Here is a 144179-nt window from a genome sequence, read left to right as displayed (position 1 = left end):
GTAAATGTCTATACGAAATGTGACTGGATTTATGATGATAATGAGAACAACAACACCCCGTTTCCAGGCTGGATATCTTGTTGAAAGCGCACAATCTGATCGTTATTACTCGGATTACCCAAGCTACCTGTTATACGCTAGGAGGTCACTATCACAGGACTTATCGCACCGGGTACCCACATCCTGCTGGGTGAACAGAGGTAATTTCGAACGGACTAACCTGTGAGGTGTGTTTCGTTGTGGGGCAGGATAGGAACCTCTCTGGAGTCAAGCTGTCACTCACGATCACCCATCCGGAATTCTCTGGGCACCACGGTGCTTAACTTCAACTGAATTGTGACCTGAACTCTATGAACAAGACCACAGACCACCATTCATATGTCAGAGTGCATATACAGACAGCCAATTACAAGTCACATAGTTGACCTAAACTTATGTATCGTATGTTTCAATTATGAAATCTTGCACAGTGACTGTGAAAACTAACGCGTTGCCTTTGAAAATATTTGATGGTGATCGAAACAAACCGCTATGTTTAGGTTAATCACCGTCACTACGGTAGTTATTTAAATAAACTCTGCGAGGGCAAAGTTTATTTAAATAACTAACATAGTTAGGGTGATTAACCGGCTAACACCACGAGGGCAATATTCAATATTATGCGTGATGAAGATTATCAAAATAAGTACAGTTTTGTTTTGTTTTGTTTTGTTTTCAAATAGACATTATTGCCCCAGATCAGTCAATCCGATATGCTAATAATACACTTCCAACAACAATGGACATAATTTGGTTAAGTGGTAAGGGCAAACTGATAAGAAGATCCTGTGACTAGACATATTTCATTCAGGACACATACAGCAATCCAGAAACGGAAGGATGGAAGGGAAATCAGTATGGTTCAAGGAGTGAGAGACAAACTTACCAGGCATCAAGTAGCGTGAAATTTGATAATAACACTATCTGATACACCCCCACAACTTCAGTGATATTGCGTTTTCTGTGATTTAAAGGAATTCTGCTGAATCAGCGTGTCATCTGGTCTTTGAGAAGAGTCAATGTGCGCTAACAAACTACCACTTCAGTCAGAATCTTTTACAGTCTGTCAAATGCAAATACAGTGGAAGCTGTCAAAACCGGCATCTGTAACAATCTGGCAAGGTGTCAACACCAGCATAAAATCTCAGTCCATGACTTGTTCATTTATCATCAGCTCTACAGTCCGTCGCGTTGTCTAAACTGGATTATTTCTTCAGTCCCGATTGAGTACCGGTTTCATTTTCCATTTACATAGGTTTATTTGTTACTATCATAATTGCATATTTAGTAGTAGCTGTCCAAACCGGCACTCATCGGGACTGAAGAAATAATCCAGCTTAGACAACGTGCCGGATTGTACAGCTGATGATAAAAAAACAGACGGGCCTGAGATTTTATACTGGTGTTGACACCTTGCTGGATTGGACAGATGCCGGTTTTGACAGTGGTGTCCACTGTAATTACACGACACGGATCTTCTCCTGGATGTTTCACTGTTATCTTCAAGTAGAAGTGATTACATGTAAAAGGACTGTTGTGACTTTGTCATGGCGTCACAGTGCAGCTGTATACAAATGTTGTGACGCGGCGCTGCCATGATGTCACATTGGCGGCTATCAATTGATGGTACTAGAAAAACAAGTATAATTCAAACACATTGTGTTACTGATTTAACGATGGAGACGATTCTTCAAAGGTCACATGCAACGAAAAAATCAAACATAATTAAAACACAATCATCACTTATTCATGACATATAATATACATTGCTGCTTGTGAAAAAAACAAATAACCAACATTATAAGCGTACAATCACGATTCAAAAGTGCAATATTTTCTACTTGGGCTTACTTCCCTCAAAACGAAGCCCTCGGGAGACCGAACCCAGTCATAGCGAGTGGGTGTGCACTCAATTGTAACGACGACCTCCCATTTACTGGTTCATTTGCTGATACGATGGAGGCTCATTGTGTGTACAGAAAGATGATCTGTTTGATGGGCATTTTAGAAGTATGGCGAGTCACAAGAAAGTAAGATTCTTTATGGATAACGACTTCGTTTATTGTAATTGATGCGTCGTTTCAGTATGGATTCATATAGCTTTGTCAAACAAAATCATATCCACTAGAGGAAGTTGTTTTTCATAAAGAATGAATACAGAGCTCTCAGTAGAGATGGTGAACTACTGCATGGCTGGAAACTGTCATTCGTACAAGTACAAAGCAGGACTTGAAACTGACAAGAGTTGTGCACCAGTTTCCGTCAGATCCAGTCATCCGAGAAAAATGGATGTAGTTTGTTTGCAACCCATAGACATAAAAACATGTCATATCTACAAATATCACACCTGCCTAATTACATAATTAGGTGTTAAGTTCAAATTGCATGTGGTCAATGATTGAAGGTATGTATTGCATATTGTCTTTAGCAGACAGGCAGGTACACATACATGTGTCAATAAACCAGACATTGAGCTTTCTCTGAGACAGAGGCTGCTTACCACAATCAACAAGTTTTTTTTATGTAACGAGTAGATTATTTACTTGTTTGTGTACACAACCGAGATTAGACTACTGCTCACGATCTCATACTCTGGGCATGCATATTGTTTCAAGCTCCGAAAACCTATTAACTGCGCATGCGTTATGAGCGCAGCGCAGCACAGCTGTTGAAACCACTTCTTCCCCCAGCGCTGGAGGAAATTTAGTGAATCGTTTGAACTCCGATTTCGCGGGCTTTTTTTTCATCGCGTTTTTTTTCTCAACTTTATAGGTTGAATTGGCATTTTTAATGAGTTGTTTCGGTAAGTGCATACCAAAAGGTATCAGAATCTGCAAAGTTGTGTTTTACGTTGCATGTGACCTTTAAATTAGCTTTACGCTGCATGGCATCAGTAGTATTCGTACTATAAAAAATGAATATTTTAAATAATATTTCCTTTCCTGCTGCGTATTTGTCGATGTGAGCGCTTAAGGGGATGCACCTGGTTTGGGGGTCCTTAATCTGCTGTTTATGGACCCGCATTCTGTCCCTCAAGCACTCAGTTTGTCCAATGTATGCTTCAGGACACCCTTGGCACATAATAACATAATTAATACGTTTTGCGGAGCAGTCCATGTTAGATCGTACATGAGATAGTTGTTTCCAGCTGTTTTTGAACTTTATACATGAACTTGCAACCATATACTCACAAGTTCCACAATTTCCCCGTTTACGTTTTGAGACACAACTCTGTAGGTTTAATACATGAGTCGAATTTGGTACGTGTCAAAATGTGTTTTCAGACACGGCTTTGGGGCTTTTATCATAGTTACATAGGCCATAATTCGAGTCATGTTTTTAATATCAGCATTTAAAATTGGAACATTGTGTTTTATGATATGAAAAGGTTCCGGATTCTTGGGCTTGTGTGTTGACACAGGCCAGACTGACTTTGTTATTTATTTGTTTATCACGAACTTTCAACAGTGTCTTTCTGTCTGTGTTCATTGCTCAAAGGGAGCCATAACATGAAGCAGTCGTCAAGGAAACGTCGCCAATTTGTTCTGAAGTATTCAGCGACTTCAGGTCCTAACTGTTCTTCCGCTTTAGTTTACAGTGTCGGTTCCAAATACCCTAAAACTAATGTAGCATACGTGAGTGCCATTTTGGTTCCTATTGCTGTACCCTTTATTTGTCTATACTGTTCTCCTTCAAAATTAAATGTATTCAATAAATATAAATAAATAACTTTCTTTCTGTTGGAAGTAACCAGACTGGTATAGCTTCAACTTCTAAACTGTATTGAATATTAGAATACTATTTTCTCGCATCATAAGTAACGTTCGTTGAGGTAAATACATGTAGTTTAGGAAATCCACTGTATCTCTAGTATAACTGTGAACTTTGGTAATAAAAGGTTTAAGCACTATGTCAATGAAAATATTCAATCGATGTGTAGCACAACTAAGTCCTCCAATTATCGGCCTAAGTGTCAAATCATTAGGATTTTCTGTTTCAATGTAGTTATCAGTAACACATTTATCTTTAATATCCCGACATTTGTGCACTTTGGGTAATCCGTGAAAGTTGCTTTTTTTGCAAATGAAATTTGTTAGGTAATCTAACCCCTTTTCAGTTGTTTCGTTTGAAAATGTAGCAAGAAAACCTTTAAGTTTTTTAATGCACATTGGCATTGTTTATAACAATAATACCCATAGTGACAACAGCCCCACCTTTGTCGGCCTCTTTGATAATGGTGTTTTTATCATTAAGGATATCTTTACGTGCATTCTGGTCTGAACTATAAATGTTAGACTTTGGACATGTTTGTGGTAATAAAGTAACATTAGATATAGAGTCGAGGTGTTTTTTAGACGTGAACTCCTACCTTTCTTTGGAATCCAGTTACCTTTGTTCTTAACAAGTGATATATCCTCTCCTGTGTTAGAATCATCAAAATGCTCAGTATTCCTTAATTTCCGACAAAACTCCTTAATATCACTTTGGAGTTCATTCACATTATTACTGTTTGGAGTTGGTGTGAGTTTAAGTCTCTTGTTCAAAATCCTGTTTTCAGTTTCGTTCTGTTTCCGTGATTATTTTCACATATACTTTCGGTTGCGTCGCGATGTTGCTATCCATGTCTGTGCTGAGCTTCGGCCTGGTGCCAAAAACGGTCAATATAAGATTTCTGTCCGTTTCTAGAATTTAACATTAATTCAGGTGATGCACTATTGTCTTGAAATTGACTTTGATCTTGATCATATTCCGCTATGTTTGTTCTTCAAGGTCAAAGTCAAATTCAAAACAAAATAGTGCATCACTTGAATTAATGTTGAATATACATATCTATATATCCACTGTTTTCTTTGTACCGAGAAGCCCGCCAACACCAATTCATTCCAATTACAGTCGTCACAGAAACTAAAAATATTATAATCAGATATTCAAAAGTACCAAAATGCACGAGTTCACCACAAGACCTGTCTACGTGCCAAGTTTGGTGAACAGATATCGAACGGTTGTAAAGTTCTGGTCAAGAAAAAGACAGACGGACGGAGGCACGGAGGGACGAAGAAAGAGCATTTTGATAAAGAGGCCAAGCAGTATGTTGATACAATATGGTTCTTATTGCACCTCAAGCTCACTCTGAGACTGAACTGGACCAAGATGACCTGTAGTAGCCTTCATTCATCTTAAACCTACCACGGCGCCATATTGTTAACATGTTGATCTTCACAATCTCAAGCGCTAAGTTGAAGCAGAGTATCGCCTTGCAGTCTGACTCACATTTGTAGCCTTTCTCGAACATTGAAACTGTTGAAATGAGAACAGTGTTTCTTTTTAAATCCAATACACGTCTAAATTAAACCAACTTTAGACGAGGTGTTGGATGATAAGCAAGGAATTAGATTATACGTTTAAACCAGATTCTCTTATGCTAAACGTTTTTCAGTGAGGTCCAAAAAAATTCATATTGTTTAGTGTTTTATTACGTTGTTATGGCGACGATGATGAAGGTGCACTGTATTTTCCAAAGAAAGTCAAATACAAGGAATGAGATACAGTTTATATCAAGTAGCACAGAAAAATGGACAATGATCATTTGTTGATAATTACATATGCAGATGTTATCGGAATGCTGAAGGCTATCGCTGTGGTGATGAAATTTGTTCCCACTGTTTAGATTCCGTGTAATTCGGTGCGTTTCGTTACAAATTGACTGGTGTTTCAAAGAACATTTGAAGACAATGGGATTTAAACGTCAGCGAAAGAGAATAATCAGTCTCCCCTATTCGTTGAAACTCATTCCATTTGATGTAAATGGCCAAATAGTGATGAACATTTGCTGAAAATAAATGAATATTATATTCGTTATTCACGCAACTTTATATGATATTTTTCTTCATTTAATATCTAATCAATAAAAGCGTTCTGAGAAGAAATGGGAATTCATAGATGCCAGACCTCACCGACTAGCAGCCATTAGGGATAATAATTATCAAGTAGTTCTTTTGAGCCAATATGGAAACACAATAAACTTTTTAGGTTGTTTAAACATGACTTGCGAGTATTACATCGAACCTGCTTATTCAGCTATACAAATAACTATTAGTGATATGACTGAGAGGCTAAACCGAAATACAACGATGTACGTTTATCAAAGTCTTTTTTCCATGGCCTGGGCCCCGTTTCACAAAACTCTCGTAAGCCTAAGGTCTCGTAACTTTTCTCGTAACATTCCTACTTCCTATGTTACAGTATAGGAGGTACGAATGCTACGAGAAAAGTTACGAGACCTTAGGCTTACGAGAGCTTTGTGAAACGGGGCCCCTGATTCGCAATAACACATTCCCACCCCCCACTACTGGTGCTATTGCTTGAATATTGCTCAACCTCACTCACATACGCACGCACGCACGCACGCACGCTCTCACATTCATACTGTCTATTGATGTAATCATTCATCACAGGTAAGCCATCTCGGATCGCGCACGCACCCGATTCAATAAAGACTTTCATAATGGTTGGGCCCTAATGTGTTAGACAGGTACCAGCTAGAAAGACAGGTTTCATGGGTGTTAGAAGGTACCAGGTGAAAGACAAGTTACATGAGTGTTAGAGAGGTACCAGCTAGCTATATAGAAAGACAGGTTACATGGGTGTTAGAAGGTACCAGGTGAAAGACAAGTTACATGAGTGTTAGACAGGTACCAGCTAGAAAGACAAGTTACATGGGTGTTAGAAAGGTACCAGGTGAAAGACAAGTTACATGAGTGTTAGAAAGGTACCAGGTGAAAGACAAGTTACATGAGTGTTAGAAGGTACCAGGTGAAAGACAAGTTACATGAGTGTAAGACAGGTACCAGCTAGAAAGACAAGTTATATGGGTGTTAGAAAGGTACCAGGTGAAAGACAAGTTACATGAGTGTTAGAAAGGTACCAGGTGAAAGACAAGTTACATGAGTGTTAGACAGGTACCAGGTGAAAGACAGGTTACATGGGTGTTAGAAGGTACCAGGTGAAAGACAAGTTACATGAGTGTTAGACAGGTACCAGCTAGAAAGACAAGTTACATGGGTGTTAGAAAGGTACCAGGTGAAAGACAAGTTACATGAGTGTTAGAAAGGTACCAGCTAGAAAGACAAGTTACATGGGTGTTAGAAAGGTACCAGGTGAAAGACAAGTTACATGAGTGTTAGAAGGTACCAGGTGAAAGACAAGTTACATGAGTGTTAGAAGGTACCAGGTGAAAGACAAGTTACATGAGTGTAAGACAGGTACCAGCTAGAAAGACAAGTTATATGGGTGTTAGAAAGGTACCAGGTGAAAGACAAGTTACATGAGTGTTAGAAAGGTACCAGGTGAAAGACAAGTTACATGAGTGTTAGACAGGTACCAGGTGAAAGACAAGTTACATGGGTTTTAGAAGGTACCAGGTGAAAGACAGGTTACATGGGTGTTAGAAGGTACCAGGTGAAAGACAAGTTACATGAGTGTTAGACAGGTACCAGCTAGAAAGACAAGTTACATGGGTGTTAGAAAGGTACCAGGTGAAAGACAAGTTACATGAGTGTTAGAAAGGTACCAGCTAGAAAGACAAGTTACATGGGTGTTAGAAAGGTACCAGGTGAAAGACAAGTTACATGAGTGTTAGAAGGTACCAGGCGAGAGACAAGGTACCGGGGTGTTAAGATGACAAGAGGACAAAGTATATATACATTACGATGGGAGGTAGGAAGAATAGATGATAAAAAGGGTGTTTGACAAACCTCGTGTCATCTTACTGATCTTCCAATGACATAGTTAACAGAGAACAGGGGGGAGCGAGGAAGGGATGTTGGGGTGCAGGGATCAACGTCTTGGACAGAAAATGATTTTGGAAGAGGCTTCAACATATCACCGCGTCCATGTACTGTATTGACTACAAGAAAGCATATGACTCATGAATGGATAGTGAAGTCTCGTCGTTGTGTTGACCTTCCTGGGTGACTACTTGATTTACTCACGTCTTTAATGAGCTGCTGGTCAAAACAACATAAGATATATTCGCATGGGCAGGGGCAGACTTCGGAATGTATTCTAGTCAGAAAGGGAATATACCATGGGGGCTCCTGCAGTCCTTTTTGCTTGTCTCTAAATCATTTGAACTTCCTCAGTAAAGAGGATGGCTACCATCCTGGACCTTCTCAGCAAAGATTCCCAACATGGATGACATCGAGCTCCTTTCCTAGGGAGATGTCAGTTTGAAAGAACATGTTCTCCTTGTTGAGTCCTTTTCTAATGATATTGGCATGGACTTGACAAATGTAATACTCTTCGTTTGAATCGTTTCTAGATAGTTCATGGTTAATCGTTCCAAACTTCGGGCCAAGGCTAGTTTAAAGTAAATCTGCAGCTCAGAGCTAAAAGCTCGAAACAGGGTCAAAGACACTAATACTCTTACTGTGTCCGTCCTTTCCTACTCCTTTTGAATAATCGATTGGACATTACAAGACAGAAGGATCACGTCTGATAACAAAGCTCACCACCCTCGTTCCTCTCTTAATCGTTTATGTAATCGTTATACATAAGATCCGGAGGTCGGGGTTTGATTAATGTGGTGGCTCTTTATGATAGAATTTTAGTGTGTACTTTATTTATTTGATGATCCTCTGGTGATGCATGTCAAAACTCATGATGAAGGCAGGGAATTCCACAGCTATTTTACGCGTGCTAGGGTTGTTGGACAGAAAAGGTTTAGGTTGATTTTGTTGATGGTGATGTACTGCGGAATGGAACAGCGATGGAAGTAAATCAGGTGAACTCCTTCACCAAGTCTGCCCAGAGTCTGTCATTTGTGGTGAAGCATTCTGCAAAGCCATTGCATAGTGTGTACAAACACAGAATGGAACTTAATAGCAATCCAGCTGACGCCTTCGCGTGGATGAAGTCGGCTGGTGAAACTGAGGGCTACCTTGTAGCTGCCCAGGACCAGTCACTTCCCACTCACAATCGCCTGATGGGATTCTAAAACAAAATATCAATATAAAATGTCAACTTTGGAATAAATCAACAGAGACTATCCATCGCCTTGTCAGGTGATTCCCTTCTTTATACAATCATTATATCTTATAGTTGCTTCTACTATCGTCTTCGCCGTGCCTGTGGCTTTGACTCCGAGGTCCATCCATGGTACGACCCTGAACATGTCCAGGGCGCCATGGAAAATGATGCTTTCAAACTTCGTTGGAATAGGTCCATACACAGGCTCAAAAGAATTTTAACCAATAAACCTGATCTTGTCCTTTTGATAGGGCCAATGGATTTATGTGAATTTTCAGTCCCTTTTGATAGCAACGTGATTGACAGGATACAATAAAAGCATGTTAAATATTGCCGCCTGTGATATTTCATGTTAGAAAATGACAGACTCTGGGCAGACTTGGTGAAGGACTTCACCTGGTTTACTCCCATCGCTGTACCATCCTACAGTACATCACCATCAACAAAATCAACCTCAAATTTCAGATTCTGTCCAACAACCCAAGTACGCTTGAAATAGCTGTGGACTTCGTTGCTTTCATCGTGAGTCTTGGCATGCATCACCAGAGGATCATCAGATAAATAAATATGTGCAAAAGTACACAATCAATTTTATCATGAAGAGTGTCCACATAAATCAAAGCTCAATCAAAGAATTATTTTTACACTGAAGTTTTACGGCTAAACTTATCAGTAATATGCTGATAATGGTGGGTTTTAAGTCTGGAAATGTTAAATTGTATCAATTGTGTCTGAGCTCTGGCATAAGGGACAGAGTTACATCGATGTTACAAAGATTAGAGGAAACACAAAACGCCATACGGTAGAAAGGTGAGTGGGGAGACGAGGTACACATTAGAACGGTACACGGATGTTGGAAAGTCAGTTTGGAGCACAAGATACATATACACATATATTAGACAGGGAGGGAGGCGATAGATAAAGGGAAAATTTAAAGGAATGTAGGTTCAAGAAAGCGTAGGTCTGCCATAAACCACAGCTTTGAAATGAAAAATTCCAAACTTGGAAGTAAAAATTTGTTTTGCGTAATACATTTGAATCAATGTACACGTCTGCGTGTTTAGCTAGTGCGTCCTCTATTAATTATCCACGACTGGTTTTAAGAGTGTTATTCCACACAGAAGCAATCTCACGTTCCGTGCAAACCCTGGATACGCGAGACCTGCCAATATCAGGTTGAAGATTAGATATCATATGGTTCGGGACTAATTCTGAGCTGCATTTAACAGTGATGAGTGGTTTCCGGTTGCAGAAGAGGGATGCCTTTCTAATAGTTTCGTAATTCCCTTCTCACAACTATATGCTTCTTCCGTCTCAAATTCCATTTCTCCAATTCATCTTTTCCACAGCTGTTTCTGACGGTGGTAGGGCATAGCTGTACATTGTGTTTGAAATATGTCTCTTGACAATGAAAGAGTATTGTTGCTGATGTCGACCTCCAGAACATACCTGTACAGACATGTAGGTCAGTCACAGGACTGTCTCAATATAACTATGGTATTATGTACATTGAAATCTCACTAACCCATAATGATTTGCCATTCCAACAAATGTGGCTTTAAAAAGCAAATACTGTTAACGATCCTTTGTTTATTCATTCGGGGAGTCAGTTTATATTTATGCCAGACCCGTGAAGGTCCCGGGCTAGAATAGGCCTTCAGCAACCCATGCTTGCCATAAAAGGTGACTATGCTTGTCGTAAGAGGCGACTAACGGGATCGGGTGGTCAGACTAGCTGACTTGGTTGACACATGTCATCGGTTCCCAATTGCGCAGATCGATGCTCATGTTGTTGATCACTGAATTGTCTGGTCCAGACTCGATTATTTACAGACCGTCGCCATATAGCTGGAATATTGCTAAGTGCGACGTAAAACTAAACTCACTCACTCACTCACTATATTTATGCCACATTCAGCAATATTCCAATCATTGCAACGGTTTGTGAATAATAGATTTTAGGCAAACTAGGAAGTTGGGATGCGATGACATATGTCAACAAAAATCAGCGAGTCTGACCACCCGATCCCGTTAGTTGTCTTAAGCATGGGTTTCTGAAGACGAATTCCAACCCGGATCTTCACGCATCTGTCTATTCATTGACGTTCCCATCGAAACGACACCAAAAGAGACACTTATACGAACTTACGAGCTGTCTGTGTACCAGTCTATGAATGTCATTTGTCACAAACGCTGTTTGAAATGACTACGGGGTAAATTGGATGAGAAATAGCCACACGTTAATTATAGTTCGTGAACTCTTGAGATAATAAAACTTTAATGCCATAACCGTGATGAAACATTTTTTAGGAAGTCATTTTGCAACCTTGGAGGTTTTTCCTACATGTCGTTTCACTCGTGCTCACGTTGTTCAGATCGTGTTGTCTTGTCATGTTCTCTAAATGGTCTAAAAAATCCTTCAATCTTCTGTGATGCCTGGGAGCTGAAAATGAATCTCAGTAAGTGAGACATATGTACAAATATGCTGAAAAACTGCAACAAGTTGAGATGTAATGATATCGCATGACAAAATCTAATCTTCGAATTGTCAAATGTGAGTGTGTGAGTAAGTATAGCTTTACGTCGCTTTTAGCAAAAATGGGGAATATCAAAAATGGTCTTCACACATTATACCAGTTTAGGGAATCGAACCGGGGTCTTGGTGAACACGTTACCACTAGACTAACCCGCCGTCCCATGTCCAAAGTTACATGCAACGTCAAGTCTGAGAAACTGTGCCTGATTCGCCTTTCGGCGAATAGTTAACTTTAATGAATACATTTGGCCTAATTTGCATGCCGTAATGATGGTGGATATTGGGTCCAGCTCGATAAAACTTGCTCATTTGTCTTCACCCGGGGTGGATCAGGTTTTCATCATCCCATGCTTGCCACAAAAGGAGGATGTGCTCGTCGTAAGAGGCGACTAACGAGATCGGATGGTCTGACTCATTGACTTGTTTGACATGTTATCGGTTCCCAGTTGCGAAGATCGATGTTCATGTCTGGTCCAGACTCGATTATTTACAGACCACATATATATGGAATATTGCTGAGTGCGCTGTAAAACTAGACTCACTCACACACTCACGACCGGAAAGAACAGAGATGAGCCTTCCACAACGAACCCAAACAGGGAATCGTACCCGGGTCTTCGGCGTAACGAGAGAGAGCTGTTGCATTAAGCTATCAATCGCCCTTCAACAAATAGGATTTCAGGTATGCTACTGATCAAATGATACACATCTGAAATTTCCTCGCATTTACCCGTCGCTAGTTACACATTCACTGGCGTCCAGTTTCTGTCCTTGCCAACAGGGTGAAAATTCAGCACTTGATCGTGGCACTATATTCACTGATATGAGTTATGTCTCTTCTATATCCATTCCACTCCACTCCACTTCGATCCGTGAAGACCCGGCATAGAATAGGTCTTCAGCAACCCATGCTTGCCATAAAAGGCGAGTATGCTTGAGACTCGCTGACTTGGTTGATGAATCTCATCGGTTCCCAGTTGTGCAGATCGATGCTCATTTTGTTGATCACTTGATCATCTGGTCCAAACTTGATTATTAACAGACCGCCGCCATATAACTGGCATATTGCTGAGTGCGGCGTAAAGCTAAACTCACTCACTCCAATTCACTCAATCAGATTCCACCTCTACTATCATTTACAAAGGTCCATCGAAGACGATCTGTGTGATGTGTGCAGAGCAACCTTAGCGCTAAGGTGATTACACTTCCCATACCTTAACATAGACTTACGACTGACGTGGTGCTGAGGTTGATTTGAAAAACGGCACCCTGAGTGAGTGAGTGAGTGAGTGAGTGAGTGAGTGGGTGAGTGGGTGAGTGGGTGGATGAATGAGTGAGTGAGGTTTACGCCGCTTTTAACAATATTCCAGCAATACCACCGCGGTGGACACCGGAAATGGGATTCACATACTGTACGCATGTGGGGAATCGAACTCGGGTGTTCGGTGTAACGAGCAAACGCTTTAAAAACCAGGCTACCCCACCGCCCCAACGGCTCCCGGAAGAATGCCCAAGATCCTCATTGCGACTGAACGCGTTTTACCTCGCATAGTACATCAAGTCATTTTAGCACCTTGATTTCAAACTTGTAAAGATTTTAAAAGCATCTGCCGATCGCCGTTCACTGTACACATCCTTTGCAAATCCTGCAGTCGAACGAAATCACTCTAGGGAGGAACCATGTTGTTTATGACCCAGCAGTTGATAACCGCACACCATTTTGTTTGAATCATGTATCGAAAGTCCATCAATAATATACCTCCATGTGCCCAGCCTTGTTCTGTGAAGATGGGAACTTGTATAGTCAGTTATCTCCCTTGAATCATGAAGCTGGAGAAAAGGGTGGAAAGCGGGCATGTTTGTATCTCTGTCGACGGGTTAAAATGTGCGTACAAGTTATATTCATGTCTCTCTGAGAAGGATCGACCTGTGTAAGGACAAATGTATATAATTACAGACATGTATGTAGTATATGAGTAAGAATTGTAGTCCGTTTGACTTCATTGGAGACCGATGAATTGCCTACTAATACAAAACATAACAATATCACAAAAACACATTTTGCACAGTAATATGAAATCGACAGACCAACAATGATGATTTGTCTCATAAATTTGTACACCCGAATAAAAACGTTGTCCAACAAACGATCATCATTTTGTTGTCACTTTTCGCTACTTTTTACGACGAGGGGTGGGGGGAGGTCACTTGATGAAGGTCCGGGTTCGATTCCCCACATGGGCACAATGTGTGATGCCCATTTTCTGGTGTCCCCCGCCGTGATATCGCTGTAATATTGCTAAAAGCGGCGTAAAACCACACCCACTCACTCACTCACTACATAGAATAACCTCTTGTTTCTTCCCCCGCCTCTATACACATTGGCTTACATTTGTCTGGCAGTTTAGTTTAGATATCGATACCTCAATATTCCATCGACAGTATCGTTATCGAAATGATCGGAGCTATAACTAATCATTGTGTAAATCGGTTTTATAATAAGATGCACCGTTTGAAGTGCCACACTATTGATTATTGTAAATTTGTGAACAAACGATTTAGGACAATGTCGGTATCAAGGAAACAATGACACTCACAAGAGCTTTTAAACTTTCTATTTGTCATTTTAGTACCATTTATGTATTGTGTCGATTGGCGATGGGATAGTGTGAAACATGAAATATCAGAGCCTTAACCTTTCATCTGGCTACTTTATGATTGCGTATATTGTCGCGTGGACTCTTAGAGTTGTGGAAACACCAGATACTAAATGGCTATGTGTTCTCAAATTAATAATGTTGACAAAGCAATCACTTAAAACTTAGCTTGACCTTTATGGCAGTTGTACGATGGAGTGTGTGATATCTCCAAAGTGGGCTTTACTACATACTGACACAATATTATTAGCTTCGTTTGTGTGGGTCTCTGTGTGCATATGTGTGTGTGTGACTGTATATATGAATGTGTGAATGTGAATGTGAATGTATGTATGTATGTATGTATGTATGTATGTATGTATGTATGTATGTATGTATGTATGTATGTATGTATGTATGTATGTATGTATGTATGTATGTATGTATGTGTATGTGTCCTTGTATATGTGTGTTTATATCTCTGTGTGTTTGCACGTGTGTGTGTGTTTGTGTCTCTTGGTGCATGTATCTATGGGCCAGTTTCTGTGTTTTCTGTCTGTCTGTGAATGTCTGTCTGCCTGTCTGTGCATGCGCGTATGTATCTATGTGTATGTGTTTAGTAGGGGTGACTATTGATGCGGAAACAGCAACAGCGATAGCGATAGTCAGTTGCCACATACTATTGCCATATCGATAGTCTATTTCGATCAACTGTTGCAATAGTATTTTCGCTCCTTCAGTTATTTTATTCGCGGTCATTTCCAACAATAAAAAGTAAATGAAATAAAAAGAAGTTGAAGTAGTTTCAGGCAGAGATGCAAAGATATTTATCAACAAGACTGGTACTATGAAATAACTTCATCTACGTAAACTTTTATACAGAATATAAAAACGGTATTAATACAGAAATTTACTTTTCAAAGATTAAATCACCACAACTTAAGCGTGCGCTCACTAAATTTAAATGTAATGCCCACAATTTTAATGTCCAAGCCGTACGATTTGCCAAAACTGTAAATACAATAGATACCCAGTTTCCATTCTGTAATCTATCGCAAGAGGATGAGTACCATGCACTACTTATATGCCCCAATACTCAGAAATTAGAAAAGAAATATTTGCCAAATTTCTTACCATAACCAACCCTCGAGACAAAAATTCAGTATGCTGCTCCGCACAGAAGATACGGACCTATTGTTTAAGCTAGCTCTTGTGTTGTACCACATACTTAGGTTAAGAGAAAGTAATGTAACTTACAAATGAGTGTCTATAGATTTCTTCATGTAATGGCAACATACGAAATTACAGGTAGCGCATATATGCATTGTAAATATTTCTCTCAGATGTACTTTTGGCCATAAATCCACATATACAAATAAACTGTCTGTCTGTCTGAAGTAGTTTCAGGCTCTTTCAATAACTGACAAGAAACTTGAAACCTAGATCAAGGTAAGATCTAAATCAAATAAAACGAAACTGGCACTTTCTGCATTTTGCGCTGCACATTGAATTACTAAGCAATCGAAAGCCACAAATATCGATGCATAGATAGGTTTTCGATTCCACCAACGATCGATTAGCTATCGGAGACTCAACAACTGCAATCCATCCATCGTTCGATGCATCGCTACAGCCCTAGTGTTTATACATACATGTGTGTGTGTAAATGAGTGTGTTTTCTCCTGTGTGTATGCATGTGTGTCTGTTTGTATCTATGTGTGTGTATGTGTGGTTATAGATCTGTCCTGGAGTGAGCGAGTGAGTGTAGTTTTACGCAGCAATATTCCACCTATATGACTTTATAACCGAGTCTGGACCAGACAATCCAGCGATCAGCAACATGAGCATCGATCTGCACAATTGGTAACCGATGACATGTGTCAACCAAGTCAGCGAGCCAGCCACCCGATCCTGTTAGACGCCTCTTACGACAGGCATAGTCGCTTTTTACGGCAGGCATGGGTTGCTGAAGACTTATTCTACCCCGGACCTTCACGGGTCTATTCTACCCCGGACCTTCACGGTTCTATAAGCCAGGAAACTACACTGTCGCGTCCGAGGAAAGAGACATCTTACAACTTACGTCAAAACCATCAATGGGAGGCTACAACCACATGTGCCTGCAGCAAATGTTTAGACGGGAAGATGAACTTGCACGTACGTTGCCATAGCGTTTGCGCAACTGACAATCAAAGCTATGGATGAACTCGTAAAAAATTAAACTTTCAGCAAGAGGACAGTGCAAGGTACTAATAAATCCCTAAATCAATTATTCTGTATAGCATTTAGGATAAAACAAATGAAGCATGAATGGTGTATGACGTTTCACATAAAATATTTCATGTACGCGAATCTCATCCTATGTGCATACTAAAGCTTGCATCAGAAACGTATACTTTGACTGATGAAATTTCAAGGGGTAAAACACACGACTTGATCTCCCGTAAACGCATCTATTTCATTAAATGTTAAAAACAAAGTTGGGGAAAAACGATACCCACACAAAATTTAGCTTTAGTTGTGCTCAAAATTACGAAATACACTGCACAAAAACGTTTATTTCTATTTTCCGTGAGAAGCGTATCGTGAATTCCACTCCTATCACGCTCTGATAAAAGAACGTATTAGAATTACACAGACCCAAATGCTCAAGTTTTTCAACAATGAGACTAACTTTGAAGACCGACATTACTTCATGCGATTACATTCTGGCCGCTGTACCATGACCAAGTGAGTTAGGTTTTACGCCGATGACACTAGAAATGGGCCTCACACATTTTACCCATTTTGGAATCCGAACCCGTGTCTTCGGCGAATACCCTAACAACTAGGCTACCTCAACGCCTAGGCTTACCATGAACAGGAACAGCCCTGTGGTAAAGCAATTGCCATTTACTTCTAGTTCGTTTCCCCGCACATGCGCAGTTCATGTCTTGTATTCATCATCATAAGATGGCTTCAACATGAAAAGCGAAAATCTCCCTTACTCTTGATATAGCTTTTTTGTTATAAATTTGTTCGGTCCTATTTAGGTCATCTTTTGTTTTAAAATGAAAGAATCTCCGTTGATCTGGAATAACCGTTCAGACTGTCAGTGTATTAATGATAACAGAGACCATATAATATTACTGTCTATTATATGGTCTCTGATGCTAACTACTTTTTTTTGTTTCAGTGTGACAGTTGAAAGATTTCGTGTGAATATTTAAGGTTTCTATGGGACATTATGACACAAGTAAGGATAATCAGTATAATTAGTTGATGTGTTTCGTACACAATACGAATCGAGTTTCCCCCAACCAAGCAATTAATCATGATGGACACTCGATATTCCTGTTGAAACTTCATACTCATTCAATCAGCTTTTTCAATTCCAATTTTAAGGATACCAGCGTATCACTTACGGATTCCCGTGATCTGAATTCCGAGTAAGGGCCGGAAAGCATTCCAGGTCGACTCGCGATATGTATTATTCATCACCAACGCTGTCATCTTTTGCAGTGTGGCATCTCATATTCTCGGTCCCCATCCACGAAGTGACATAACAATGGAAGATCATGCTAGGACGGTATCGAATGCCTCGGCGTAGACGCCTGGAAACGCAATGGGTGAAGGTGACACCGGTAGAGCGTCGAGTTCGGCCCCTGGGGCAGCTGATGGCGTCACCTAATCCCTAGGGTCGGACTTCTTGCTTGGGACACGACACGGTGGGACCCAGCGAGCAGGTGCGTTCGGGCTTTGTCTTTCCCTGCGCACTGGGTAATGGATAGCTGAACCCGCTGTTTAAACTGCTTGTTATGAAACCAATAATTACAGTCGCTACCACTTCTGTTTAAACTGTTAAAATCTCCCTAAAATCGCCTGAATTTGATTACCACTTTGATAATAGGGGTTTAAGAAACCCACGAGTTGTCTCCCTTAACTCAGACTCCAGTGCCTGCATTTGTATTTTCCTTATTTGGGAATTGATTTTAATTACGAAGAAAAAATAAACCTCAGCACCTCTTTCCTATCAGACTTTGACTTAAACATTTATAATTCAGTGAGGTCTAACCCTTATATTCAAAATAGATTAAGTTATATCAAAGTGGCGATATGATTTTGTAATTTTTGTATATGATATTCCCAAACTTCTTCCATAACAGGAAGGATGACAATATACGGATGAACAACTTCTTCATTAAAGACGTTTTTCATCCATATATTGTCATCCTTCTTTCATGTACTATAGCCCACACCTTACCGCCGCCATTCGCACCACCCCCACACCGTCACCCCCACGCACTTCCCCATCCCCCCATACGGACACAAGGTGTTGGTAGTTGACATGTACATCCCATCACTCAGTGTGAGAGTATGGTGATGGGGACTTGGTATTAACGGTGAACGCTGATATCCATTTACATCAGATGCATTCGTATGTCTGTGTATTGATTCGACAGAGATGTAACCTTAGAAATAGAACGTATAACACAGAGAAGTGTCCTTGGTATAAGTGAGTGAGTTTAGTTTTACTCCAATGTTAGCTACATTCCAGCAACATCACGACGGGGGACACCAGAAATGGGCCTCACACACTGTATCCATGTGGGGAATCGAACCCATATCTCCGGTGAGACGAGGGAACGCTTTAACCATTAGACTACCCCACCATCCCCTTGGTTTAGGTACATACAGTAGTATGAAAACAATTTTCTGCATTTTTAGACATTTATTCATAACACTAGGTTTCCAAAACAGTAATGTGCTGTGTGTATTACGTGAATATGAAAGTTATGTGACGTAGAAAACTGATTTAAAAAGTCCGACTCAGACAATTTAGTGGTCGATAGCACAAACATCGAGTGACTTCGTTGGTTGGTGCCGTCCCAATTCCAAAATCCTTGTAAGCACATGAGCACTGAGCATGAAGCCCAATTCTGGTGTCTACTGCTAGAACATAGCTGGAATGTTGGTAAAAGCGCGACCTAAACCCAAACTCACTCACTCACTCATTCACTCTTTGTGACTTAAATTACAAAACATCCCTCGAAACATGACACCAACGACTACGGACATACGCAGCCATTTAGAGTTAATATAATTGCATATTCACTTTGTCCTGAGATATATACTTCGGTTATACTTCATTTACACAGAGAAAAAGTTATCGCAAGGTCTAGTATTTTAACCCTAATATAGCCATATATTATTATGTCATAATTATGTTTGTTGGTAAGAGTATTTTTACCCTCACGGCACCATGCATTGATTTTAGATATTCAGTACTACAATCGTAGGCAAGCATTACGTGCAATACATGCACCCACCATTAAGCAAATATCAAGTTTCAGTAAACTGTTATTAAACTCGATAACTGGGAAAATCAATTGATTTCGTTGTTGATATACAAATATTGGGCCTCCTCCAGTGACAACTGGTCAGGGTTGAGGACTATTGCAAGAGATATTGGTTGTCATCGGTCTTTGACTTTTAGACAATTGACCAGAAAACGTCAAGTAATGACGTTGAGGACTGTTGCAAGAGATATTGGTTGTCATCGGTCTTTGACTTTCAGACAATTGACCAGAAAACGTCAAGTAATGACGTTGAGGACTGTTGCAAGAGATATTGGTTGTCATCGGTCTTTGACTTTCAGACAATTGACCAGAAAACGTCAAGTAATGACGTTGAGGACTGTTAGTGTTCAGGTAGACCACGAGCGTCAACTCCAAGTCAAGACTTCATTCGTTAATGCCTAGTGACATGTTACAAAAGTGTGGCTTCCACACATTGTGCGAATAAGTTTCTAGATTTTGTAAGCCAGTTCGGCTAACTGTACCTGAAAGGCACAAGCCCACACAATAATTCACCAACACAAAATTTGGATGTAGACAAGGGCTTCTTCATTGAGCTGCTAATATGAAGAGTATGTTATAAGGCTTAATATTGCATGATTTAAAAGTTTATTATTACTTAACAAGTCGGAGAGAGACATATTTTTTCACAAAATGGAACCTTGTGTTAATTGACTCGCTAGTCGGGCCAGTCACTGTAGAGTAGAGATTTACGAGCCCGATTGGATTTTCACCAGCCACGAGCTAGCGAACCAGTGGTCATTTCGCACACTGCTTGCACATCGGTGAGAAATCGCCTGAAATGAGAAATCGCCAGTCGGGTACAGAGTCAGAAGCAACATCAAACGTTCGTTGTACCCAGAGCACAAAACAACTTGGTGTCAAGGTCGACGCCACTGAAATATACACAACGGAATATCCTGAAGCAAGTACCGTTAGACGGGGGTTACTTATGGTGTGTGTGTGTGGGGGGGGGGGGGGGGGGTCTGAATGTAAGGCTGGCCTTGTGGAAATTAGTCAAAATCCTAGAGAGGGTTGCTGTACCACATTTCGATGACCATCTCCTGAAGACAAGGTAATTCATATGGATTCCATACGCCTAGAGGTGAGAGCAACACTACCTGAGCCAGCTGGGAGTTGAGATCTCATGGAACACGCAGTACGTCTGTACGTCTGTGATGAGGAAGATCAGTGATATTGTTGCTACTGACGAAGTTCACATCATATATATTTGTGTTTAGTTGTTGATGCTAAAGTGATATCTTCAGGATTGTATATATGCCTGCATCTTGAAAATGACCGCATTTGTTAAAGTCATATGGCCATAGTTGTCCGCTCTACTGAATGCGGTATTTGTTTGCTTCTCTGAATTCACTCCGGTTTTCGCTTTTAGATTTATCATGTATTTATACCTCGAGATTCATTTCGTAAGATAAATAGGGGTCTGGATAAGCTCATGTGCTGATGTTAATGACATTAACATATTCATGTAGTGATAAATACAGGGTGTTGCGATACATCTGTCCATGTGTATATAAATGAATATGTACACGCAGCACAATACAAGATCGTGGATTGTTATGACGCAGATATGGTAAATCTGCTGGGTAGCTTTGTCCCAGCCTGGCATTGTTATAGCTACGATCTGGGTTTCATTTCCTACAGGGTACAACAGGTGAGGTTCATTTCTGGTGTACCTCATCGTGATATTGCTTGGATATTTGTGAAGGCGGCGTAAAACTATCATCGGTTGGGAAGTTATTTACCTTTCAGGACAGTGCAACGGGCTCTTGTTTGTTGTTTAACACCGCTCTGATACATATTCCAGTAAAACATCCAGCCTGAACCAGACAATCCAGTGATCAGCAGCATCGATGTGTGCAACTAGGTCACAATAATATGTGTCAACCATGTCAGAGAGCCTGACCACCCCGTCCCGTTAGTGGACGACAAGAATGCGTTACTGAAGATCAATGCTAACCCGAGTCTTCACGGGATGTATAGAGGCATTACAAGGGACAACTAATGAATTCAACTTGAACAGAAAAGGTTGACACTATCTAACAAAGACGCAGAAATATACCCTTGATATGTCACATGAAACGTGTCGGTATGGTATATGTTTCGGGTATACGGGGAGGAGGGTTTGAGGGCAATCCAGTTTCCTGGGTGAGACTGGTCTCCATGATACAGCCTGCCTGATCAGGTATGGTCATACTACCCCGGGGCAGGGAAGGGTCGTATTGTTTATAATCACCCCGTTGTTTTTACTTATCGAAAGACACGCCCTTTGTTTTCCCCCCACACTGAGAGTCTTTGTGTCTCGGTGTAAAGTTACCGTGATAACAATCTACGATAACAACGTGATCTGATACAATGTAAACTCCCGTTTCAATGTGTTGTATTATAGATGTGCAGCCGTGTTGCTGTATTATTCGGATCAGGAGGGTAAGGCGACCCTCGTTAGAGGGGTGAGTTGTGAGTTTAGTTTTACGGCGCACTCAGCAATATTCCAGCCATATGGCGGCGGTCTGTAAATAACCGGGTCTGGACTAGACAATCCAGTGATCAACAGCATGAGCATCGATATGAGCAAATGAGAACCGATGACGTGTGTCTACAAATTCAGCGAGCCTGACCACCCGATCCCTTTAGTCGCCTCTTACGACAAGCATACTCGCCTTGTATGGCAAGTACAGGTTGCTGAAGGCCTATTCTACCACGAGACCTTCACGGAAGACCTTGACAGTTGAGGATAAAGTGTAAATTATCGATTGTCGACCAGACCATCTAGTGATTGATTCTGTAAACAACATTCCACGCCGAGGTGTGGCACTCACACATACATGCATACGCATGGAGGCACACGCACACGCGCGCACACACACACACACACACACTTTCCTGAAATACTTATAATACTCTGTCCTAAAATCAGGAATCGTGTGTGTGTGTGTGCGTGTGCGTGTGTGTGTGTGTGCGTGCGCGTGTGTGTGTGTGTGTGTGTGTGTGTGTGTGTGTGTGTGTGTGTGTGTGTGTGTGTGTGTGTGTGTGTGTGTGTGTGTGTGTGTGTGTGTGTGTGTGTGTACGCGCGTGTGATCTGCAATCGAGATTAAATAATCAAAATATTTGATAAACACGTTACGGTAAAATATATAGTAAATATTAAATGTATCAAGTATATACATACAGTCTCTTGTGGTGACAACGTTTTCTTTAATATATATAATCTAAAATATATTAAAACTAAGAAGTATTGTCTTAGAAACTTGTCCAATTCTAAGTCATTCACCGTTACGGCTAACGTTAGCCTATGCTGAAGTATCGAGGATCATCCTGTCGCTGGAGTCACTTTGTGAACACTATCCTGACCTCTAACACCCACAGAGGGTTGTTGTCTTTTGATGACAACAATTAACATATTGCAATCTTATTGACAGACTTAAGATAATAATCGGAATTTCATACACTTATAAGGTGGATAAAACACTTCCTTCTTTACCTCACTTGAACGTTGATCGCAGTATAGCGAAGACTAGAGATCACATTGGAAAGGCACCTGATAGAGTTTATCAGCAATTAATAGACATTAAAAGAGAGGTGAAAAATGTACGCTGAGAAAACGATCTTTGGAGCTCACTTTTCGGTTTCGGTGTCATTCCTTGCAAAGCAAAGGAGGACTTGGCAGATATAGATTCAAAGTTTATGCAACGTGTGTCGTTGAAACAAGACGAGGAGACGCGTGCATCACATCGGGTTCATGTTTCTTTGTGAAATACGAAGGTGAAATATATAAGATCAGCTTCACAACAAATTCGTTGTCAAACCTTCAAAGTCCATTCTGGCCTCATGTCTAGTTTTGCACCCTTTGTCTGACAAGAAAACTGGGTTATTTTTATCTTTTGTCCCTTCATTTTTAAGAAATGATCAGGCCCAAGTTTGTAAAACTTCCTGAGGTTTTGCTAGTAGCAGGTGTAAACAATGGTGTCATTTTATTGTAAATCACGAATGTTAAATATACAAGATCTCCCCCTACGAGTGTCAGAACTCGTTGTAAAGCTTCCAAGACCATGTCGGTGTAATGTCTACTTTTGCACCCGTTTTGCTGGCAAAAAATAGCAGCATGGCTTTCCGTGGGTCGTTGGTGTTTAAGAAATGATCAGGCCCATGTGTGTACCTTACTGGGGTTCTGCTCTGGGCATGTACAGACAATGATACCAGCCTACGAGCAGAGGTGTCTTTAAGGTATACCATATAAAACACATGTCAGTGTCTATTATTAAGATGACCAACCTCCTCTTTCTTAAATCATCATCTGGTGGGCGGGGGTAGCCCAGTGGTTAAAGCGTTCACTCGTCACACCGAAAACCAGGGTTCGATTTCCCATATGTGTACAATGCGTGAAACCCATTTCTAGTGTCCACTACTGGAGTATTGCTAAAAGCTGCGTAAAACCATACTCCCTCACTCACTCATTCTTATTTCATGACTGGTTAGCGGCCGTCTGTGCGCGAGCACGCACTCCTCCTGAGGCGACTGAAATAGTTAGTCAGACACCTAGTATATAAGTATTCTTTTGAACAGGCGTTCCCGTCGTGAATCCATTACATTGAACACGTAATAACGTATAGGTGTGACGTATACGTACATTGTACTGACTGCTTGGTAAGAACCGTATTCACCGGAACGTTTTCTCTGTATCCGATAGTGGCAATTGAATCTCGTACTCGGCAACCTATTTTTATGCAGAAACTCAACAAGAATGAGAGATATAGCATTACCTTAATGCATTAGCTGTTGTTTACGAGTTATATCCTATCCTGTATGCACTCGCGTGTCAAGGTTTAACTTAATTTACAGCTTTCTTAAAACCCGTTTGAGAAGAGGAACTTTTACGTTTTCCTTATGGTCGTGCAAGGCCAGCTAAAACGCCCGTTAACTGTTCGAGTTCTTGATGGATACCATCAATACTTGAAACCTGTCACGTGTCGATTACAGATGTTATCATAAGACAAGACACTGTCTTAAACGTAACATGCAATCTACAAATTGTTGCAAAGGTCGGGCCTAATTCCATGTCTTTCGACTGTAACTTAATCCATGAAAAGACCTTGATACGAAGGGAAGAATATTTAAACCATGCAACATGATGCCTTGCTTCGTGCAAAGATAGCAGCTTTCCTCAATTACCATAAGACCATGCACTCGTCAAAATAGTTTGGAGTGCCCACTGTTTGAAACATGACCCGAAGTCTTCCAGCCTTACAATACGATATTCACTTACAGAAGAATTGCTATGCGGTAATAAGATCTTTAGCATTTCAACCGAAGAGTCGCCCATCAATATTCCGTGATATTTAAACTGACGCCCCAGACGCACGGACATAGGGTTTTGCTTGATCTTATCATGCAGACCCATACCACACGGTTCGAATTTCCAGCTGTTTTCAGATCGGTTCTCACAGATTATTCCTCAGCTGGGACAGACACGTACATGCATGGGAAAACGTAAATGGGCCTCAAAAGTTACAAATGTCATCTTGACACGAATCCCTATGTAAATATGGAGTATAGCCAGTATCCATTGTCCATGTTTAGATGTCATTACGCTTCTCAGTGGCTGCCGCTGTAGGTGTGGTCGTGATTGCAGTCCTGATGCAGACGTTTCCGAGGCTGGAATCAGTATTAATGGACTTTTCATGTATATATTCAGTTCTAACTATCGACGTTGAACTGAAGTATGTCAATAATGTTTCCATTTTGACTATCAATTGATCGGTGTGCAAGTGGGATTTTTTTAAATTCGAAATGTTTACGTTTCGCAGTACGCTTTCCTGGTATTCCTGTTCGAGTGTACAAGGTATTTATACCGTCAACACTACAATTTATGTCCCAACGGCTTCTTTTTTAACAAAGGCACCCTATTCGTCATTATTGTTTGGGTATCGAATAACATGTAGTCATGAAACTGATACACGTTCCTTAATTGTACGTAGGAGTATATAAGTATTTCTCACGTCCCATCAATATTGTTTTAAGTATTAGTCAATATGGTTTGGGGGGATCTCGTTGTTTTTCTGTTTTAATATCTGATGCCTGTCCCTTCGAGACAGTTACGTAGAGGTCTCCAGTACCTCATGCATGTCTCCCGCTCTTCTTGAAGGGGTATTCAGAACAAAGAATGTCCCTAGTACCTTATGCTCGTCTTGTAGTGGTATTCAGCACAAAGTTGGTCTCCAGTACCTCATCCTCGTCTTGAAGGGGTATTCAGAACAAAGTAGGTCCCTAGTACGTCATGCTTGACCCCAGGGGTATTCAGAACAAAGAATGTCCCTAGTACCTTATGCTCGTCTTGTAGTGGTATTCAGCACAAAGTAGGTCTCCAGTACCTCATCCTCGTCTTGAAGGGGTATTCAGAACAAAGTAGGTCCCTAGTACGTCATGCTTGACCCCAGGGGTATTCAGAACAAAGAATGTCCCTAGTACCTTATGCTCGTCTTGTAGTGGTATTCAGAACAAAGTATGTCCCTAATACCTCATGCTCGTCTTGTAGGGGTATTCAGTACAAAGAATGTCCCCAGTACCTCATGCCCGTCTTGTAGTGGTGTTCAGTACAAAGTATGTCTCTAGTACCTTATGCTCGTCTTGAACGGGTATTCAGAACACAGTATGTCCCTAGTACCTCATGCTTGTCTTCCAGGGGTATTCAGAGCAAGGTACGTCTCTAGTACATCATGCTTGTCTTCCAGGGATATTCAGAACAAAGTAGGTCTCTAGTACCTCATGTCTGTCTCCCATGAGTATTCAGCACAAAGTAGGTTTCCAGTACCTAACTCTTGTCTTCCAGGGGTTCATCATCTCCTTGTCCTCCAGGATACATTAATTGTACAGGGACTTCAAGGACAGAACATGTGTCTGTCGTGCCTGAATATATTAAAGAATCATAATCAGAACAAGAAACACATGATATGAATTTGGCATCACTTTATTTCATAGCTCGTGATGTGTAAAGCTCACAATCAAATTTACAGACAACTGCGAAGGCTAACGCAGTCCAAATAAAAACACATACCGCATGCACGTGCATAACACGTCTCAACTTATTGCAACAAGTGTGTAGTACAACAGTGACGCTCAGTCATCACACTGATATATATACACATCAGTCGAGCCACGACATCGGGGGAAGTATGGTCCACGGCCCAGGATCTCAGAGTCTCCACCTAATAAGCCTTCGATAACATGTTAACCTTATAATATCCATGAGACTACAATCGTGCTAGCGTGCGGCCCCATAGGGGTTGAGTAGCCAACACTACGTCTACTGCATTTCCTCTGCTCGTAGACCATTCTTAGTTACGTAAGTCATGTAAGTGCAAAAAGCTCTTACTTATGTATAAGGTTATAGGTATGACCGTCGTATTACTATTTAAGCTGAGATTCTATGATAATCGTAGCCAATACTTAACACCATGGCGTCACATTACGTAAGTCATGTAAGTGCAAAAAGCTCTTACTTATGTATATGGCTACAGGTTTAAGTATGACCATCGCATTACTATTTAAGCTGAGATTCTATGACAATCGTCGCCAGTACTTAACACCACGGCGTCATATTTACCGTATCTACCTTGGCGTATTATATATCTGGTGGCATGTTACTGTAAACTCTCGATAAACGGACAACAAAACTTACCAAGACGTGAGACAGAGATGATATTCATATTTCCAGCTGTGTTGTCTAAAACAGCCCCTACAATACAGAGAGTTACTCCCTTAGATCCTGTCAGCTGAAAAATGTTCAGCTTTCACTATTATCATTTATTTATATTTATTCATTACAGAGGCCAGTTATTTCCAGTTTGAAATTTCTGTTCTGTTTTGAGTACCAAACTTGTGAGATTATAAATGTTTCATTCAGCGCAGGGATTATTAAAGTATATTGGGATGGCCCTTAATTTCTTATGGGTATATATTTCAAACATTCTTGGTATGGTAGAAAATATTTAACAAAGGGTGTTATATACAATGGACAATTTCAAATTAATAGATAGACCACTTGATTCCCATCTCTACGCTGATATAATTACTGCCAGTTGTTAACCCCTTGCCATTACACCTTGTCTACACGTGTACAATAAACACCGGCTATAACGAACTCAAAGGAACCACCCGTTTTGATTCGATATAACCACAGTTCCTCATTTCGACTAAAATACAGATCATGTGGCCGGGACAAAACGGTTCTACTGTCTGTCAGTTCGTTATAAACGTATTTTACTGTGTATAGTAAGGAACTTTGCTAAGTCCGACATTATCCATATTAAGGGTAGGTAACTCTCAGAACGTATAACAGTGCTGAAGGGGACTATGATTCAACCCCGATACCTGGACTCTCTTAAAGCCAGTAGATAATAACAAACGTATATATACACGCGCTTAACATCATATATAGTAGATAATAATAATAATCATAATAATAATCATAATAATAATCATAATATACATATCAACAAAGACTTCGTACATAACAACTGCCTGATGAAGCTAGAGAGCTGCTGTGTCTGCATACAGCAGATGCAGAACATTGCCATAAAAAGTAAGTAAGTGGGCGGGGTTTAATGCCAGTTGAAAAACATTTCAGTTATGTCACTGAGTCAACTTATCGGGGATACAAGCCGTTGTAGTCTATTTCTTTGGTGAGAGCAAAGGGACGTAACTCGACGTTACAAACTGCACCAACCTGACTATGGAATTTGTAGCACGTAAAATATGATGCCATCAAACATAAAGAACATAATATAATATACAATTCTACTAAGCAGCATACAAATAAGGAATACAGAATAAACGAACCACGGCGAAAACGGACTCCTCAAAAATACCATATATTTGTTTCAATGAAATGTGCAACAAATTGTGGATTTCACCGGACTGTAGAGGTGGCACAAGGTAAATGTAATGTGATATTGCGAGCAAAAGTGAGTTTGGCTCAACTATAAATCCGTATTCTTACTACAACATGGCGTTTCATCCTCATGACTGACGATTACAAGTGTCAGACAGCTCAGTGAAACCTGAGACCGTATAACAGATTATAAGGTCTCTGGTGAAGCCTACGAAGATGAGAATGTTACTGACAAACCTAGAAGAATAATCGAGAACTGAGATTAGAACGGCATTCATTGTTTGGTGGGGGACACAAATCTGTAAAATGAGTGAGGAGTTATTACGCAGTTTTTAGTAAAGGTGGGGAAACCAGAATTGGGCTTTACACAGTGTATCCATGTGCGGAATCGAACCTGTGTCTTGAGCGTGACGAGCGAACGCTTTAACCACTAGGCTACCCCACCACCCACACCTCCGTAGATCGATCTGCATCATATTTTCTTTAGCTGCCCCCTTACTTAACGATTAATATTTTACATTGACATAGGGCCGAAAGACATTTACGGAAACATTAATAAACCCTTCACGTAATGATCGTGAAGCGTTTGTTTTCAAAAATAGACAGTAACAAAACAAGTGAGGGATCAGGTATTACAAAATATTCCCACAATTAAGGGTGTGTCAATTTTCAACATTAGCGTGTGGTTTCATAAGGAACTGAAAACGTTTTCAGATCGTTCAGTTCAAACAAATGTAAGAACGATACGATATTAATTACAGTTTCTCAGACAACCAACTCGGATTCACACTTTTCAGCATAGAGTACTATTTGTAGACTATCTTCTTACAAATGCATTTGGAATCAGTTGGTGGAATTTGATGCAACTGACTTTGAAATATAACACCTCAATATTAAACGCTTGCAGGCGCTAAAAACTGCCTCCAAATAGTGTGGAACAGACACGTCAAACCGTCTTGTACAGTCCCTTTATCACGCCAACTGTTATCGACTCGTGGCTAGATAAGATAGATATTGAAGATTTACTAACAGTCATAAGTGCATCCTTTGATAACGCAAGTTCATTACTGTTATCATATTTCTCTGTAAGGCTCAAACATTACCCCTCAGCATCGCTACATTTTCTTCTTAGTAAATGGAAATGTATATTAGAAAGATTAAGCACGTGGGAAAAATTTTACGTATAAAAGGTATTAAAGTAACTTGACCCATGTACTGAGAAAGTTAATCATCAAAGTGTAAAGTAGTATAGATGAACTGTTCTGAGTGATTTTCTATGATGAACTCATAGCTTTTCTCAAACATATACTCCATAATAAGTACATTGTATAGTGTCCAGGAAACAGCAATATAACTCGAGAAAAGGTTTCCAGGAGACATTGTTTTTAATACAGGGAGTTAAACTTGAACGTAGAACTAGTGTTATTTCAGCCATATATGATGTTATTTAATATAAATGGCTTATAAAAGACATTATTCATCCATCAAACGGTTTATGCCATGTGCGTTAAATATCAGCTTACGCCGAGAACTGAACCCTTTTGTGATAAACTAGCTGAAGGTATCAAGACTGTCAAACATGTATCAGTATTTTATATCACATGTAACTTGACTCACATGGGATCACACGAGATCACGCGAGATCACACGAGTTCTTGCTTCCCATGAGATGTTACCAGACTAAGTGTAAGTCAAGGGAACAAACCATATTTCTAGACGACAAATTTTCGAGTAGACACGAATCGAGAGACATATTTCTCTTAGCTGCATCAGCAGCTTTGCAAGTTCTATCGAATATCATCAGTTTTCGATAATATTTACATCTTAAAATATATCAACAATTCACACAGGCAGAACGACAAATCTGCGTTTATCAAGAAGTTATTTCATTACATTTCACCCATCGTGAGTGGGTACCCGATGGTATTTGAATATGAATGTAAACGTTCAAGAGCCTCAGTAGCAGTTTTAATTACACCATATTTGATATGAGAACAGATCTAGACCTTAATACAGCCGCAATATAACAGCAGAAAGTCTAGCCACAATGACTGATTTGAGACGTGCTCATTGAGTATTGCTTGCTCCGTATTTTACACATCTCACCTTTCCTTGAAATTATAGTCAAACCTATCACTGAAATAGCTGCCATTTGAATTAAAATCGCAAATATCCAATGCGCAGATATTTGAATTACACAAGAAAATCTCGAAATTGTATAATCACCTCGTAAGTTCATAATACTTTCATATGGACAGAAACCCCGCACCACACTACCCCCACCCCTAACCACGGTCTCCCCCTCACCATTTTAATCTTTGCCTCCCACAGACAACCAACTGAACCGGACGTTGTTGGGTTATAAAGCACTTGGATCAGAGCTGCTCCGGTTAAGAGATCCGGTTTCCAATATGGAAGGATCTAAGGTTACAGCGGTTCCAGGGAGTATTTAGATAGGTGAAACAAAGTACATAAAAATGGCTATCACCAGTAGCCTTTAACCTTTTTCAATGAAATCGGATATTCCCCGCGAGCCGACTGTCTGATGTTATCATAAGGACAAGACCCAATCGTCTCAACGGCTCATTATTAAAGCTCTTCTCTTGTAGGTCAATTTGTTCCAATTATGCCACAGGACGCGCGCTTTGCAATGTAACATTACCCCCCTGCACTATTTGACATTAGAAAACTGACTAATGCGACCACCCCTGTTTGTTTTGTAATTCTGAAATATACGGGCGTTATTTGATAAAAGAGGAAATTGTTTGAATTGCAAGTATGAACGATGGTGACTATGTTTCAAAGATTAATGACTAGGGGGTGTATCCAGGACCATTCATCTCAAATCCTATTAAAATTGCTGCTCCAAATTGGAATACAGGTTGTCGAAGTTACCGTCGTTGATAGAAAGCTGGTGCTATCTGGGAATTTATTCATGTAGACATGTAAGGTAATTCTAGCAGAAAGCAACTGGTGTGACATACGCTCTACATTTAAACTTACCCTGCAGCCCTATGGACCGTTGATTTCGGGACATAATACCACCGATACATTTATTGGAAGTTCGAAACGAGACCATTCAGTTTTGCACTGATGTTCCCCATGACTTGACGTTAGAATTAGTGAGTGAGTTTAGTTTTACGCCACACTCAGTAATATTCCAGCAAACCATCGAATCTGGATAAGACAATCCGACATTGGAATTATGAAGATGTTTCACTCTACTGTGAAACAAAGAGTGACTTATTTTCAAAAATCCTTAAGATACCATAACGTTACATATCGGCGTAAACGATTGGTTCTGTTACTGATGTTCGAATGTTTGAATTAACGGGAGTTTTCACTTAGTCGTTTAAACAACCAGTACTTATCATTGGTTATACGACAAGAGACTTTCGTGTCACGTGTCGACTTAATCTCAGAGTTACTGACGTCCGAAATAAAGACAGTTTTAACCATATCGTGCAGAGAATTGTTAGTGTAGAGAATTAGTAGTTCGATTCAAACGAGTTTTCGTGTCAACTGCTGTTCGAGTTACCGGGACTTTTCACAGAGTAGATAATGATCGACATTTACAGAGGTTGCTTGCCCATGGATACTGTCAGTTATGTCGGTTTCTGAGTGTGGTCTAATGTAGATTGGAGTCCATACTATAGTTCCCGAGATAGAAGAAAAACCTTGTTAAACTGTAAACGCTGCCTTACCGACCACATTTTATCATATTCTAATCCATTACATATTAACCCAGATGAATTATTAAATACGATTTTACAAGAAAAGATACTACCTGGGTCTAAGGTGTTTACTGCCCTTAGATTTCTGAAATATAACAAGAGGTTTTGCGTGCGTGGAGTTGACATTATCAACTTACAGTATACTTCTTTAGAATACTTGCATGCTTCTGCGTATACTCGCATCAGATGTAAACGATATCCCTGTCTTGAAAAAGTTTCAAAATTAGAACTCAATCATGTCTTCTCTTCACCTATAAAGTGTAGATCTCTTAAGAAACGACAAATCTAAATGAGATCCTAGCCGAGGTAAATAACTAACCGCCAGAAAGGTGAGGAGAACTAACTTGTGATGAACCTATACATTTGGTAGCTTTGTTTCATCGATGTGTATACATCAGGTGGTACTAATCTAACGGCCAAAGCAATCTCCAGAGTACGAACTGTAGGCGCATCACAAACGTCACATCCGGTGTAGCCGGAAACATACGCAAAGTAATAAAGAAACGAATACCGAACCAAACGTACTAAGGCGTGTTCACAAAATCACTGCATGTTGACGCACCAAATCAAGAAAGAAAACAAACTTACACTTATCACTAACCTAAACTCAAACAAAAAAGTTTTCAATCCGTCTTTGAGTGTGTATGAGGCATGGAGAATAGGTCAACTCATAACCGTTGTCGTTGTCGGCAGGGTACTACAGATAAGTACCCCAAGTATGTTTCTGTATACAGATATGTACCCTGAACACAATAGCATGACGTTCCAGTCGAGAAAACAACACAGTGCGAAATGGACTAGTCGTAGGGTACGTTTCTGTATTTTGATTTTGGCTTGGGTAGGTGTTTGGATAGAGAAACAAAACTGGACTTGGCGTCTGTAGAACCCGTGCCGATCACGACCCCTTCTGCATTACCTCCAATATACAAGTGGTCTTACACAGGCTCAGTTGCCTACCGAATCCTTACCGCCCCCAGACACACATTAGTCAGTCAGTTCTTAGTGTCCTCCGTGTTAGCATTATTGCCTTTATACAAAACATTAATTCAGATCGGCATGTGGAAGCTATCGCCTGCTGAGAAATTTAAATGATCTTGAATATCTATTGCGTAATTCGAGTGCGTTCAGTTATGCTCCTGACATGACAAGAAGAGCATTACTCTTGCTTATACAAGCTGTGACTAGAATCATATATAATGCATCAACACATTCAAAGATACATTTCAAAGTCAGAGACATTTCAAGAATGGAACATCACAACATGTATTTGTAACATAAATATATATGAAAAGCACTACTTTGTTAAATGCTGGCAAAGAATAAATTAATACATTTCCTTTAATTTTCAAAACTGTATTACCCATATGACAAAGTAACACCCTAGACGATGCATGGAACTGTTGGCAAACGTTAAACCATGACGCTCGATGCCAAAATGTCTGAAAAAATACGTTTGCAAAAAAATGTTCTTGTAACAAATATTCTTGGCTCTTTGAATTCTTAATTCAAATATGTGTCATTTTTCAAAGCATTTTGGCATCAAGGGCCTCTTAGTTTAAGCCTGAGTGACTGAGTTTACTTCGTTCGGACACGGGCTCTCAGACATCGTCTACGAGCCGCCTCTATCATGTCCCTTGGAACACTCCGAACATAGGGACGTTCTTGGTAACTGTTCTTCTGCTGCTTTGGGACATTTGGTGCGTCTAAAATGAGGCTCCGCCGTAGAGAATACGCATGATCCGTCGGCGGAAGAGGGAGTTGTTGTGAAGCAAGAGGTGGTTCTCCAGCTGTGGAGACAATATGAATTCTCGGTACTTTCAGACCTGTGTCCACTTCCGAGTCCTCAGCATCAGTCTTTGAGGACTCTGAAGATGGCCGATCCTTGACCTTAAACACCCGATGATTTTCTTTGCCCATGACCTCTGAATCCGAGGATACACAACTGTCTTTTGACAGATCTATTGCACCTGTTTGATTGCTCTTCAGGTCTAGTTTTGGTCTCTTGGTCAGATCAAGTGTCCTGGCAGTGGTAGGCGTGAGAGACCGTTTCAGTATGTGTGAGTCTATCATAAAAGAAGGTTTGATGTCTTTCCTTTGTGTGATAGCCGGCTCGGCTGATTCAGATCTCTGACGGTCCGGTTGTTTGCAAGATGCACAATCTATACAACCACTAGAAGCAGATTCTCGGGACACGGTTAATCTCCTGTGTGTATTCTCTCCAGGGAAGTGAACTCGTGAACTAACGGTTGTGGAGGACTGAGGAGAGGATGTATCACGGACATGGACTTCATCTGCACTTGTGCCCACCTTTGTGTCTGGGGAGGAGGAGGCATTGCTTTCTGCTTGTTTATCAGCAACGAATTTCATGAGTTTTTCCATTGAGATAGGTAGAGGTACAGGGATTGGTATTGGAAGAGGAAGAACAACTGGAAAAGGTACCATAACTGTGACAGGAGGGACGCCATTGCCTGCTGGAGGTGGTGGCATCCCTGGATGGGGTAACTGACCTGGACCAAGGGGGTTAAAGAAAGGAGGACACATATTTCCCATACCTGGGTCACCGGGGAACATAGGAGGTAGTGCCCCTGGGGCACCTCCAAATGGGAACAATCCTGCTCCAAAATTTCCTCTTGGCAACCCTGGCCCAAGAGGTGGAGCTGGGTTATGTGATGAGACAGATCTTATGTTCGGTTCTGCAGCTGAGCTAGAGGCCCTTGGGAGGTTTGGTGTTGTACTGGTGGAGGATGGAGATGTTTCTGGTGAGGACAAGGACAGTGGGGCTCCAGAGGTACTCTGGGATCTGTCTCTATGTTTGCTAGAGCATCCTGCATCTGGTGTTAAAAGGGGCGGTCGTTCTGATGGGTTTCCAAAAAGTCCACCAAACATCATAGGGTTGAACATACCCAGTGATGCCATTCCCGGAGCAAGGCCACCCATCAAATGTGGTGGAGGCATCCACTGAGGAAAGCCTGAAGTCCCTGGAAGAGGGGCTTTAGGTGAAGACTGTCTTGCATTTCTGGGTGGACTACATGATCTTGCAGCCTCTCTAGACTCTCTTATCGCACGACGAAGGCGTTCCCGATCTTTGGCAAATCTATCAGCTCCAGATGGTGTCTCAAATTTTCTTGAAGATGTAAAATTCTTGGACAATGTGCTGTTCTTCTCCCCCCTTATGCTCACTTCACCATCATCTTCTCCTTTGTCTTCCCGCTTAATACTGCGAGCTTGATCCTGCTTCTTTGACAGCCACAATTCTGGAGTAATAAGGATCTGTTTGTCATGTACATTGGGTGAAGGGGAGTCTTCACTGTCCTCACCCATCTGCTGCATCTGTTTGAGGTGTTCCTGAGTCTCCCTACAGAAGATATTCATCTTGTACTGGTTGAGACACTTGGAGCTGCAGAACTGAAGCTGCTGATCACCATCCTGAAAGTCCACATAGTTTACTGTATGTCTCACATGCTTACACCAGTCACATACTTTGTTCTTCTTGAAGGATGCTCTTCGACACTGGGTGAAGCAAAGCTCACTACAGAATGCCTTCAGGCCTGTGGAGCTCTTCAGAGTGAACAGCTTCATTCCTGTCTTTTGGCACCATGCACACACAATGTAGGATGATGGGGAGGAGGAATCGGACAGCCCTGAAACAGAAAAGAATATATTGTTAATGACAAAAGTTGTCATTTGTAAACCCATCCTTAACATTCCTTGGCATTGTTTTTCAAAACCAAGAAACAGCTGTGTGTTACACATTTATATATTGATGCAGGAAATATCTGACACATTTACACTGATGATTCATGCATTTCTGAGAGAGATAGAGAAAGAGAGACAGAGACAGACAAGGAGAGAGATGAAATTTTTTATACTTTAAGATTGGTACTTTCTGAATCATGCACGATACTCAATGTTTCACAATATGTAATCTCAAAATGACTGTTACTACTTTATGGAACTTAGTACATGATGCCGATGAACCATGAATAAAGTTCTGGACAAACATTGGTTTTGAAGCTCTAATCAGATAAGTTAGAGAACAGCAGTACCACGTCATTTAGACACCTTTTCTCAGGCAAACCAACTCAAGGTCAGTTAGTTATGAACTCTTATTGGTCTGCTTCATTTCACAGATTGGTGTGATATTATTTTAACTGCCATAAGGTAATGGATTGATGAAAAATGCAGGATCAGATACAGTTTCAGTGGTCATTTAATAAAACTTTCAGAACAATTTCAGGAATTAATGCCAAGAATTTAGGAAATTATTTTGAATCTTGATGAGTGCCAAAGTTTTTCTCTCTCTTTATACAAGACAAGAAATCTGGATTAGCTAGAGTCTGACTTTGAAAGATTCCATTGTGCCTCTTTTATAAAGTATTCATACTAATAGAGGGCTAAAAAAGAACAGACAAAAGGAGTTGAAACAACAATGCTTTGCAATCAACCAAACCTTCTTCTTCGTCTATTGCAATATACACAAGACACATCCAAAAATCTGAATATTTTTGTTTAGATTGTTTTTCATAAATACTTTATTTCAAAACTGATGCTTCCTGTCTTGTCTCGCATAACCATATTTAATCAAACCGATTATTTCCAAGTATGAATTTTCTTTGTACATTACAGCTGTACTTTTGTTGTTTGTTGAGTTCCAGTACAACTGTCTAGACAGTATTTCAGGGCGGCATATAATATCAGGAGTTGTGTTGTTATGGTATGGGATTACACAATTGCTTTGATTAAGGTCTTTTTCATGCTCTTCTAATGGGTGAATCATCCATTCTCCAACCTTCTAAATATACACCCTATGAAGATATGAGAATTATACAATGGTTCAGTTTTATACAGTATGAATATATGAATATTATGATTATGCGTCTTTTTTAAGAGGATTGAAGACACAATATGAAATGAAAAATTCACAAAATTCCTTACTCTGATGGATGTTGTTTGAAGTTTCAATAATTTATAAATATTTTATTTTTATTTTGACAACTTCATTTATAATTTGCATTTTATACTGTATGTTTGATATGCTGATATATCCAAGCTGAATTTGTCAGCATTCATCAAAATATGGTGTCAAGGATTCAAATTGTGGCACCACATAATCAAAAAGTGAATCAAGTGAATCCAAGATCAAGTGAGTCACCAACTACAAAAGGAATCAAAAAGTGGTAACATTTAGGACTGTCTCCCTGATACACTACTTCTGTACACCTCCCATTAAACACTGCTTCAGTAAACCTCCCTGATACACTACTTCTGTACACCTCCCATTAAACACTGCTTCAGTAAACCTCCATGACACACTACTTCTGTACACCTCCCATTAAACGCTGCTTCAGTAAACCTCCCTGATACACTACTTCTGTACACCTCCCATTAAACACTGCTTCAGTAAACCTCCATGACACACTACTTCTGTACACCTCCCATTAAACGCTGCTTCAGTAAACCTCCCTGATACACTACTTCTGTACACCTCCCATTAAACACTGCTTCAGTAAACCTCCCTGATACACTACTTCAGTACATCTCACTGATACACTACTTCTGTACACCTCCCATTAAACACTGCTTCAGTAAACCTCCCTGATACACTACTTCTGTACATCTCCCTCACACACTACTTCTGTACACCTCCCATTAAACACTGCTTCAGTAAACCTCCCTGATACACTACTCCTGTACATCTCCCTGACACACTACTTCTGTACACCTCCCATTAAACACTGCTTCAGTAAACCTCCCTGATACACTACTTCTGTACACCTCCCATTAAACACTGCTTCAGTAAACCTCCCTCACACACTACTTCTGTACACCTCCCATTAAACACTGCTTCAGTAAACCTCCCTGATACACTACTTCAGTACATCTCACTGATACACTACTTCTGTACACCTCCCATTAAACACTGCTTCAGTAAACCTCCCTCACACACTACTTCTGTACACCTCCCATTAAACACTGCTTCAGTAAACCTCCCTGATACACTACTTCAGTACATCTCACTGATACACTACTTCTGTACACCTCCCATTAAGCACTGCTTCAGTAAACCTCCCTCACACACTACTCCTGTACTCCTCCCATTAAACACTGCTTCAGTAAACCTCCCTGATACACTACTTCTGTACATCTCACTGATACACTACTTCTGTACACCTCCCATTAAACACTGCTTCAGTAAATCTCCCTGATACACTACTTCCGTAAGTCTCCATGATTCACTACTTCAGTACATCTCCATGACACACTACTTCAGTACATCTCACTGATACACTACTTCAGTACATCTCACTGATACACTACTTCAGTACATCTCACTGATACACTACTTCAGTACATCTCACTGATACACTACTTCAGTACATCTCACTGATACACTACATCAGTACATCTCCCTGATACACTACATCAGTACATCTCCATGATTCACTACTTCAGTACATCTCCATGACACACTACTTCAGTACATCTCACTGATACACTACTTCAGTACATCTCACTGATACACTACTTCAGTACATCTCCATGACACACTACTTCAGTACATCTCACTGATACACTACTTCAGTACATCTCACTGATACACTACATCAGTACATCTCCCTGATACACTACGTCAGTACATCTCCCTGATACACTACGTCAGTACATCTCCCCGATACACTACGTCAGTACATCTCCCTGATACACTACGTCAGTACATCTCCCCGATACACTACATCAGTACATCTCCCTGATACAGTACACAACTATACGTACCCTGGACTGTACTTTCAAGTATGAACTACAACATGAAACTGAACTAATATTATCTTGTTGAGATTTGTTTCTGAAACAAGGATAAAGAAGCCACAAACCAACATAGCAAAGGTAATACTAATAGTCCCAAACTGTCTGATATCAGAAAACAAACACAATATATCACAATTTGTAAAAGAGTTCCTCCAGTCTTGGGGCAGTGGGGAAGGTTAAAGCATTCGCTTGTCATGCCAGAGATATTCATATGTATGAAGCTCATTGCTGGTGTCCACTGCCATATTGCTGGAATATTGCTAAGCTAAAAGTAATGTAAAACTCACTCACTCACGAACTCACGTTCTCACGAACTCACGAACTCACGACCTGTTCCACTCCCTTAAAGTAACTACCAGCAACAACCAGCACAACAGTTACAAAACTATGACACCTGCTGCTGATGAGCTTGCAAATCAAAATTGTATTGTGGGTGAATAGTCTTGACAAGATTTGAATCACCTATATTCACAGCTTCTAAACATTTCAACTGTTTGCAAAGAAAACATAATGCCCTCTGATATCAATCAAAAAGAATATTTACGAATCTTATTTTCTAATTACATGTAATTTATTTTGGTATCATATGATACCCAGTCCAAAGGTTAACAGAGGCCAGACAACCATATTGATCATATTATGCACCAAAGTTTCAAGAATAACCATAAACTGTTTCTCACACTTCTATTGTCTCATCAAATTAGGCTGTTTTGCTAGGATATCAGTGTAACAGATGAACGATGGATGATAGGGAGCAAAGCAGCCCCAGGACCAGGAGGTATTGCCAGGCATGATGGGAAATGTAACCTGATTCTCTTCCGTGCTGTGCTTGAAGGTAAAATATATAATACACCATGGTAGCTTGACATCAATCACCTTCCTTCTGGATCATCTTCACTTCAAAGTCAGCTTGTGAGGGTAACCCAATCCTGACTTAGAAAATGTCACCACTGAAATGACTGAATCCGGACGTCATAGCATATTGGCGACCGGGTTACAAAATAACATTCTTTCCTAATTACACTGTAACATGAAAGGGGGAAACTCTATACGATACAACTCCTGTGTCGTGTATTTTGGGGCTAGCCTATTAAAGTTGGGATATCTGATCTGACAAAACAAAGGCTGGCCTGAGACTGCAGTTTGAAATGTTGCATGGATTCTGAGTCCGAATCAATAGAACCAGTCTCAAATAACTGTCAACTTCTGTCTAAGGGATGTCCCCTTCACCTTAGTCATATCACACCTCGACCAATCACAGATGACCTTAAACCTCATCCAGCCAATCATTGCTTCCATGCCATGTCATGTTGGAGTAACAGTATGGTGTAGGTGTGTTAGCTGGAGCCTCCTGTTTACAGGTAATTTGAAACGTTTGCAAAGACAGCGTTGTAAAGGTTCGTGGGTCATCTGACACCAGACTGCCTGACTAAGGACTCAGTCAATACAAGTCTCTGTGTGCCTGCCTCTCAGCTGTCAGTAATTGGAGAACTTTTGTCATCAAAGTTTGGATCAGACCCTGAGTTAGAACCTTACAAGATGTCAATCCACTGGGAAGATATGTAATTGATCACCGACGACCTAAAGCGTCTAATCATAAAACGAGATGACAGAGTACCAGTGTTCACTTCAGTTTCCAAATAACTCCCTGTAGTCAAATAAAACACATTTGAAAAGTATTTGTGGAATATGTTTGAATGATTGAGACTATATTTATAATGCAGATAATGAGATAATATTTTTATTACATAATTCAGATTCAGATTCATTCATGCAATATAAATGAATATGAATACACTGTCAGTTAGAGTAAAAGGACATCAGTGTTTCTGTGTTTCCACTCTCCCGCCCACCCTAAATTTTTATTCCAGTGTGAAATGATAAAAGAAAGTTTTCTTACCTCAATTTTCCCTCTCACTATGGAGGTAATGAACAGAAAATGCTAAACAGTAAATGTCCCATGTGATACCATATTTATGAAATGAGTGAATGGTTTGGTATCTAACTAGTAAAAGCAAGTTAGATACCAAATTTCTAAAAATCTGGTATTACATGGGTATAGTTTAGTATCGTATTTATTACTTAGGCAAAAGCAAGTTAAGTACCAATACCATTCACAAGTTCCCTAAATATGTTATTACACGGGACACCATTTAGTATTTTATTTATTACTCATCTTACATTAGCAAAATAATATCTCAAAATTCAGCCTACAGAACAAGTGCATTATGCCATCATAACAGGCGGCATGCATTTGAATACATTTCATTTATGACTGTCAGGATTAGTCAGGATTAATTTGATTTTTTAAATAGACAAGGGAGTATAATAAGGGGACCAAATGACGTCAACCAACATGTTATTTTTCACAAAATTGGTACTACATGTCACCAAGCAAATACCAGTTTAACATCATGACTTTGAGACAACTAACATTTTGATTTTATCATGTTACTTATCCATGTGACCGAGTGCAAAGAAATCTGATAGCGTGTGATGTTATTCCATAATGTGTAATAACATTACAGATTTATTAAACAGTGCTATATTCAGAAAGTGAGTTATAAAACAAATACTCTTTTCCTTTCACACTCATAACAAAATGGGTCACATTTCTCTCTCTTAATCTAAATTCATAAAAGAATTGTTTCTTAAACAAAGTAGTTTGATCTACATCATATATCAATTTAAGATTAATACCACCTGATGTAAATTACAGATTAGGCAGCCCGTGAAAATCCGGGTAACAGAACTGATCTTCAGTCACCCATGCTCGTCGTAAGAGGCAACTAACAGGATCAAGTGGTCATACTGGCTGCCTCGGTTGACTCCTGTCATTGTACATGTATGTCAATTGTGTAGATCAATGGTCATACCATTGATCACTAGGCTGTCTGGTCCAGACTCATGTATTTAGCTGGAACATTGCTGAGTGCAACTGAAAACTAAACTCACTCACTCACTCACTCACTTACTCTCTCACTCACTCCACTTGTTCTGTAGTATTACAACAATTTTACTATGTGAGAATATGACAGTCTTAAATAAGAACTGAAGCTAAGAGAAAAGGGACTGAAAAATGGTTAGAGGGACATTAAAAGTAATATAGCTTTGAGCTTCTTTGAAACAAAATTTGGAAATTATTCTTAACATTACATTTTATTTTTAATCAATGTCATTTTTATTCAAGATATGTTTATCTTGAGATTCTACTATCCAACCTCACTGGAGCACATTTTCAATTTAAATGTTTTGTTTTTCTTTTCCATGTATATATTTTACAACTAATCGTTAGTCTAGGGTAAGCCAGGTAACAGGTGCAGACACACTGAGTCAACTCTTATATTTCATGACATCAAACAAAATCTGGAAGAATCACAATATATAATTTTTTGTCTTGTATTTCCACATGGTGTCTGTTGCCATGAGCACCAGAACACATAGCATCTACATCTATTCTTGCATTATAAATATAACACATCAGCAATGATACACAATATAAGGTTCCGAATGTGAGACTTTGACATAAAATACCTGCTTGTTTTTGGTAAGTATCGTTGTTATTTGAAGAACATAATTTCAATAAGTAATGATTCCTACATCCTAAAGTGACAACCAACTTCATGAACCAGTCGAACCACTCTGTATAATTTTATGTTGTTGTTCTTTCATATATTTAATCATGTACAATTCTTGGAATATTCTGTCACATATCAAATATAACTACCTTTCACAACAGATACAATTTATCACACATACTGAACTACAAAAGTAAGAGGTAAGAGCTTACAAATATTATTAGTGATAACTATGTTATGTCAAGATTTGGAATAAATTATAACATAAATATACCCCAAAATGTATGACCTTTAACTTAATTTGTTCCTTACATATTCATGAAATGCATTAACGCTTACTTGTCAGCAAGCCGAACTAATTATCATCTTCATTTCGTTGCCACTGTATTCATGTAGTATCTACAGATGCAGTAGTTTTAAGTTCCACTCAACCCATGAAGGTCCCGAGGTACCACAGGCCTTCAGCAACCCATGCTTGCCATAAAAGGCAACTATGCTTGTCGTAAGAGGGATCGGGTGGTCAGGCTTGCTGAATTGGTTGACACATATCATTGGTTCCCAATTGCGCAGATCGATGCTCATGTTGTTGATCACTTTATTGTCTGGTCCAAACTCGATTATTTACAGCTCGTCACCATATAGCTGGAATATTGCTGAGTGCGGTGTAAAACTAAACTCACTCACTCACTCACTTTATATTCCACTCAAGGACAGATCATTCGGTGACTGGATACTGCAGCATTAAGTATTTTATAACAAAAGATCATTATTAAAATCACACATAATTAATTTTATTTTCAAATTTGAGGCAAAATTATTCTTTTCAAGCTATTCCTGCTACAAATTATGCCTTTCATATATTTTTATAGAATACTTCTCCATTTCCAAATTTGTCTCCATACTGTATACTTATTTATTATCTCACGACATACAGACATCAGTCAATATCAGTTGCCATGCTGTATCAACAAATTATTTTGACAATTAAAGTAAACAATTCACCTTTAACATATGTTTTTGAAAATAATGCTAGTATACTGAATTTATCAGTAAAGTAGGAATCAATAACTTGAATGAAACCACAATTTGTATCACTCAAGAGAAAAAACATTTTGTGAAATTACCTCTTAGTCTGCATCAGTAACACTTTTGTCTTCAAAATATGATCATTAGGATCAGATATAAAATGAAAATAATAAAAATTGTGTTTACAGTAAAAAAACATATATTTCAGCTAGTAATGAACAATCTACCTCTGCTATCAATATATACTCAACAACAAAAAGTTGAGCACCACCCAAATATTCAATATTTAAGCATTACACTGATCATAATACGAACCAGAAGATACTAAAATATTGATACTTGGAGCGGGCCTTGACTTCTTGGGTTGAGATTATGTGTGAAATAGACTGAGAATACGTACAAGGTATGATGCTCAGAAACATGATTCTTGTATGTGTGTAACTGAACATATCTCATGCACAGTTGAAACTGACAAGCCATTTCATCACAGAGTGTGTTGATGACTAACATATTGCAACACATGTTATCACATGATGTTTGTAAATACTGTAAGCCTATAGATGTTCCAGCTGGGAAGAGATTTAAAAAGAAAAATAGAAGTTAATGAATCAGAAATATATATTTATGCCATTCGTGTTTAAATCTGATTTTATTTTTATTCAAAATGAACAGACTGGCAATAGTAAAAACAACTAGGCAGATCTGATGTGAATTTACTATTCTGCAAAATTCTGAAAAATTCACACCCTTGACGAAAAAACTGCCAAAATCATCATCATCATCATCATCATCATCATCATCATCATCATCATCATCATCACCATCATCATCATAATCATCACCACAGGACAATGTTATGCAATACTAAGATCTCAACAGCAGAACCTTCTGACAGTACCACAATACAAACTCAAGTCCATTGGTCAGAGATCTTTTGAACATTATGCATGCCCTGTATATGTGGAACTTTCTTCCCCAAGATCTGAAACTTTCTCCTACGTTTGAGTCATTCAAAGTTGGTCTCAAAGTCTATCTTTTCTACCAGTTCTTTGTTATCATCCCTTCAATTGTGCTTTTTGAGTGTTGCGCTGTGAGCATGTTGCAAGCGTGGACATGAGCGCACTATAAATGTGAACTATGTGAACTATTATTAATTTCCCTGGTGATGGGTTTCAGATCACAGAAACTGAATTAACTCTAAACAGTGTACCCAGTTACTATGAATGTTTGTGTGATGATTTTTCAGTTTGCGGAATACTGAAATAATTATGTGTGAAGAGCATAGTACTGAAACAGAGATAGCAGTACCCACGTCAGACAAATATAAGAAACATTTTCAACTAGTCAAATCACTGATAAGGTAATTTTCCTATTATTGTCATATGTTTATGACAAAGTATGGGAGCCATGACAGTAACATACTCAGAGTGCAGAGCTAGAAACAATATGTACAAAACTGACAAACAAAAGAAACTACATGCTCATGTTTGGTGGTGACTGAACAGAAACAAATAAAAGCCTAGTTATTCAAAGATGATGTAAATGACACAGGTATCATAGCCTGTACATCAATTAATAGAAACCTGTATATCTTGTTACCCATTGTTATATGTCTACTGTTATATATACACATATACTACAACCCATTTGTTTTACCCTCACCTCACCTGAAGAAGAGACTAGAATCTGTCTCGAAACGTTGTGACCTTGTATAATAAAGAAGTTGAACCATAAAGTATTTTTAGTTTGGTATCATAGCTATATTGCAGTCTAAAAGTTTGTAGTGATTGAGCAACTGCTTTCACATCCTAGTTACATGCTCAAAAAACTTTTAATCTAATGACTACTTTTGCGCTTTTTTTCCCTCAGCAATTTATATGGAAAACATGGTGTGACAAAGCACAATTATATGTGTTCACACTTCACAAATATGTGAAGAAAAGTGCTGCATCCAAGGAAAGAAAATCTGAAAATAAAATGCATAGTTGATACAGGAGCCAGGAGAGGATTAATAATACCTTCAGTATAAATCTATAATCCACTAAACACTCACCCTGGTTCTTTACACAGGTGCACATGAACTACAAAATCAGGATGCAATGACATGTCTCAACCAAGTCAGCGAGTCTGACCACCCAATCACTTCAGTCCCCTCTTACGACAAGTATGAGTCGCTAAAGACCAATTCTTTCAGGTCATAACAAAAATATCTGCAAAATACAGTTACTTGTTCAGCACTATGCCCATCTTATAAGCCAATCAGGAAACATTTTCGATTAGAAGGTGTGACTGAAGTCTCTCCAGTCCAGCCAAATGTCACAGAATGAAATGAAATCCAATGAAAGGCCACAATATCACACAGTTTATATAACATCATAAATATTTCTGACATGATGATGATGATGATGATGATGATGATGCCTGTTTATCATATTTCAGTTACACAAGGACCAGAAGTAACACAGACAGTACTGCTAACACGTAAAGAAACAAAATCTCCTTATAAGTGAAAAGCATTCAACCGTCACTTTCTATCAATTTTTGTACAAACTGAAAAAGAATTAATTGACATCATCTCAAACATTAGACATGCACCTTATACTGTTGGGTGTATTCTTGCAACTTGAGCCGAAGAAAGTTTCAAGATTTCGGTAACAAGATGAAACATTTCTAGACAGGATTCTTTTTTACTAAGAGAAAAACACAACATGGATTAAATTTAACCTGTAATATCAGCAAATTTCAAATGATTACGACACAGGATGGATGGTATATAATTATGAGACTTGGTTCACGATCATGTTTCAAAGGTATCCTGATGCCGCTAAATAGGCTAAGATACACGTCCCTACTTCAGCGACGGGCATATCAAATTTGAATCAAGTTCTCATCGTCATCATCTTGCTTGGTTTCAATGTTTATATGAGTTTTAATTTCTCAAAAGTTTAAAATCTGATCTGAGAGTCTTTAGTCTCCTCTATATATTGCTGATCTGTTCTAAATCAATTGATTTTCTGCAAGCTCAAATAAACAATAATGTCACATTATGCAACTTGATTAGCTTAACAAAACAATCTTATCCACATTTATTGACTTAAAAAATTCCATCCCTTTGTTGTTTTTTTATAACTGAATTTAGTTCTGCATTCAAAACATACCATAATGATGTGTTTTCAACATAATTCCATGAAAAAGAAAATACATATCTGTGTACATTAGGTACAGAAGCTCACTTTGAGAGTAACTTGGCTAGTTATAATTGTCAATCTAATCATTCAATATCAAATATGTGCATAAATTCATTTTAATAAGATCAGTTAAAATCTCAGAGTAACTCATTATCATTGACACTCTAATCTAAAAAAACTCTGAAAAACAACTTCTAACTTAATGACTGCAGTCATATCCCCTAAAATCTTCAGAAGTTTCCTTGATAAAGCCTACAAATTATAACACTGAAAATAAAATTCAGTTTGAAGACAAGGCAGAGTCACCCTCATAAGCTGTACAGAGACAATAGCATTATACACAAAATATAAACAAAAAATAATGTGTGGACTTGTACTGTACACTAGAACCAATTATTTCAGTTATGCACTAATGAAAAAGCATTACCTCAGACTACTGGATTTGTGACTCTCCTGTTACAATGCATTAACTCAGATTATACCAACTGTCCTGTTTCAACTATGTATAACAAGTCAAAAGGCATTACCTCAGATTATACCAAATGTCCTGTTTCAATTATAATTACCTCAGATTTTGCCAACTGTCCTGTTTCAACTATGTATAACAAGTCAAAAGGCATTACCTCAGATTTTGCCAACTGTCCTGTTTCAACTATGTATAACAAGTCAAAAGGCATTACCTCAGATTATACCAAATGTCCTGTTTCAATTATAATTACCTCAGATTTTGCCAACTGTCCTGTTTCAACTATGTATAACAAGTCAAAAGGCATTACCTCAGATTATACCAAATGTCTTGTTTCAATTATAATTACCTCAGATTTTGCCAACTGTCCTGTTTCAACTATGTATAACAAGTCAAAAGGCATTACCTCAGATTTTGCCAACTGTCCTGTTTCAACTATGTATAACAAGTCAAAAGGCATTACCTCAGATTTTGCCAACTGTCCTGTTTCAACTATGTATAACAAGTCAAAAGGCATTACCTCAGATTTTGCCAACTGTCCTGTTTCAACTATGTATAACAAGTCAAAAGGCATTACCTCAGATTTTGCCAACTGTCCTGTTTCAACTATGTATAACAAGTCAAAAGGCATTACCTCAGATTTTGCCAACTGTCCTGTTTCAACTATGTATAACAAGTCAAAAGGCATTACCTCAGATTTTGCCAACTGTCCTGTTTCAACTATGTATAACAAGTCAAAAGGCATTACCTCAGATTATACCAACTGTCCTGTTTCAACTATGTATAACAAGTCAAAAGGCATTATCGCAGATCATACGAACTGTCCTGTTTCAACCATATACAAATAAATGAAAAGGCATTATTTCAGATTGTACCCCGTTTCGACTATGCATAACTAGTTGAAAAGCATGACCATAGGTTACACCAACTGCACTATGTTTCATTTATGTACAGTCAAAAGACATTATCTGAGATTATACCTTCTACCCTATATTTCAGCTATGTACAAGTCAAAAGACATTATCTGAGATTATACCTTCTACCCTATATTTCAGCTATGTACAAGTCAAAAGACATTATCTGAGATTATTCCTTCTACCCTATATTTCAGCTATGTACAGTCAAAAGACATTATCTGAGATTATTCCTTCTACCCTATATTTCAGCTATGTACAAGTCAAAAGACATTATCTGAGATTATTCCTTCTACCCTATATTTCAGCTATGTACAAGTCAAAAGACATTATCTGAGATTATTCCTTCTACCCTATATTTCAGCTATGTACAAGTCAAAAGACATTATCTGAGATTATTCCTTCTACCCTATATTTCAGCTATGTACAAGTCAAAAGACATTATCTGAGATTATACCTTCTACCCTATATTTCAGCTATGTACAAGTCAAAAGACATTATCTGAGATTATACTAACTTCCCTGTATTTCAACTATGGACAAGTCAAGAGACATTATCTTAAATTATGTGAAACCTTTAAAACAGCATGAAACAGTGATGAGTCTCCTCCAGCCAAGTGTTCAGTTGCTAATGAATCTGTCTGTGACCACACATCCAAACTCTATAATAAAGCCACTTTGAAGTGAACAGCCCAGTCTCCATTGTAGGCCTCTAAAGTTACCTCATTACGTTCTCCGTGTAGCAAAGTATTGGCAGACAATGCCTACACTGTTTCCACTAAATGTAGGCTATGTCCTACTGAAGGTAATCCAACACCGTACCCGCTAGCTTCTTCATTTCCCCATCACAAAAATTCAAGACAGTTCTCTAGTTTAATCATGACAGTGTAATTGATGCGCCAGACTTCTATATCCCACAGTAATGGATTCCTTTATATTCCATCCCCACCCCAAGGTGTACATCCAGTGAGCACGTCGTTCAACTATTGTGAACAGACTTAACACTGTGGTGACTTGGGTAGGAGTTGCGGCCTGTAACCTGTTGATTATGTGTTGTGCTATGATACTTGCATCTCGGGCACGTAGCTCTCGATAAGCAAGAGGCGGTGGGATATCGCTTATGGTTTAAGCGTTTCCTGAAGACAGGGGCCCGTTTCACAGAGCTCTCGTAAGCCTAAGATCAGGTACGTTTTCTCATAGCCATTGTACCTCCTATACTGTAACACAGGAGCTACGGATGCTACGAGAAAGGTTACGAGATCTTACACTTATGACAGCTTTGTGAAACGGGGCACAGGACCTCCTTTCACAACACACTAAGGCGATCCTAAGTCACTAAGGTAACCTTAGTGCATTGTTAAAGAATGGATTTTAAGGTTAACCTTAGTAAAGGCTGCTTAATGAAAGGAGTCCCTGAGTTCAAAACCTCACATGCGTATAATCTGTGAAGCCCTTTTCTGGTGTCACCAGCTGTGATATTACTGAAATATTGCTAAAAGCCAGGTAGAACTAAACTCACTCTTTAACTCATGTTCAGTAAGCAACACTATTGTTTGCTGCTAATTTGGTAGAATTGACACTTGTTAATGATATAAGCAATGGATGGTTAATAGGTTTTCAGCATGATGAGTGAATGCTTTAGAACTTAGCTACCCCTCTGCCCCTTTGATAAAGTCTGTGAGTAAAGATTGTCCAGGAATTGATTTGTGAATCCCTGGCTCCTGGTTTCAATACCTTACTCCCAGACAGTCATTAATAGAAAAAATGCTTCTGCTGATGGAACAAAGAGTGCCCACACTGATACTTTGAATGTTTTGAATATCGACTCTCAATGATAGCTCAAAATACACACCCAAGATACACTCAGACAGAATTCAAATTTCAGTCATAACATATGTCAGCACATCAGGAAGTAGCACTGTATCGCATTACTGAAGTTATTGTTGGGATGCATCAGTTTAACCTTTTGTTTCATGGTGTCATACCACAGGTGTGTCAGCTGAATATCAATAATAATAATAATAGACATTAATAAAGCGTTGTTGCTGTTGTATCCACTCACTTGTGCAAGATCAAAATACATTATTATCCTGGTTAGCCCTAGCTGCCTTTGAGGTGCTAGAATGTTAATAGTTGTATCACATATCCCACCGGGTACCCATTAACTGCTGGGTGAACAGAGGCAATTTGATCAAACTCATTTGCCTCAGGTGAGATGTACCATATTTGTCACCAGTAGTTCATTGAGGGGCAGGACTGAAGTCCAAGAAACTCCTAGAATTCAAGCTGCCAAACACAGTCACCCATCCAAGTGCTCCCCATGACCTCTGCTTAACGTCAACTGGTTTGTGAGTTGCACTCCATATTCAGGCCAGACATCACCATAAATGCGAAAAAGCTGGTTGGATGGCTTAGCAGCAAGGGCTCACTTCTGAAAACCAAGTTCAGCTACCAATTTGGAGTCATCTGGGTTTGTGGTTTGATTCCTGGCCCCATCGTACCAAAAGACATAAAGAGATATACTTGCTGCTAATGTGCCTTTTGCTTGACATTCAGTGGATAACACAGGGACTGGTCAGCTCGGAGACGATATACCATGTCTGAGTGGGGTTATCCAAGCGCAAAACTGTGGCATGGTATCTCATTGGTACAATGATTAATCATATTGAGTCTTCACTAGCTCAAACAGTCATACATACTCATGAAGATCCCAGTTAGAATTGATCTTCAGTAACCCATGCTTAAGCTTGTAATAAGAGGTGACTAATGGAATCAGGTAGTCAGGCTTGCTGGCTTGGTTGACAGATGTCATCGTATTTCAACTGCATAGATTGATGCTCATGCTGTTGATCACTGGATTGTCTGATTCAGACTGGCTTTTCTACAGACTGTCACCATATTGCTGGAATATTGCTGTGTGGCATAAAACCAAATTCACTCACTAAAACATTCATACACACACGTGCAAAACAATCTCCATTAAAATAATGTTGAATGTGACATTAAACCAAGAGCTTGCCATGTATAGAGATTACAGAGATTGGTAAATGTTGACCAAATATTGATCAATTATTGATTAAATGTCACAGAGGTTTATTAGAGCAAAATACAGAGGAAATCTAAAAAAAATTTACATGTTTGACACCACTGGTGGCAGGTTAAATATTCTTCATATAATTTCAGAGCAGCTAATGAATGAATACCAAACTTGTTTTTTCTGTCTGTTTAAATTAACACTACATTTCATCACAATAACTGTTTGAACCCAGTTTTCATATTGATAATTGTAAATAGTTTTTCAATGATATTTCAAATAATGCAATGTTTTCAAGGGAGAAAGCACTTCAGGTATTCACAGATCTTGAATACCCCAAGCTTCTCAACTACCTGTGTGTACAGTATTGGGGATGAAAGTTCCACACAGTTGCATATAATTTAATTACTCTCTCTCACCATGAAAAGCACACAATCACGCACACACGCACTCATGTGAAGCAGGACCACTCACTGACTGACTCACTCACTGACTGACTCACTCACTGACTGACTCACTGACTGACTGACTCACTGACTGACTGACTCACTCACTCACTCAATCACTCACTCTCACTCACTCACTCACTCTCACTCACTCACTCATGTGAAGCAGGACCAAAGGGCACATGCACTAAGCTATTATTACCTGTCATTAAATCTGAAGATTCAAGAGACATCCTGAGACGTATACCATCTTAGAGACACAAACACGGCAGGGTGGGCTCAGTAACCCCTGCTGCGGAGGCAACATATTCTGCATAATGAGATGAGGATAAGGAAACATCTCCCATTGCGCTCCTCTAACAATCTCAGGTGGTTATGTGTTAGGCTCACAGCAAGCCAATCCCCATTTTCTGCTCTAATAGTCAAGAGATCATGAATCTTAAGGTACACGAGGCATACAAGTGCTTGACAACAGATACACCAGAGATACCCTTATAATTTGTTATCCCGACAGGTACGAAGGGCCTTGTGTCCCAGAGGGGACTGTTAGAGTTACCCTGACTAAGTGAGCTGGTGGCCTAGAAATGTAAATTAAGAACTTGACATTGACCCTGTCTACAGGAAGTTGTCGGCAATCTTTCGTCGCTCACTCACTCACTCAGTCACTCAACATCATGCTACAGATTACACAATGACACAACTGATGGTTTAGCTCACCCGGAGTGCCACCTTCCTGTCGCCTGTTGAGTGCTGAGACAAGGTTTCGGTGCTGTGCTGCCAGGGAAGACTCACTGTTGGCTGCACCTACAGAGATACACATAGATATTAGCGATGCAAAACTAATCTTAGTTTGGTAGCTCATATTATACACATATATAATATGTGGTAATGGCATAGCTTAGTGGTTAAGGTGTTTGCTCATCATACCCAATACCCGGGTTTGATTTCCCCCATGGGTGCACTGTGTGAAACCCAGTGACCAAAAGGTTGCAACAGTCATTGAAATTCTGCAAAATTAAGGACTACAATGTAATTATGTAGCCTGTTATAGGTGCATCACCATCTTGTTTGTTACATTTAACCACTTCACAGATATATTTTTATTAGACTGTTTATACAGTTTGGTTGAAAAATTTGAAATCTAATATTAAGACTGAACTGTGACAATTCTTTTTTCATTTCTGTTAACATTTGTGTCTAGTCAGAGAGGGTAGAATTATTTTTACTTTTTTTAAAATAAATTTCTGGCTTGAGTGAGTGAGCTTAGTTTATGCTGCACTCAGCAATACTCCAGCTCTGTGGCGGTGGTCTGTAAATCTGGACCAGACCATCCAGGCTACAACTAAGAGAACAAACTGTCAGTGAAACTGTAAACATTTAGATAATAAATTACTTGACACATTAATTTCTTGATTTGTTTTATATTTCCTGAAAATTGCTAAAAATTATACATGGATACCCAAACCAATTAGTATTCATTCACAAACAAATTTTTCGTGATCCTGGAAACAAATCTCTCTACCAATAAATGTTGGATTAATTTAAATATACTAAAGTTTACTCAGTGAGCGTCTACATGATACTAGATCATACTTGTATTTATATACCAGTAAATATATTTCTGGTTGTATTTAATAGGAGAATTTGAATCCAATGATGTGATGCTAATTTCTGGTTCTGTTTGATATAAGAATCTGAATCCCTTCATCTTATATTTATCTCTGTAATATCCAGTAATCATTAATCATATGGATACCAAATTCTCATGATTCTAATTAGTCCTGTTGCAGTAATAATTGGGAGGTGAGAGCAAAGGAGTGATCAGTCATGAAATCATATACTGCTGCATACTGAACAAAACTAATTTGGGGGATCATGAAAATTGTGGCAGATATTTCCTTATTATGTGGTTTCCTGAGAAACACATACAGAAACATGTTCAAGACTTTCTTAGTTTAGTATATACAGAAGTTCATTTTAAGCAATCTGTAGATATTATAACCACTTAAATAGTGCTGAGCTCCACCTCTAATAACCATGCTCATCTCACCATCTCTCTTTTTCTTTCTCTCTCACTCCTACCATGCTATTTCTCTCTCTTTCTGTCTTCCACTCTCCTTGTCACTCTCTTGCTCACATCTCTATTTCTCTCTACTTCTCTCTCTTTCACTCACTTTCTCACTTTCTTGCTCAAATCTCTTTTTCTTTCTTTCTCTTTCTCTCTCTCTCTCCTTCTTTCACTCTCACCATGTCTCTATCTCTCTGACTTTCTCTCTTTTTCTCTGCTTCTCTCCCTTTCACCCTTTCACTCTTCCTAACCCTCTCATCTTCTCTCATTTCTCTCTTATTCTTCACTATTTCTCTCTTTCTTTCATTTTTTCTAACCCAACCCCCACCCCACCCCCACCCCTCTCTCTCGCCATCTATCTCTCTAGAGGGGGTCGTGGGATGGTTGTTCATGACTTGAAAGATGTGTTAAAGTAGTTACAAAAATGATAAATGAAAAGTCACACTATCACTGTCTTAACCTCAATAAGGGCCTAAGTAGCAACATACACCCACCCTGAAACACCTACCCCTTATGATCCCAGCTGTCCTTCAAGGTTTTCATTTGTTAGTGTTAATTAGACAGACTTGTCTCCAACAATCACAACCTGGAAAGGACGTGATCCAAGTATAGGGGATTAATGAAAAATACATGCACATAGAAGATTACCAATATTCTCAGATTTCAAAACATCTAATGAGAATTTATTGATTGGCTCTATCATAACAGTAGGTTGTCCATCATTATATCATAAGCACCACACCTTTCAGTTTCAGCAGGCAACTGGACCCAATGGCCATATTATTCCAATCTGCTCATTGTCAAACAAAATGGCTTCCTCTCCTGCCTACATCAGGCTAGTTGTCTGACAGATCCTGAATTTATTGCCCTTTGGCAAATACTCCCTATCCAAATGGTCTGATGCTGAGCATAACTAACCTAGAAAGGCCTGTCATTATTGCTAATCCTCCCAATATCAGATAAAACTGGGTTTGGATCAAATTCAGGCTGAATTGAGTCTTGAGGAGATTGAAATACCAAATGCAGCTTGAAGTCCTCTGTTTGCTGACCAAACTGGCTACCCCATAAAGCATCTCTGAAATTCACACTTCGCAAATCGGCAGTTGGCATCGAAAAATGTTGCGTTTTTAGTCCACATTAACTTAATGTTATACATGACGATCCATTCGATCATTATTTTCACGTACAATAAAATCTGACTGGCTAGTTTTTGTGTGGAAAGGTCCTTGTTGACAAGACTTTTGAAAACAGACGGACAAAAAATTGCTGAGAAAATGAGAGAAATACGAGGCGTAATGTGACAGCACTGGCAAATAATGCTTAATAAATCTTTATTGTTAATCCCGATTCAGCAAGTAACATCTATTATCACACGATTAATCCTGACTCCTGGCTTCGGCTGTATAAAGCATCTCCCCATTGTTTATTGGAGTACGGATCAGGTTCACTTTGACGGGCAATTTGTGGAGAGGTATTTTTCAGGTTTTTATTTTGTTGAACATGTTGATTTGGATGACAACTGCTACGTCCTCTGGGAAAGTGTGGAAAATCATGTCTAAGACAGCTGTGGATCAACGAAGTTTGTTGGATGAGTCCAGATTTCAGTGTCAGATTTAAAAACATGTGATGGTTTTCGGAAAGCTTTTCATGATCAATGTTCTATTCATGACTTGGTTTTTACTCCTTTTGAATGACACTAAAAATGTTAGTTCTGATGAAAATCTAACTGTTGTTTTTTTAACTCTGATCAAACAGTTTTATTCACGATAAACATTGTTTATAAGTGGCCGTGGGATATATCTTGTGAATCACACTTTTCTAATATCTGAATTTATCATGTACACCAGTATGTACCAGTTGGTTCTGTTTAAGGAACCTATCATGTTTTAAGGAGCCTACAGATGTCAATGGTATATATAGCATCAATCAGCAAACATTAATGCCACTGTTCCTAAAGCACATCATGTATTTTGTGACTATTGTTTATAATCCACCATGTTGAATACCCCAAAAAACATTTTGTAGAACAGGGTCAGCTTATCTATTTTGGGGTTAAACTTCCATTGATAATTTTTTTCAGCATCATGAATATGATAACAATTATTGAAATATCAAGTATCAGACAGTTGCTTTTATTATAGTGACAAATATTATGACAGTTACTTGTAAAAGATGTGTGGGATAATTGTTGCTATACAAATATGATCTGTTTCAGACCTATATCATGACAAATGTCTTTTATTATGTATTTAATGTGATTCATGAAATTTGCAACAAATACATATCAAGTATATCATGACAATTGTTTTTATGATATATCTAATGTGTATCATGACAGTCTTTACTAATATATATCACATATATCATGACAGTTGTTTTATTTATATATAGTGCGTATATCATGATAGTTGTCACTAATATATATCATGTCTATCATGACAATTGTAACTAATATATCATGTATACCATGATGGTTGTTACCAATATATATATCATGTATATCATGACAGTTGTTACTAATATATTATGCATATCATGACAGTTGCTTGTTACAATATATGTCATGTACATTATAACAACTGCTTTTATAGTATATATCATGTATATCATGACAGTTGTTACTAATTTGTCATGTACGTCAAGGCAGTTGTTACTAATATATTATGCATATCATGACAGTTGCTTGTTACAATATATGTCATGTACATTATAACAACTGCTTTTATAGTATATATCATGTATATCATGACAGTTGTTACTAATTTGTCATGTACGTCAAGGCAGTTGTTACTAATATATTATGCATATCATGACAGTTGCTTGTTACAATATATGTCATGTACATTATAACAACTGCTTTTATAGTATATATCATGTATATCATGACAGTTGTTACTAATTTGTCATGTACGTCAAGGCAGTTGTTACTAATATATATATCATGTATATAATGATAATTGCTACTAAAATATATGATTATGATGTCTATTGAGACATATATCATAATGGTTGGTGCTACCAACATATTGCTACATAATACTTATGGCTGTGGATAAGCAGATTTTGAACAAACTTAAACTGCTTTAAATATTACAGTTTTGTTTCCTTGTTTCTAATGGTTCCCTTCATGACAATACAATAACTCAAGGGGTAAACATTCACACACATTAGGTAATTTCTTTGAGTGGCATTCAGGAGCTGGTTTGATAATCTTTCAGGGATAGACAGCTTCTTTAATGCAATATGGATACAAGTGAGTGAGTGAGTGAGTGAGTTTAGTTTTACACCACACTCAGCAATATTCCAGCTGTATGGTGGCGGTCGTTAAATAATCGAGTCTGGATCAGACAATCCAGTGATCAACAACATGAGCATCGATCTGCGCAACTGGGAACCGATGACATGTGTCAACCAAGTCAGCGAGTCTGACCACCCGATCCCATTAGTCGCCTCTTACGACATGCATAGTCGCCTTTTATGGCAAGCATGGGTTGCTGAAGGCCTATTCTACCCCGGGACCTTCACGGGTCATATGGATACAAGTTTGTTTCATTAGATAATGACACAGTTATCAAGCAAGTGGCGACCTAGCTATATTGCTTGGGTGTTTTTCGTTCAAGGATATATGTAAGAAAAATTCCAGCTAAAATATTCAAAAAACTACATGAGAAAGCATTTTCAAAATATTTTTAAAGTGTATTTTAAAACAAGAAAAAATAAGTGATAAAAAACTGATAAATATTTCACCTCAGTCTAAGTACTGACAATACATATTTTAGTATATGTAACTGTAGTGTTAACATGACAAAGCAAGAGTCATGAATATTCTGATTCTCTTACACAAGGTATTTCTTTCTTGTGAACAGGATAACAAATTAGGTAGACAGAGACAGTAAAAAGTATCACATTGAAACTGAACCTTTCACATAATACCAGAGTGGATTTACTTCATGCATGATGAAAGTACAGAAAATATTAGAAATATCAATATATGAAGAAAGACTGTCGAAAAAGAAGACATGGAAACCAACTACTTATACAAGAAAATATCATCATGGATAAGGTTTCCAACGTAATTAGGATTTTTGTATCTGAGTAATGTACAACTGCAATTTATTCTAAGGGCAAATTTTGAAAATTGATCATCTGTAAGACAGGCTTGTCAGTAATCTGAATGTGATTAATGGGTGATTGAGAAGGAAAAGTGAGACAATACCATCATTTAGAATTCATCTGCTTGTACTTATAAACATTACAAAATATTCCAAAGAGAAATGTATATCTGTTGTTATGTGATACAAGAGATGAAGACACGATTAAATGTGTTCATCAAAGTTCATAGCACCAATCGGAGGAAGTAGTTTTCAAAACTACCTATTTTGAGAGATACTATGTTTGTTTAAAAAAAATTATCTTTTTTTTGTAAAAGATTGTAGACTGACTGCTATTGTTAGTTGCTATTGGGTTACTGGAAGTTTGTCAGTCTCTTTGAAATCACATTTTTAGCTCCAAAACAAAGTTTTCCAAGCAAGTGGTGCCGTAACTTAAACTGCACACTCAAAATTTGCTCAGGGTAGAATTTATACTAGCAGCAGCCATAGCGGCAGTAGCAGCAGCAGCAGTAGTAGTAGTAGTAGTAGTAGTAGCAGTAGCTGCTGTTGTTGTAGTAGTAGTTGCAGAAGCAGTAGTAGTAGTAGTAGCAGCAGCAGCAGCTGTTGTTGTAGTAGTAGTTGCAGAAGCAGTAGTAGTAGTAGTAGTAGCAGCAGCTGTTGTTTTTGTAGTAGTAGTAGTTGCAGAAGCAGAAGCAGTAGTATTAGTAGTAGTAGCAGCAGCAGCAAGAGTAGTAGTAGTAGTAGTAGCAGCAGCAGCAGCAGCTGTTGTTGTAATAGTAGTTGCAGAAGCAGTAGTAGTAGTAGTAGTAGTAGCAGCAGCTGTTGTTTTTGTAGTAGTAGTTGCAGAAGCAGAAGCAGTAGTAGTTATAGTAGTAGCAGCAGCAGCAAGAGTAGTAGTAGTAGTAGTAGCAACAGCAGCAGCTGTTGTTGTAGTAGTAGTTGCAGAAGCAGAAATAGTAGTAGTAGTAATAGTAGTAGTAGTTGTTGTAAGCAGCAGTTGTAGTAGAAGTTGTTAAGTAGTAGTAGTGGTAGTAGTGGTAGTAGTGGTAGTAGTTGTAGTAGTTGTAGCAGCAAAAGCAGCAGCAACAACAGCAACAGCAACTGAAGCACCAAATTGTAGCTGTTATCATCATCATTGTAGAATTACTAGTAGCAGTAGCAGTAGCAGTAGCAGTAGCAGTAGTTGTCATCATCCTCATAGTAATAGCTGTTGTTGGTGTAGTAATAGTTGTAGCAGTAGTAGTAGGAGAGGAGAAGAAGCTTTTGTAGATATTAGATGTCTGTGTCTAAGAATATTCTATCTGTGTTGTGCATCTGCAAAATCAGCAGCAGCAGAAGAAACATGAAACAGTAGTAGTTGAGTTTGTACATAATTGTAGTTGTAGGTACATTATTGTTGGAGTTTGTACATTATTGTTGGAGTTTGTACATTATTGTTGGAGTTTGTACATTATTGTAGCAGTGTATACATTACTGTAGTAGTGTGTACATTATTGCAGGAGTTTGTACTTCACTAGAGCAGATTGTACATTATTATGGGAGATTGTACATTATTGTTGGAGTTTGTACATTATTGTTGGAGTTTGTACATTATTGTAGCAGTTTATAGATTACTGTAGTAGTTTGTACATTATTGTAGGACTTTGTGCTTTATTAGAGCAGTTTGTACATTATTACGGGAGTTTGTGCATTATTGTAGGAGTTTGTACATTATTATGGGAGGTTGTACATTATTGTTGGAGTTTGTACATTATAGTAGGAGTTTGTACATTATTAGAGCAGTTCGTACATTATTATGGGAGTTTGTGCATTATTGTAGGAGTTTGTACATTATTGTAGCAGTTTATACATTACTGTAGTAGTTTGTACATTATTGTAGGAGTTTGTGCTTTATTAGAGCAGATTGTACTTTATTAGAACAGATTGTACTTTATTAGAGCAGTTTGTACATTATTATGGGAGTTTGTACATTATTGTTGGAGTTTGTACATTATTGTTGGAGTTTGTACATTATTGTAGCAGTTTATACATTACTGTAGTAGTTTGTACATTATTGTAGTTATCTGTATATTATTGGAGTAATCTGTACATTATTGTAGGAGTTTGTACATTATTGTAGGAGTTTGTACATTATTGTAGTAGTTTGTACATTATTCTTGGAGTTTGTACTCTATTAGAGTTGTTTGTACTTTATTGTAGTAGTTTGTACATTATTGTATGAGTTTGTTCTTTATTAGAGCAGTTTGTACATTATTGTAGAAGTTTGTACATTACTGTAGGAGTGTATATTATTGTAGTAGTTTGTACTTTATTAGAGTAGTTTGTACATTACTGTAGTAGTTTGTACTTTATTAGAGCAGTTTGTACATTATTATGGGAGTCTGTACATTATTGCTGGAGTTTGTACATTATTGTAGCGGTTTATAGATTACTGTAGTAGTTTGTACATTATTGTAGGAGTTTGTTCTTTATTAGAGTAGTTTGTACATTATTGTAGGAGTTTGTACATTATTGTAGGAGTTTGTACTATATTGCAGTAGTTTGTACATTATTGTAGGAGTTTGTACTTTATTGTAGTAGTTTGTACATTATTGTAGTAGTTTGCACATTATTGTAGGAGTTTGTTTTTTATTAGAGTAGTTTGTACATTATTGTACGAGTTTGTACATTATTGTACGAGTTTGTACATTATTGTATGAGTTTGCACATTATTGTAGGAGTTTGTTCTTTATTAGAGTAGTTTGCACATTATTGTGGGGGGTTGTAAATTCTTGTACGAGTTTGTACCTTATTGTGGGAGTTTATACATTCTTGTACGAGTTTGTACATTATTTAGGGAGTTTGTACATTCTTGTACAAGTTTGTACATTATTGTAGTAGTTAGTACTTTATTGTAGTAGTTTATTGTACAGTTTAATAGTACATTATTGTAGGAATTTGTACATTCTTGGAGTCAGTTAGTGTTGAGCTGCTATCACTGATATTGTGACTTACCTCCCTTGACGCACCTACTAGGATGAATGACATACACACACATACATGTGATTACACTACAGTAATCAACCATACAGACACTCTGGCCACTGAAACAGTAGAGAATATTCAACTCTGAGTGAGTGAGTGAGTGAGTGAGTGAGTGAGTGAGTGAGTGAGTGAGTGAGTGAGTGAGTGAGTGAGTGAGTGAGTGAGTGAGTGAGTGAGTGAGTGAGTGAGTGAGTGAGTGAGTTTTATGCTGCTTTCATCAATATTCCAGAAATATCATGGCAGGGGACACCTAAAATGGGCTTCACACAATGTACCCATGAGTGGAATCGAACCCTGATCTTCAGCTAGCACTTTAACCACTAGGCTACCCCGCCACTCTTCAGCTCTGCAGAGTTCAGTGGTACGGTTCAATATGATGAGTCCACACAATAAACAATAAACACAACAATGAGGTTGCACTCTTCCCTTTTCAGACTTTTCACATGTTAACTGCAACTTGTTAACATGTTAACTGTGGAACTGGGCTGTTATGCGCAGGGTATTTCAAAATCCAAGAAACACCTTTGTACCTTATTTGTTTCTTATGAATAAGCACCAAAATCCCCATTGTTTCTCATGGCCCATCTAATCTAATCACTAGAGAATGACTGAATATATATTAACAATCTCTGCCCGTTGACAACAATCAAAACTATCCGGGCATTTTTTTTATGGATTCAGAATATAACGACATGAGACCCTTTGATTGATAGAGTTAACCAACCTTTGCAGGTTTTTGGTGCAATTCTTTTCACACTGTGTATAAATATATCAACACTGTGTTCCACTAAAGATATTGCTTGTGTGATACCGAACGATATCTACAAGGAGATATCTTTTTCACAGTAGATTTTGTACAATGCACTGACAATGCTACATGACATCAAGAGCTTGATGACGTCACAATGTCTTGACATTGGTGCACTGCAAGTCTAATATGGCAGCACCATGATCAGAGATTACATTTTTCAATGAAAGATCATGAAGAGTGATTTTTATGAATCTCACCCTCGAGATCTCAGTCTCCCGGTCTTCTGATATCAAATATATCAACATTCGTGAGGTATCCTCAGTAAGCCTTGGATATATGTAATGTTATCAACTCGTGTTGACATGATTTATATCAGTAGACACTTGTGTTTGATTCTCTCCATATAATTACAACAACTACAATATCATCATCAACACTATTTTCAGTAGACTCAACAAATTGGTCATTGTACTGCAGACCAGTGAGTTTACTTTCACAAGACTTTTAGCAATATTCCAGCAATGTAATGCTTAGGAACACCAGAAATGGGCTTCACACATTGTGCCCATGTGGGGAATCAAAGCCAGGACTTTGACATGGCAAGCAGATGCTTTAACCACTAGGATACCATACTGCCTAGCTGAAGGAAGACCTCATGATGTCTGGTAACTCTCCACCCACAAACTGAAATCATGTCCTCTTATTCTCATGTATTTCTCAGTGGCATGTTTAAAGTTTAAAGAACACTGCCCTCTAACACAAAATACGTCTTTTTCAGAGACATTTGGTATTGAGATTAATAGTGTCATCCTTTTCGGGCCCTAACAACTGTACACAGAATTTATACATACCCTATAGCAATGGGGTAGCCTAGTGGTTAAAGTGTTCACTCACCATGCCGAAGGACGGGTTCGATTCTCCATGTGGGCGCTTTGTGTAAAGATCATGTCTGGTGTACTCTGTCGGGATATTGCTGGAATATTGCTAAAAGAGGCGTAAAACCATACTCACACACTCACTACAAAAGGCCAACATGTTTGAAGAAATAAGTCTGTCTTACAGTCCCTGAACCACATTATTTTGCCTACCGTCAAGCCTTCTCTGCAGTGCTAAAGCCTTAAATGAAACAAGTCCTATTTCCTCAGGTTCTCTGGTCTCCCTGGGGCTCCTTTTCCACAAAAAATGGGTTTGTTACTATCAAAATTACATATATTCAAAGACTAAGCATTAGTCTACAAGAGAAGGTACAACACTGTCAGTACACTTTCTCAGTAAATTATAGATTCTGGTACTTTCTTTGGGTTGACTCTCCCTTCTGGGATTCAAGCCCACACCCTTTGAGTCAGGCTCCTAAATGCCAGCACACAAAGTCTACTGTCTGTGTATTCATAAGAAGTTTTCCTTCAACTTAAGTTTTCTTTGATGGGCATTTTAGAAGTTTAGTTGATGAAGAGTGATTACATTTTTCTTTTTATAAAATGGATATACAACTGTTAAGGTGATGTTTTGACGTAGATTCTATATATACTCATCTTATATACATGCAGGTTCTACACATGTTATCAAGCAAGTTATCATTCTTCATTCTTTAATTTTTGTTTTGTAGATAAATACTTTAAAAAAAAGGCAGTGTTATTTCTGTGACTAAATATCCGTCCAACCACATTAGTATTGTCTGGATGCATACAATATCGCAACTTGTCTAATTCATGAACTTCCCACAATCAGTCCATGTGTTTTTAAATTACAATCAAGTTTTTATCCAAGAGTCTCCATCTAATTCAAATGTCCATTATCCACTTCTTACGTAGCCAGTGTCATGTTACTTTGCCTTTCTCTATGAAAATATGCAGTTGCTAACATTATATTCTTGTATCTAGCCTGTAAATGATACTCCTTTATCACTGGCACTAATCTCGAAATTGATACTAACATCAAATCCTTGTAGGCATCCAATCTTCCCAATAACATTCCAAAGAATAATGATGTAAGCCGCATTTTGAATAATTCATTCATCTTGAACAATAAATCCCTGTGATTTGAAAATAGCCAATACAAACTCTACCACTTCTTTGAACAAATACACCAGTTGTATTTATCTGTCACAGCAGAAAAGAAAACCCAAAGTGATTATCTATTGATAATTGAATTAGGAACAAACAGTTTTAACATCATACTGAGACAGTGATAACTACCAGATGCCTTCCCCAAAGTATCTTTTTACAAGCCGAACCTGAAATTTTAAGCCGAATATCAAATTTTTACATTAATAACTTCAAGCAGGAGACAGACTAACAAATATAATTTCTCCTTGGACTTGAGAATGTATCGCACAGCCGAAAACATGTATTCAATCCAGTGTGGATCAGTCAAAATGGAAGAAAAACGAACGGCATATTTTCTCCTCATGTTGACTGGGGAGTTTCCTCCCTGAGGTGGTATTTCAAAGCAAGACTAAGCTTTTCTTTCAGACCACTACACCTTACAGAATAAACAACTTTCCCTGAATTTATAGGTTATGGAGATACAAGAGAAACCGGACCTTCCAACAGCCGAGAAATTGGTCATTGTTCTTGTGTCACTGGGTATCGTATAACGGACAGTTAAAATCATACATGTAATGAAAACATCACACATTAATCTGGTCTGACATGAACTATGAATCATGCCAAAGACGCTGGCAATATGATCTTGCTCCGATCTGGCAAGGGAGAAGGGAATTTCAGAGGAAGGATATCAGATGTGGTCCGTACAGACCTGCGCGATCCGCACACAACCTGATGTGCAGTACAGATTACACCGCGCATCTGAGCCCCCTCCCATAATACAATTCTCCATTTCATAACTTCCTGTCGGTAATCAATGGTACAGATGCATGTCAGAAACTAATACCACCGATATGGTTTAGAAGGGTTGTCCATTGATTCTTAGAATATCTCCCCGCTAGACATTTCGTATAGAGACTCTGATGGATGCTGGCTTCGTTCTGACACAAAAACATTCATCATTTGCCAAAGTTTTTCCAAACTTCTTCTGCTTGTATTGCACTCTTCATAAATATTGATTCTGATATTATTGAAGAAGGTGAAGTTTTTAGGCCATTTATTCTAATTCCAAACTATATTTTAAAGAATTAATCACTCTTGCTGTTACATTTTCTTGAAATGTTTTTATTTATTTCAACTATTGTATTTCATCTCAAGGTCATATTATTGGAATCTACATGTGGCACCAGTGTTTCATATAAATCTCATTTCAGTATGTTTCTAGTGAACACATGTAGTTTTTAAAGTGAGTGAGTGAGTGTGTGAGTTTAGTTTTATGCCGCACTCAGCAATATTCCAGCTATATGACGGAGGTCTGTAAATAATCAAGTCTGGACCAGACAATCCAGTGATCAACAACATGAGCATCAATCTGCGCAATTGGGAACCAGTGACATGTGTCAACCAAGTCAGCGAGTCTGACCACCCGATCATGTTAGTCACCTCTTACGACAAGCATAGTCGCCTTTTGTGGCAAGCATGAGTTGCTGAAGACCTATTCAACCCCAAGACCTTCACAGGTTTTAGACCCCATAAGAATTACACTACCTACATAATGTATTTACTAATCACAGTGTTAACAAATCCACCTGATTTCTTCTCTGTTTTTAAACCTATCCTTTAAGCATCATGGAATGACACAAAAGAGCAATTCATATTTCATTAATCTAGGGACAGCACACAGCAGATCCAGTTTTGTCCACACAAACTGATGAAATTCATAACAAGAAAGAGGAAACAGTCCTAGCATGACTGATGGCACGTAGGGACATGAATAATGTTGTTCTCAACTCCTTGAGGAGAATACACTGTCACACCAGCTGGAAGTCCCCAGCTATTCAGGATATGTTACAGCCAGCAGCAAAACAACATGTAAGTAACAAGAAACTATTTAGTTCATGAGTGCAAAACTCCACAAGAATCAGAAATTAAAAGATCTAAATAATCAAATCATGCATCATCATCCCTCTCTGTCTCTGTCTCTCTGTCTCTGTGTCTCTGTCTCTCTGTCTTTGTCTCTCTGTCTTTGTCTCTCTGTCTCTCTGTTTTTGTCTCTCTGTCTTTGTCTCTCTGTCCCACTTCTTGATTTGTCTGTACCATGTACTAAGTTCCAAAAAGTGGAAACTGTCAGCGTGAGCTTACTTACACAAGTCAGAAAGTGCCACTCTTAAAATACCAGAAAGAACATCTCTCCCTTCTCTTTCTCTCTGCTTCTCTCTTTTACTCTCTCTTGCTCACATCTGTCTATCACTACCAGTCTCTCTCTCACTCTCTATTGCTCTCTCTCTCTCTCTACGCTCTCTCTCTCTTTCTCTCTCTCAAATATATAAGATCAATTCTATCAACAAGATTTATATCATTAAAAACTGTTCAGAATCTGAACTACATAAGGTTGTCTTTTACATCGAACAAAAATTAGAAACGACAAAAAGTCCAAGTTTTAATTTTCAAAAGTTTGAAGAACATTATGTAACAAACGTCTGCAAACGTTAACTGTTTCAGCTATAAAGGCAGTATACAACAAGTGCAACTGTCTCTGTTTAAGTAAGTCATGACAAGGGGAGATAACTAGGCTAGGGGAATAACTATGTGTTACTTGTTAGGCCCTGCGTACCAAAAACATTAAACCAAATATATGTACTGCCTTACAATCATTTTAACATTTTTTCCCTATTTTTCTGCCCTTTTCATTAAAGGAGCATGATACTTGCATTGTTTTTTAGCACAAAAATTAGCTGCTTAATGTTTTAATTGTTTTAAGCCATTTCACTAAGCAGATATTCATGTCACCTTTTTCAAATTATCTGCACATGATGAATAAATTATACTCATGGTAACTCTAGTCTTTTGCATTTATGATAGTCAAACTTCAGTTAATGTTCTGATCCAAGTCTCAAGTCTCTCTATAGACAGTAAAGTGTGTTTATTTTAGTATAAAATGTATGTGGGAGAAAGGTTTAATGAGAAGCATAGCAAATACACTTTACATCATGGGGGACAATCAAAGATCATATTTCAAAGACAGGCTAGCACTGAACCCAAGACTTTACCAACAGGACACAAAACCCAACACTCTCAACTGTGCCCACCATGTCCATCGATTCATAAACAGAACAATTATCAGTTCAATAATCATCAAATTCAAAAGCTGGAAAAGAATTCTTCACAAAATGTTCACATCCTTAAAAAAACAGCAATTGAGTAGCTATTCACAAAAACAGTTTCAAATAACCCATTTTTTAACCAAATATTTCTTTGGATTTAGATATTTTTTCCACTCACTAAAAACAATTTTTAGACAAATAGTTTATTCCAGATTATTGAGTCATTGTCCAAGCTAAAACAATTGAAAAAGAGAAATTGGTTTATTAGATATGATCTGATATATGTTATGTCAGTCAGACAGAACAGAAAAAAATGTTTCAAAGAATAAAAACACAAATGATTATATTCCACATGGACCTGTTTTGAATTTTTTTGCTGGGAAAGGAAATACTCACAAATTATAATAATATTTCTCATTTGCAAAATTTGGGGTCACTAGATCTCTAACCTAAAAATGGTAGCTTATCTCTCCTGTTTTTATTATGGCTAAAAGGCAAAGAATTTTGTCATTTGCTTTGTCAGCTGTTGTCTAATTTCAATCATGAGTCTTCATAAACACAAATATATATGTACCCTTTCTTTAACACACTGTCTGTCTTACTGTTCAATTTTGTTACTAGAAGCTGTTATCCTCATGTTCATACTCCATTAGACTCCTACAGCAAAACAATATTGATCCCATTGTCTATCTGAAATAATATGTTCCTGCTTCTTGAGTAGGTCCTGTAATGAGCATGAAGTAAAATTGTTAATTACTTATGCAATGTTATCCTCTACATTGTTAGAACATGATCTGACATTATCTCAAGATGGTGATATTTATACGCTGGAAACTACCCTATAGCAAAATAGCAGCTCAGGTGCCCAATGAAGCTCGGGAGACCAAACATGGCAGTAGGTTTTATTGAACCGTTCTTCCGATCAGGAGCTGTGGATGCCGATGACACAGGTCCTCATGATTGGCGTCGGAGACTTTCATGTGCGTGTAAATATGGCATATATCATGGACAGCTTGCGCACTGCATAACTCAAGACAGCCGACTAATTTCAATAAAAATTCTTCCGAAACCACAATTTTTCATGTTGCCATGTGTTCATATCTCTTTAAAGGATCAAATTGTTTCATGAGTGATACACAGAAATAAGCAGCCTTTCTCCTAAACGTAAACAAGGACAAAGACAATTTCCATCACTTAAGTTACTTTTTTGTAAAAGAATAAGGATTTTGAGCATCACTGATGTTTTGATTTGAGGACTGAGATGAAATTGTGCATTAAATACAGTGTTGAGAAATGGTCACTGAAGGGACTATGTACATGCAGATTCATCAATAGTAACCTAGATGGAATTTTAAGACTGAGAGCTGTTTGATTTCACAGGCTGCAGTGCCTCAGATATGACATGACAACCTGCCTGTTGTGCAGCTTGGTTGGTACATAGGTGATTGATAGCATGAACAATGCTTGAAGTTAGTGAGTGAGTGGGTTCAGTTTCATGGCACTTTTAAGAAGATTCCAGCAACGTATCAGTGGAAGACACCAGAAATGAGCTTCACACATTGTGCCAATGTGGGGAATCGAAGCCAGGTCTTCAGAATGATGAGCAAACACCTTAACCACTGGGCTACCCCACTGCCCCACAACAATTTAACACGTGTAGATTGTAACACAGATATTGTGATGTGTTAGTTAGCTTGAAAATTCGCTGCCATGTAAACCCTACTGCCACTGACAAACAGCAGCAGGTGCCAGCGTGCAATGGGTCAGTGGGTCAATACTCCTCCAACAGGAATGAGTGAGTGAGTTTGGTTTAAACAATAGTCCAGCAACAGCATATGAAGGGGTACCCCAGAAATGGTCTTTACACACTGTGCCCATGTGGGGAATCAAACCCTGTTCTTCTATGATGAGCAACACTTTAACCAACACCAAACCACATACAGGATAATATATGACACTGGTTTTAAATTATACGATGTTTTATTACATGCAAACAATTTGAATATGAATCCATTTTTATTCTAAATGGCATCCATATACGTAGAAGGCAAATAACAACCAATCAAATTGCTTCGGTAAGTTTTGAGAATAATTTAAAAATTATTGAGGTTGCCATGGCTACAGAACAAAATGGTTGTCAGTGTATGTTCTCGTGGCTGTTGTGTGATGGTTTTGACAATACAAACTGACATTAGACAGTTATTTATAAATGCAGTTGTAGTTCAGTATAAAGATGTCAAAAGTTGCAAAAATGTAAAATCAGAAGCAGTGCTCATGGTATTCAAAGTTGACAATCAAGAAAACTGGACAAAATCAGTTGAGTATACAGAAAATTACTCCTAAAACAACCTGAATACGACTTCATGATTAATTGTAATGGGGTAAACATAAATTTAGACGACTATGATATTCTGTAAACAGTAATTTTAAACTATTCATATCCCAGAACAAGGCTACTGCTTCAAATAATGTTAAAAAAATATTGTCTGAGGTCACATGTTGTCATTCGAATTATCTAATAATATATGGACAGCAACCCCTTTAGGTGTTATTAAATCAGTTGTTAACAGATGTGCAACCAGTTTATCTGCTGTCAAGTCAGTGGTTTTCAATTTAACTGATGTGTACTCTGTTATCAGTCATTTAACCTGTTATGCAGTCAGTTGTTAAATGAGGTGCAACCAGTTTAACTCTTGTACAGCAAAATTTTAAACTGTTCTGCAACCAGTTTGTCTGTTTTATCTAATATCATACCCTGGAGAGTGAAACGTGAAAAGTTAATAATAAATTAAATTATTCTTTTTGAATACCTTAACAATCATCAAATGTAGTTGTACAGGTAGCAAACTACAAGGTATGAATCTTGACAAAATCCAACCTCCAGATACTCGTATGACATGCTACTCACTGAGACGCCCACTCTCTCCCTCCTCCGGCGTCAACAGTCCACTCTCGCTGCCATCGAGGCTGTCACCATCACACATGTCGCCATCATCCATGCCGTCTTCAGGCCGATAACGCCCCAGGTTAAGCTGTTCCGTTTCACTACTGCTGACTTTGTCATAGCCGTACCAGCCCAGGAGTTCATTCATAGTAGTCTCTGCATAGTCCTGTAACAGACAGGATAGTTAACACTGCTGTAATGATGTGTCAAACTATCGATGGATTGCACTTGTTGAGTCTTCAAAAGCAGTTAATCGATGGTAGAAATGAAACACTATTGATGCATTGATAGTATGTACGACTGTTGATAGTTTAGCAGCAACTCAAAATACAGAAGGTGCCAAAGTTGCTTACTTTGATTTTGGGTTATCTGCCCCTGTTACCTCTACAAACATGGCAGCAAACACGGCACGTAACTCTCTCTCACTTGGAGTTTGAAACTGTAACTAACAATAAGTGTATGTTTGAACTGTTTACTTGATCTGGGTTTCAGGCTTTTTGTCAGTTTGTAAAAGAGACTGAACCTACCTCAGCTTGTATTAATTTCACATAAACAACACATTCATTTGGGAAATGACTTCAACTGAGACAATTCAAGGAGAAATCAAACTATTGCAATAGTTGGTCACAACAGACTATCACTATCATAATAATATGTTGCAAAAGACTATCACTATTGCAATAGTTGGTAGCCCCTCAATAGCTCCCCTATTTGCTAAGTATGACATTCATACATGATGTGGTAACATATACCACTGTTAAATGTAAAGTGTGTGCATTCATAGTGGTCATCTTATGACAGATTGTACGCTTTTACTACGTTTGTGCATTTATATTGTCACATCAGCAAGACTAACTTATCTTACATCTCGCACTATTATACCCTCAGAACTGCCATCTCACTCCATCCACTACTTGTATAAATGTCTTACCCAATCTGCTACATTAATTCACATCTTACTCAGTAATTTCACCTGAACTTTCATCTCAACCCATCTTCTAGTTGTACTAACATCTCACCCCATCTGCTATCTTAACTCCCTTTTCACCACATTGTCTACTTTATCCCATCTGTTATCTTAACTCACATCACACCTTGTTAGCTTACCTGAACTTCTACCCCATCCCATCTATTGTCTTAACTCACATCACACCCTGTGAGCTTACCTGAACTTCTATCCCATCCCATCTATTGTCTTAACTCACATTGCACCCTGTTATCTTACCCAAACTTCCATCCTATCTATTGTCTTAACTCACATTGCACACTGTTATCTTACCCGAACTTCCATCCCATCCCATTTGTTGTTGTAACTCACATCACATCCTGTTATCTCACCTGAACTTTCTACCTTACCCTATCTTAATCACAGTGTGTAAATCTTTGTATATCTACTCCACAATACAATTTATGAAACCCTTCTTCTACCCTGCCCCAGGTACATCAGATGTTTGGATCCCTTTACGTCACGTAGCCAGCATGTGCAGCTGGACAAAAGTACACACAGGTGCGTGGGAGGCTGTGTTCACCATTGAGGCAGACAGCCTGTGACAGTGAAAGTGTTACCTAACCCCACTCATTGAGCTAGTCTAGAAACACCCTCCCACACCACATCCCATTTTAATTTTGCTGAATAATCTACAAAAGCGAAGATCACCAAATATGCTTGGAATGTTGTGCCATATTGCTGACCGTCAGAACTGTTATCGTATATCACACATGTAGGGTGCTATTTCTGTATGCTATTTTATATGCTGCATGCAGTCAGCACATGTGTTCTGTTCAGGATGTTCCTATCACATTGGGCCACCTCAACTATCCAAGGAAGGCTTTTAAATCCTAGTCTCATCCTCTCAACCCTAGGTCCTATATTACCCTATGTCCCGTCTCACCCAACTCCTGTCTCACAAATTCCTGTCTCATTCAACTGAAGCATCATCTCGTCCTTACTCCTGTGTCACCCTTTCTGCACTTACTCCTCTCTCACCTGACTCTTGTCTCACCTAACTCTTCTCTTATTCCATCTCCTGTCTCATCCAGTTCCAGCATCATCTCTTCCTTACTCCTGTCTCACCCAACCCCTGTCTCACCCAATTCGTCTCTCACCCAAATGGACCATCATCTTTTCCTTACTCCTGTCTCACCCTTTCTACACTTACTCCTCTCTTTTGTCTTATCTATCTCCTCTCTTATTCCAACTCTTGTCTCACCCAACTCCTGTCTCACCCAACTCCTATCTCACCCCTGTCTCACTCAACTCCTGTCTCATCCTACTCGTAACTCTGCCCAACTCATTTTTCCTTCCAAGTCTCACTCAACCCCTCAACCAACCTCTGTTTCACCCAACACCTGTCTCACCCAACTCCTGTCTCACCCAACTCCACCATCATCTATTCCTTACACCTGTATCACCCTTACTTTACTTACCACTCTCTTACCAAACTTTTGTCTCACCTAACTACACTCATATCCCAGCTCCTATCTCACCCAACTCCTCTCTCACCCAACTCCTAATCCTACCTTACTCCTCCTCATTCTGACTCTCACTCAACCCCTATCTCACCCAAATCAAGCTTCATCCAACTCATGCCTCACACAACTCCACCCTCATCTTTTAATTACTCCTGTCTCACCCTTACTACACTTACTCCTCTCTCAGGAAACTCTTGCCTCACCTCCTCTCCTCTCCTATACAAACTCCTGTCTCACCAAACCCTGACTGGCCCTACTCCTGTTTCGTCCAACCTTTGTCTCATCCAACTCCTGTCTCACCCAACCTCTGTATCATCCAACACCTGTCTCAACCATTCTCTGTCTCACCCAGCCCGTCTCACCCAACTCCTGCCTCACCCAACTCCACCATCATTTATTCCTTACCCCTGTCTCATCCTTACACTTACCCTTCTCTCACCAAACTTTTGTCTCACCAAACTTTTGTCTCACCCAACCCAACCATCATTTCTCCTTACACCTGTCACACCCTTACTCTTACCAGTCCCATCTAACTGAAGTCTCACCTGTATTATTCTCCCATCCAACTCAAGTCTCATCCTTATTCTTCTCTCATCCAAATCCTGTCTAACCTTTAATATTCTGTCATCAAAATCCTGTATTACCCAACCCATGTCTCCTCCAAATCCTGTCTTACCCAACCCCATCTCTCATCCCAATTCTTGTCCCACTCTCATCTAAACTTCTACAGTATAACTGCATTTCCTTAATGCCTCTATTAAGTTTCATGTTACATTCAACACACAGCTGATATTATGAGGCATACGGTGGTAAACTACTTTTCTCTCTTGACTTGTATTGTTCTTGGAGTTGTGAATTGTCACTAAAGCATGACACCTGATAGCCAAATGTGCAATATCATATTTAATACTGAATTCCTATATTTTCTTTTTTTTATTTTAATGATGATCATTAATGTAACTACTCTATATTTATTGAATTTTCTGTATGGTGTACAGTTTAAATATATCCCACTGGCCATTACACACCTTTTTGCATGCATACAAATTTAACAGTGAGAGCTTGTTTCATAGCAAAACATGAAGAAGTGTGTCATGCTCCAAAATAGAGGTCATCTTAAACACACTGCATCATGTCAAAGCTGAGCATAACTGCAAAAATATTAGATTTATTATGGCCATTCAATTCTTATGAATATATTTTACCAGCAGGATGCATTGGATTACCTTTTTATTAGCAAATAGTCTCTGACATCAAGATGTTGTAAATGCCATCAATTGGTCATTTGAAACAGAAAATGGGAATCTGATCTTACACACTGAAAGAAAGTTTGGAGCCCCCAAATATTAGAACTTTTCACAATTTCCACTTGATGGGAGGGTGGTTGTTTGTTGGACCAGGTTACCTGCATACTGTCCAGACAAGATTGAGGTGCACACAGGGTGGGTATACAGACAAGACTAAGGTGACTACAGGGTGGATATACAGACAAGACTAAGGTGACTACAGGGTGGGCATAGCGACAAGATTGAGGTGCACACAGGGTGGATATACAGACAAGACTTGGTGACTACAGGGTGGATATACAGACAAGACTAAGGTGACTACAGGGTGGGTATATAGACAAGACTAAGGTGACTACAGGGTGGATATATAGACAAGACTAAGGTGACTACAGGGTGGATATATAGACAAGACTAAGGTGACTACAGGGTGGGTATATAGACAAGACTAAGGTGACTACAGGGTGGGCATATTGACAAGATTGAGGTGCACACGGGTTGGATATATAGACAAGACTAAGGTGACTACAAGGTGGGCATATCAGCAAGATTGAGGTGACTACAAGATGGAGATATAGACAAGACTAAGGTGACTACAGGATTGGGTATATTGACAAGATTCAGAAGCACACAAGTTGGATATACAGACATGAAGAGGTGACTACAGGGTGGATATATCAACAAGATTCAGGTGCACACAGGGTGGATATAATATTAGACATGGTTCAGGTGCATACAAGGTTGATATATCAACAAGACTGTTCGTGGATATATAGACAAAATTCAGTAGCATACAGGGTGGATATATTGACAAGATTGAAGTGCACAGCGTGGATATATAGACAAGACTAAGGTGAATACAGGGTGGGTATATCGACAAGAAAAAGGTGCATATAGGGTGGATAATGACAAGATTGAGGTGCACACAGGAAGGATATATAAACAAGACTAAGATGACTACCGGGAGGATATATAAACAAGACAGAGGTCACTACATTGTGGGCATATTGACAAGAGGTGCATACAGGGTGGATATACAGACAAGACTGAGGTCATTACAGGGTGGGTATATCGACAAGATTCAGGTGCAGACATTTAGGAAATCAACAAGACTGAGGTGCATACAGGTGAATATATTGACAAGATGGCAATGACATTGGGATGAGGAACTTTGACATTTTCAACATTTCTGTTTCACTGAAATGCTTAACTGATTGGTTTTGTTACTTTTCCTTCAATAAATAATGACACCAAAATCATTTAACATAAAGAATCCTGAGCACACAGAAAAGTGTTTGGATTATCACCTAGTATATCAACCACACAATTTCTATGTTCATGTTTAAAGTATCTTTAGACCCCATTCCTGAAACACAGAAGCAAGATTCCAAAACTCACAAAGAGGGGCACAAGATTCAGACACTATTATCCTGATAACAGTTTCTCTTTGATATGTTAGAACTTGCAAAGTGCAGTTTTTAAATGTCTCAAATTCACATCTCCATTTCAGGAGAGCCAAATTTTTCTTAGCAGCAGCTTAAGCACTTCCTGTTGTGCTGATGGCACAAAATCATCTGGAAATCTTTAAAACACTGAAATGTATACTTTATAGTGCAGGGGTGTTCTTCCAGGAGGGAACAGGATGATGGCATGTTGTAGGATAACAGTATGGTATGTGGATGAACAAGAAGGTGGTGGGTGGAGGATAGGGTGTTGATAGATGGGTGGCTATAAACTGGTGGTGGTGGGTGGGTACGGGTATTGATGAAGGGTTGGCTTTACAGAAACAGTGGTGGTGGCTGTAGGGTGGGCTGTTGATGGGTAGCTTTACACACATGATGTGGTGGGTGTGTGATGGGCTGTTGATGGGTGACTTTAAAGACATGATGGTGGAGTGTGTAGGATGGGTGGATTTACAAATATGATGGTGGTGGTGACTGTAGGATGGGATGTTGACTGGTGGCTTTACAGACCTGATGGCAGTTGCTGTAGGATGTGCTGTTGATGAAGAGGTGGGTGTTTTTTTCTGATGATTGTGAGTGTAGAATGTACATCTTGTTTATAATGGGCACAATGGCATTAGGGGCAGTTCCTGCAGGATATGGGCTGAAGGTCTTGATGAACTCAAGAAGCATGGGTAGTTAAATAAACCAAGATGGACAAGCTTGCATTCTTTACACTCATATACATCATGTAGGCCCATGGTAAATAATCATGTTGAAGGTGACACTTAGCACTGAATCAAATGGACCACAGAATCCCCCTGATAAAGAGGCAGTGCCTCTATTTAGAGATGTGATGCAGATGTAATGACGGTTTTGTTCCTGAGGTTACCAAGTGCCTTCAGTAAGTGCTCTGATTGAAATGGATATGTGCGGCAGACTGATGGATGTGTGCTATGCTCTGTCCAGGGCACAGAGGGGGATTAAAGGAATCAACGACCAACCAGTTTACTAGTCACAGTGACACATGTGGGGCTGGACATTTCATAAAGTTCATAATTACACAATTACAGCTGGTAATATATATGGTCGAGTTCCATCTTCCTGAAATGTTGAGGAGGCAGATAAGCATGTAAGTGATACCTGAAGATACAGGTATGGGGGAAGCAGAGGAGGAAAACAGGTTGGGGGAATGATGGGGAGTGGGGACTGGGCCTTAAAGGTGCAATATCTGATATGTTTTATCTTTTTTCAGTTTATGTGTGTAAGCTTAAAATGAAATATGATAAATTTTCTGACAAAAATACCAGAATGGGCTTGCCCAGAACAGGTATTTAATATATACTCTTAAAAAAATAGGGGATCTTCATTTTTTTTTATTTACAATTAAAAATATTTATGAGATCTATCAGAGCCAATCAATGTTGATATGATACTTATTGAATGTTTTGAGAGTGCATCACCATTTGTACTTCCTTACAACCATAGTTACTTGGAATGTAGATGCTTTTCAAAGACGATTGGTGTATGACATGTAATTTGCATGTATACGATTTTCATTTTAAAACAAATGACTACAAACAAACACATACAAATGTGTGAAACAGATGAGGATCAAAATTAATGTTCTTAGTGATTTCTCAACCTTCAAAATCACAAATTGGACCCCAGGCTACTGCATTGTGCACGTGCATATCATGCGTTGTGTTTAGGGTGGTAATAGTGGGAAATGGTGGTGCGTTCATAAGATGTCTGTCCTTGAAATGTTTGTTAACGTTTACACTTCCTATCCAAATTGAAAGTTCATTATCCCCTACTTTTTTGTAAGAGTATATATAGACTGATTTAATTAGTTCAAATATAGTTAAAAACTGCACATAAAATGATGGATAATCAATGGATTATATCATAAATAGAAAAGTTGACCAATGTTTGTTTGATGTGTTTTTTATATTTGTTTATTTAACATCTCACACAGCAACTTTCAGATGAGATACATATGTTAAATCAAACAGACTTGTCAAAGGATATTCAGATAAATGTATAGATACAATATCATGTAAAATTTAACAATTTTATTCTAAAGTTCAGCTCTGATCTCACACCTTTAAACACTCTGAAGAGATGGACTAAGCCAGATTGCTAATGGCTATAATGGAACTGGGATGCTATGACGGGGATGTAACAGAGGAATGCTGGGTGGGAGATAGATCAATGGATTACATATTTGAGGGTGGACATAAAGACCAATAAACAATAACATCATAACCAACTAGAATGGCAATCACTGAAGCCATCAAGAAAAATGGAAGCACCACTCGTTAAAAATATCAAGGGTGCACAAAATGCGCATGAGGGGGAAGACGTCGATGTGGGGGGAGGAAGAGGAGGTCAGGTAGAACCAAATCTAGACTTGGCATGGTTTCATGGCACTATCAGGTAGCACCCATTCCAGGTATCACTTTCAAACACTTCTCTGGCTCTCTCCACCAGGTCGGCAGAAATAGATGGTGGAAATCCGACACTCCACTACAGAAGGTCGATGCCTCAATGTATATATCTTATCTACCTTGGATGTGCTAACTAAACTTGTAGTAATGGGAACCAGCCTAAGGTTTGGATTTCCCGACATTGAGAGAAGTGTACATCCCAGCGAGTGTCTACCTTTCTGGCTTCACAGATTACATGTCTGCTAGCCCGCAAGCTTAACCCATTATAGTCTCTCAATGGCCTGCATGGTGTGAATCTACATTAAGTCACCTTATTTTACCTATTGGATTACAAGAGTAAAAAGTCTTTTAAAATTAACAGAGGTGAAACTAATTATTATTCTTTTCACCTTATTTTAACCTCTTGGATTATAAGTCTACTAAGTCCAAAAAAAATTAAAAGTAATGAAATTTATGTTTATTCTTTTCGCCTTATTCTACCTACTGGATTACAAATCTAGTAAGTCTCAAAAAATAGCATAGGTGGTACTTTAATTTCGTGTAAATTCTATTCTATGTTATTCTAAAAGACCCTACCCTGAAAATATATATTTCAGATGACACACAGCGACAGAATTATTCCTTACATTCTAGGGTAACACAATTACATTAGAACAGACCATTTGATATTATTCCCTTACATCCAATACCAGCAAGACCAATACAACTTCATGTAAAAAACGGCACATCATGAAAAGTTATTACAAACTGGTTTAGGTTATCACAAATACCAGATGCTGGAAATCCTAAACAATGCTATAAGTAACTTAGAACCAGATGGCAAAAAAATTGATTCACTTTTGGTTTTGAGTTTGAAAGTGAGAATCAGAGATTGGAATATTTAGTCAGTTTGCATTGGCATCAACAACAGTTCATCATTGGATATATGAGAAAGGAAAAGATAAGGTGCAGAAAAAGATAAGATGGTGGATCTAATGCCATGGTGGATCTAATGCTATGGTGGATCTAATGCCATGGTGGATCTAATGCCACTCAGTACTGTAATAAAGAAGCTGTTGGTCTCATTCTCCACAATGAGTTATTTTTTCCATCTGAAGGCCTCTCAAAGAAATTGCTAAACATATATAAAGGACTAGGAGAATTCTAGGCAACAAGACTTTATCCATCTGACATTAAATCCCAACGAACATGGAATTAGTGTGTAGAGAATTGCTTCACTTACAGTTAACGAGAAGGGTCAAAGGGGAGGTAACCTATTCGTCTAAGATATTGCAACACCTCTAAAAAAATGTTAAGTGGGACAAATATCTTCTAAAATACAGTAGAATGTTGTTATAAAAAAAACCTCATTGGTAGCACTAATTTTAGTTTGTTATACTTTTTTCACTTGACCATAAAGCATGTAAATGGAACAAGAAAACCATTGCCGATCTGCATGATAAATATCTCAAGGGTAATCCCAAAGTTCAACAGGAGCTACATTATTCAGATTTTGTGAAAGTGATTTTGTTATATGCTACTTTTAGCACTGTACCAGTAATATCACATCAAGGGACACCAGAAATGTGCTATGCATTGTTCTCATGTGGGGAATCAAACTTGGATTATCGCCATGACCAGCGAACACTTTAACCACTGAGCTACCCAACAGCCTCCCAAGTTTTGAAATCTGACAATCCAAGTACCATTGCTTATTAACGTTAATGCATCAAGGCTGCATTAGCAATGTGTTAATAGAACTACCACCTGCCACATACCTGTTGCATCAAAGTTCACCATTTTTCTACATATGCAATTTCTTTGTCACCAACACTTTGCCACCAAATAGAAGTTTTGAGAAAATTTTCACAAGAAACAAAGAACCACTCAGTCTTGTTTAAGAAAGAGGTATATATATTAACTGGCAATATTGATTTCAAGGAAACTGACATTAGCCAAACAAAAATTCATATTCAAATACAAATCACATAAAATGTTACACAATACAACTAATTTAATTCAGTCAACTATATCATGTTTCATAACGTGATATTCTAAACTCTTTCACTTCTTATATGAACTCTATCCAATTTTTCAGCAAAACAAGAAAAGAAGAAATTCTAGGCATAATCAATATACCTTGTGATTGCTCTTATATGATTCACCATGAATACTTCACAGTGTTTGCTTGCTAGAAGCCTCATGATTTATACGAGTTTTATTAATAGTAATAAATAGTAATTATTTTCAGATATTTGGCATTAAATATAAAATCTGAAGAGAATCTGAAAAATATAAATACTGTACACAAGAGCTGAGCTGACACCCTTTAAAGATCATGAACACAAAGATAAATGTGATAGATCATGAAGATGTCACTGCATGGAGAATTTCATCGTTGTTAGGCCAAATAAATACTACTACTAATAATAAATCATCTTTTATAGTGCTCAATGTGCAAACACCAAGTGATCGCATGCAGCGCTTAATCAGAATCTTGTTATTATTATCACAGATAAACCAAGCTGACTTATCCCACCGGGTACGCATAGTCTGCTAGGTGAACAGAGGCACACTTGCTTGCTTATGGTGAGACAGAATGTATCACATGTGCTTCACTGTGAGGCAGAACTGAAACACGCAGGAATCAAGCTGCAAAACACTGTCACCCATCCAAGGCATGTCTGAGCTCACTGTTGCTTAACTTTAACTGATTCAAGACCTAAGCTCTGTGTGCAGGACACACACCACCATTTACAAACACTTCTCTAAACACGTTTCTAAACACAAACTGACTCAAAACAAGCATGTTGAATATTTGGCATGATAATTTGGTCAAAATGTCAAAATGTCTTTAAAAATCTTCAAAAACAAAATGAACTACAACGAACAAAAATAGGTAAGCATCTTAAACATTTTTTAATATACTTATATGAGTGAGTGAGTTTAGTTTTATGCCACATTCAGTAATATTCCAGCTATATGGCGGTAGTCTGTAAATAATTGAGTCTGGACCAGACAATCCCATGATCAAGAGCATGAGCATCGATCTGCGCAATTGGGAACCGATGACGTGTGTCAACCAAGTCAGCAAGCCAGATTACCCAATCCCATTAGTCACTTCTTACAACAAGCATAGTCACCCTTTGTGGCAAGCATGGGTGCCTGAAGACCTGTTCTATCCTTGATCTTCATGGGTCTGTTTATATCAAATAGCGTTCATCATTAAAAGAAATATGCCCCAGAATATCCATGTTAAGTCTGTGTTAGAGTATGACAGCTATGATCATGTTCAGAACTAGGGCCTAGATTTTCGAAAGCTCTCTTAGCGCTAAGATAGTTAAAAATCAATGTAATGTATGGCACTTACGACTATCTTAGCGCTAGACAGCTTAGAAAATCTAGGCCTAGGATTCTCCATGCAAGCCAGTCCAGGTCCTGATGGGGCAGTGGGGTACCCTAGTCATAAAAGTCTTCACCCGTTATGCCAAAGACCCAGGTTCAATTCCTCACATGTATGGGTACAGAGTGTGAAGTTTATTTCTGGTGTCCCCTGCCATTATAAAACTGAAATATAGCTAAAAGCAACTGCAGACTAACAAACCCATCAGTGTTGGCTGGTGGTCACAATATCAATCACTGGATGTCTAGCATATTTACAGGCCATCGTCATATAGATGGAATACAGCTGAGTATGGCTTTTAACAATAAATTAACCTGATCGCAACTCTAGTTGGTTTCCATGACAACCACAGTATACACAAGGGGGTCACCTGACCTGTAATTTCCATGAAACTTTCCTGTGCTGAGAAACTGTTTGATGGAATGTAATCAGTAAACAATGGTGACTTTGTTACAACAGGCGACCTGAACATATTCTTCCGAAGATTTGAGTAAGGCTACTGATGATTAACCATAGTGAATCAGGTACCATATATTACTGTGTACACGGTAATATACGGTACTAGTTATACCATAGTGAATCAGGTATTACTTATACGATAGTGAATCAGGTACCAGTTATACCACAGTGAATCAGGTACTAGTTATACCACAGTGAATCAGGTACTAGTTATACCACAGTGAATCAGGTACCAGTTATACCATAGTGAATCAGGTACCAGTTATACCATAGTGAATCAGGTACCAGCTATACCATAGTGAATCAGGTACCAGTTATACCATAGTGAATCAGGTACTAGTTATACCACAGTGAATCAGGTACTAGTTATACCACAGTGAATCAGGTACCAGTTATACCATAGTGAATCAGGTACCAGCTATACCATAGTGAATCAGGTACCAGTTATACCATAGTGAATCAGGTACCAGTTATACCATAGTGAATCAGGTACTAGTTATACCATAGTGAATCAGGTACCAGTTATACCAATGAATCAGGTACCAGTTATACCATAGTGAATCAGGTACTAGTTATACCATAGTGAATCAGGTACCAGTTATACCATAGTGAATCAGATACCAGTTATACCATAGTGAATCAGGTACCAGTTATACCATAGTGAATCAGGTACTAGTTATACCATAGTGAATCAAGTACTAGGTAAATCATGAGGAATCAGGTGCCAGGAAAACCATGGTGAACTACCTGTTGCTTGGTTAGTCTCAGTGAATCAGGTGCATGGTAGACTGTAGTGAATCAAATGCTAGGATACTAAGTACCATCTTACTGCAGGAATACACAAAATAAAATGCAAATGCTGTGTGTACCTTTATAAACCATGAATTTTTAAACACTTTACCTTTTGGTGAACAAATTTAATTTCTAGAATCCTTAAGGAAAATAACTTTCAGTTATACCTAACAAAATTGTATTTATCACATCCCATTAGCAAAGTGACCAAGTAACTCAGAAAACAAGAAATGATCTGTCCTAGCACAAAAATACAAAATAATACAAAATTATACATTATAATTGTCTAAGATTCACAGTGTTACACAGTTATTTACAGCATGCCAGACCTGCGAAGATCCAGGTTAAAATTGATCTTCAGTAACCCATGCTTGCCATAAGAAGCTACTAATGGGATCAGGTGGTCAGGTTCACTGTCTTGGTTGACACAGGTCATTGCATCCCATTTGCATAGATTGATGCTCATGCTGTTTATCACTGGATTGTCTGGACCAGATTTGATTTTTCCCAGAATGCCAAAATTTAACTGGAACATTGGTGAATATGACACTGAACAACCAAATCAGAGCATGAAACAGTGATTCACAGCAAGGACACAGTATTCCAATTCCAGATGATATTTAGAATCAAATCAACACCATATAACATGAACTGCAGGAGACCATCTGCATATAGTTCTATTTCAAAGCAATAAACAAAAAGAGATGACACAGCTAGGAGAGCTCAAGTTTTGAATGTGCCTATTAAGCCAGTAAATGTGTTGGAAATGGAAAACTCTGTGAAGAAAGTGCCAATACCAATTGCAAGGAGAAGCGAGGCATTACTTTATGGTAAGTCCGATATTTAAGACTCACATTCTGTGTACTCCTAAATGAAAATACCCAGAAAGCAATGTAATACATGTCTGGGTCTTTCTATGAAGTGTGAAGGGAGGATCATATTACCTTCATGACATCAGCTGAAATGGCCGCTGCTTGTAATGATTTCAGAATGTACTTGTATTACATGTCATGAAAACCTGTGGTTCTAACATAGCAGTGTTACTTCTTCCACAAAGTTTCACAATGTATTCACAAAGAGGTGAAATGCTCAATCATATTATATTTAAGATAATCTGGGGTGGGGGGGAAGGAGAGAGTTAAAAGGAAGTGATATACTTGAAGAACAACTGACATCTTTGATGGTCATTCTTTTGAGTGAGTGAATGAGCTGGCTTTTTGCCGTGTCTATAAAATATTTTACCGATATCATTGTGTAAGACACCAGAAATGGGATTCAAACAATGTACCCATGTGGATAATTCAACCAGTGTCTTCAGTGTGACGAGCAAATGCTTTAACCACTGGGCTGCCACACTCTGATCATCAAAGGCGAGTTACTTGAATTAATGCTTGACATAAAGGGAAGGTTGGCCATTGGAAAGTTAAGTAATTCACTTGTCATTTAGTCTTGTCAATAGATTTTTGTCAGTCTTATTCTTTGTGCAAAGCTCTAAACAGAAATAGATGTGGAGGTATCAACGTTTTCTTGTCAAGTGATGGTAACAGTGAGAGGGACTAATGGCCATTTGGCAATAATTTGTATTGACCAATATCAGATCTTCAACAAGCCTATCATTAAGTTAAACTTCTTGGCCATTTGTGTTGATTTGGAAAAAAACATTTGATTCCAATCCATGAAACATACAATGGTACGGCAGAGAGCACAGTACATACTTGTACTTCTTGCCTGAAAGTCCACTCCCAAATTTCACATCGTGTAATCACAGCATTTCACAGACTGTTTTCTCAGTTAACTTCAAATGACATTTGATTTTGTCCTTTGACAAAATTGTTCACAAGATGGTGATGTAACTGTTTATGATAAACACCAATGACAAATGCCCCATGGATCAAGGAATGATGTTTTTCCCTTAGTTTTTCAAGCAGGATAGTGGCGAACAAAGACAAATCGGATGTTTTCATCTGATTCTCCTTTCAGTTTTTGAGAACCCATGTGGTATTAATTCCACTTGTCTCAAATAATTCCTGTGTTATCTCAGATCATTTAAGTCTGTGATTCTCAGCTGCACTTCCTTTCAATGGAAGATGGAAAGGAAATGTATTGCCCTAATACATGACTCCCCATATGACAGTTTAAGTTTCACAGTCCACAAAACGAAAGTCTGATGGACATCCTTAAGTCTCTTCTCTCAAGTCATACTTCATGACAGAGCATTTTGCTGTTCAACGTATGATCCTTGAAATGGTTAATGTGTCTGGCACTTATACTATTGTTGGTTTAGTTTTTAAACCCTTTTTTCATCATGACTGCACTATCCTAACATGATGTAACACTGTATACTATAAATAACATTGAAAAAAATTGCATAGGAGTAACATACATGGACAAGTACAGACGAGACTAAGGTGACAACACTTAATGGAGAAACTGAGTGCTTGGGTTTGTGTAGGTAATAAATGAGAAGCAAGCATTGTAACACTCTGATGTAGATATATGTTGGATGTGAGTACCATTGAAGGGTGGGGGTGTTTACGTGGATAGCGGTTAACAAATGGACAATGAAACTTGTATTATAACTAACTATCTGATGAAGATGTATTATGGGATGTAAGTGGCACTAGTGGGTGAAGGTGTTGGGTTGTTAATAAGTAAGCAAAGAAACTGAGTATTCTAACTATCTGATCTGGCCCCAATTTCTCGAAACAAACTTAAGTCTGAGTTTTGACTTAAGTTCGAGTTTTTACTCAAATTTGAGAAAATACATTTCCCTGAATTTACTGAAACTGATACTAACCTCAAAAATAGTAGACAGTTTAATTTTTGTGAATATATTGCCTAAGGTGTTTGGGCATTATGTATTTTAAAAAATGCATTTGAGTTATAAATAAAGCAGTTTCAAATTGTCAAACTCATTTTGAAATTTGAGTAAAAACTTAAGTTTGTTTTGAGAAATTGGGGCCAGGTATATAGTCATGGCATGTGAACTGTGCATGAACTGGTTGGAGTTGGGGTGGGGATTGGGATATGTGAGGGATTGAACTGTGCATGAACTGGTTCTAGTTGGGGTGGGGATTGGGATATGTGAGGGATTGAACTGTGCATGAACTGGTTCTAGTTGGGGTGGGGATTGGGATATGTGAGGGATTGAACTGTGCATGAACTGGTTCTAGTTGGGGTGGGGATTGGGATATGTGAGGGATTGAACTGTGCATGAACTGGTTCTAGTTGGGGTGGGGATTGGGATATGTGAGGGATTGAACTGTGCATGAACTGGTTCTAGTTGGGGTGGGGATTGATATATGTGAGGGATTGAACTGTGCATGAACTGGTTCTAGTTGGGGTGGGGATTGGGATATGTGGGGGGTTGAACTGTGCATGAACTGGTTCTAGTTGGGGTGGGGATTGGGATATGGGGGCATTGGGGAGTAGATGTTTGGGTAGGGGTTAATGAATGAGAAGAGAAATGAAGTACTAGATGTCATTATGCATGATGGTCATCAAATGAATGTGAATGGATGGGTGTATGTGGGTGTATGTGTGGATGAGTGTAGGGGTGTATGAGGGTGTGTGATTTCTAGGTGTGGATGGATGTGTGTGTGTGAGAGTAGATGTTGAGTAAGGACTGAGAGAAAATTCTGTATGTTAATTTTCATCTTGACGTTACCTTTCAACTTCGTTTACAGTTGTTTAAATGGTTCTAATTATCTGAAATTTTTGTAAAAAATATCCTTTAAAGGTCACATGCAACGTAAAACACAAGTTTGCAGATTCTGGTACCTCTCGGTATGCACTTACCGAAACAAATCATAAAAAATGCCAATTCAACCTATAAAGTTGAAAAAAACGCGATGAAAAAAAAGCCCGCGAAATCGGAGTTCAAACGTTTCACTAAATTCCCCCCAGCGCTGGGGGGAAAACTGGTTTCAACTGCTGTGCTGCGCTGCGTCCATGACGCATGCGCAGTGAATAGGTTCGCGGAGCATGAAACAGTATGCATGCCCAGCGTCTGAGGTCGTGAGCAGTAGTCTAATCTTGGATGTGTACACAAACAAGTAATTAATCTACTCGTTACGTAAAACAACTTGCTAATTGTGGTAAGCAGTCTCTGTCACAGAGAAAGCTCAATGTCTGGTTTATTCACACCTATATGTCTGTCTGCCTGTCTGCTAAAGACAACATGCAATACACAGCTTCAGTCATTGACCACGTGCAATTTGAACTTAACACCTATCAGACTATACGACTTAAAGAAAATAAGTTGATTTATGACTCGTGCACCCGAGTCCCGTGTCTGCCACATTATGTAATTAGGCACGTGTGATACACATGACGTTTTTATGTCTGTGGGTTGCAAACAAACTACATTCATTTTTTTCGGATGACTGGATCTGACGGAAACTGGTGCAAACTCTTGTCAGTTTCAAGTCCTGCTTTGTACTTGGACGAATGACAGATTCCAGCCACGCAGTAGTTTACTATCTCTACTGACATGATTTTTTATTGGATCGAGTGCAAATTCAGAGAACATGTATTTTCCAAACCCAACATCTGTATATACATTCTTCATGGATAACGGCTTCTTTTCGTGTATATGATTTTGTTTGACAACAGTAAATGAATCCATACTGAAACGACGCATCAAGTACACAAAAAGAAGTTGTTATCCATAAAGAATCTTACTTTCTTGTGACTAAAATGCCCATCAAACAGATCATCTTTCTGTACACACAATGAACCCTCAGCATATCAGTAAATGAAACAGCCAATCGGAAGCCGTCGTTACACTTGAATGCATATCCACCCGCTATGACTGGGTTCGGTCTCCCGAGGGCTTCGTTTCGGGGGAAGTAAGCCAAAGTACAAAATATTGCACTTTTGAACCGCGATTATACGCTTATAATTGTGTTTATTTGTTTTTTAAAAGCAGCAATGTATATTATATGTCATGAATAAGTGATAAATGTGTTTTAATTATGTTTGATTTTTTTGGTTGCATGTGACCTTTAAGTATTCACCCCTAGGAAAATACAGATCTAACAAAGTTGACATTCAGACAAGACAGTGGTCTTATAAGGAGCTTGGCTCAATGTAATTCCATTTACTTCTCCCATTGTAATAATTCACGTATACATGCCATTCAAAATGTAGGGGATATTCCATTTTGCGAGCATACCCCTAACAAATGCCAGTGCATATGAGCAAGTAATGTATATGTATATCAATACAGATGAAACATTGCTAAAGGAATGTAATTGTCACATTTTCACTTGATTTCTCTTCACGCTGTTTCCTCCTTAGTGTAATCATTTGCATTTTGTCGATCTTCTTAATCCAATACCCCCCCCCCTCTCTTTGAATGGTATATTATCCTATTATCTTAATCATGACCCCAATTAAAAACTGGCCCTCCACTCTGTTTTCAGAAGTTGATAGTAACACCACCCAGTCCAAGACCTAGATTAGAATTAGACAGTGCTGGACCTAGAACAGAATTAGACAGTGCTGGACCTAGAACAGAATTAAACAAACCTAGAACAGAATTAAACTGGCCTAGACCTAGATCTGAATTAGACAGTCCTACACCTAGATCTGAATTAGACAGTCCTAGACCTAGATCTGAATTAGACAGTCCTAGACCTAGATCTGAATTAGATAGTCCTTGACCTAGATCTGAATTAGACTACCCTAAACCTAGATCTGAATTAGATAGTCCTTGACCTAGATCTGAATTAGACAATCCCAGACCTAGATCTGAATTAGACTACCCTACACCTAGATCTGAATTAGACAGTCCTAGACCTAGATCTGAATTAGACAGTCCTAGACCTAGATCTGAATTAGAGAGTCCTTGACCTAGATCTGAATTAGACTACCCTAAACCTAGATCTGAATTAGACAACCCTAAATCTAGATCTGAATGAGGCAGACTTATGACTACCCTAGACCTAGATCTGAATTAGACAAGAGGTGAGGAGAGTCAGGGCGTTCAAACAAAAAAAAAAGACATTGCCTTTGATGTTGTCTTTAATCATTTTGAAAAGTGGGGTGGGCTTGAACACAATGTCCTTGGATCAGCCAATGCATCTCTCCATCAGGGCAAGTTACTTTTGTCTGTGTCTGTAGTGGGGCACACTGTTGGTAATTGTCTGCTTCTTTGTCGGTGGTAAATAGCCTCTGCCCTGGACTGTACAAGATCAGGGTTCACTTACCATGATGTCAAGAGACCTAGCTGGGTCAATAGACCTCTCAATGTCAGAAACTAACAACTTTGTCAACATTTCCACGCTAGGCCTCTACGGGCCTACATCCCTCCACCTTGAAAGATGATCAGTTATCAATCAATTGATTGCTATTAGCTAATTAATGATCTCTATTTAGATCCTATTCACGACCCATTCTCATTTTTCCAATTAGACAGTCAGTGGCTATTGTAACAGACGAGCCTCTGATAGAAGCTTATTTCATCAGCTTAAGAGGCGGACGGCTTTCTCTTTGAAGTGTCGCTTCGTCAACTAGCCGGGAACTGTTACCCCGACACACACTGCTACCATAAACTGATAGAATACAAAGAAAAATTCAAAGAGAAATTGATGAGGTTTTCAAAGAGATATATAGGTGTCATGGAGTCGCAGTGGGCCCCAACTATAGCAGGCCCTCAGGTAGAAACTGGAGAATGGTAGCAGACGACCGAACTAGAGCCATATCGGGTCTCGCCTACCTTAGCGGCAAGGCCTGCCCCTCCCCTGCAGATGTCCTCCGTGGTATATTAATCACAGTTCTTATTGATTCAGAGTGGAAATTGGCTGTAACTCTATAGCCTCTTAGTCTAGGGACAGGGAGAACGCTGGAATTGGTGAAATCCGACACCTCCAGCTAGGGTGTTGCCGTCTGCATAAGGAAATTACTTCAACGGGTCCCGCCACATGTCTGCCGTAGCTAGTCTATCTACCGCTCCGATTTCATGTCAGATAAATAGCATAACAAATACAATTATAATAGCAAAAAATTGGGTAATTTGATCCGTTCCCAAAATGTCAGTATTGAAGCCCTGTCGTGCTTTTATTCTGCGGAGCACCGTTCCTCCCATTTGTTCGTCGGATCATGTGTCACAAATAGCGGCGATCATGTTGCATTATTTCTGTGCACTCCCCAGAATCATAATATGCGCTTCCTCCGCGCTCCCATACAAGTGAACATTTCTCAGTCTGGGTCGAAGTAGACGTGGTGGTATACTCTCACTGTAACATCCTCGCGGGCCGTTTGTCATGTAGTTCTGAAGACTACACCTGAAATTTTGACATTTGATCTGCTCGCCTAATAAAATTTCTGGCCGTTGCGTCTGCTCTAGGCAACACGAGCCCCAGACAGCTGGGAAGAAGTCTCGTGTTGCAGGAAATAATTACAAATTTCCATGAGTGAAAAATACTAGCTACTTTAGAGGCGTAGCGCAATATCAACCACTGCAATATGGAGCCCCAAATAGTTTTTCTATTACATCGATCGTAAATTTCTCGAGGTTTGTTGCCGTCCCACTAGGATTTACCTACGTATATCGTCTATCTCAAGTTGTTCCTTCGATCAATAGATCCATTCATTAAAGGACTTTCTTTTCAGAACTGACGCTGGGTCCCATATCAAGTTAACGTCACCATTGCGACTTCGTCGACTGCTACGTGGATGCTATATCGGCCCATCATTGATCTAAAGGCCTTACTCCATAATAACGGGTATCGCTTTACACAATTTGTGAGATGGAATATGTATAAAATATGCAATTACAGCAGTCAACTGCGCGACGGTGGGTATCTAATTTAATATTAATAATTTTATGTTTGAAATATGATCGTCAAACAGACAGGGTATGTTTCATCACTAGGCGTTGTGCATGACAAAACAAAAAATGGCCAAAGTTTTCTTAAAGATCCACTATCGATTTTTGCAAACCGTTTTAATGGATAGGCTGTTTGGCAGACTTAGGTTACCTACTCAAAATTATCTTGTTCAATCGGGAACTGGGGGACTCGAATCTAATATTACAATCAACAATAGCTTTAAATGTTGATTACTTAACAACGTGCATGGGGTTCTTTGTGGGCGACGACTTTGTCAATATTTGTTGTCGTTGCAGAATCGGAATGGTCACTACAGCATCATATGTCTGGGGTCGAATAATTCAAATTTCTAAAAAACATTTCTATTAGTCATAGCTATTATATCTTGTAGTGCATCTATCAAAAGAGTTCTAAATGGGATAAAGTATGTCTGTGACTGAATGTTTTGAATGATTTTACTGAAATGTTGGCATGGTATGAGCATTTCTTTCTTACAGTCCCAATTTTCGGGATGTCGATTTGGCGTAATTCTTTACATACTACCCAACTCAAGATGGAGAACACCTGCTTTTGCAAGGCCATTCACTTAATTATGTTCATTTCAAAACATCTTGTCCTGATTGTCTGGTCCAGATTTAATTATTTGCATGTCGCCGTAACCCCGCGGGAATATCGTTGACACCGTCACTAGCCAACCCACAAAAAATCTAATCATCAGGCAACAATGATGCACACGCACACGCACACGCACACGCACACATGCACTTGTGTTGTAGCCCGGGCTACAAAACACGTGTATGCACGATACACTCACACACATGCACGCACGCACTGACACACGCTCTGTCTCGCACGTGCACATACTGACACATGCACTGACACATTGTGCGAAATATTGCTACCCAGTCGGGCTACCTATGCCAATCCCGCAACCATCCCGAAAATAAAACGTAGACACGGATTTCATCATTAAGCTGCTAATATACTGAGCATTTTGAACAATCTTGCATGATTTAAAAGTGTGTTATAATTCAACAAGTCGGAGAGAGTGATATATTTACAAAATGACCCTATGAAAATTCACTAGCCAGTCGGACCTGTGCCTGAGGAGATTTGGAGACGTACTAGCCCGACTGGCGTTCTACTAGCCACTGGCTAGCGGGCCGCTGACTATTTTGCACACGACACATGCGCTCGTACGCACACTGGCACGCTCACTAACACTTTCCCCATGTTTCCTCCGCCCCACCCTTGTAAGGTCCCCCTTGACCAGAACCCACCGACGTGGAGATACGTATGCCAAGAAAGTCCCATGTGAACAATCCTTTGACATGTGTAACATGGAGATCGCATGTCATCCACCGCTGTGGGATCAGTGGAGCGCAGTATGAATAAATGAAGAGTAATCGAGTACATTAACACAAAAGGGTGGTGATCCGACAGAGACGACCACTGAAATGACGGGCGCGGTGCGTAATTCACTACTTGTTCTATGCGCTCCAACGCACTTTAACAGCCAACGGACTAAGTGAGGTTTACACATGCTGATATGCAACAGGGCAGCGTAATCAGCGAAGAGCAGTCAAATCTGCAGAAAATGATGGCAACGCGGACCTCATGAAGCAGATTTAAATGAAACCGCGGTCAGTGATTTAAGCTTCTGCAGACACCGGTCAAGTGTTATCGATTTTGACAGTGGCGAACAGCCTAAGAGTCTTGTCAACTCTGGTTGTCTGGACGAGGAAATTACCATTGGTCAACATTACGAGCACCTGTCAACAACGGCATTGTCAAGGTACTTTGTCAGGTTTTGTCCATTTTGATCATAAACCAGTGACCACTAATGCTATCGGTGACTGCAAATGGTTGAAAACTTTAAAATGTTAGTGTTTTTTTGTTTGCTTAATATTCCAGCGATGTGATTGTAGTTAAAGCGTTCGTTCATCAAGCCGAAGACCCGGGTTCGATTCCCCACATGGCTAAAGTGTGTGAAAGCCCATTTCTGGCCATAAGCACATATTCGGGCGACTCATTTAATGCCGGGATCCGGAATTGACGGCTTCCAAATTGCAGACAGGAAACAGAAACATCCACGTTCATGTATATCCATAAAATGCCACACCAACATTCCAGTTACGATATCACAGTGCCATGACGTCACGAAACGCGGTTACTACACGTCGATGTCTGTCGGAAGAACGCTGATTAATACCTTCACTGAAACACTAAACAAAATATGCTGAAAACGTGGAATTCAATAAGTATCTGATGAATTCCTGTCACTTGGCACAGTCTATAAAAGATGTAAAGTCTATAAAACAGTAAGTCCATAAGAATTACCTGTCGTTGAGGCACCATGATCCCGAAAGTATGCCCCTCCACCAGTGAGTGAGTGAGTGAGCGAGTGAGTGTGTCAGTGGACACGCCGTGTTTAACAATATTTACGAAACATACCGAGGTGTCAGTGTAAAGGGTGGCGGATGCCTGATATGATGAAAGAGTCAGCCACCTTAGCTTAACCATGAAGCACGGTGCTGATAAACCCGGGAGAACAATCGAGGTGAACAGGAATTTGAACCCCAAATCATAGGTTTCTGGCGTGCCCAAGAGAGGCAACACTGCACCGAAAATTGCAGCCCCTTTGCTCTCACATCTACAATCTTGATGCCAAGGACGAATGTTCTAAATAGTGGTCTACATGCACTAAGGGTTTCTTCGAAAGAGAAATTTGGTTAGATAATTAGATGACGGGACTGGCATATGGAACCTACCCGAAGTCGCCAATATATGCCAGCAATTCATCACGTCGATTCTTTTGCATATGGTAACATTGAATACATTTTAAAATCTCGTTTTTCATACTATCATAGCCAGAAGAAGTGAAATAGCTAATAACGTTACGAGGTACCAGGTGGGCCGATCGGAAATGTGATTTGATTTGCATGGTGAGTTGTGACTTCGGAAAACCATGGCGACAGCGTGATTCATCACTCTATGTAGAACATTCTTTATGGTCTAAGATACACGATTAATAACATGGATAAAAACCTGATCGAATGCATACATTCTTTACCCATTGGGAAATAGAGTGTGCATGAGATTCCCAACTAATTGTTAAAAATACTTGTTCGAGAGTTGGCGTCTCCTGATCCAATTTAACTCCTTTTTTAAAGAATATGTTAACATCCCAATTCCCTGTGTCGTGGGCCGGATTGCGGTGTGCGAGTAACATGAATTATCTTTCTTAGTACGTAGCCCGGTGGTTAAGGTGTTCACTCCCCACATTGAAGACCTTGGTTCGATTCCTCACATTAACCGTGTGTAAAGTTCCTTCCCAGTGGGGTAGGCCTAGTGGGTAATGCTTTCGCTCGTCACGCCGAACACCCTGGTTCGAATCACCACATGGATAGAGTGAGTGACGCCCATATCTGGTGTGCCCCGCCGTGATATTGCTGGAATATTTCTAAAGCGGCGTAAAACCAAACTCACTCACTCCTTCTATGAGTCACCACCACCCACCACCCACCACCCAAACCCCCTCCCACCCCCAGAACATGCAGGGCTCTTTTTTTTGTTTGTTGTTGTTTTCTCATAAGAGACGAAGCGGCGTGTGACATCGCATCCAAATGGCGTGGTTTGTTCATTGTATCAAACATGTTTTTTCCGTCTTACCCTGTGTCGTTTTCTATTCCCCGCCTTCATATTGCTGCTGACTGAAAAACGTACACACAATCCCACAAAACACACTCTCGATTCCTGTCAATTTTCCATAGTTCACTTCAGACACCAAAATACTGTTGTAAGTGTGTTTTTGTACACCCCAGACTCGGAATGTAACTTCATAATTCACTTTTTTGAAAGTGAATACAATCTATCTAAGCGCAAATGACTTCCAAACTTTCTCTTTGTTTCAACTTTATGAACACACATTTCAAAGACACCCACTGAGTAGTATACGCGACCAATTAATCATCTCCCATATTTCAATGAACGATATAGGTAAATCATAACTTTGTAAGTTCAATGAACAAATATAAGTCGTCAGTTTCATCTGTTTGAGTCTTAAGATCACATTACAGTCAAACCTTTAGGCAAACGTTGTTTGAAGAAAGATGTTCGAAGGATTCGTGAGTCTGATCCTTAGGGACTGTTCATCTATTAAGCGGGTCGGGGATGGGATGTGTGTCACGTGGTGTGGGACTCAATCATCTTCTGAACCATCTCTATAATGTAACATTTTTATGTGCACGATACCTCAGCCGCCTTTATAGTGATTGGTTGTTGTTTAACGCCACACTTAACAATATTCCATATACATGTGTAGGGTGGCGGTCTGTAAATATTCGAGTCTCGACCAGATAATCCACTGATCAACAGCTTGAGCACCGATCTACACAAATGGGATACGAATACATGTGTCAACCAAGTCAACGAGCCTGACCACCCGATCCCGTTAGTTGCCTCTTTGGACAAGCTTCCACCGCTTGTAGTAAATGACCCGTCCTTAAACCTTCAATAACAAATTACCTTTGTCAGATAACTTCAGATGAATTTAGCTACATTCAGACTTTGACTGCGCCCATGTGTTGTTCCTTGACTCCTTGACAGTGGGACACTACGTGTGAAAAGTGACTGAATACCTCACAAACATAGGCGAAACAAAACGACTTCAGCGCTGTACAGATCGTTACTGACACACCAAACCATGGACCTTCGACAGTCGTATACGGGAGATGGTTTAGCTGAGCTGGGCTTTTGCGTCCATACGGACAGACACGCTTACAGTCTGTGTGATGTCATAGATTAATAACCTGTACTTGATTTGTCTCCAAGGAATCAGTGCAAAAGGAGGCCTCTTTGTACTCTGTTAGATAGCTAGCTTCTGCTGTAAACATGTGTCTGTATATGTTGTAAATGAGATAGCGGTATTGCCCGGGGGGTTATTACATCTATGTTACGATTTACTGCGAGAGCCTGAAAATGCTACTGGGAAATAACTACAAAAGTAGTAAATGAATGTTGTTTTAAGCACTGTTTGAGAAGATAGTACAAGTGTTTGCAAATATGTGGCAATGTCTCCCGCCGCTATTAAGATGCATGAAATGACTGGTATGTGCATAATATCCAAATGTAGGGTGTCGACAAAAATTGGTTGCATTGCTTTATGAGGTAAGTTAGCTGATGTCTGTGTAATCCCCGAATGTTGGCTGTCATTGAGTACAACAGTGCATGAGATATCGGGTTAACAAGAGCTTGAAAAGTGGTCACAGAGAAGGGATGACCTTGAAGATAAGGTCAAGATCACCCAAATCGACTACTGTATACCTAATGCCCCTCTGTAGGCTGTCACCATATTTGATGATATTTGGTACAACTGTGCATGAAATTGTGTTTCGTGCACAATATGTACTACTGGTAAATTGTGTTAACAAGAGTCGGGGTGACCTTGAAAATAAGATCAAGGTCACCAAAATCAACTGGTGTCTGTGTAATCCCCCAAAGTAGTCTCTCACCAAATTTGAAGACATTGGCTACAACCGTTCATGAGATATCGCGTTAACAAGAGTTTGAAAAGTGGTCAAAGAGTGCTGACGGCCTTGAAAATAAGGTCAAGGTCACCAAAATCGACTGATGTCTGCGTAATCCCATATTGTAGGCTGTCATCAAATTTGAAGACATTGGTTACAACAGTTCATGATACTGGTAAACTGGATCAGTGTAAATGAACGATATGTCAGGCAAGTTTACTATCATCCCCAATCAAGAACTCGTGACAAATAGCTCTAGTGTGAGTCAGTAAAGTGATGTCGGTCTGGTCATAAATGTTGGATTACAATTAGAACAAAACGATGACATGCGTCAACCAAGTGAGCGAGCCTGACGACCCGATCCCGTCGCCTGTTACGGCTAGCATCGGTTGCTAAACAAACTGAAACTCCTACAGACACAAGTCACCAGTGCGGATCGCAGTGCACAGGCCATCTTTGTCTGGTTGAAAGTGAGTGATAGACTATGGCTTAACGCCGCATTGAATAATATTCCAGCAATCTGTAGAACATCCAAAAATGGCTGCATACATTGTACTCACGAAGGAAATTGAACCCGGGTTAGGAGCATAACGACCGAACTCGCTAGACTTCCCAACAGCCGGTTTTGTTAATAGACACCAGATATGTTTTTACCATTCTTATTTTTTTTTCATTTTAGCATTAATACATAATGTGTACATCATATACACAATCTGAGAAGGGACATATATTTTCATTATGAGTTTAACAACAAAAGAGTTACTTTCGTATAAAGATATTTCACATATCAACCTGTGTATGTGCGTGTGCGCGGGAGTGCGTATGTTCCTGTTTGTCTATGTTTGTGTGTGTCAGTTTCTGTGCATGTGTCAGTACCAGTGCCTCTCTGTGTCTGTGAAATCATATCATGAAATGAAATTACTGTAGAACATCACTGAAACCAATACGACTTCCACAGATCAAGCTGATGATGTAGCCTGCATATCTCAATCCGAATCCCAGTCCAGGTACATACAAAAATCGACTTGGTAAAATTACAACTGGTTTTCTGTACCACCTTTTCCTGCATTATTAGGTGTATAACAGCGGTATTGTACAACATGTATCACTGACGGTATCTGTTTACGGGCTCAATACCCCTGCTGTACGCGTTCACCTCACAGGTAAATACAGGTGACACTGTGGAACACTGGCGTCAACACCTACAGAGCTCAGTGACAGGTCCCCCGCAGCTTGGATGACCAAAGCTGTAGTCTGTCACCAGTGGAAGGGCTTGGCTCTTGTCTAAAGGAGTCAAATGATGTAGAAGCGCTTTCATCCGAAACATGTCAATGTAACAATAGTGTGGGGAATTCAGAAATGGGGAATTGGATAAGTTTCGCGATTTTTCGCTACCAGTTAAGGCCGGTAACCATATTTGCTGTTCTCATCATTTACGGGAGGTTGTCTTCAGTTACGTCTCTGGTTGTGATCCCTGATAAAGTAGGTTTACAAATGTAGCAAGTGAATGAGTGAGTGAGTCTGTGAGTGAGTGAGTGAGTGAGTATGTTCTTTGTAGCTTTTTGCATTGTTCAATCAATATCATGGCGGGGAACAACAGAAATGGGCTTCACACATTGTCCTCACGTGGGGAATCAAATCCGGGACTTTAGCGTGATGCGCAAGTATGAAAAATTCACATTAAGTGGATTATCATTCTAAGAAATAGTAGCAAAATGAAAACCATCCACACAGGTAGTACTTGGATATACGAATGTGACTCAAGTTTTACTCTGCTTTTAGCAATATTCCAGCAATATCATGGCAGGACACCCAAAATGGGTTTCACACACGTGTATCTATGTGGGGGAATCAAACCCGAGTCTTCGGCGTGACGTGCTAACGCTTTAATCAATGGTCAAACCCAACGCCCTGTGTGAAATCTTGTAGTATTGTGTTAACCGCTGAACACAGAGCAACCCTGGGGTATATAGCACTATTGCGAGGACTCACGATGTACTCTCAGTCAGTACCGGTGTATACAGCAGTGTAACGTTAAAACTCCGTTCATTGAATGACAGACCAATACTACAAGCATCACTCAACTGGATTGTTTGCCTTGGACACAAATGACACATCACTACAAAGATACTGTAATGCAAGCACTACATCACTTATTCGCTATGTACAACCTAACACGTATTCACAATGACTTCAGAAATTCAGAAATTCCTTCGTTTGTGCCACCAATTCCAAAGCGTTATGCAAATAGTCACTTCATGTATTTAGATACTAGTATCCGATTTATTTATGATGAAATGTCGTTAACCCTGTGCGTCCTTACGGAAGTGTTCGCTTGTCACGCCTCAGACTCGAGTTCGATTCTCCACATAGGTACAACGTGAGAAGCCCATTTCTGGTATCCGTGATATTGCTGAAATATTGCTGAAAACCCATCTCACTCACTCATTGTATGTCGTAACGACTAACGACAAACGACGGTCTAGCTGTCCTGACAGAAACATTGTCTGTCATTATCATCGTTAAGCCTTTTATAGCCGTGTCAGCAAACAGCGAAGTACATATATTTCTCGCACGTTTGACAGTAAGTAATCAATTAAAATGTTGAAAAAAATACATCATAATGAATGAGCTGGGAGTGCATGCATTCTATGCCGTTGTGAAATACACATAGATATAGACAATACTTCATTACCCTAAGAGGAATTCGTTTCGTATCACAATTCTTTTGAAAAAAAACCTAATGAACCACAGCACATGATATGAAACTATGAAAAAACATAAAAGATATAATGTGTGCTTTAAAAATTAATAAGACGATAACTGGACAACGGTTGTGTAAAACTGCAATACTTTGAGTTACAAAAGATGAAGCTTATACTCTTGATTTTAAAAAAATATATTGGGTCATTAATGATTTTTTTCAGACGTTGAAAGTACTTCAAAAAAGAAGTGAAGGATTATCGAAAGTGGCCCCGGCTGTTTTACTAGCTGTATTTACAATTTTGTTAAGTTTTGATTTGTTTTTGACTGAAAGAGATTCGAACCAGCCCCGAGAAGAAAAAGCGAGACTGTAAGTGGTATGAAACAACATCATAACAGATCGGGAAACATTGAAATATCGCAGTTTGTGTATTAGATGGAGGCGTTGTTGACATTTACTATACAAGGCATCATTGTTGGTGTTCCAAGGTGCCTGTATCCTGTGACTATCTCAACTGGTTCACCATTAATGAACAAAGGTGATACGTTTAGGGAGTTAATTCTGAAGTTAATGCACAGTTCTTTTGTCTTTTTCACATTTAAAATCAAATGATTCTCTGTACACCATGATGTGAAATAATTTACATTATCTCTGCATTGTTTCACTGATACGCAACCATGCATCTGGCCAACAATGGCTGCATCATCAGCAATGAGGTGAGGGTAGGTGAATGTGTTGGGTAGGTAACATGCTTTTACGGTTGCGTGATAGATTGATACACCGCAGGTGAAACGGTTCGTTTGTTGTTTAACGCTACGCTAAGTAATGTTACATCTATATGGCGGTGATCTGAATAATCCAAATAATCCAGTAATAATAATACTAAATAATCCAGCCATTTAGGTCATTTTCTGAAAACAATAAAAGAAACTTTAAATGTCCGAGTGAGCGTGTGCATATGCGTTTATACGCGCGGTAAAAACACAGGATGTAACAGTTCGTCTTGGCTGTCATGGTACATAATGCACATTGTAGCTGGTGCCTTGAGGCGAATGTTTGAGAAAAAAGAACTAGCGAACACTTGGTACCATCCCTGTATCCACTCTGCTTTTAGCAGAGATTTCTAATTTATGGGAACAGGATCTGGTCGTGTTAATTTATTGCAGTGTTGATAGGCATTAGCTGAATTGAGCTTACAGATAAACAAATTGTGCTTGGAACAGCTAAAACTGTAGACACATTTGTCTATTGAGACAAGGATAGTGAGTGAGTGAGCTTAGTTTACGCCACACTCAGCAATATTACAGCAATCAAGCAATAATTAAGTTTGGACCAGACAATCCAGTAATCAACAGCATGAGCATTAATGTAAAATTCTTGGAACCTGACCACCCGATCCCGCTATTCCTCTCTTATGAGACAAACATGGGTTACTGAAAATCAATTCTAACCCGGATCTTCAGCCCGACTTTAACTCATTCCAAGGAGTGAGTGAACGTCACGCCTTACCGAACACAAGGTTCCTTTGGTTGAAGGGTGAATGAACGAGTTGGGATGATATCCGGTTTGAAAGATAACGTTTTAAACGAAATTGGACAACAATACAAGGACAAAGAGTTACAAACAACAAATGTAACAAAAAATAATTATTAAAATGACCAACTGGACATTTTGGAGAGCCATTTCACAAAATCTAACCATCATCAGGTCGTGTGATGTCGACCGCTCTCGGTACAGTCGCTTCACTCATAACACCAAATGAAATATTAACTGGTTATATAGTCATCTCAGTAGTCTTGATACAGTACCTTGAAGACATACGACAGTACGCCGAGAGTCGCTCAAGGAAGAGAGCTTGATGTTTCGTTGATAACGAACCGCATCGGACTGAGTTACACGTTAATAAGCCATCTTTATTCACAAACAGATCATTGCTACTTATCGTTGTGCGACGTGAGAAGGGAGCCCAGGCTAGTCATATACAACTATTAGGTCCTCCATCCATCACTGTAATTAGAAGCTGTTATTCTGCCATTCTATAGGCGAGGGCGAAAGCTGGATTTCGCGCAATCTTTCTTAGAACCTATAACTTTACCATGATATTGATGACACGAGCCTACACTGAAGAAAACAACTCCGTTATTATCAAATCTGATGGCGCTAGGCTAGTGACTATTTCCAATTCGATCATTGATATCGTTTTTGATGTAGAGGGCCCTGTCATAGCTGTCCGTCTTTGAGGCACACCTGCATGGCCTACTACAGGTGAGATAATTACTGCGGCGCCTTTGATGTTTACGTGCATCTCATGATGAATGTTCGTGGATGTCGTCTGACTGTGACGAAGTTCCGTGCCGGCTTTGGCATGACAAATGATCATTGTAACTTGAAGAGAAATCGGGAGATTGTAATTATTAAATAATAGAGTTTTCTGGTGTCATGTTTCGTTTGAAAATGTCTTTATATACTAATGAAAATATTCATCATCTGCTGTTATCTTATCATTGCATGCGTAAAGTAATCATTAAAATTGTGATAGATCACTCGAAATTCTAGATGTTCCATAAAAGCATTCATTCAAAGTTATTGTACTTGCGTAATTTATCAAAAAACAAATATAATGACACCGTTGTCACGCAGTCTTTGTAAATGTGTCAAAATGGAGTAAATTAGACACCGTATAATGGATCTCAGAGATGTCGGATTAATCTACAGATATATCACTTAGTTTGTGCTTGTCAAAACGGACGCTATATCAGTGTTGGTCTTTTAATTTACCATCTGTGATCATGTTCACGAGTTTCATTCTTACAACGCAAACAGATCATATTAAATTGGAAGCCCCCGAAGTCACTACCGAGTTAAAAGGAGTTCGATACACAAGGTATTAAAACGTTGTACCAGCACGGTTGTTGGTACAGCTATGCTAGTGAGTTTTGTTTTCCAGCAATACCATGACGGGTGACACCAGAAAAGGTCTTCACACATATCTGGGGAATGGAACCACTAGCTTTCCTCACCACCCCACTATGCTAATAATGTCATGGTTGGACAAACTAACGCTATGACCCAGTGACTGTGTTTGTTGTTTTACGCCGCATTCAGCAATTTTCAAACTAAATAACGGCAGTCTGTAAATAATCGAGTGTGGACCAGCCATCGATGGCAAGTGATTTAACGCCTCTTATATTCCGACACCTAAGTTGGACACAGCTATACACCGTTAATAAACATATAACTGTCAGTTAGGCTGCATAAAAATGATTAAATGTTGCCCTGGCACATTTTTTTCAAAAGTGATGAGGACGGTAGGACTTTATTGCTAATGTTGATAGAAATGAAAATGACGAGGGAGGAACACATTTTTATTTTTTGCCCTCAGAAATACAGCTTGGGAAGTTTAGCACGTGGTAAGTTGAGTGAGTTGTAAATTCAGTCACACTCGTTCTTACAGACATTCATTCTTATAGTGGACAATTGGGTGGTGGCACTAAAACATTGTTATGCCCACAAATAAAAGTGACGCGCCGATGCCCGAGAAACACTTCACTTGGTTGATTTGGCCTTATATTTCGATCCAAAATACCGATTGCCTTAAGAAACACTTGCTGATGTGCATGAGCGTGCGTGCGTGCGTGCGTGCGTGTGTACGTGCGTGTGTGTTGGGTAAGGTGGAGTGGGTTGGGTGGGTGAGAGAGGATGGGGTTGAATTTGTGTGCAAGGAGCATTTGTCCCGTCGTTTGAACTCACAACATGCCACCCTGCCTGGATTCAAATCCTAGTTTCATCTTGGTATGTCAGCTCCAAGCATCATTCTTAAAACCGTCTCCCTAAACGCCTAATTTTCACTGGATTGTTTGGGGTGCGATTAACACAGTTCTAATGGGCGTTTAACTCTAAAATTAGCCTTAAAACATTCCAAGTGAGTATTGTTTCCCGTCTCTTTTTAACTTGTAAGCTATACCGCGACAGTGAACACCAGTAGTCATTATACCCATGTTTTAATCGAATCCGGGTCTTAGGCGAGATTAGCGAAAGCTTTAACCACTTGGCTACCCAACTAATTCGTTTAGTTGTACTCTTGGTCAGTGTTAAAACGAAACGCATAATTCAGAATTGAAGATTAATAATGTCACGACGGAACAATAACCCTAGTCAGTCTGATCTCCAAATGATTAAAATAATACTTTCACTTATATTTAACAAGCAGGCCAGAGAATCATGTATCATTTGTTGGCAACTAGTGCCGTGTATCGCCGGAAGAGAGCAATGTTTTGTCAAGAACAGACAGTAGTTTTATCTTCGTGTAATTACATCCAGACAAGAACTCAATCTTCCTCATATTATAATGGGAGAGAATTCCATCGGCCTAATAAATCGATATCAATGGATGAGTTAAAAAGGTTGCCCTATGAAAAAGTTAATAGTGTTTTCAGACATTGTTCTATTACATTTTCACAGTCTTGTTTGTACTTTCGTATCTACTAGTTATTGAGTAACCCTATCCTGAGACTCTTGAATGAATATCGGTTTGGAAGTAAAATTCCGACTGAGTGAGTGAGGTTTGTTTTACGTTGTTTTTAGAAAGATTCCGACAAGGCGGAGAGAGAATGAAACGGATTTCACACTTTGTTCAGGGGTCGAATCCGGGTCAGGAGATTGGGTTACTGAAGATTAATTCTGACTCGGTGCTTCACTTATCGGCTTTGAAAAGGCAAATAACGGCATAAAATTATATGTACAGATCAATGAAGGTCGGTGACAGCACCAAGTGCTGGCTTGGTATTAAAGGCTTTAAAGGTGTTACAGGTATTAAAGATACCAATCAAGGTAAGTTAAGCATTTAAGCGAGAACGACCGGCATCCTTAAGATACATCAGACAAGTAGCATCAAGATTCCCTGACCTGTTCGCACATAGACAAGGCCTAAACGAGGAGACCGAGGAAGATCAGGGTTAGAGTTGATCTTCAGTAACCCATGCATGACGTAACTGACTAACGGGATCGGGTGGTCAGGCTCGCTCACTTGACTGACACATGACATGGTATCCCAATAGCATAGATCGATATTCATGCTGTAGATCACTGGATTGTCTGGTCCTGCCTCGATTATTTGTAGACCGGTGGAATAATGCTGATTGCAATGAAAGACTAAACTCTCACTCAGTAAAACATATGATGACACTGAAACTTAGAATAAATATGTAGTATTTTAGAAACATGATAATATATTTCTGGAACATTATGTGCAGCTGACGAAGGCATCGTTCAAATTCCCGTGGATATCCGAGTTCGGCTTCCGTGTTAGTCTCGGTAATTTGATTGCGTACTCGGATACTCTTAACATCTGTCACAGGACTGTCTGGTCCACACGGTTGTATTTACAGACCACCCTCATACGTTATAATGCCGAGTTTGGCACTAAACAGACACCAAACAATAGTTTACATATATAAAGTTATCAATGTTTACAAACTAAAATTATCGCTGATCACGAGTCATATACGCTCTCCAAATATAAATAAGTTGTTTAAATCGTTAAAAATTAATATCGTCACTCTTTAGATTGTAAACACAATTAAATCGAGCTGTATTTTTATTTTACTGCTGTGAGTAAAACGTGTTATTATTTTTTGTTTGCTTCAATATCCATGGACAGGTAAGCTTGGACTTAGACCCGACATGCTTCAATAGTATTTTCACGTCTACAGGTAAGTTTGGCCTTAGACACGACATGCTTCAATAGTATTTTAACGTCTACAGGTAAGCTTGGCCTTAGACATGACATGCTTCAATAGTATTTTGACGTCTACAGGTAAGTTTGGCCTTAGACCCGACATTCTTCAATACTATTTTCACGTCTACAGGTAAGCTTGGCCTTAGACCCGACATGCTTCAATAGTATTTTCACGTCTACAGGTAAGCTTGGCCTTAGACACGACATGCTTCAATAGTATTTTAACGTCCAAAGGTAAGCTTGGCCTTAGTCCCGACATGCTTCAATAGTATTTTCACGTCTACAGGTAAGCTTGGCCTTAGACACGATGTGCTTCAGTAGTATTTTGACGTCTACACTGCCATATTGTCTCCAAACTGTTTGTGATGAACCTCCTCAATTTTTAATTTTAATTTCTATGTTTAGTTTTTTTCCCCACAATTGATCAAATTAATAAGAGAACGGATAAATATGAGTTTACAGCCAAACGAAGCGCATACTCTTATTCGTATATATTCACATTTATAGCACATACACAATGCCATAGTGTTATAGCACCGTTTCATGAACGCAAACTGTTATCTGGGCACATATAATACCAAGTGTGCCCATCGAAAATTAAAAGGAAAATTTGGGACCGTTGATAATTTATGGCTAGGGGGTGATGAGGATTTCCTTGGAGAAGCATGCACAATGTGAAGCTTCCTCCCTCCCTGTACACAAGACCGGGCAGTGTGACCAGATACATTGCTTCAAGGTCTTAAAAACAGGACGGTTGACTGTCATTGAATACACCAACCTGTCTACCGAGTGTAAGCTATGACGCGACATCTGTTTGTTACGACAGGCCTTGTAGGATATTTCTACAATTGTATATACAAGCGCTGAATACCTGCAGACGAAATATCCCTACTTGTGTAGCCGAATAGTTATTTTCGGTCGCTAAGTTAATAAGGACATCCATGGAAAAACGGATTACTAAAGAGTCAACCACTCCCCCAATGCGCTGTGTTCGACACGGCGCTGACTGATATGTCTATGTGTAGTTTGTACATTAACCGTGGTTTCATCTTTCTCTATTTCTATGGCCATACACCCACCCTGTTCAATATCGACCAAATCGTTTGACAAAGAGAGACAGTTTTAGTTACCGGAAAACAATATGCAAACCGAAAATATATGTCGACTGGACACGCTTTAAGGCTGTCCTGCATTAAGGTATTGTCAAAATAGATGGTCCAGCTATATCTGTACGAGTGGTGCATTCAGGCTCCGTTGTACAAAGCGACCGGGGAGCTAAGGTGAGAGCTAGTAACTCCTATAACTGAACATAGACCTACGACCGCCTTAAGAAACGGGACCCACGGTCCCTGTTGACTGTTATGTTATGCTATCATACATTGGGTGCAGCTTACTCTCACTTCAGGTGGTAAATACAGTAAAAGCTGTCAAAACCGGCACCTGTAGAAACCGGCAAGTTGTCCACACCTGCATATAGTCTTAGTCCTACCCCTGACTTGTACAATTATCACCAGCTCTACAACCCAGCACACTGTCTAAACCGGACCATTTCTTCAGTCTCGATGAGTGCCGGTTTAGACAGCTACTACTGTATTTAGTCCATCTGATTAAATGTTATGAATGGTATTATTTGTAATCTAAATCTGCGGTTCCTATTTCATTTTAAGGAGATTAAGGGGGAGGGGGGTGGTGGTCTTTACCTACAAACATCATTAGCCCCAGTATTCCAAAGTCACACTTTTTCGTCGTGAAAGGTGTTCGTCTTGCAAAGGCAGGATGAGCTCACCATAGGCTCTTGATATGTGGCCTAACGGCATCATCTCCATCCAGATTTTCCGAATGTTGTAACTTCTCCAAAGAAGTAAATTTTACAACCTGCGTCTCTTTCGGACTTTAGGTAGCATTACCCCGACAATCCAGGAACAAAAGGTAAAATCATAATTCAACTCAAACAAAACTTCATGGCAGTCACAATATTCCGGGGTCGATTTCCCATATCGGTATTGGGTGTGAATCCCATCATATGTGTTCCACAGCATGTCATTACCGCACACTCTGTAAAACCCGCTAGGCACCATATCCTCTCTCACTCACTCGCGCGAAATGGAGGCCAATGGAATCATAAGGCCAGTGGAATCAGGAGACCAATGGAATCAAAAGACCAATGGAATCAAGAGACCAATGGAATCAAGAGACCAAATAGTTATCTTGTCACACCACCTTGCTACACAACAATAAGGTGGACAGTACCCACAGTTCTGTAGATTGTGTTAACATTACTTTTGATAAAATCTCGCCATCTGTCTGGCCAGACTCGTCTTATGAAATACCAGACAAGTGTCTACTCTGGCCTGTAGCGATTCCATGAAGTCATAGTTGTTTTTAGCATGGCGTCATCTCCTTTTCAGGTTACAATTACATAATTTGAGCTATCACACCATCCTATTGCAGATCTGATAACTGTCCAGAGTCATATTCACTGTAAATAAATCTCTCACATTTCTGAATCGTAATGATAAACGTGTGGTATTGTACAAGATCAGCATTCCGGACCGTTGTGTACAATCTCGCTTTCCTCAATCTTTTGTATACTCCCGTCACGAAGTACCGCATTATTTTTCTTCCACCCAGCCATATAAGCGGTTAGGTAGCGGGGTGGTTAGAGCGTTTGCTCATCACGCTGGTGACGCGGGTTCGATTCCTAACATGGCTACTATGTCTTGTGTACTTCGTCGTGATATTGCTGGAAAATTGCTAAAAGCAGCGTAAAACCTTACTCACTCATTCAATTCACCCAGTCCTTACTTTAGTACTGTGTCCCTGAAGCACTGACTAGGCCCGGGTACATCCAACCAGCTGTAGCCCATGAAACACTGGGCACAAGTATGAGGTAAGAATGAGGATTGATTGGTCACAATGACTGCATGACAAAAATATCACTGCGCTATGATGGTTAGCTTTTACTATCGTTGGTCGACGTTATTGTCATCGAGGATGGCGTGTTTTGTTCATTTGCTGTTAACGCCGCACGATTTCAACTATACTGCGGCGGTCTGTGAATTATCGAGTCTCAACCAGTCAATCCAGTGATCAACAACATGAGCATGGATTTACACAAATGGGACACAATGATATCTGCCAACCATGTCAGCGAGTCTAACCACCCGATATGGGATACTGAAGGCCAATTATTATTAGCTTTCCTTAAGTCCTTAACATCATGAATGTATCTTAGTGTAGCGCCAGGAACATGCTTACGAGAATGGAAATGTGTGCATTATAAATACGAACTATTATTATTATTATTATTATGTTTTACAGATTAGAATTAAAATGCAACATAGAGGGTTCGAGTGATCCTGGCACAGTCTGGATGGTCAAGCTCAACATCAGCTCAGGGACCTCACTCCCTCTACACGCAGCCCTGTGCTCCCGGTGGAGAACCCGGGCACTCTCCTCATCTGCGCCAAGAGATCAGGTGGTACCAAACCAAAGGAACCGAGAACAATGGGGAGCCTGATGACAGTGTACTTGGGATCCAGGCGAGACATTTCAAAGGCGAGGTCCGCATATTTATCATGCTTTTCCTGAATCTTGCCAATCATATTGCTATCAAAAGGGACAGAAAATTCTATGATATAAATAATTTCATTAGTTTTATCAAAAAGAACAAGATCAGGTTTGTTGGCTGGAATTCGTCTCACTCTGAATATTGGCCTATTCCAGAGAAGTTTGACAGCATCATTTTCCAGGACGCCCTGGACATGCTCAGGGTCGTACAATGGGTGAACCTCGGAGTCAAAGCCACAGGCATGGCGCAGACGATAGTAAAAGCAGCGAGCCATGCCATCATGTCTTTTAAGATAAGCTGTTTGTGCCAAGGAAGGGCATCCACTGACAAGATGTTGGACAGTCTCTGTGAATTCATTGCAAAGACGACATTTCATGTTCATATTTTGGTTAAGAATCACATTTTGACGATTGCGAGTGGGAAGTGACTGGTCTTGAGCAGCAAAAATTAGGCCCTCAGTTTCACATTTGACACCAGCCGACTTTATCAAGGCGAAGAAGTCGGTTGTATGGCTGTTCTGTTCCACACACTGCATGTACACACGATGCAATGGCTTCTCAGACAGCTTCTCCACAAAGGACCGACTTGGTAAAGGACTTCACCTGGTTTACTCCCATCGCTGTACCGTCCAGCAGTACATCGCCATCAACAAAATCAACCTCAAATTTCAAATTGTGTCCAACAACCTTGGTACGCTTATAATAGCTGTGAAATTCCATCACGTCATCATGAGTCTTGACGTGCATCACCAGAGGATCATCAGATAAATAAATATGTGCAAAAGTGCACAATAAAATTCTATCATGAAGAGCTTCCACATTTATCAAACCCCGACCTCCAGAATTGATTGGCATGTATAAACGATTAAGAGAGGAACGAGGGTGGTGTGCTCTGTTATCAGACATGATCCTTCTGGTCAGGCGGTCAAGACTCTGGATGTCTTGTTTTGTCCAATCAACTACTTCAAAGGAACAGGAGAGGACTGGCACAGCAAAAGTATTGGTGGCTTTGACCTTGTTTCGAGCATTTAGCTCGGAGCTCCAGATTTTCTTTAAACGAGATTTATACTCGGCCCGAAGTTTATCTTGAATCTGGGCATTCTGGAGCTTGTCTCGAACTAGCATTCCAAGATAGGTGTAGGCCTGATCTTCCACAAGATGCTCAATAACTCCTCCCCCTTGTAACCTGACTGATCCATCATTAGCTACCTTGCCACGTTTCAAATGAAGAGTATTACATTTGTCGAGTCCAAATGTCATGCCAATATCATTAGAGAAGGACTCGACAAGGAGAACCTGGTCTTTCAAATTGGTATCTCCTTTGGCAAGGAGCTCAATGTCATCCATGTAGAGGAGATGAGTTAAGAGGTGTTGGGGATCTGTGCTGAGGAGGTCGGGGATGGTACCGTTCCTCACTGTTGAGCAGAAAACTCAAAGGATTTAGAGACCGACAAAAAAGCAAAGGACTAAAGGAGTCCCTCTGAAATATTCCCCTTCTGATTGGAATAGATTTCGAAGTCTGCACCTGCCCTTGCGAGTACATCTCAAGTTGAGTCGACCAGGAACTCATTAAAGACTTGAGTAAATCAAGTAGTCGTTCAGGGAGGTCCATACACTGAAGAGACTTCAGAATCCATTCGTGAGGGACAGAGTCGTATGCCTTTTTTGTAGTCTATCCAGCACATGGAGAGGTTGCGGTGGTATGTTTTAACCTCTTCCAAAATCATTTTCTGTACAAGAAGTTGATGCTTGCACCCCCAACATCCCTTTCTCGCCCCCTTTTGCCCTCTGTAAATTATCTCACTGGAAGAGCAGTAAGATGACACGTGGTTTGACAAACACCCTGTGAATAAGTTGTATTGAGTATTTAGACATGTGATAGGGCGGAAGTTTTTGGGATCAGTCAAGTCTCCTTTTTTGGGAAGGAGTATTGTGCGACCTTTGCAGAACCACGGAGGAACATCACCTGTGTCCACAAGAGAATTGAAACAGTGAAGTAATGGTGTTTGGACACAGGGAAACAGTTTCCAATACCGGTTTCGAATGCCATCAGGCCCAGGCGCTGTATTAGATTTGGACTTTTTAATGACACCTTTCAGGCAGTCTCGTGAGATGTAACACACAAACGACGTAGTTACTCTTTCATGCATTGCATGGTCATAATCATCGACCCAAGGTGCCTCCAGGTTACATTTGCCGGGTACAGACCACAACTGTTTCCAGAACCTTTCATTGGCAGCCATGGGATGCCGTTTATCATGCTCACCACCACCACTTGTTTTAAGTTGCCTGTAGAATTGCTTTTCATCATTTCTAAAAACTTTATTTTGTTAGATACATTTGGTTTTCTTTTCCCATTTTTTCTTTCTTTCAGTCCAAATTTTTATTTTTGCCTTAAGGAAATCGACAATTTGGAGCAGTACCTTTTCTTTTGTTGTCTTGTACTGTAATTTTAATTTTCTTCATGTTGCCTTTTGTCGTTTAGACATGGGATTCCCTGATGATCTTAATTTCAGGCACAGCTCTATCCAGGAAATATTACTATTCTTACTACTACTATTATTATTAATACTATTATTTCTAACTCGTATCTTCATTGATGGGGTGTGATGTTTGATCTCCATATGAAAACCATAACTGCTAAAGTTGCCATGGTTTCACATGCTTATGGCCTCAACCCATCAGTTTATCCTGATTCACTGAAACGTTCATTTGTTACTTGGACTTTTAGAGCACCAAGGAATAGCAACACACAGTCATTATAAATACTACTTGATGTGGTTTCCACGTCCCATCAACATGTTACCAAAGCGTCCACGAATTGCTCAGATATCTTACAGTAATAATTATTTCCCAAAGAAAGACAATATCCCAGATCTTATTAAACAAAAGTAGAATATCGTTAATTAATTATTCAGCATTTAAACATAATATTACTCACGAAACACACGTGGACTAGCCGACATGATACGAACAGAGCAGGTGGTATCCAGTTTCGCTGAAACTCTGGGGAGGTAACCGATATACCTTGCAATATTTTATGTCCAGAAAAAAACTATATTTATATTTTCTCGAATTTCAAGATAAATTGATTAAATACTGTCTGGCATATTTTATCCACATGTCAAGCGGTATGGATTACACTGAGTTTGGAAATGCTGTATAATGGGATGTCCAAAGTCAACACAAGCTTATTTTTCTTGTACGTCAGTTAGACAGCCGATGGCAAAGCCGGCAAAAATTGGGTCACAAGATACCGTTGGGTCAAGTTGCGTAATAGAATTGTGCTTGAATGCGTGGTTGTTTGCCTAATACGTTACCAATACGTTCAATTATGCTTGTGCTTCGGTTTTGTCCATTGGTAACGGTACTCTCCAGCATGGCGGCCATTTCTATCAAGAGTGAACGAGGACAAGTACGTGTCCACGTCATATGCGATTACGCCATACAGAAAGGCCCTACATATTGCACCAGTTTGGGAGTAGAACCAGAGAATTGCGTTTAGCGCCATCGCCTTAAGCGCTATGTTGCCCACAGCGAAATACACACAATGGTACGTATCAATATGTTTGCAAAAGATGCAACCTAAAGCACTACACGCACACCAACGAGCTAACCCAATTTATCAGATATATGGCCTCAATCTACATTTTTCAAAGCGTAGATGAAGATTCACCTGAAACTATACGAAGGGACATAATGAACGGCTCGGGACATGCTGCAGCTCTTTGTAAGGGGTGAAGTCGTCCTTATGTGATGCAGAGGGACGGCTGGGTAACCTAGTTGTTAGACCGGGGTTCGATTCCCAAGATGGATAAAATGTGTGAAGCCCATTTCTGTTGATATTGCTGGAATATGGCTAAAAGCGGCGTAAAATCAACCTCACTCACCCAAGGAATATTATGTTAATAACACATGAAAGTCGTAACCACTAAGTTACATGGATGGTACGTCACAGCAAGGTCGATTTCATAACATTCTTTTTTTCATATTGCAATCAAATTATGCTAAATGTTTTACTTATGTACGTTGTACTGTCAAAATTCTTTGAAATCCATAAACAATGAAATTGTTATCATCTTTACAGAGATATAGGGTCCCAACTTCCCAAAGCTTCCCTATCAGGGCCGTTCATCAAAGCATGCCTACCTCCTTTGAATACCGTCCGTTGCACCTCCCATACTTCAAGATGACATAATGATCGCAAAGTTAAGATACCTTTACGAAAGCCTCAGACAAACTGGGACAAACTTCAGACTATCATTGCATTCGACTGCAAACAAGATACAGAATCTACGCATTTGAATTATGAGTTCAATAGATGAATTTGCTAATACCATACAATGAAACTCTAGGAAAGTGATATCACACGGGACTCGGGAAATCTATATCAGTTAAACAGTTATTGGTTTTCGCCCGACATCCGAGACCCGCGTTAAGGGCGAGTATCCTCGACTCATCAAATCTGTTGGGTTTCGCTGTAATATGAACTGAAAATTATGGGTTTCCTAGCTCAGTTTTAACCTACATTCCTAAATTCTGTTGTGTATCCACGCTCGTACATAATATGTCTGTACATTTCCCAAATCCGATCTTTATTGTCTAACAGCCTTTGCACCATCATTACGCACCTGACACATTAGCGAAATGCATGCAAGTCTGTATAGTGTTAAAGGCGGGTTCTGCTGTCCAAAAACTGCTTCTGCATGGTAAACAGAGATCGTGCCCTCCAGCGTAGTTCTGTATCCGAGACCTAGATATTTACTTGAATTACGAAAAGGGAAAAGGGTTTCCAGGTCATAACCAGTCAATTAAGCTGGGCTAGCCTTATTGATATGCGAACACCTTTAAGTGGCATAACGCTCACGTGGGACGCTCTTTCGTGCAGTAAGCTTTAAGTGGAGGTCTGCATCGATAAGGTCAAGCGCACTACAGTACTGGATATCCGATCCGGTGAGAATAGGTGTATAAACAGGTGTTAATATTTCCTCAGCTTTCGTACATACTGTCTCATTTCGATCAACTAATTAAGATAGACTGTCAACTAATTATGATAGACTGAAGAAACCAAATCTGTTTCTCACACACTAAGCAATACCTGTAGGTGAGACACCTCTTACTTCTACATACCAAGTGACGCAAGAAACGGGAGAGTTATACTGAAACTGATGTCAGGTGTTTACAATACAAATCAAAGATTATAATGCCACTGACACTGTCAGTATAAATGCAGTGTCCCGTCTTACATAATCACTGTCTGCGCTGCTTTAATACACGATGATAGTACCACAGGTTCGAGATTTTCGAAGCTCTCTTAGCGCTAAGTGTCAAACATAAACATTAACTTACGACTATCTTAGCGCTAACCAAGCACCTACGCTCTACTCGTACCTCCTATACGTCAAACATAGACTTACGACAACCTTAGCACTTCGTCACGTCGAAGATCCGGTGTACGAACCCCCATATGGGTACAGTGTGCGAAGCCAATTTCAGGTGTCTCTCACAGTGATATTGATGTGGTATTGTTGAAAGCGGCGTAAAATCTCTCTTTACTCACTCACTCACTCACTCACTCATAAAGGAGGTTTAGTGAAAAGGCACCCCTAATATGCTGTTCGGTTGCTGCTATCAACAGGATTAATAATAACTATATTTTTATGTGAATCAGTTTAATCAGAGCCTTGTCAGTCCGAAAAACTTCTGGACAAATAATTACTAGATTCACAGGTCCTTTTGTCAAAACGACGGTAACGCAGAGATGATCTTATGCTTTAACACAGATTCATGATGGAGGATGGTTACTTCAATGGCTCAAAGCAGACTTAAACAGGTATTTCCTTTCGATTTTTGAAACGCTGTAGATATATACAAGTGACATTTGTATATAACCGGCCAGTTCGACGGTGACTTGTTTTTGTCTTTAAATCCAAAACGGATCATAAAAGATTGAATGGCATTTCCCATGAGGCCAACTTGGAAATTGAGTCATGGAATTAGCGTGGAGCCTAAATTTAACATGTACGATTATTTGGATGTATATCGTTTGATATTTCTACTTATTTACCAAAAGTAAATCCTGTTTTGTAAATGTGGTCTGAGATACTGGTGAACAGTTCTCCACACATCTTTGTTAACGAAACTGATGATTGTTTGTGAATATCAGGGTTAGAACTGATCTCCAGCCACCCAGTTTCTCGAAACAGACAACTAACGGATTGGGTAGTCAGACGCGCTCATCGCATCCCAGTCACGTGAATAGGTGTCTGCTAAGTCATTCACCGGATCGTCTGGTCCAGACCTGATTCTTACGGACCGCTGTCATAAGCATTTCACCTGAGGCCGGGACAGTAGCTCGTATTCCAGTGTCCCAGTATCAAGGTCTAAGATAGTCACATGTTCAGGAAACACCGATCTTGGGCCATTTCCAGGACTTTCCAACATAGGGTGCACACAAGTACAAGCACTACCACAAGGAAATTGGAAAGCCCCAAAATCAGGACCGCGTTCCTCAAAGCGACAGTGTTAAGTCAATGGTAAAGTATGAGAGTTACGATAATCTCAGGGTTACGATCGCTTTGTTTACGTAGGTCAAGGTCAGGTCAAGGTCACGATATATATTGTTGGGTAATTTGAGATTCTAAACCAGTGACTAGGATTATGATCAGCTCACGGAAGTCCCCAAATGGGAACGTCCCGAGTCTGGACCATCGGAACTACGCGTCCATACAAAGGTACCTATGATTTCTGAAATAAGAGCCAGTTTCCATGAGCGATTATCTTACCTCACACATGAATGTTGCTTTCGGATTGCTTAAGCGTTATTCTACTATTTTCAGTGTACCCCGCTTACAGGCGATGTATTATTTCCAATGTACACCACTGGGAATTCCGAACTCGTCTGGTGCTTTATAGTAGTACTTCTTTGCCTTGAATGACATTGAATCACGCATCAAGCACGGAAATCACCGATGTTTTGCGATTGAAAATCGATGAAAGGTAGATAACTCTAAATCTGTTTACCTTGTGGCGTCGTAGGTCTATGCTGCATGTAGGTGTGTGTATTACGTTTGACTTGAGATGATTTGGTATAAGAAACTGTGACTTAAGGGCAGGTCACAGCTCAAAAATGACCATTCGCAGCGGACCAGTTTGAACATGGATGAAGTTCCAAAGGTCTGTAGGTAATCACTCATGACACCCGAAGTCATGTGCGATTTCATGAACCATTCACATAACGGACATCACTGTTTTGCCATTAACGCTCTGCAGATAATCGATTGTTCAAATATTAAGATCCCGATGTCGAAACGTAGCTGCTAACACACGCTGGAACGTTGTTTCTTTGTATCAACGTCATTTCAGTGTTGTCACATCTTCTAACAGCGTAGGGAGTTTGCAACCAAATGTTTTTCAGTCTCGTTCCGGTGACATACTACATGCTGATTACAGGTTGGAGATAGCTGACGTTTCATGGTAATCAAATATAGCTTGAAGGCTAGCGAACAAAACCCATACATACTCCCCCAAACAGTGTCCAGGTGAGCTAACACAGTCCTATGAACACCTAATTTCGTTCTGGATTTGTAACATTAGAACCTCTTCCTGTTGAAACGAGACAGCACTGTTGTCTAATATCGACTGACTACTCCGGGAGCAGGTCTGTATGTGTATTTGATTGTTCTAACCGCCCTGGCTTACAGGTTGCCGGGCTAGGTGTCGGGTTATCACCGCCGCCAACAGCAGGTGCAGACAATATTAGGGTCATCAATGGTTATGTGGAACGGGGCCTTCGTAACCACTCGTATTATTCCGGAACATTTGGAACAAGGGGTAACGGAAATGGACGAGCGGTTACGAAAAAAGTTCAAACGAGAAACAGTGTCTTGAACTGTCTGGCAAAAATATTTTTCAGAAATGGTATTATGACCACTTCTTGACTGACTGATGCCAGGACATCAGGACAAAAATTGGAATGTAATATCCTGATTAGCTCACAGGCCTTTTGTTGGAAATGTACCGCAAAGGTCATTTAGTTCTAAATTCGCTTAACAAAGGGTCACAATTATGTCATATCTATGATAACAATATATAATGGCATATTGATAACTGAAATAACATCGTTATCGTAATTGCCGGAAGCACGACGTAGAGATATGAGCCCAGTGTTAACTAATAAAGTGAAATATAGAAACGAAATCTCTAAATATGGCATAGATACAAGAAGTGAACTTTGAGCAGACTACTTCCGAACCCCGTTTTTTTAAAATGATACACTTTCAGAGGTCATTAATCTAATGTTCATGATGGAAGTTCATGAGCAATAACTTACAAGATGTATGTTTTCAATGACCTACAAACATGGTGTCGAGATATTTGTCACATAGCATTATGGGTAATGAGAAAAAGTTCCTAACAACAACTGTCAAGTTAACTCCCAGAACAAAACCCACATGAATATTCATCATGCAAGCTTGAAATACAATAACACGAAGGAAATCAAATCCGTATCACTCTCATGTTAAATATTTGGAATCAATTTACCGAAAGGACCGAATTTCAGAGAAATGACAAATGTGGGATAGTGATGTAGAAACCAAATACAAGTCACTCGGTCATATCGGAGCTGTCGGCTATTGTATTTCACACATTCACATACTCTGGGTTGTCTGTTGTTTCTATAAAATATATAACTGTTCAATATTTATCAGTGACATTAATATTTTGCTGACTATATATATGTCGTATGCTTCGAGTCATGTCACTTTGTTCAGCGGCCAAATGCAAAGGACGTTTAACAGGATACTATAATTGAAAAAAAATACCTTTTGAAAAACGATTCTCCAGTTTCATTTCGAGACAGCAATCAAGAAGTGAAACTGAAATTGAAATATATACCCGAGCCTATCAATGTACCAACAACCCATACAACATATGTATACCTAACTGTTTAGAACTGAAGGGGTTAACTGAAACTAAACACACACGACCAATGCCAACATTGACGTCTAGAAAGATTCGGACACACAGCACTTGTCATGTTGACAAACAGGCATTATATTGATTGCTGATATACACAGGTGATTATCTTCTTATTAGTGACCCTATTCTGATGTAATATACGGCGAATACAGGTTCTATTTATAAGTAGCAATACAACCTTTAGCAACTGGGCCGGGCGCCTTCTGGCAGGATATCGTCTGCCACTGAGAAATATCGTCTGCTTCACACAGTATGGGAGAAAGCTGGTGCATACACGATAACTGTAAGTGGCGGTTTTCACTGAAAACCTTTCCCACCAACGCAACGAGACAGGTAACCACTCGTGAATCTTCTGTCATACTTAAAATACCTATCAGACCTGCGAATGTCGATACTTAATGGCACAGTCATTGGATAGCGAAGCCAGCGACAGTTGGATTCATGGTAGAATGAAATCCTGGCCTTACCTTAATGTCATCCTTGGGTTCTTCCTTAATCTTAACGGGTAGATCCTCTGTGACCGACTCGGGTTCATCATAGTTTTTGTCCATAGTTAGATAGTTCGGTAGCAAGGAGCCTAACGCTCTGCCGTACTTCGCTACTTGAGCAGAGTGGAGAGCCGGGCGTCGGGCTACGCGATACGGGTTACACTCCGCAGTATTGACTTGAAAGCTGAGCTGGTTGCAATCTGAGCTGCCATATTGATACTAATAACATTCGGGGCATGTTGGGGCGAAGCTATGCTTAGAGGTAGCGGGTTACAGTGGCACGGTGGCAGAACCAAGCCATAGCTCCTCCCTCTGTCCCGCCCCACCCGAACAGGACAACATCTCTTCCATTGTGTGCCATGTGCAGATTCGAGCAGGAGACTCCTCCAAGAACTGAGCTAGCACTCACATCCTAACGGTGGAACAGTGCGATAACAACCCACACGGCATTAACCGCGACTAGTGTTAAATGTGTACATTCCTCACCGTAGGTATTATGTTAAAAATAAGGAGAATATTTGCCGGACAATTACAGGAGGCAGTAATGGTCGGTCTTCTTGAATTGTCTTTGTTGACGGAGAGGGAGAGCGTTTGCGGTCCCCTTGACCGACAGTGGTTATTGGACGTATGTCAGTGACATTTACCAACTAATTACTTGTAATGTTATCACTTAATGGGACCATCAATCAACGCGTCGTGATTATCATATATGATTTACATTTAATATATAAGGGCCCGCCCGATGAATAAATAATTAACTGCAGTGGTTCATAGAAGGTTGTTTTATCTTCATATTACATTTTAACCATTGTTTTATATTACATGGTAATAGGATATTACATGCAGGCATGTGGGTAAATTCCACGTGTACGGGGGATTAAATTACCTAATTTCTTCATTTATAGTCTTAGTTTGAAAAGCTATAATTTTTTCCCCTCTTCTCGTCTTGGGGATTTTATTCTTATTACAGCGCTTCAATCAGTTTGGATAACACTGACCAATGTGACATCAACGTTACTACGTGATAGTGGGGACTCTGTCGAAACCGGACTGTGTGTCATTGTCGATCGTGGTCACGAAAGGTTGGTTCGACTAAGAATCCTAGGTCCGAGGTCGGTAGTGCGTAGGTCCGAGCCTCCCATTCGCTCAGGTTTGGTTTCAGTGTTTGTCAAGGCAAGGGATCAGTGATGCTCAAACTTTCGATTACTGAAGGTAACAACAAAAATATGTTCAGAAAGTCAAACCTCTCAGTGACATAGATTATTATGATATGATGAACAATAGTTAAAGTAAACTTTCAAGTTACAGTTTTAGACTTCAGTTTTCAAGTAACAAAAAGCCCTGAAAATCAATTATGCCGAATGGGCCAGAATTTTCTGTTAGGTGATTGGTTTACAACGCTTTTAGCAATATTTTAGCAATACTGCGGGGGGCACCAGATGTGGGCTTGACATCAAATGGGCACTCGAACCTGGGACTTCGGCGTAACAAGCGCTTAACTGCAAGGCTACACACACACACACACACACACACACACACACACACACACACACACACACACACACACACACACACACACACACACACACACACACACACACACCTCCCCTGTCAGCCGTGAACATGTTTAGTAATACCGTGATGAATGAGTGAGTATATCTGCTGACAAACACTGTCGCAGAGAGCATATTGGATTCGAACCAAGGGTCAAGGGATACTTGCTTTGAGTGTGTTTTATTTGACCGTATCTCCTTTAATTCTAGAAAAAAGATATTTCTTTTAAAAAAGAAAAGAAAACATGTCGCCTAATTTACAACGCCCTGTCACAGAAAGTTTGGTGGAACATTGGACTTCATAATGATTTACTAGCATTGAGTTATTTTTTGTACAGAGAGCATACATCGCGTAACTTCCTTAATGACAATACCAGTGGAGGTCCCGGGGTAGAATAGGCCTTCAGCAACCCATGCTTGTCATAAAAGGCGACTGTGCTTGTCGTAAGAGGCGACTAACGGGATCGGGTGGTCAAGCTCGCTGACTTGGTTTACGCATGTCATCGGTTCCCAGTTGCGCAGATCGATGCTCATGTTGTTGGTCTCTGGATTGTCTGGTCCAGACTCGATTATTTACAGACCGCCGCCATATAGCTGTAATATTGCTGAGTGCGGCGTAAAACTAAACTCACTCACTCACTCCTTAATGACAACATGTTGTGTCTTTTGACCACCAATATTATAAATGCTGACATGCGACGCAACTCTTTTCAAACTTCGTTGGTAAATTGTTTTGAGATTTAACGCATCCGCGATAAGGATGAAACCCGATGCAAATCCTTTCTAATGCTGTATGCTCCGTGTTTTTTTTTTTTTTCAGGTGCCAAGTTGCCCTGCCTTTGCTTGCGTTTATGACAGTTGCAGTTGGTGGGATACATGATACACATCTTTTCGTGAAAACCTGGTGTTATCACTATTTCATTGTGATTCATAAATACACGTTCATGATTTGGTCAGAATCAAATACCTACTCCCTTTTAAAGAGATTTCTTATAATTTATGGAAGAAACCTGTTCACTTACCGTTGCACGACAGAAAATGTTTAGCCAAATCTTAAACTTCACATATACAACTGTTACCACAACAATATTCCTGTTTGTTTTGTATTATCATTTTTATTTTAAAATCCAATATACAAAATAATGAAGCCAGTAATAAACATCTGGTCGATATTAATGGAGAAAGAGCGAGGTGTTCGCTTATCACACAGCAGAACCAGGTTCGATTCCCCACATGGGTGTTATGTGTGATGCCCATTTCTGGTGTCCCCCGCCGTGGATTCATATGGTTATAAGTACGTGGATACGTATTATATTGATCCCTAACCTGGGACTCGTGTCACCAGTCCAGCTTGACCCACGGCTTTCCGCCATGTGCAAAATTGGCAAAACCTTTATGGATAACAACTTCTTTATTACGAGAGTGTGACGTTTCGATACAGATTCTTGTGTCCTTGCCACTCAAAGAAGTTATCCGAAATGTGACTACTGTCACTTTGTGAGACGGGACCCAAGAGATCAACATTCTTTAAGTGCTAGAATCAGGATTCTTTAAGTTGTCTTGAATACTGAGACTCTGACCGCTGTCCGAAGGCCGTGAAGTCATCTCAGAACCAACGCCATTGACCGACCAATGCATCGACGTTCACTAGTATCACATGCAGACTCTAATTTAAACAGAGAAGTTATGGCCACCATTCTCATTCATTCATGTATGCATAATTTTGAAACTCTAACACTACACTGAAGTAATACTGTGCAACCACAGTAAGTGACAACGTTTCTGTATTTCTATTTAATACCCGACTGTGAACGAGTTTTTTTACATAATACCTGTATAATTCCAGTTGTCTCACAGCAATTAATCGTATATGTCCACCTATGTTAGAATTATTGGTTATTATGCATCATTCAGTGGATGTACATGAATTTCTAGGAAGCAAAGCGTTTCAGTTGTATTTTGATTCACTTCACTCATCCGATACTGTGGAATCTGTTTTCTCTGATGCTCTATTTTTTTCTGACTTATATACCGTTCGCATACCTTTGTCGCGTTTGTCGATGATGTAGGCATGTTATATGGATGGGTTTGCCAGATACCCTATCTGTATATGTCAGTTATCGAAATAAGCATTAAGCATTGTGAACGCTTTGATATTTTAAGCAAGATTACTATTTTCCAAACAATTGTTGTGAACGAAATATGTAACAGGTAAAAGTGTTTTGTTGGATTTGTCATTTGTTTGTTTGTGTGAGCTTTTTTAAAATTTTGTTTTCATTTATTTTTATTTATTTATTTAGAACTGAAAACTCAAAAAGAGTTTTTTCAAAACAGTGTGACAGGGTTGCGTAGGTTTTGTATGGTAAGTACCTTAGAATGCACACATGTAAGATAGGTTGGTTGTTGTTGTGGTGATTGTGGTGGTGATGGTTGTTTTGATTGGGTTTTCATTGTTTTGTTGCTGTGTGTGTGTGTGTGTGTGTGTGTGTGTGTGTGTGTGTGTGTGTGTGTGTGTGTGTGTGTGTGTGTGTGTGTGTGTGTGTGTGTGTGTGTGTGTGTGTGTGTGTGTGTGTGCGTGCGTGTTGTTCGGTCTTTGTTATTTTCTTTGTTGTTTTACTGGAATGTTCAATTACAGAGTGCGTGAAAGTTATTTCTATATTCCACCTACTGGTAAGACGTCATCAGTACGATGTTGTTATCTCTACATCGGATGTTCAGACACTCCGATCATGGTCCAACCCTTTTACGATTCTTGAAGTGAGAGACCCCTTGTTCCACACTCATACCCGTATGACATAGCTACCGGGTGAGCAAAGAGACACGTATTTTCACGATGGCCGTAGGATCTGAACCCTGTTCCACAAAACGAACTCGGGACGGTTTCCGTTTTGTGTACGTGCATTTAACATATTGAAGCGCCATGGTGTCTTTATTGAACTGTACACTGGCTTTTTGTGTCTCGTCGTGTGACTCCACCCGTGATGATCCGGGTAAGAATTGGTCTTCATCTACCCATGCTTGTAAGAAGCGACTTTCGGGATCGTTTGGCCAGGTTCACTGACTTGGTTGATCCCAGAGCAATGATCATGCTATTGATCACTGGAGTATCGGATCCAGACTCGATTATTGACACGACTGCAGCCAAATAGCTAGAATGTAGCTGAGTGCGGCGTTAAACAACATAGACAGTACTCTGATACCCTCATGATCATGATTCATTCTTGCAGTATGATAACAGTCACCTCCGACAATAAAAAAAAACATTTAAAATCTCATATAGGATAATACTCTGAAGGTGTTTTATCTCAAAGAAATGAGATTTTTATCTCGGTAGTACAATCATCATAAAAATGAAAATACATTTTTTTACCGGACGGAATTGCAATGTAATATCTAATTAAACGTATCCTCTTCTTCAATAAATACCCATCTTCTAGTTACTATAGTTACCGCATCAAATTGACCATATTTGGGAAGTCTCATTTTGCTATCGGATCGAGATATCTCTAAATGAGTTTAAAGAATTCAAGACCCTCATCGCCAGTGGCTTCAAATAAAATGCTCTTTTCAAATTCAATTATTCTCGCTTTATCCAAATTTGAATAAACTCCCCTGTTGATCCTGTCATTCCGAAATATCAAACTATTATATAACGTACAACATTATTCTCATTCAGGGCGATGGAAGTGTCTGTGTGTATCGGTAACATGGATATAGTTCAACCTCGTTACTTGCATTGTCTCGACAGCAGTAGGACGCCATTAGGCTTAAAAGTGATATATACCCTTCAAACAAGCTTCCGTTTGTTCTGAAATTCGACCAGCATGGGAAGAGAGAAACTGGCTCCAATTTCATTTGATTTTGGCTTACAGATTTATTAATCCGACACGTGACCAAGGGAGACAGAAAAACGCCGACAAAATTATCGGAACAAGCGCCCTGGAGGATTCGGGAAAAACTCCTGGTAAAGTGTAGTGTTCCAGGGAAACATACGGCCAATGACGTCATATCCGCAAGGTCCAAGAATACACGGAATAATATGAATGTGATATTGAGTTGTTGTGAGTGATGACACTGATAAATTAGCGTACCGCTGTATTCTAGGGAGATATTCACGATTTATTATAATACCACATGTCAGTGAGCTTGCATATGTGATATCATTAATGTCCGCACAATGAATACGGACAATGCCATGTCCACTATAATCTGATACATGAACAATTACTAATGAGTAAGTTTGTTACGGATTACATCTATTGGCTTTGCAAGACATTCTTCTAGGCACACCAGCGATACAGTCGAGCCTTGTTCGAGCCGCCGAATTGTCCTTCTTGTCGAATTTCGAATAATTCATCGGACATTTATTCGGCTGAATTACATCACCTTTGGCGGATCCGCGGTTCCGGTGTGTGCGTGCGTGTGTGTGTGTGTCAGAATTTGTTGTCAGGACAGTAACCCTGAGAGCATCTGTATTAGTGGCCAGTATATATTCTGCGTGTTTCATCAGTCTTACTTTAGCAGTATTAAACGTTTGGGGAATTAATACATCTCAAAACCATGACAGTTAATAACCATACTGACAATGAATCTTACAATAAGATTACACGGAAGTGAAATATAAATACAGGTGATGTAGCGCAATTTAGAAAAACACATGGAAAATATATGAAATAACACTTCAGTAAGACACATACTACATGTGTTGAAAATTACTAATATAATCTTAGATCATCTTTTTTATTTATACTTTTCGTAATGGATGCGACAGACAACATCACAAGAGGTCTGCTTTCCTTATGACACACCGCAGCGGAGTTATGTCCCTTGTCGGATATGTTTCAGTAGAGGTGTGAGTGAGTAACTTTAGTTTTACGCCGTGCTCAACAATGCTCAACCTATATGGGTGGTCTGTAAATAATCGAGTCTGGACAAGAAAATCCAGTGATCAACAACATGGACATCGATCTACGCGACTGAGAACTCATGACGTGTCAACCAAGTCAGCAAGACTGACCACCCGACAAGCATGGGTTACTGAAGATCAATTCTAACTCAGATCTTCACGGGTCAGAAGTGGAGAGAACAACATATCCTTAATCATATCTGGCCACACTGATATTTATAAAAAAAATTATCAATATTGCATTCATTTTGGTCAATGACACGACAATGTTTTTAACACCACATTTCTCTAGTGCATCCTGAATGCTCTGCAGCGATAAGGAGGTTTTGAAGTAACGAGTGAGTGAGTAGGTGAACTGAGTCTCCACTGCCTTTAGCAATATTCCAGCAGTTACTAATCACGATAGTTTAGTAATTGAATTCTGTTGATAAATGCTCAGCGCAAAATACAGCATGTTTGGATGCGGACTTGCATCTTCATTTCGTTTATCGTTTTACTGTTTAACATAATCGGGATTTCACGTTTCTTGTCAGTTATTAAAATAGGCTGAAATTGCTTCAGCTTGTTTTTAACTCACATAAACTAAATATTCTTATGACAAAAATGACTTCAAATGAGACAATTCAAGAGGAAGAAACTGTTGCAATAGTCCGTGGCAATAGACTATCGCTGCCACAATAGTATGTTGCAAAAGATTATCGCGAACGCAATAGTTGATTCCCCCTGAATACTTCCCCCTGGTCTGTACCTAGCGATTTGAGTTAATTTTCCGAAATAACAACGGAAATATTTTGAAAGATGTTTCGACTGTGACTTACAAGGTACAAACATTGTTGCCAAATACCCCCAAACCGTGTCCGTTTAGTATGTCCTTTTTTAACGCTGGATTTAGCAATATTCTAAATCACCCAATATGTGTAGGGCTATATGAACACGGTCTTCTGGGAGTAAGGTGACAGGACTCCTATAAGGTGCCACGTGTTAAACAAATAAACATGATAGTATCTGAGAATACTGGTGGTATTTCTAATTTCTTAGTTTGCAATGATTGAGAGCATAAGCAAACACAGCATATTCAACGGCTGGTTTGCGTCGGAATGCGCCAGGTTACGATGATGAACATTGAAATTATTCCTCCATTCATCAACCCAGTGTTATCTTCGTGGTGGAGGTAGTACAATTAGTTTCATCATTATGTACGTGCAATATAGCCACTTGAAGCTGCAATCCGTCTATTAACGTAATATAAACAGGGAAAGCATTGTCGATGGACAATACTGTATGAAAAGTGTCTGGCGCCTTCTTGTTGAGACAATGATGCAGCTCTTGTTTGCCATCGAAAGTGACGATGGTTGTTGCAGGTCATTGAAAGATGCCAGTTTGCGTTCGGAATAAATTTGCAGAATTTTTTGTCGGCTTAGGAGAGAGTGGGTTTAGTTTCACGTCGCTTTCCTTAATATTCCAACAATATCACTGCGGACGACACTAGAGATGGGCTTCATATACTGTGCCCATATAGGGAATCGAACCCGGGTTTTTGGCGTGACGAGCTGACGCTTTAACCACTGGGCTACCGGACGGTCCCTTGTAGGCTTACGTGTAGGAGCACGTCTCTATTCTTGTATTTAGAAAATATCTCTGAGAACGCTGTAATACGCAGTCTAACTCTCACGAATATCGTGTTTGACCGAAGCACTGACGTTCCCATGGACACGTGGCGTTGTCAGTCAGATATGTTACAACAAAACGGAACTTAGCAGCAAGACTTCCGTTTCCGGTCATGCGTATTGGGTGTCCGAGACATCTGTGCAGTCAGCCATTTTACAAATATTCATGATTTTGATGTTAGTTGTGTAAAGCATATTTATGTGTATTTCACGTGTAGCAGGGCTTGGAGTCATCCCACAGGTGACATCCATACCTTGTCAGCTTGGTCATTTGGACATGGCGTCCGACTTCGGATCGGAAGGTCCGTCGTTCGAATCTCAGCACTAGACTCGGAAATTCTGTGGCCGCTACACACAAGAAGAAACTATTTGTTTCATGTAGCACAATCTGTCCTTGATAATATCATAATTATAGACCAGCAATGTATAGCTTCAGACAATGGTACATCATCAGTGGCTTCAGACAACGGTACATCATCTATGATCACCTCAATAACTTTATCACCATGTCAGCTGCTGACACTTTGTCATCTCCGTGTCGCTCTCTTCCTCTCGTGAACGCCGGTACAAAGGACGCCATCCTACAAGTCCTTCACTTGCAGATCTTTGGTGGACGTTAGCAGGACCCGTGAAGGTTCCGTTTAGAATCGGCCTTCAACAACCCACCGTAAGAGGTGACTAACGTGATCGGGTGGTCAGGTTTAGTTGAAACATGTCATCGGAACCCAGTTGAGTAGATCGATGTGCATGATAATGATCATTGGGTTGGCATGTCCCTTCGATGTTTGTAACTGACCGCCGCTGGAATAATGCCGAGTTCTGCGTTCAGCAACAATAAAAACAAACTTATAGACAGTGAGAGGCTAATTTTGTCAATTTGTTCCAGAGAAAACACTTAGTCAGTGTGACGCCTGCCGACACATGGTCTCTGGACAGATTATATCGAAGGTAGGACTGTCGTGAAATATTTTGCGGATGTGATTTTCAAAAGCGTCCACCACTGTTTAGTGTTTTCTTTTTCAGTAAATTAGTAGATAGTTAATATTATATTTTCCTAAATTATCTCCGCACCGCCAACCACAGTTCCCAATCTCATTTCTTTTTTATTTCTCAGCTTCCTTTTCTTTAAACCGAACTTCCAGTTCTAATTTCTAGTAACCACATTATACGTCTTTTCCTCAATCAAGCTTCTTGTTCAAAACTTTCTTCCTCAGCCAGGCATTTCCATAACCTTAGTTATACCAGATTTGATCTTAAAGTTCAAATTTCGATAGGGGAACGAGGCCGCATTGTTTCTAATGTGTTGAATCCCAAGTTAATTTGTCCTTGAAATATCTATGAGTGAAAGCAAACCGCCAATAATAATTGAATTTCACACAGTTTCCAAAGAAAAATCAACCAACACTAAGAACAATAAACAAATGAAAAACCGGTTTCAATTGAAACTAACAGAAACAAGAAAACAAATTTCCTGATAGAGCTGTGCCTGAAATTAAGATCATCAGGGGATCCCATGTCTAAAAGACAAAAGGCAATTCGGAGAAAATTAAAATTACAGTACAATACAACAAAAGATAAGGTACTTCTCCAAAATGTCGAAAAAAATGGGAAAAGAAAAACAGATTCATCAAACAAAATAAACTTTTTAGAAACAATGAAAAACAATTCTATAGGCAATTTAAAATGATTGGTGATGGTGAGCATGATAAAACGGCCTCCCATGGCTGCCAATGAAAGGCTTTGAAAACAGTTGTGGTCTATACCCGGCGACTGTAACCACGGGTCAGTGATTATGACCATGCAATGCATGAGAAAGTAACTAGGTCGTTTGTGTGTTACATCTCACCAGATTGCCTCAAAAGTGTCGTTAAAAAGTCCAAATCTAACACAGCTCCACGGCCTGATGGCATTCGAAACCGGCATTGGAAACTGTTTCCCTGTGTCCAAAAACCATTACTTCACTGTTTCAATTCTCTTGTGGACACAGGTGATGTTCCTCAATGGTTCTGCAAAGGTCACACAATACTCCTTCCCAAAAAAGGAGACTTGACTGATCCCAAAAACTTCCGCCCTATCACATGTCTAAATACCCAGTGCAGATTATTCACGGGGTGTTTGACAAACCTCTTGTCATCTCTGTCCCTCACGAATGGATTTTGAACTCTCTTCACTGTATTGACCTCCCTGAGCGACTACTTAAGTCTTTAATGAGTTGCTGGTCGACTCAACTTGAGATGTATTCGCAAGGGCAGGTGCAGACTTCAGAATCTATTCCAATCAGAAGAGGAATATTTCAGGGGGACTCCTTTAGTGCTTTGCTTTTTTGTCTGTCGCTAAATCCTTTGAGGTTTCTGCTCAATAGGGAGGAGGGTTACCATCCCGGACCTCCTCAGCACATATCCCTAACACCCCTTACTCATCTCCTCTTCATGGATGACATTGAGCTCCTTGCCAAAGGAGATACTAATATGAAAGAACAGGTTCTCCTTGTCGAGTCCTTCTCTAATGATATTGGCATGACATTTGGACTCGACAAATGTAATACTCTTCATTTGAAACGTGGCAAGGTAACTAATGATGGATCGGTGAGGTTACGAAGGGTGGGGGGGGGTGGGGGTGGGGTGGGGTGGGGGGGGGGGAGATCAGGCCTACACCTATCTTGGAATGCTAGTTCGAGACAAGCTCCAGAATGCCCAGATTCAAGATAAACTTCGGGCCTAGTATAAATCTTGTTAAAGAAAATCTGGAGCTCCGAGCTAAATGCTCGAAACAAGGTCAAAGCCACCAATACTTTTGCTGTGCCAGTCCTCTCCTGTTCCTTTGGAGTAGTTGATTGGACAAAACAAGACATCCAGAGTCTTGACCGCCTGACCAGAAGGATCATGTCTGATAACAGAGCACATCACCCTCGTTCCTCTCTTAGTCGTTTATATATGCCAATCAATTCTGGAGGTCGGGGTTTGTTTAATGTGGATGCCCTTCATGATAGAATTTTATTGTGTACTTTTGCACATATTTATTTATCGGATGATCCTCTGGTGATGCACGTCAAGACTCACGATGAAAGCAAGGAATTCCACAGTTATTATAAGCGTGCCAAGGTTGTTGGACACAACCTGAAAATTGAAGTTGATTTTGTTGATGGTGATGTACTGCTGGACGGTACAGCGATGGGAGTAAACCAGGTGAAGTCCTTTACCAAATCTGTCCAGAGTCGGTCCTTTGTGGAGACGCTGTCTGAGAAGCCATAATGATTGCATCGTGTGTACATGCAGTGTGTGGAACAGAACAGTCATCCAACCGACTCCTTCGCCTCCTGGATGAAGTCGGCTGGTCTCAAATGTGAAACTGAGGGTTTCCTTTTTGCTGCTCAAGACCAGTCACTCCCCACTCGCAATCGCCAGAACGTGATTCTTAAAGAAAATATTGATATGAAATGTCGTCTTTGCAATGAGTTTACTGAGACTGTCCAACACCAACAGCATATCTTTTGGCTCGCTGCTTTTATTACCGTCTCCGCCATGCCTGTGGCTTTGACCCCGAATCCCATCCATGGTACGACCCTGAGCATGTCCAGGGCGTCCAGGAAAATTATGCTTTCAGACTTCTCTGGAATAGGCCAATATACAGCCTGAGACGAATTCCAGCCAACAAACCTGATCTTGTTCTTTTTGATTAAGCCAATGAAATTATTCATATCATTGAATTTTCGGTCCCTTTTGACAGCAATGTGATTGGCAAGATTCAGGAAAAGCATGATAAATATGCCGATCTCACCTTTGAAATGTCTCGCTTGCATCCCAAGTACACTGTCGTCAGGCTCCCCATTGTTCTTGGTGCCCTTGGTTTGGTGCCTCCTGATCTTTTGACGCAGATGAGGAGAGTGCCCGGGTTCTCCACCGGGAGTGCAGCCCTTCTGACAATCTGGATAATGCAGAAGGCTGCAGTGTTGGGGAGCCTTCATATTCTCCGGAAAGTTCTTGGAGGGTTCGACTAGGCAGTGTTTCCTGGGAGAAGTCCCATTCACTGTCTGGGCTGCGTGTGGAGGGGGCGAGGACCCTGAGCTGATGATGAGCTTTACCAGCCTGACTGTGCCAGGATCACCCGAACCCTCTCTGCTGCATATGAATCTTAATCTGTAAAACATAATAATTATTGCAGTCTAAAATTACTGAAGTTCACAAAGCAATGTACATCAAAAGTAACGCCAACGCTGGAACCAGATGGGGAGTAGGGTAGGCGGAATAAAAATGTATTCAAAGACAATTGAAACTCGTGAAAACGGGTGTAAAAGAACTGCCTTCTTCAACACCGCATCATATCTATATCTATCTTTCTGTCTGTGTCTCTGTCTGTCTGTCTGTCTGTCTATCTGGTCTCTATCTATCTTACCTATCTATCTGTCGGTCAATCTTCCTGCCTGTCCGTCGGTCGGTCTGTCTATCTATCGGTCTAAGTTATCTATCAGTCGGTCTGTCTATCAGTTTCTCAATATGCCTGCCTGTTTGTTGATCAGTCTGTCTATCGGTCTGTCTGTCTATCGGTCTGTCTGTCTATCTGGTCTCTATCTATCTTACCTATCTATCTGTCTGTCAATCTTCCTGCCTGTCCGTCGGTCTGTCTATCTATCGGTCTAAGTTATCTATCAGTCGGTCTGTCTATCAGTTTCTCAATATGCCTGCCTGTTTGTTGATCAGTCTGTCTATCGGTCTGTCTGTCTGTCTGTCTCTGTATAGATATATATGTATAGACTGGGATATTGATATTTAGATGTTAGGTTTTAGTTAAACCAATAACAAAGGCATTTGTGCAAAGTCTTCAATACAAGCATGTCCAAATACCCCAATTCCAAACCCATACACATATTCAAGCTTGTTTGAGTGGCATTTTAGAAGGGGAGTACGTATAGAACGCGCTTTGTTGGTAACAACCTCTTTATTTCCTGAGTACGATGTTTCGACTCAAATCTTTGTACCGTTGTCAAGAGGAAATAAGACACGGAGAGGAGGAGATTATATATACTGAAGGTAACAAAGAAAACAACAGAATTAACATAATTGTCTCGGCAGTGAGCTGATGAAGCCTTTGATTTGACAATGGGAACGGAGGGGAAGCCAGTGATGTACAATGAAGGCGCGGTTACAACAAAGTATATACAACAATATATATATATCATCATGTGTGGCTGGTATGAAGTATCCTAAGTTCACACAAAGCAACCACACCATGCCAAAATGAACAACGCGCCTCTATAAGTTACTGTCATGACATATGAGTAATCCATCAGCGTATTCAATTTTCTAGTCGCACGTGGCACATCTGAATCCAACACTGATGAATAACGAACAATATCACAAGAATATGAAACTGGGATTTTTATTAATTATTACGTCCTTGCAATCGTATGGAGAGCATCACGTCATGATGACGCATGCGTCAAGCTGACGTACCTGCTTCAGCCTCAGCTTCAAAAGATGATCCTTTCAAGACGTGAGACTTGTTCAGCGTGATCAGACCTTGTAGCACAAACAAACAGTCCTTCGGAGCCTTTACCCCATTGACATTTTATTTAAGTAGATATTTTACGCCAAACATGCAAACCGACCCGACATGGATTTTGTTGAAGATTCGAAGGAACGAATTTCTGATTAAAAGCAGAACAAATACTTTTATAACAATGTTATGGAACACTGGTAGTAGAATTACGCGCAGGTTCCGGGTTCTGTGACAGCATTATCGGCTTGGAGAGGAAGGGTATTGACTTACAGCATACGCTCTCCCTCATCAAGAACCGCGGGTAATGAGTAACTGAAAGCACAAGAAGCCTTTAAGTATCCTGGGGTCAGTAATATTCCGACGCTACTTAGCCCAAAGTGGGACTTTTTGTGACAAGCGTTTTACAGGTTGGCGTATAATAAAGGATGGTGCTTCCCAGTCAGTGTACGGGTTGTTTGGGGGGATATGACTCGATGATACTTTGGTGAATTGTCCTCGGAGCAATAAACTTTAGAAATCACTGGATTTGTGGAACAGTGTTGGTTCTATGGGCTCGGGCTAGCCAGTTGCCTACACATCTCGGTTGTGCGATTGGTTTTTCAAACACCCTATAGCATGGGTATGATCGTAGTGTCCAGTCTATTGGAGGAGCTCCATAGAGACCAACAATGAATGTGAAGGTCGTGAAGAGTGCTGAATGAAGTAAGGCAGTGAATGCATTAAAAAAAATAAAATGGGATGGGGGACTTACTAACCCCCGCCTACTTTACAAATTCCTGGATCCGCACATGGTTGTTGCTGCAGTCGTGTGAGCAACGAATGCCAACTGATTCAAAGATAAGATAGTTTCTGCTGATCTATAGTTACATTTTGTAGGGTGTGAGAGAGAATTGTTTAAATCTTATTCTTCCAAACGGCCTGTCTATACTGGTCTTAGTATTACATGTTTAATTATTCGGTGTGTCTCGCATGGTATTCTTCTCTTATTTTCTGTCTTAATATCGTCAATTGTATCATCGTGTTTACAGATGTCCCATCCTCGTTCTCTCATTCCGTCAATCGGCCCTATCAGTCATTTTATCATTAACGTCCTCTATCTTTCTCTGTCACAAGCTCATTCTCTCACTCTATCACACACTCAATCTTTCATTCTCTCACTCTATCACACACTCAATCTTTCATTCTCTCACTCTATCACACACTCAATCTTTCATTCTCTCACTCTATCACACATTCAATCTTTCATTCTCTCGCTCTATCACACACTCAATCTTTCGTTCTCTCACTCTATCACACACTCAATCTTTCATTCTCTCACTCTATCACACACTCAATCTTTCATTCTCTCACTCTATCACACACTCAATCTTTCATTCTCTCACTCTATCACACACTCAATCTTTCATTCTCTCGCTCTATCACACACTCAATCTTTCGTTCTCTCACTCTATCACACACTCAATCTTTCATTCTCTCACTCTATCACACACTCAATCTTTCATTCTCTCACTCTATCACACACTCAATCTTTCATTCTCTCACTCTATCACACACTCAATCTTTCATTCTCTCACTCTATCACACACTCAATCTTTCATTCCCTCACTCTATCACACACTCAATCTTTCATTCCCTCACTCTATCACACACTCAATCTTTCATTCCCTCACTCTATCACACACTCAATCTTTCATTCTCTTACTCTATCACACACTCAATCTTTCGTTCTCTCACTCTATCACACACTCAATCTTTCGTTCTCTCACTCTATCACACACTCAATCTTTCGTTCTCTCACTCTATCACACACTCAATCTTTCGTTCTCTCACTCTATCACACACTCAATCTTTCATTCTCTCACTCTATCACACACTATCCTTATTTCCCCATTCTCGCTTCATATACTATCACCCATTCTCGCTTCCAGTTTGTCACTCCTATGGACTGTTCTCTCACTTCTTCGTCATTTTGTTCATACGCTCCATCTCGTAACACTTTGAACCTAACACCTTTATTCATCCGGTCCCATCTATTTTCATCATCCCACTTGTTTCTCTCTCACTCTCCACGCGTCATCTCTCTGTGAATATGTCAATGTAGCAAGACCTGCTCCATTGGAGTTTTACAAGTCATGATCTCGTTCTCACCTCAAGTTCCGAGACTTGCCACAAATGCAGTGGTACACTCATTTCATTGTGGCTGGTCTAATGTGCAGGTGCAACATGGTTCAGTAAATGACACGTTTACCTCTCGACTAAAGCCAACCGTGTTCAAACATGGGACTGACAAACCCTCGATCGTATACCTAAAGTCGGATTCCATATAAACCAAGGGACGCAACTCTGAACTGCAAGCATATTGCAGGTTTACCCTTGCGGAGGTGAAATGTACATATTAATACTAAGTCACTTCGCCAAAAAAAGTTGAAAAATGTTTTTGTACTGTATAACATATTTACTTAAACAAAACAACAAGAGCACATGTTTGATATTTAACACAACGATGCCGAGATCATTTAACATTTAAATACTCACATTTTACAGAAATACAGTTTTAATTACTTACATAAATGTATTTTTTCATGTACATTTGATGTTAAAAGACAACAAGAAACTGAGACGGTATGATACACGTTGTGCTTACAAATTTAATCAAGACAAAGTATCATTTCAGACAGACAGATAGATTTATTTCGTAGAGTGGCCATGAGGCTAGTGACATTTTTACACAATTGTCTTTAGAGCGCCAGCGTGGAAAATGCATTGGTATTTATAGACACCATAAAACGCTGTGAATTGTGTTTGCAAATATGGCTAGGCGTAAAATAGCATTTACATATTTAACATGTTAAGTTAATTCACAAACTGTCTGTATGTTGGGATTTACACCATAATACGGAGGTATATATCCGTTGCGTAAATCAGAATGAACAGGGCATAATAACAAAACACGCATACTGGTCCTGGACAATACTGACGCAATGGGCGCACATGGCAGAGCTCGTATCATCTTTGGATCATGTATAGGTTTGTACAATCAGTTTACTAATGCAGCATCTAAATTTTGTAGGAGATCTACGGAGCTACTTTTAAATATGTTTCACAGACAATGCCATGTCTAAATAATGAATATGCATACAAATACTTGGAGCTCCCAATAACGGAAGATCGTTGTTTGAATACCTTCAAGAACATATTAGGATCTTCAATTGTTTGTTGGATCAATACACATGCAAAACCGCATTGAAATAGCATTGGTCTGACTGAAGAGGTCCAATGTGTATCTCTATTATCACCGTGGTTTGTAGCAACGTTTAGAATGTCTTGTGGCTGGCTGACGTAACCAGTCACCAGTCTGAAATAATTCTTGTTTTACAATTGACATGAAGCGGCTGTCTTCCACATTCTGCTAAAACAGCTTTATTAGAAAGCCAGCAGGCAACTCTTAGGAGAAATTTGCAAAACTTAAAGTATTCTTTTTCAGTGTTATGGCGATACATTCCCCCCCAAACTTCTGAGCCGTAGAGCAAGATTGGTTGAATTTTGCCATAAAAAAATCTTAAGGAATGTAGTTGGGAAAAAGAGATCATTTAAATCGACACAGTTCTTTTAGATAGGACATCATGTCTTCTCGGTTTGTTTACACAGAACGTCACAAGCTCGTGAGGGCTTTCAGGGCCAATCAAATTTTCATTTTTGATAGGGCACCACCATTTTTGAATACAACAATTTTAGTCTTTTCGGTATTAATCGACAGTACCCACCTTTTTGCAATATGTTTCAAGAACATCTACATGTATTTTCGTCTGCGAGTTAATGACATTACCCTCGAATATGGCGACGTCGTCCGCAAATAGTAAGACACATAATGCATCTACATTTTCATCAGTGAAAGCACCACTATATTCGCTATTCACAATATCGTTTACGAGACCCTCTATATATGAAATAAATAGAAAGGGAGACCATATACAGCCTTGTCCGAACCCAAACAGTTGATTTAAATGCATCAGTCATAGTGTGCATATTGGTTCTCATAGTTGCTCTCACATATGAGTACATATTGCAAAGCACGAGGTTATTTTGCCATGTACATGTAAACCATTGTTCAGAACACACAACAGCTTATTCCTATCAACATAAGTAAATGTTGTTTTGAAGTCTACTAACACTCAAAAGAATTTGCCACGTGTTTCCTTACACATTTATGAATAATTGAGTTAGGTATGAATATCTAGTCAATAGTAGTTGTCCCGAATGCCAGTTAATGACAATGAGTAGTTCTTCAGTTGATATCCAGAATTTCATAGGCGTGCCAAGTATTGATGTAAAAACTTTATTGATAATATGTAGACGCGCTGTTTCCCTATAATTATTTGGCTCATCTATATTTCCTGTCTTCTACAGTGGGACAATACGGATAAGTGCCAAGCTTCTTGCAGTTTCCCCGTATTAAGAATTTCATTGTAAAGACGTTTACATACTCTTCAGAAAAAAATAGGGGATAATAAACTTTCAGTTTCGATAGGAACTTTCAATTTGGTAAACATTAAACGTTTCAAGGACAGACATCCTATGAACGCACCACCATTTCCCTCTATTACGACCAGTAAACAACGGATGATATGCACGTGCACAACGCAGTAACCCCTTACAAGTGCATAGCGTCCCATTCTTGATTTTGACTATTTTTCAAGAATTCGAGAAATCACTTAGAACATTATTTTTGACACTCATCTTGCATCACACATTTGTTAGTGCTTGTACCTAGTCGTTTGTTTTAAAATGAAAATCGTATACATGCAAATTAGATGTCATACACCAATCACCTTTAAAAAGGGACTACATTCCAAAAAACCTATGGTTGTAAGGAAGTGCAAATGGTGATGCACCCTCAAAACATTCAATAATATCACATCAACATTGATTGACTCCGATAAATGTCCTAAATATTTTTAATCGTAAATTGAAATAATGAAGATCCCCTACTATTTTTGAAGAGCATATAAAGGTAACAATATATGACTCCATCGGGATACCATCTGCCCCAGGGAATTTACTGGTTTACAAGTTATGGCCTGTTTTTCTAATTTAGTTATCAGTAATTTCATAACAGAGCATGTGGTCACAGCTTTACACTGATCACAATTAGTAACATCATGGTTGTCAATAAAGTGTTTTATATCATCGTCACATTATGGACAATCTATAGGAGCAGTGAACTGAAACGTTCAATCCAGTTATCAGGTGACACATTACTGAAACTACGTTTCGATTCGCTGTGTTTCGTCATGGCTTTCCAAAAGTCTTCTACATTATCTGATGCATCTACATTTTCAATATCTTTCTCAAATACCGTTTCTCTTTGTGGTTGCGATTTTTTTATGAACTAGTTCTGCATCAAGATACTCGGTATCATTTCTATCTGAAATCAATCTACACTGACGTAGGATCAACCTGTAAGATACGTCTATAAGTATTTTATGTTGTTTCTTGTGAAGGCTCTAATTTATAGTATCAAATCTAACGCATAAGACAATCCACATCTGTAAAGCTAGGTTTAAACCTTTATTTTTAATGGTTTCTAAAATGTTTCTATTTAAGTTCACATGATTGTTCACTCGGTATAACTGTTGCGACACTGTGGGCGTTGTTTCTATACTCATGGAACGAAGTATCGCAATACCCGATATTTTCATGGTAGAACTGTGTTACTATTAACAGTATCAAAGTAACTTTTATCGAGCAGAATGTCATTATCTGGAGTAACTAATGCGATACCATCTCTGTCCCAGAAAGGTCCTGGCGTACCTGGTCATAAAAAATGCATGTGCTCGTCACGTCGAAGGACCGGGTTGGATTCTCCGCATGGGCACAAGCCCATGTGTGAAGCCCATTTCTGATGTCCCCCGCTTTCATATTGCTGGAATAGTGCTAAAGGCGGCGTAAAAACTAAACTCACTCACGGTCCAAGAAGTTGAGTTTGACTTTGATGCATTGCCTTTCATTCTTGATTCTCGAGTTCACAGCGACCTATAATATCACAAACAGATTGCGATCAGAACTCCAGGTAGAGTTGCCACCGCTTCTTGGCGTACGAAACAGCAAACGGTGTGACCTGGCAATGTCGTCCCTCAAGCATGTTCAGAGAGTGAGCATCGAAATTGTTATAACAACCCATTCTATGATGACTACTCTGAGTTTGTCACAAAGTCAGGGTTATACTTTTGTCAAAGACACAACACACCATCAAGACATTCCCGCTATACGGTACTTACTCAATGTTATTCCGCAGTGTTCCTGTGGTGCCAAACAGGAGTTCAGCCATTCTGGCTTTGTTCTATCATGAGTTCGACCATGAGACAGAACAGAATCGACGTTTGTCCAAGCACTACACCTTCCCCAGATGTCAACATCCAGTAACATGCAGACTGACAGCGAGCTGTCGTGCTGTGTTCTGCACGTCTGATCTGGCTCTATGTCCGGTCTATTTCGGATTGTGCTTTTGGACAAACGGCAATGTAGAAGGCGCTCTGATGTACGTGCCACCTGAAATGAAGGGATGACATCTTGTATATTTTGAGAAGAGCTTTGTGTTCTCAAGGAGCTGTCACTCCTGACCGACCTGAACGCTGGCGGACCTTGATTTGCTTTATGGTTATAGGCTCATAGTCGATGGATGACAAAGAACATCTCCTGCAAGGGTTTCAGAATCATAGGTGTTGTGATACTTTTGTTCACGTGTATATTTGTATGGTGCGCCATTAGGGACAAACTAATTACACAAAACATAGTTATGTTAATAAATAGGTACATATGTTTAGGAGTTTAAAATTATAGGTGTTGCGACACTTTTGTCCTTGTGTATATTTCAGAAAACGTTTTAACAGTGATGATGGCTGTAGGTGCGTATTCCATTTAAGATTCAGTTTAACTCTGTTTAATCATCAAATACCTGAGCTCTATATTTAACAATAAAGGCTCTATGTGGTTCTTTAAAAGTTGCTACAGCTGGCAAACGTGAAGTGCGTCAGGTTATGATTGAGAAACTGTCTGTTGATGGGCAAGTGAGCGATATGCTTTTCGTTTAAAATAATTTTGGTAGACCGTAATGTTTCAATTCTATAATTATTTCAAATAACCTGGCATTTTGTTTACCCATGCATTGTCAGGGAGGTTATGAGGCAATGGATTTAATACATATCAAATGTCCAATAGAAAGTAGATATATTTCTGTCATGTGAAAGAGGTCTGATTGAACAGGAATACACAAGTACTCAGTTAATATTAATAACAGATCCAAGTATCTTCTTGAAAGTGAATAGATAATGTCTTCACTTCATTTTTTATGTATTTCATGCTTTAACTTAAACGATTGTGTCATTTTGTCTAGGTTTCAAAATCGGTGATGGAATTCCTCGACTTTTCTACGAACCCACTGCATGCAGCTTAGTTCTAATTGTTTCCTTACAGGCGATTAGGTGCCTGACTCTGAGGGTGTGGGTTCGAATCCCGGATGGGACTCAACTCAAAAAGTACAAGAATTTGTACTTTACCAAGATAGTGTAATCTCAAATATAACATATGTTACATCCTTACATCCGGGATTCGAACCCGTACCCGTGTGAGTTTAGGTTTACGTCACTTTTTGCAATATTTCAGCAATATCACCTCGTGATATACCAGAAATGTGCTTCACGCATTATAACCATACGGGGAATTGAACCCGGGTCTTCAGCGTGACAAGCGAAGGCGATAACCACTAGGCTAGGACACCGTGATATTTCACACGAGGGGATACAATTACACACTAATTAGCCTACTGAAATGCGAGTGTATACTTAAGTTAGTCAGTTAGTTATTCATGTACATCCTGACATTTATTGGATATCTCAAATCGTTTGAATACCTGACAGGTAGATATTATTTACACCATTTGTGCCTATTCAACATAACTACCACAACAAGAAGTTGTGTGTTTCGGTGGAAGCAAACGGCTGCATTTGTGCAGTGAAATGACTGATTTAAATCCCTGTTCCAGGTTATGTGAACAGGATAACCAGAAGTTTGACGAATCTGCTTGGAAGAGTTATATCGAAACGTTGTTGTTTCTGTATCATATTTCACAATATCACAGATTTATATTAAAAAATTAAAGAAAACTTGGACTAAATAGCAATCCTATGCAACCAGCTGAATCTCTCTCTCTCTCTCTCTCTGTTTGACTCTCTGTCTCTCTCTCTCTGTGTCTCTCTGTCTCTCTCTCTCTCCCGGTCTCTCTTTCTCTCTCGGTCTCTCTTTCTCTCTCTCTCTCTCGATCTCGCGATCTAGATCTCGATCTCGAACATAGACAGTCACCTGAGCACAGTGGCGATCCGGTTTTATTCTATTCTACTTGATCTGTTCAATAATAGTGTCATATCAGTTTTGAATTTGAACTTTCGAAAATACATAGATCTCCCCGTCATTTGTTGCCGATGCGATGTAAAACTGTAACGTTCTCACCCCGATCTATGTTTTACAGTAGTTGGAAACAAACACGCTGAATAAATCTTCAGGGCAAATAAGAGGAAAAAAAGAACACTGTATTGAGAAACGGGAGTGGTTTGTGTTATCAGATGACAGACATTGAGTTAGATATTAAATGGTGAAATATAAACACCTGTTACAGTGTTACAATGAGATTCAGCGTTACAATAGTACAGCTTAAAGACAAATCCAAATGACATCGGGATAATTTAGACAGTACCGAAGATGTCATGTGATATGGGGTGACTGGAACGGTGAAATCTTATCACATTTCACCCAAATATCCTATCTCACTCATAAATGTCGCTTTCTGGTTGGCTGAGCGCACTTTTACTATTTTCAATGTACCCAGCTTACAAATACGCAACATTTTCCACGTACCCCGCTGGGAATGCCGAATCACGTATGATGTACGGAAAATACCGATATTTTGCTAATGCAGATCAGTGAGTCCTTCGGACTCAGCGAACATAAACAAACATCGAGGGAACATCAACTCATGTGACCATTGGACAACTTATATTGTACACTGAAAGGACCTGGTCTTAGGGTTGTGCTGCGATATTGCAGAGCTAACTATTTCACAGAAGTTGTAGAGGCATTCACGGGGAGATGGCAACTTGAACATTATATAATAATATAATAAATAATGCATTTATATAGCGCCATCTTATCAGAAAGTACTCCTGCTCAAGAGCGCTCAGTCGTAAGTTCTTTTGAAGAGGATGGTCTTCAGTGTGGACCGGAAGCTGCTGAAATTTTCAGATCGCCTGACATCCAACGGTAGCCCATTCCACAGAGCAGCGCCTGCTCTGCTGAAGGTTCTGCCACCATATGTGTTGGTCCGAAATGGTGGAACTGTCAGCATTTTTCTGGTCTGCCGATCTCAGTGTACGTCCAGGTTGGTGTATGGTTGTCTAATCGTGATGTTACAAATGCATGTACAAGACTTTTTAGGGCAGCCTCGTCTACATATTTTCTGATGTGTCCGATGTTTCTGAGTTGGTGGTATGCATTTTTGCAGATGTTGCTGACGTGCTTGTCCATGCAGAGGGTTGAATCAAAGATTACCCCAGAGTTTCGAGCGTGCTTGTTTGGCTCAACAGTGGTGCCGCCAATTTGTAAATTGGGAACTTCAAGTTTGGACTTCATTTGCTTTGATGTGATAATCAGGAGCTCAGTCTTTTCATCATTAAGTTTAAGAAAGTTTGTTGACATCCAGCATCTGATGTCAGCAATGCTCTTTTCCACCCTTTCAAAGGTATTAGCGACTGACGTTGGTATCAGTGGCCTAAATCCGAGATAGAGTTGTGTGTCATCAGCATAAGGATGAAAACTGAGATTATTGTTCCTCGCTTTGTCTCCAGCGGGGATTGTATATATAGTGAAAAGTATTGGGCCTAGGACAGAGCCTTGGGGCACTCCGAACTCAAGTTCACTATATTCAGAGGTAACTCCGTTGATGATGACAGTCTGTTGACGTCCCGAAAGGTATGTTGTGACTGACAACTTTGGGGAACAAATGTAACAGCAATCGATTGTTATAGGCCATGACAGCAATTTTAGGGGATAACTGACAATTCTAACAACAAATGATCATTATAAGGAGAGCAGCGACTAAAAATATTCCAAAATAAAGGAGTTTAATGTCCCCCATCTCTTGTATGGACATATTATGCCTCATTTCAAAGCTTATTTACCTATTTTAATATGATGTGGTAACCAAATATGGTCCAGCTTTTAAAAACAATCATGACATGTGACCCCACCAAGACCCCGCGAAAAATATAATTCCACGTTCTATGTAAATATATAAATCCTATATTTTGTGGTTACGTTTCCATCTACAGTGGTGTTAAAGCATATTTTTAATTGTTCTTATTTAATACAATGACCGAGGGGCAATAATAAAGATAAATACCTGAAAACCACATTTTTGCTGAGTGAAAAGTGGCTTTTTTAAATGTACAAATATTTTTTTCTTTCAGGTAATACAAGAGTCATTTACTTTGTGTGACAATATACAATCGCTGACCTAACAGGCAATAGAAATCATGTACTCTATTAGATAACACTATCTCTGGGCAAAGATTTCAAATACAGCATAAAATAGAGGTACATGCCTTCGAACCTCTCAAAATTAGTCTTTGGAGAAGTACGGTGTTCTAAATCTTCCAGGATTATATTCATACAGGATTGTCAATGTCTATCAATAAAATAATTCTGGTTTCTGTTGATGTGAATGCTTAACCTTTTAACTGATTTATACAGTTTTCATCCCTTTTAACTGATTTATACAGTTTTCATCCTGATGACAGGTGCACATTTTAGTACATGGCAACATTTGCAGACGGTAAGTACAGTCTGATGTTTCGGAGCATGCATTGTTGGTCTTACAGGAACATGGAAAGTCATGTAGTTCTCGTCAGAGTACAAAGGCACCAACTCCTCATTCTCTTTCTCCCATCCAAAGGTCAAGGGAAATCCAAGGTCTCGTTTTGGACGACCATAATCTGCTTTGTCAATAGACACGTTTTGCATGCTGTGAGAAACAGTTTTGCAAGCCTCGCATCATTTGTAATGGACATTTTGGCTCTGAGACTGTTTAGGTTACTGTGAGTGTGTTGATGCTTTCCCTTCGGGTCATATAATTGTGATGTAATGGTTCTAGCTGAAGGTAATGCCTCTCCTGAATTGGATGCTGCCATTGAAGAAAAGCACTGATAGGTCTGTATGTTGTCTGAGAGAGCCTTGTAGATGTCTTCTTGCCAATTCCAAAGAGGATGGAAGTGCTGTCACATCCAGTGAAAGCATGGACACTTGATACTATTTCACAGAGAAAAAGTGATACGGCACAGCAGATTTCATGAAGCGGTATGAAGCGTCTCATATCTGTCATCTTTGATAATGTTCCTGTTTTTCAATCCACAGCTCTGTCATATTGGTAATTTTAAGAAGGTAGTGAATGGCAAGGACAAGAACATCAGTGTCAGGTGTCTTCGATATGGTGCTGCCTCGAATGGACCTAGAAGCAGAGTCCACATCTGCATGCATAACATGAAGAGTCATGCTGGTGTCTTCTTCATTGTCACAGAAGAGGGCATCTTCTTCCTTCTTACCTTTAACAGAGATAGATACAATCTTCCCACCATTGCTGAAACAACCAGCTAGCATCAACCTTCTTTCAGGAGGTCCATTAGATGGTCCGGAACATGAATGTGCATAGCCACAAAGGAATCTAACCAGAGATTTTTTTATTGATGTCAACATTCATGAATTTCTTGCATAGTAGTATACATCGACCCCAATTTACGTGATAATGGCGACATGCAGCTCCAGTCCTTCTCCGTCTGTTTCTCCCTCCAGATTTACTGGATTCATCATGGTCGTACCTGTCAAAAACATCCACAACAACATCTGATTTGTTGAAGCAGTGAAACAGCTGTTTGACGAAGGAGTCTGCTAAGTTGTCAGATGTGGAAAAGGTGTTCCCAGACATCATCGGGAGTACTACCATGTCACCTCAAATATAAACGGTCTCACTGGACATACCGGAGGGCATTTCAGTATACGTTTGTGCTCTAGTTTGTGGCCCAGATAACCAGAAGTGCCATCTTCATGGAAAAGTGAAGTGGGAACGGGTCCGGCAGGATGACAGATCCAGAATGACATCTTCACGACATGTAGCACGATTTAGAGCTCGTTAAATATGATTTCTGGACTAACTCTGGCTGATAAAATGGTTCCTTCCTTGCCCTTGAATTTAGTTGCCTTTGTCGTGTCTGTTTTCATCCCTGATCTTGTAATTGGACTGTAAAAGTTTAGACCTGAGTCCGTCTTCAATGGAGAATTCACAAATCTCTCGAGGTTTTTCTCGCCTGTTTCTTTTATAGTCATGAGGGAGTGTTGCACTTCAGTTGGTGCATGTAAACCAGTTGCCATATTCAGGAGTACTTCAGGGTGAGAATCTGTATCAAACGGATTAGTCATGCTGTTCTGGATGTGACTGATTAGATCACTGACGTGTTCTTCATCTTTCTTCATCAGGGTCGGTTTGCACTCATCATGGGTGGTGTCTTCCCTGTTACTACTACTCTCTGGATTTAGAGGAATATCCATCCATATGTCTGGTAAGAGTCCATCGAATTAATACTAATGTCATGCGTGTTAGGCCAGCAACACCACCTTCACTCTTTGAATCCCGAGTGTTTCGAGTCCCGTATCAGTCCATTAACTCGTACGGGTTTTTCCCTTGAATGTGAACTGTCCAATTTCAAATGCATTTCTGACAGCAACAGGTCGGTGCAACATGAATGTAGACTGGTAGCCAACGAACATAGTTTGTTCGGTGTGCACTGTACAAATATGGCAGCATCGCACTTTGGGTAAGCAAGTGGAGTTTCCAGTTACCTTCTTTCTCAGTCCTGATGCTGCGCAGAAGGATTAGTATTGCCTCAATGGTAGTCAAGATGCAAAGGTTGGAGAAACTTTACTTTCCGTTTGCTGGTATTCAGGAAACTTTGCTAAAATGAACCGCAGAAAGCCCTCATTCAGATTTTTGATGGGTGTTATCTTCTCAGAATTCATTTCACCATTCTCTGTCGTGATGTCACAAGAGATTACCAGAAATACGCTGGTACATCGTTGAGACTATCACTTTTGTGACACCAATCAAAGAAGGTCATGAAGAGAGCAGACATGAGAGCTTCAAAAAATAGTGTCAGTCCTCGAATGAAACCGATGAAACCGACTCCCCATAAGCATATGCTCAGCTGTACATAGTGCATAAACTCCAGAATCAGAGAGCATATCCCACAAGCCACCGTCTCCCCATAACTTTCCAAGAGAAGCAATGTAGCAGCACACACCCTGTTCATACAAATGTTCTGTGAACAACCATCCGAGCTCCGAGCTCCGAGCTCCGAGCTCCGAACTCCGACCGCTTGGTAAAATACCTGTTGAGTTGATAACCATCTTTCTAGGGACACCAAGCTGACTCCGATTGGTAACACACCTGTTGTGTGGACAATCATCTTTTTGTCGGACACCGAGCTCCATCTGATTGTTAACACACCCATTGTGTGGACATCCACCTTTCTAGGCGACTTTGAGTTCCGGTTGTTAACACCATTTCCATGTGATTGTTAGTACACCTGTTGTGTGGACAACCATCTTTCTAAGG

The 144179-nt window shown here is 39.6% G+C and overlaps 1 protein-coding gene across 1 annotated transcript; it reads right to left on the bottom strand.

Moving 5' to 3' along the window:
• Positions 1-32733: 32733 nt before the first annotated feature.
• LOC137287073 (sine oculis-binding protein homolog) lies at positions 32734-116909 on the bottom strand. The gene is made up of 4 exons (XM_067819193.1): positions 116826-116909; positions 69687-69888; positions 52392-52478; positions 32734-35857 (listed from the first exon to the last, which is right to left on the bottom strand). Exons 1-4 carry the CDS (start codon positions 116907-116909, stop codon positions 33792-33794), a joined length of 2439 nt encoding a protein of 812 aa, XP_067675294.1. The 3' UTR covers positions 32734-33791.
• Between the last annotated feature and the right edge of the window lie 27270 nt (positions 116910-144179).

This window comes from Haliotis asinina, chromosome 6 (assembly GCF_037392515.1).
Source record: "Haliotis asinina isolate JCU_RB_2024 chromosome 6, JCU_Hal_asi_v2, whole genome shotgun sequence".
NCBI lineage: Eukaryota > Metazoa > Mollusca > Gastropoda > Lepetellida > Haliotidae > Haliotis > Haliotis asinina.
The sequence above is the reverse complement of the archived record's forward strand: the minus strand, read 5'-3'. Positions and strand labels throughout refer to the sequence as shown.

Bases quoted from the DNA above. Each gene is read 5' to 3' on its own strand.
- LOC137287073 (XM_067819193.1), bottom strand. From the start codon at position 116,909: ATGGACAAAAACTATGATGAACCCGAGTCGGTCACAGAGGATCTACCC. The intron at 52,479-69,686 runs GTGAGTAGCATG...GTATCTCTGTAG, and splicing joins GGGAGAGAGTGGGCGTCTCA to GTGCAGCCAACAGTGAGTCT. The intron at 35,858-52,391 runs GTGAGCTAAACC...TTTCTGTTTCAG, and splicing joins ACAGGAAGGTGGCACTCCGG to GGCTGTCCGATTCCTCCTCC.